This window comes from Homo sapiens, chromosome 4 (assembly GCF_000001405.40).
Source record: "Homo sapiens chromosome 4, GRCh38.p14 Primary Assembly".
NCBI lineage: Eukaryota > Metazoa > Chordata > Mammalia > Primates > Hominidae > Homo > Homo sapiens.
The window spans coordinates 29488519-29632697 of record NC_000004.12 but is presented as its reverse complement, the minus strand read 5'-3'; the positions used below and the strand labels follow the sequence as shown (position 1 = coordinate 29632697).

Genomic DNA, 144179 nt, shown 5'->3' with positions numbered 1-144179 from the left:
ATTGTAAGCACAATAGTACATCCTAGTTGAGAGAAGAAATGGATAAATTCTTTAAAGGTGCTATAGAGAGCATCATTATATTTTATACTAGTCTGCACTTATTGCTCTGTACCTAGTATACTGTATTTAGTTTGGGGCATGACATTTCATCAAGACCTTTATTCTTCAGGGTGTTCTCAGTAGCAAACAGAGAAGAGGCTGAGGAGACTCACATTGTGGAATTACAGAAAAATTTATAGTACTGGGAATATATAACTTAGACACTGAAGACTCAGAGGACGTGATAATTGACTGTCAATATTTGAAGGGCTGTAGTGTGGAAGATGGAAGGGACTTGTTCTATATTACCCCAGGGAGCAGAAGGAAACACTAGAAGGAACACTATAGGCAGAAAGCTATGATACAAGAATAATGAGGGCGTTTCTATTGATTAGAGCTAGCTACCAAAAAAATATGCTTTCCTGGAAAAGGATATATTTTTTTGCCCTTGAAAACTCTCAAACATTTCTTTACATTTTCATCCAGTAAACACTGCATCAGATGTCTACTCTGTAAGACTATTAGTAAATGACTGTTAGTAAATTAGGTGGTTGACTAGACACAATGACTTAAAATTTCTACGGGACTTATAATTTGTAATGTTACAAAATATCTTCAAATACATGAAGAATCTATTAGAAAAGATAGATGAGAATGTATGGCTTCAGACTGCAGGACAAAAGTAAGGTGTAGGTTTGTGTTTGTTTCTGCTTAACTCCTTTCTTGGATTTTGACTATTACCAAATGGAATCGACAATTTTAAAAGATAGGTAATTAAGTTTCTTAAAATATTCAAAAGGTAGTGACTTCCCCATCATTGGAAATGTTCCATGTGGATGACCACTGACCAGACGTGTATTACAAATGTTTATACATCAAATAATAGACAAAATAAATGTTCTCTGTATTTCTCAACATCAGAATCTATGACTTACTAGAATCTAAGCTCTCTGTGAGTGGGGAATTTGTGTTCATTGCAATAACCCCAGAAACTTGTGCCTTATAGCACAAGTTATGGAAAGGGTACCAGATCTCACATTTGCCCTTCCTTAGATTTGTTTAGCTATGTTTCTTTTTTTCCCTTTTTTCTTTATGTTTGATGTTGCTGATGACCTTTTCAGTGTATCTCTTACTAGTATTCACATCCCTAGATGCCACAAAGAAAAGTTCCAATCTTTGTTGGAAGATGTCTCCTTGATGTTCATCAACTTATTTGTGAGGGGGCCATATCACAATGCTCCTCCTCCTCTTGCCAGGCCTAGTTGCACTATTGTGGGGATGTTGCTTTATGGCAGTGCCAGATGGTGCCTTACCACATTACTCAGGACTTCTCTATTTCTCTACTGTGCACAACTCAGGAGCAGCCCTCTCAGTGCATATCAATGCACATGCATTGATCACTGATAATATTTTGTGGGCCGGGCACAGTGGCTCGTGCCTATAATCCCAGCACTTTGGGAGGCCAAGGTGGGTGGATCACCTAAGGTCAGGAGTTAAAGGCCAGCCTGGCCAACATGGTGAAACCCCATCTCTACTAAATAATAAAAAATTAGCTGGGCATGGTGGTGGGCGCCTGTAATCCCAGCTACCTGGGAGGCTGAGGCAGGAAGAATTGCTTGAACCTGGGAGACAGAGGTTCCAGTGAGCTGACATTGCATCACTGCACTCCAGCCTCGGCTACAGAGCGAGACTCTGTCTCAAAAATAATAATAATAATAATAATAATAATTGTGGCAGAGTGCTAGTTGTTTCCCAGTGTTCATTCCCTTTTTCTAGAATAATAAGTGCCAGATGTTTAACTAAGGAAATGGTGACCTAGAATAAAGACTACATTTTAAACCCCCCAGCAGGAGAGTTTAGCCAGTTAAATATGACCAAATATTTGTAAGTGGAAAAGTTGTGTACATATTTCTGGAAGACTCTGGAGGTGATGGGTGTGCTTCAAATTCTCCTTCTTGAACCACAAGGTCCTCTGCTATAACTACAAAGTGAAATACATGTGTTAAAGATGGTAAATTAAGATAATAAAAGGATCTTGAGTTCCTGCAGGGAATGGAGGAATTACGATAGACTTGAATTCACTATGTTTACATAGAAGCAAGTGAAGTTTGTCTTACTTAAGCTACTCTTATATTTACATTTCTTTCACTCAGAGCCAAACCTAACACTAAAACATACTTAATAATTTAAGAAGAATGTTTCACAAATCTGCCATGTGAACCTCAAAACAAGTCTACAAGTTAGATAAACTGTCTGATAGACACAGTGATTTTTAACTTCCAGATTCAACTTTTTTTTGATAAAGAATTCATAGTCATGATGTAGGATGCAGATCTGTAGGCTTGTGATGTAGGGCTTATATATATATACACATGCACATACACACACACACACACACATATGTATATATATATATTTTTTTTCTGAAATACAATGCTTCTCCCTAGTGTTATTATCTCATCAATTGAGGCATAGCCCACATACATCCATACTATTCGGAAAAGCTCCCTTGTTTTAGGGGTACATCTTCAGAAGGAGATAGACGTGCTGCTTACAACTTTATACCTTTAACTCACTGGTTTTTGTTTTGTTTTGTTTTGTTTTGTTTTGTTTTTGAGACGGAGTCTCGCTCTGTTGCCCAGGCTGGAGTGCAGTGGTGCAATCTTGGCTCACTGCAAGCTCCACCTCCCGGGTTCATGCCATTCTTCTGCCTCAGCCTCCGGAGTAGGTGGGACTACAGGCGCCCGCCACCATACCCGGTTAATTTTTTGTATTTTTAGTACAGACGGGGTTTCACCGTGTTAGCCAGGGTGGTCCTGATCTTCTGACCTTGTGATCCACCCGCCTCGGCCTCCCAAAGTGCTGGGATTACAGGTGTGAGCCACCGCGCTCTGCCTAACTCACTGTTCTCAAAACCCTTGCTCAGAAGCACACACTTATTTGATTGACTGCTTTTCTTGGGATGAATGATCTGCTGCCATAATTTGCATAACTCCATATAAATACAAAAATGTTGAGATAGGGTATGTTATGGTTCTAGTGGCTATATCTAGGAATAGCACATTTGGAACTGATTCTTTAAAGATGTCAGCCATACAAAGAAAAGATTGCAATCCAGTCACGTCCTGGGGCAGGCTATATGCTGACTACAGGTGGAAGTATACAGCTATCGACTGAACTTGAGAGTTTCAATTTATAGGAGTGTAAGAAATATTATATCTAGTCTCTGTGTATTTTTTCCATTAGGAATGTGAGATATAGTCCAAATGATATCAATTACTTTGTGTTTCAGATGATATTACTTTTTGCTATTATACTTAAATATTTCTTAGTTAAGTCTAACTATAGTATCACCATATATTTACCATTGAAGGTACAATCCCAATAGTATCATATTAATTTCATTGCTCACCCCAAAATTCAGAATTGTATCAAAGTACATTTTACTAACCATACTGTTGTCAACACTGACTGAAAGAGGCTGATTATTTTATATGACCTCTTGTGTTTAGTTTGTTTTGGAAAATTGTTTTGTTTTCCATCCTGCATTGATATCAATACCTATTCAATCAATGATGAAAACCAAATGCTGTTTTCATTGCCTGTTGATTACCATCACTATTTTCCCCAAGAAGGGATCGAATGGCTCTCATAATCCCTTTTCTAGTTATAGAAATTTAGGCTGAATTATGTGCTATTGTCTCCTAAATACAGCACTCTGCTCTGAGTCTGCATTATTAATATACTTAAAAATAAGAATAATATTGTTTAAGTAAATTGTATCAAGTTTTTTCTCCATTCAAAAGTTTTAAAACCCTGCATTCTGTTTATAGTTTATGAGTGGTTTCCTTTAAAAGGTTACAGTATTTTATTTGAGGCTATACTTTATTATTTCTATGCAGATCTAAACAGTAGCTCTGTTTCTCTCTCTATGTATATTGTAACTAATAGAAAGATATAGAGTTGTAATATCAACTTATTAAGCAACTTCTTGTGTTATTTTCTATTGTTATTTCTCTGTGTTCTGAGCATAAACCCCAAAATACAAATATAAATATTTGTATTTTGAATCTTTAAAAGCCAAGAACATATGAGTGCATGAGTCCTTTTGGTAGAATGATTTATTTTTTGGGGGTATATAATTAGTAATAGGATTGTTGGGTTGAATGGTAGTTCAACTCTTAGTTCTTTGAGGAATCTCCAAACTGCTCTCCACAGAGGCTAAGCCAACTTACACTCCCACCAACGGTGTATCGGTGTTGCATTTTCTCTGCAGCCTCACCAGTATCTGTTATTTTTGTGTGTGACTTCTTAACAAAAGGCATTCTGACTGATGTGAGATGGTATCTCATTGTGGTTTTGATTTGCACTTCTCTGATGATTAGTGATGATGAGCTTTTTAAAAATATGTTTGTTGGCCCCTTGTATGTCTTCTATTGAGAAGTGATCATGTCCATTGCTCACTTTTTAATGGGGGCTATTGCCTTTTTGCTTATTAGTTTATTTAAGTTCTTGTAGATACTGGATATTAGACCTTTGTTGAATGCGAAGTTTGTGAAATTTTCTCCAACCCATAGGTGCACTGCAACACTATTCACAATAGCTAAACCTTGAAATCAACCTAGGTGCCTATCACTGGTTGATTGGATTTTAAAAAGTGGGACATATACACTGTAGAATATTATGCAGCCATAAAAAGGAAGGAAGTCATATCTTTTGGAGCAATATGGATGCAGCTGGAGGCCATTATTTTAAGTGAGCTAATCCAGAAACAGAAAATCAAATACTGCATACCCTCAGTGATATGTGAGAATGAAACATTGGATATACATGGACATAAAGATGGGAAAAGTAGACATTGGGGACTACTGGAGGGAGGAGAGAATGAGGGGTAAAAGGATTGAAAAAATATTCACTGGGTACTATACTCACTATATGGGTGATGAGTTCAATTATACCCTAAATCTCGGCATCACACGATATACCTTTGTAATAATCTTTCATATATATACCCCGTAATTCTAAAACAAAATTTGAAAAAAGTAAAAAATTAAAAGCCAAGAACAGATGTTTTTCAAGATCCATCTGCCAATTACATAAGTGATCACATACCACATAAAAAATGTCAATACTTTGCAAAAATTGAAATTATATGGCGTGTATTCTCAGAATAAACAGAAATAACAATAGAAAATAATACAAGAATTGCTTGATAATTTGAGCACTCCGGAATTAGACTCCAACTACTAAACATTATGTCAAAGAGGAAATCAAAATTGAGGTTAGAGTTCTTTATAGAAAGGTAGGTCCATGTGCACACTATATAAACAATTCATGGCATATAACCAAAGAGTGCTGAGGAGAAAATTGATGGGCTATATGTTTACAATAGAAGGAAATAGATTCTAAAATTATATACTAAAAAAGAATATAACAGTTACATATATATCAGTATTCATGTTTTATATAAATATATACATGCTTCTATGCAAACTTTATGCCAATTCTTTTGAAACTATAAATTAATGAATTTCTACGTTCCCAAAAAATTGAAGAAGTATTAAAAATAAATTTGAAAAAAATTTATCAAATATTGAAACACAATAGAAACTAGAAAAGAAGTACAAACCAACTATGAATAGCAGATATTAAAAACATATGTATTTCATATATGTATATATCAAATAGATAGAACATATGTTTCTAAAATATGTGTATATGCTAAAATAAATATGCAAGAATATAATATTTACATACTATTTAATAATTATATTTAGTCATTTGTATTTTAACATTCACAAGTATCAACCTTTTCTACAGAGCATGTAGAATGTATAATTAAATGAATAACTTTTAAATATATTGAAAAGGGCTTCATCCAATGATAGCGTGAGGAACAGACGGTTTATATATCTGTTCCATCATAGCTAATAGTAAGAGATAATTCTCATATTATTTAAACTCCCCCAAAGTCATAAGGAACTTATGAAAGTATGCTCAATTTATTTTATTTGATACAAATTTTGTATTACAAATCTTCAAAAACACAATAGTGTATCAATCTCATATATGAATAAGTCATACAAATTCTAATTAGAATTAGTTTTCCTTGGTTCTGAATTTATTTCTTATTTGGAATAAAAAGAAGTGTGACATGAGAACATCATATACTATGAGCTTGTCAATCATCTTCATTATCATCCTCATGAAAGTAACTCCTATATAGCTCTCACTCCATGCCAGGCACTGTTGTATGGCTTTATGTGCATTAACTCACCTAATCTTTATACCAATCGTACGAGATAAGTAATCCCCATTTGTAAATTAGATAGTGAGGCTTAGTAAGATTCCACAATTTTCCAAGGTCACAAAACTTTTAAGAGGCCAACCCAGGTTGCAAAGCCTGTTAATAACTATGAAAGAGGAACTTCTAAATCCACTTTGATTATGGCAAGAAAAAAAATACCCAGAACTATAGCCACAACAAAATGAAACCCAAATTTCATGATAGGAGTAACTCTGAATTCTCTCTCTCTCTTTTTTTTTTTTTTTTTTTTTTTTTTTTTTTTTTTTTTTTGTGATGGAGTCTTACTCTGTTCCCCAGGCTGGAGTACAGTGAAGCAATCTCAGCTCACTGCAGCCACTGCCTCCCGGGTTCCAGCGATTCTCCTGCCTCAGCTTCCTGGGTAGCTGGGATTACAGCTGCGCACTACCACACCCGGCTAATTTTTGTATTTTTAGTAGAGACAGGGTTTCACCATGGTGGCCAGGCTGGTCTCAAACTCATGACCTCAGGTGATGCGCCTGCCTCGGCCTCCCAAAGTGCTGGGATGACAAGTATGAGCCGCCATGCCTGGCCCAAATTCTCTTAATATGATGATTACTTATCAGAAATAGCACAAAGCTCATGAATAAAGAAATGTAAAAAGCCCTAATATCATCAATAATATAAGCATATTTGTTATAAACACATTGATTTGTTTATTTTTTTGGGAATTTTACCCAATGCTATTAAGAAGGAATAAAAAGCTGTTGATTTTGGTTAGAAACAGGATATCTCTTCATTATTATCAAGTTATATATTTATTACGATGAATATTCAAGTTATTCAATGATGATAAAAATCAACAATAAGATTACTATATTGTTTAAAGGATACATTTACAACATTTGGCCTGATAATAAAAGTTAACATTCATGGAGGTAATACTGTATGTAAGACACTACTTTGATAAGTTTGCATGTATTAATTCATTTAATTTTCACAAATACTGTGTACAATGTCAACCGTTATGAATTCTGCTTACAACTAGTAAGTGAATAACAATTTTTTCAGAAAAGATATTGTTTCATGGAATATAAAATAAGTCAGGCTGAGGGTACCTTTGGGTTTGTCTGGTGGGTCCGTGAACTTATGGATGGACCAAGCTTCAATTTTTCTATATACTTAGCAAGGGTCTTCCATTACAGTATTGGCACAGGAGTCCTGATATCATTCCTACATCCTTGGTGGGGAAAGGAGGAAAAGTGCAAAGATGTTTCTGCCAGCAGAATAGGACTCCTTGCAAAAGTATTACTCAGATAATTTGATGCATATCTCTTTGATTAAGCCAATCAGAAATAAGGCTAGAAAATGTGGACTTTCATTCCACACTTTGTGCACAACCAAAAATGTTTCACCCTAAGAAACAAAACAAGGGAAGTAACTTGTCTAATAATGCCTAAACAGAAAGAAGGAAAGATTTGTTTTAAATTTAGAAAGTCTGATGCAAGAAGTTCTCTTGACCACAGTAATGTATTTTCAAAACCAAAAGTATATGCATAAATCAAAGATTTTTTTAATTAAAAATATGTTGTATAAAAATTATTCGTTACAGCAACCAAAGTATGAATTAATGAACACTTATTTAAAAATAGATATGACCAAATAATTCAAATTATAGAGTTTTATTAAATTATTTGAGAGTCTTGAGTAAATGGAAAGAAGTATCATGTTCCTGAATAAACAATTAAATGTTGTGAAGAGGTCAATTTTTGTCAGATTGATTTATACATTTTAATTAGAAAAATAGAATTTGGGGAAGATCCAGTCTAGGAAGCACAAGAACCAACAAAACCAAACCAAAACAAAGAAAGAATAGCAGCATATTTTTTTGTCCCTCAATTTTGGAATTAAAGTATTAAGGTCATGACACTTATGTAATAGACTAATCGATAGCCCAGAGTAAACGTTCCAGAGAGACATGGCAGGACACTGGGAAATTTAGCACATGATAAAGTTATTAGTGAATATCATTGATCTTTAAATATAATGTTGCATACTAGAGAGAGAAATGGTAATTTATCCATAGTAGGAATTCATCAAGAAAAATAATGTCATTACAAATATTGTATGTAATATATATGTAACCTAAGATTAATGTAACATAGGTAATCCTAGACTGGTACATGTGCTTATTCACTCATTTAGTCAATAAACATTTATTTAGTACCTACCATGTTTGCTATGCTAGGAGCATATTTTCTCCAGGGAATTGTTACTTGAGGGAAGAAAGGCCTTATAATCACATGTGACACACAGCTACAGAGCACAGTAAAAGTAAAAAGTTAAACTTAACACTGGAACTTTTTATTCTATTAGTACATAAAATGCATAGCTAGTTCCCTTGCTAAAATTATCTTCTTTGTCAAGTTTATCTAGTAGCATAGTCATGTAACTAGGAGATATCCAAGATTTATCTTTCTCTTCACACATGTGGAATTAAAGAACTGGAAAGAGATTTTACACACATGTGAGATTAAAGAACAGGAAAGAGATTTTATGCAAAAGCAAATTGATGGGATTTTCTTTTACAGCAATTGTTTACAAAGAGGAGTAAGTAGTGCAATCAAGCAGAATTTTGCCTTCTAACAAAGCAATTGATTTTTCATTAAAATCATTGTGAAAAAGAAAATTGCCTTAACCAAATATTTTAGTCTAATGTAAACCTACAACTATAATTACTGAAAGAGAGAAAAAGCAAGTCATAATGTCACTTTAATTTTTTTGCTCAGCTGTGTCTGGTTCAGATCTTCTGATATTTACATTAAATCCTTAAAAATTATTATTGAAGATAAAGCATCCTTTGAAGCTATCAGATCCTCCTGTACCAAGACACATACACAGTCAATCATTATTTGTTATTTTTTTCTCGTGATGATTCTGGTAATAATGATATAATTTTTGCACAAAGCGTGTCATAATTTTGCTGATAGATCATCATATTTTTACAGTATGCCAAATGGCGATACTCAGATATCTTACATTTTACTTTTTATATTTTTTTAGCTTTTGGATAAAACTGTTTTTAATGTAATAAATGCAAATCGAGCTCAAGTTATTTCATTATGAATTGATAATATGTGACAATGATATTTAAGTTACTGTGTATTGGCCATTATAGTAGTGTGTTTTACATGAATATTCTGATACTCAGAAAAATTTGTTTTTTTTATTATGCAGATAGAGAAAATACTAGAAACTAAATCCAAGAATATATGTTGCTTCTATGATTGTATTTCTAAGCCTATTGGAATTTATATAGTCTTTTTCTTCATTCTGTTTATTAGCATAGTAAGATTATTTTAATTAAATTAATATTTACATATAACAAGAGTTACACAAAACAAGAGTTACATGGAATTAAATGCAAATTTTTAACTCTGAGTTTAATGAGTTTTAACAAATATGTACACCTAGATGAGCAAGACCTCAATCTATGTTTAAATTTTTATCACTTTAGAAAGTTATTTCATGCTCCTGTCCAAACCCTTTCCTTCATACAAATACTTTTCTAATTTATGCCACCATAATTTACTTTTACCTACTTATAATTCATAAAAGTGAAATCATATAGTATGTGCTCTTTTGTGTTTGACTTTTTTTCTCAATATAGTGTTTTTGATATTCATCAGTTATTTCAAAGATTATTTGTGCATTAATTTTTGCTGAGCAGTATCCCTTTTTTGACTATAGTTGGGACCTATTATGAATAAATCTGCTATGATTAATTACACAAAAGTCTTTTTGTGGACATAAGTTTTGATTTCTGTTGGATAAATAACTAAATGTAGAATTGCTAGATAAAAGGTTAACTTCATAAGGAATAACATAAACTTTTCTAAAATGTTACATAATATGATACTTCACTAGCAATATGCCATTATTTCTATTGTCCAATATCCTCACTGACATTTGAAATGTTCACTCTTTTATTTTAGCCATCTTGGTTTGTTAAAGGGTTGTCACACTGTGATTTTAATATGCATTTTTCTTATGATTCCTGATAATGAGCATCTTTTAAGGCAATTCTTGGCCATTTTTTATCTTCTATTGTGAATATATTTTTAAAGAATTTCCCCTTTTTCTTTTAGGCTGGGTTGTTTGTCTTTTTATTATTGATTTGTAAGAGTTATTTACATGTTCTGGTTACAAGTTGTATTTTCTCCAAATCTGTAATTTAGATTATCATTTTCTTAATAATTTTCTTTGACAAAGTTTCTTATGTTGATAAAGTTTGAATTTATGATTTCTATATTTAATATTTTATTCAGTTTGAAACACCATAGATTAATTCAAAATCATGAAAACTTACTTCTATTTTTTTCTCTATCTGTATTATTAGGTTGGTGTAAAAGTAATTGTGGTTTCAGACCGTGAATTTTAAATCATTATAACTAGGCTCAAAAACATCTTTATTATTCAAATTATGAACCATGGCAATTAACACATTTTTGCCAACAAGAAATAAGTTTGTTTATTCCTGTAGCATAAAAGTCTGTGCCTTGGAATTCAACGAACTGTTGGAAAGCATTTTGTGCATCTTGCTGGTTGTGGAAGTGTTTTCCCTGAAAAAAACTGGTGAGATGCTAGAAGTGGTGGTTGGTGGGCGACAGGTCAGGTAATGTGGCAGCTGAGGCAAAATTTCTAGCCCAATTCGTTCAACTTTTGAAGTGTTGATTGTGTGATGTGTGATCGGGCATTGTTGTGGAGAAGAATTGGGCCCTTTTCTGTTGACCGATGCCGGCTGTAGGCGTTGCAGTTTTCATTGCATTTCATTCATTTGCTGAGCATACATCTCAGATGTAATGCTTTCGCTGGGATTCAGAAAGCTTCAGAGGAAGAGAATGGCAGCAGACCACCCAACAGTGACCATCCATTTTTTTGTGCAAGTTTGGCTTTGGGAAATGACTTGAAGCTTCTTCTCAGTCCAACCACTGAGCTGGTTGTCGTTGGTTGTCTTTTAAAATCCACTTTTTGTCACACATCACAATCGGATCGAGAAATGATTCATTGTTGTTGTGTAGAATAACAGAAGACAACACTTCAAAATGATGATTTTTTTTATTTTCACCTAGCTCAGGAGGCACCCACTTATTGAGCTTTCTCACTTTTCCAATTTGCTTTGAATGCCGAATGACTGAAGAATGGTCAATGTTGAGTTCTTGGCATCTTCCAGCATAGTTGTAAGAGGATCAGCTTTGATGATTGCTCTCAACCGGTCATTGTCTTCTGACAACTGGCCACTACACTCATCTTCAAATCTCTCATCTCCTTTGCAAAACTTCTTGAACCACCACTGCACTGTATATGTATATTTATTAGCAGTTCTTGAGCCAAATGCATTGTTGATTTTACGAGTTGTCTCTGCTGCTTTACGAACTATTTTGAACTCAAATTTAAAAAAAAAGGCTTGAATTTGCTTTTTGTCTAACATCATTTCCATAGTCTAAAATAAACATAATATAAACAGCAAGTAATAAGTCATTTGCAAAAAAACATAAAATGAGAAATGCCCCTTAAAATAATGTGTAACAGGCTGGTGTGGTGGCTCATGCCTGTAATCCTAGCACTTTGGGAAGCAGAGGCAGGCAGATCACTTAAGTTTAGGAGTTTGAGACCAACCTGGCCAACATGACGAAACCCCATCTCTACTGATAATACAAAAATTAGCGGGTATGGTGGTGCATGGGCCTGTAATCCCAGCTATTCAGGAGGCTGAGACAGGAGAATCGCTGGAGCCTCGAAGACGGAAGTTGCGGTGAGCCAAGATCATACCACTGCACTCCAGCCTGGGTGACACAGTGAGACTCTGACTCAAAAAATAAAAATTAAAAATAAAATAAATGATGTATAACATAATTGCATTTATTTAAGAATGTATTCCAATATCAAACACAAATTCCAACAATACAAAAACAGCAAATTATGTTTGCACACACTTCATATAATTTTAGCCCTAATAGTTAAGTCCATGACCTGTCTTGAATTAATTTTTGTGTATGTTGTGACATAGTGGTAAAAATTTTTCTTTTGTTGTTGTTCCCTAAATATTCCGTTGTTTCTATATCAATTATTTAAGAGATTTTCTTTTTTCCTTGTAATTTTCTCAGTTCTTTGGTCAAAAAGCAATTGACTACAAAAATATTACTTATATTTATTTTAGACTATAATATTTAAATAAATAAATGGAAAAAATAATTAAATAAGGGCTCTTATTAAATTATGTTTACTAGTATTTTAAGTACCTGCACTAAGCCCTGTAACCTGTAAACTTGAGATACTACTCAGTCTGAAATGAATTTATTGAGGGAAGTAGTTAGTAGTGCTAATTCATAAAAATGCCTATTATTCTTTATCTTGATTAGAAAAGCATAATGGACTTCCTTTGAATTCTTATAGCTCTAATAATTGCCCCCTCAATTATATATATATTACCAAGAGATCAAATATGGAGACTACAGTTCTTACAAATATACAGGTTGAATACTGTTAAGACATAAGGCAAATATTGAAATCCAAGTTGAAAAATACTTTTAGAAAGTTACAGATAAGTGAAGACATAATAATATCATATATAAATAAAAACAAGTAATACAAAATTACATTTTTTTCTGAGTTGATTGAAAATTTCAGTTTCAATTCAGTGCTCCTCATTTTTTGTAATAAAATCAACATTTAATGTATATGGTTTGTACCACCTTTAGAACCATGTAACATTTGGGAAATTTTTTTCATACTTAAGAAAAACTAGTCAAAAATTTTGTGTGTAGGATTTGGCCAGGTGTCATTTAAGAAAAGCTCAAAAACATTTAATTGCTGTGTTCAAATTTCAGATGCCACATTAGTGTCAATGTAATGGGAAGTAGAGCTGGTGAGCCTCTTAACTAAGCAAGGGCACGAAATTCATCCAGGGGATGTGACAGATGAGTGCTTAGCAAATGTTACACCAGCCAAGATATTTTTGCACATGACATCGTATTGTCTGACTAATTATGGGATAGCTCAAAGTAGAGGTTTGTACTGGTAATCAGGAACCAGAATCAGTGGAAAGCTAATTGTAGGGTCAGATTGAACATTTGGAGGTGGTAGCTATGTCCTGATTTATTCACTCAGATGAGAACACAGTAAAAAAGGATCAATCATGCTACTGAGCAGATAAACTACAACCCTGATTTTACAAAGGGAGAAAAGAACATGGTCTTTGTGTATAAGTGGACAAACTTTTTAATTGTTGTGTTGAATCAAACACAAAATAGTTGCTTCCATTTTGTATTTTAAAGAAAAAGATCATATAATAAACAGTTATGTTCTTTTCAAAGGGTGTACGTATGTATTGTATGATAAAAAATAAAACTTAAAGAGAAAGTGAATTTTGACAGAAGTATTGAGAAGAATATGACAATTTTATTACCATTAAACAATATTTCTTTTTTTTTTTTTTTTTTTTTTTTGAGACGGAGTCTCTCTCTGTCGCCCAGGCTGGAGTGCAGTGGCGCGATTTCGGCTCACTGCGAGCTTCGCCTCCCGGGTTCACGCCATTCTCCTGCCTCAGCCTTCCCAGTAGTTGGGACTACCCGGCTAATTTTTTTTTTTTTTTGTAGTTTTAGTAGAGACGGGGTTTCACCGTGTTAGCCAGGATGGTCTCGATCTCCTTACCTCGTGATCTGCCCGCCTCAGCCTCCTGAAGGATTAAACAATATTTCTTAATGACATTTTCATCTTGGCACTAGAGCTATGTTGGGATGCTTGGTTCATAGATGGGAAAGACAACTTCTTGTTACCATGTACAAGGAGACTATACATATCCCATGATTCTTTTGAATGACATTATATAAAATATTAACCAAAAGTGTAGCACAGTCCAAAGTTTGCCAACTGTTTACCAACGCAAAGAATGAGAGCACTAACGAAATAATTGAAGGAACAGAGAAGGCAATGTTAGAATGCCTACACTTCTAGCCTGTATTCTGAAACTGAAAGAACTAAAAGTATTTTAAGAAAAGGGAAGAAAGATGAAAATGAGTTTCTAAAGAGTGAGAATGGTATTTTCAGATGTTCAAGAAATTATCACAGAACATCATCATTAAATTAATTCTGCAGTTATTCAAGAAGATGAAATAAAAATGACTAGAAAAATTATGTGGATAACATTTGTAACTCTCTATCATGCAAATAGAGATTTGTAAAATCTATCATGTAAAATAAGAGATTATCCTTCTGTGGATGATAAAGTCCTCACTTATTGAAGAAAATCAAATTGATTTTTTATAAATATAATGTAGGAATATTGATATTTGAATCAGATACCTTCTTTGTTATTCAGGAAGCCCAGTAGTTGTCACCTACAGCTGACATGGAATGAAGTAGGAGGGAAGCTGGCTAGCAGAGCTCTGTATCCTCATACTCATTCAAATTTTGTTTTTGTCCTCTCCAAATAGTACTTTGCCAGCTGGTTTCCATTTTCTATACTAGATTACACACATTTACTTTAGTTGTAATGTATATCTACACCTAAAAGTTGTATTAAAAACTAAAAAACAGGACAATGTCCACAATGTAATCACGCTCTGAAAGCCTATCAAGTTATCATTGCAGCCAAGGTTGGAAACACCGTGGAGGCAACCGAAAAAAGGGTTCTATCTAAAACCCACCCACGTTGGCTCACAGAATCTTCTTATGGAGCTCGAGAGTGAATCATGAGACAAAAGAGGAGCTGGGAACTGAGCTTCCTCTGATAAATCTTTTGTACCCTGAGCACATTCACTCCTGAGTGTCTAGCCTTCCTATTTTCACACACTTTCTCTAGGTGTATTACAAGAAAAAAAAATTAAAATTAAATAAAAAACAGAATCATCCAGGTAGTTTGATTGCCAAGTTCTTCAGTTTACGGGTGTATTTCAGTTGGCAAACCGGTAAGTAGATCTGTATTGTCATATAATGTCTAAATTACTTGGCCTCATGTTCATCCTTCTTCTACCTCAGAAATTTGTATAAAGTTTTCATTAATATTCAAGTATGTTACACAAACTTTGGAAGCTTCTGTGTGATGTGTAGGAAATGTCTGCTTACTAAATGTAGTTAGAGAAGTATCTGGAAATCTGGAACTCTTTTATCATTTTCAATGAATCTGGTGATGAGTTAGTTAGAAGTAATGATCAGGAAAGTTCTTCAAAATATCCTTTCAAATATACTGACAGCGTCATACTTTACTGTTAATACTGTATTATGCACCTCCCTCTCCAAATCCTTAAGTTGGAGCCCTAACTCCCAATGCTACTGTATTTGTTGACAGGTTAAATAAGGTCCTCAGAATGGGGCCCTAATCCAATATTAAAACTGATCTTCTTATAGGAAGATGAAGAAATACCAGGGATGTGCATCACAGAGAAAAGGCCACGTGAAGATGCAACTAAATGGTGTCCATCTGCAAACTAAAGAGACAGGTCTTAGGAAAAACTAAACCTACCAGGTTGATCTTGGGCTTCCAGCCTTGAGAACTAGGAGAAAATATGTATCTGTTGTTTAAGGCGCCTAGTCAGTGGTATTTTGTTACAGCAGCCCTAGCAAACTAATAAATCTACACAGAACAAAGTAATATTTTATTCCAACATAACATAAAAAAACCTTGTACATAAGTTTTCCTCCTGGATTGAGAAACTAGAAAATGAAGAAGGCATAGGGGTAAGTCCTAGACTCTATTCTCAGTGATATAGAGAACTTGATTCTGAGCTATATGCATTGGTATCACTGCAGGTCAAGGATATGTGGAGGAGTTTGAACACATTAAACTATAACATCTGATGTGTTTGCTGAAGATATTAGTGAACTTATAAAAATTCATAATTTGGACAGTGGCAATGTACAGTTGACTCTACTAACAACACTTAATACAATTCATTCTGTACTAGGTGTCAAAAAGTTTACCGTAAATGTTCAGAAGTGATTTGTTTTTGTTCCTCTTTTTCTCTTTTTTTTTTTTTTGAGATGCAGTCTCACTCTGTCACCCAGGCTGAAGTGCAGTGACACAATCTTGGCTCACTGTAACCTCCGCCTCTCAGGTTCAAGTGACTCTTCTGCCTCAGCCTCCCAAGTAGCTGGGACTACAGGCACATGCCACTACGCCCAGCTAATTTTTGTATTTTTAGTAGAGATGTGGTTTCGCTTTTTTGGCCAGGTTGGTCTTGAACTCCTGACCTCAGGTGATCTGCCCGCCTCGGCCTCCCAAAGTGCTGGGATTACAGGCGTGAGCCACAGCGCCGGACCAATTTTCTTAACTCAAAACAGCAACTGATGAATGTATATTGTGCTTCCATATATGTGCTTATATATATTATTTATATATTATATATATGCATACATATTATGTTTCTATGTACATATCCAATAGCAATATTTTATATATATATGAAACTTGTTGAAATAGTATATACCTATTACAGTTAAGGTGCATTTATTTATTACAAATTAACATTATCGTATAGTTAGCACCAAAAGTATTGTCTAGATGAGATATAAAATCCAGTGTCTACTTAAACTCTCTAATTGTTCAGTTACTCTGTATCTAAGCAAAAATAATATTAGTCAGGTTAATATTTTATTTTTCCTCATACTTATGATTTTCTGTATTGATTGTACCTGAAATATGCTTAAGTTTTTCTTGGTATATTTTTACTATACATGTATCTATAAGTATATGTGAAATATACATTCTCTATATGTTCATGTGAATATAAAAGCATTAGTTGATCCTAAACTGATGCCAAATAATGAATGAGGATGTGCTCTGTTATCTGCTGAACGAATGGTCACCAAAAATATATTCCATAACACAGTCTAAATATTTTTTTACAGTTGTTAATAATAAAGGCTTGCAGAGTAAAACTCTAGACTTTTCCTTTGGTAACACACCTTCTCCAAGATAACAGATAGTATCACAGTAAGGAAGTTGTCTCTCTAGTAATGAAAGGGCATTAACCATGTGAGAGTATCAACTACCCTTCTCTCATTCTACTTTTCTCAGCATCCTTGTCTCTTACAGTTGTGACCAGGCACAGCTGAAGCATGCTGAGCTGCAGGAAGATAACTATAAAGATCCCCAGGAACACAGCCACTACTAGCGGGTCTCTAGGCATCTACACATCTCTAGAGCAATGACGTCCCAAGTGTTCTGTCTGTACGATAAGCCGGTGGCTCATACCAGATGGCAGGATGCATTATGGACATTTTGCCAATTATATTTCTAGCCAGTGGCACCCTGGAGTATCTCTGGAATATGTGTAGGAGATTTTAAAATCCTCTGGAGTATCTAAAACACATTTTGATGATAAATAGAAGCTATAGGGCATGTGAGTTGTCCTGATCACATATTTTTTTCCAAATGAAACTTTTGGTTATATATTTCTGAAGAACTTCAGAAGCCCTAGAGTCCTTAAAGTCCTTGGAGAGTCTCTTTCAGTGAATCATGCTTTTACAGACAAATGAAACAAACACGAAATCCCTCCACAAAACTTACTGCACTGTAACTCCCATGTGAATTTCCTATTTTGTGTAGTGCCCGAATTGGTTCTTTCCCACAGAAACACTGGATAGACTCTTTCAGAAAGCTCACTCCTAATCCACAGTTACAGAGTTTTCATGAGATCCTTGTCTTACCTGAAGAAAATATATAAATTAACGTTAAAAATGTTTAAAAATCTAAATAATTCTGCTAGTAATTTACCACCTGAGTGGTAATAATTACCACTCTGCAATAATTCAGAGTGCAGTGAATTTGTGAATGAAAACCAGTACGAATATTTTAATCATTAGACAGAATTAGACTTATATTTCTTAGTATTCCTCACTAGATTATATTCCATTGCATTGTATTTTGTTTGTTTCTTTGTTTGTTTAGACAGAGTCTCACTCTGTCACCCAAGCTGGACTACAGTGGCATAATCTCAGCTCACCGCAGTCTCTGCCTCCCCATTTCAAGCCATTCTCATGCCTCAGCCTCCTGAGTAGTTGGGCTACAGGTGTGCACCACCATGCTTGACTATTTTTAAATTTTGGGGGGAATTTTAGTAGATATGGGGTTTCGCCATGTTGGCCAGGCTGATCTCAAACTCCTGACCTCAAGTGATCCACCCACCTTGGCTTCCCAAAGTGCTGGGATTACAGGCCTGAGCCACCATGCCTAGCCCATTCAGAGACATTTTCTTATCCCTTGAAATGTTTTAATATTAAAATAAAGAGTTATTTTATATTAAAAATATGACTTTCAGTTGTCTGTTTGTATAGCCTGGATTTTTTTGAGATAAATGAAACTTTCTCATTTGTTAAAAAAAAAACTAAATAAAAATAAAAATAAATAAATAAAAATATGAATGTATTGAGTAGTATACACTCTACTGAATTTATAATTATAAAAAAACAAGGGAGAAAGAAACACATACACTTAAAAAGACTAGGGAAGACTGCAATAATTGATGGTAAAGGAAGGGAAGATGAATTCCTAAAATTAGAAAAAAAGGTAAAATATGTTTAAAAATGTGATTTAAAAATGTTTTAACATACAATAACGTAGATGTGAATATCATTCAGTCACAAACATCGATATACAAGTAAACTTTATGTGAGACCTATACTGAAAATCAATGTAAAATATGTTAAGGAAAAGAAACCAGGAGATGCCTATACCTTTTACATAAAAATCAACATCGACCTCAAAGTATGTTTTATTTTCTTTAATTGATATTGTCTTTACTCACCAAATGATTATGTTGAAAATATAAGCTCTCACATAGGTACTGTATTGACCAAAATATGTCCTCGAGAGAAATTTAGCAGCAGCTCCAAAGATGAGTTACAACAGAAATCTAGTTAACAGGATAAGGGTTACTTGTGTTGGTGTCTACAGTTAGTCCTGGAGCTGCGTTTCTACGAACTCCACACGTGAAAATGGAGACAAATATTAGAGTGATGTGTCAACAAGACAACGAACATGAGGCTTACTGACACCACCAGAAGCTTGGAGAGAGGCATAGGAGATTTTCTTCAGAGGTTCCAGAAGAAACCAATACTGCTACCACTTCGATTTCAGGCTTCTGGCTTCCAGGACTGTAAGAGAAGTTTCTGTTTTGAGCCACTCAGTTTGTGGTGCTTTGTTATATCAGCCCTAGTAACCTAATAAATATAATACCTAGACCCAGATTTGTTCTACTTAAAACCTAACCGATGGGGTGAAGGATGATGTGGTCTTGTCTAAATATACAATTTCACATATCATACTTGATCTGAAGCTGATAGTCTAAGTGGCAATCCATTTTTTAAAAATTCAACTTTCTTCTGTTCAGATAAAAAAATTCATAGAATGAAATTATAGAATTAGTGTTAAAGCTGTATAGATTTGTTCAGAAGAAGCCATCACCCCTTATTAAACATGAGCAGGGTGATATGGCTTGGCTGTGTGTCCCCACCCAAATCTCATACAAATTGTAATCCCCGCTTGTGGAGAGAGGGACCTGGTGGGAAGTGATTGGATCATGGGAACGGTTCCCCCATGCTGTTCTTGTGATAGAGAGGAAGTCCTCATGAGATCTGATGGTTTTAAAAATGGTAGTTTCGATGACGGAGAGGATGTGGAGAAATAGGAATGCTTTTACACTGTTGGTGGGAGTATAAATTAGTTCAACCATTGTGGAAGATAGTGTGGAGATTCCTCAAGGATCTAGAACTAGAAATACCATTTGACCCAGCAATCCCATTACTGGGTATATGCCCATAGGATTATAAATCATTCTACTATAAAGACACATGCACATATATATTTATTGTGGCACTGTTCACTATAGCAAAGACTTGGAACCAACCCAAATGCTCATCAGTGACAGACTGGATAAAGAAAATGCTGCACATATACACCATGGAATACTATGCAGCCATAAAAAGGATGCGTTCATGTCCTTTGCGGGGACGTGGATGAAGCTGGAAACCATCATTCTCAGCAAACTATCACAAGAACAGGAAACCAAACACTGCATGTTCTCACTCATAAGTGCAAGCTGAACAATGAGAACATATGGACACAGGAGGGGAACATCACACCCCGGGGCCTGTCGGGAGGTGGGGGGCTAGGGGAGGGATAGCATTAGGAGAAATACCTAATGTAGATGACTGGTGGATGGATGCAGCAAACCACCATGCACGTGTATACCTATGTAACAAAACTGCACGTACTGCACATGTACCCCACAATTTAAAGTATAATTTCAAAAAAAAGAAAAAAGAAAAAAATGGCAGTTTCTCCTGCACTCTCTCTCTTCTGCCAACTTGTGAAGAAAGTGCTTGCTTCCCTTTCACCTTTCACCATTATTGTAAGTTTCCTGAGGCCTCTCCAGCCATGCAGAACTGTGAGTCTATTTAACCTCTTTTGTTCATAAATTACCCAGTCTCCAGTAGTATCTTTATAGCAGCATGAGAAGGAGTAATACACAGGGGTTATATATTCATTGATGTGGAATCATAGTTGTATTACTCAGGGTTCCCTAGAAAGACAGAGCTAATAATGTGTGTGTGTGTGTGTGTGTGTGTGTATAAAATATTAGTTTATTAAGTATTAACTTACGTGATCAGAAGATCCCACAATAGGCTTTCTGCAGGCTTAAGGAGCAAAGAGAGCCAGTCTGAGTCTCAAAACTGAAGAACTTGGAGTCTGACGTTCGAGGGCAGGAAGTATCCAGCACAGGAGAATATGTAGGCTGGAGGCTAGGCCAGTCTCCCTTTTCATATTTTTCTGCCTGCTTTATATTCACTGGCAGATAATTAGATTGTTCTCACCAGATTAAGAGTGGGTCTGCCTTCCCCAGCCCAGTGACTCAAATGTTAATCTCCTTTGGCAATGCCTTCACAGACACACTGAGGATCAATACTTCGCATCCCTCAATCCAATCAAGTTGACACCCAGTATAAACCATCACAATAGCTTTCATGCTAAATCCTAGTTTCTACTTTATGCCACCAAACTGACTTCACTTGAGAATTTAATTGTCACCAGTAGATTTAAGAATAAAGACTTACGGTGACAAGGGTTGGAGAGTGGCATAAAAAAAAAGAATGAAAAAAATGTTAAAAACACCACTCAGGAACATGGTCAGGTAAGACAGGTCCTCTGGAGTTCTGTGAGACTCTTCAGTATAAAAGAACTTGGTCCCGAGGAGAAGGCTTTCATTTCTACCTTTCCACTTTATTATCGAATTTCAATGTCATTAGAGGTTTTACTATTAATATGTGTAACATCATAGGAATTATCTGAAGAACGAAATCAGGGGCCAGTTTTTGTTACTTCCAAATTAGTTACATTAAACCTAACAATGAGTTGATCTTTAGAAAGAAATGAATACAGAGAATGAAGCAACACCATGGAAAGAAGAAGAGCAACATTGCTTTTGGCTCATTCCTATTCACTGCCTATCCCAGATAATATCCATAAATTCAAAAAAGAAATTCTTCCCAGCATTTATTCCTGTTTCTGATAGAAAAGGACACCACATCTAAGGTTCAGGGCAAAGTATGCCTAGCAGTAAGATTTGTACAGGCTGGGGCACAGGTTCCAAAAAGAGCTCTACATCTGTTTACTGATACTAGAGTTGTCATTGTGAATAAAATTTCTGGAGTTGGTATATGAGTCTGTATTCTTAGAACTTTTTTTGTAATTGGGATTAACAGCCTGCTTAGCTAACCACGCTTCCGGTGATCCCCATTACTTCCTGTCCTCATTCTACATTCTGATGAGGCAGCTATTCAAACAAATGCATAATTATACTGATAAATGTTGAATAAATGATGTAAAGAAAAAATAATAAAAAGTAATACATTAATAATTATTGAATTAACTGTAAAATTAATGCATGGAACACATCACTTAATTTTGGATAATGGTTTCATTTATTAAAACTTAACAGAGTTTTCAGTACATGTGCCACACACTGCTACGTGCTTAATGTTTATTAATCTATTTAATATTCAGAGCAGTCTTATGAGGTAACTATTACTATTAGTTTTACTTAGTATGAGGCTATGTAGCTTATAAATAGGAGAATATGGATTTGGCCCCAAACTCAGTATTTTCTTTGAACTTTGCTATAACAGTTCTATTAAGTGTTATGCAATTAATAATCAACAAAGTTAAAATTAGACAGTTTCCTCTTAAAATTGGGTATTCTAATACATTTTTTATCATATTGACCACTTTTCCAGTACGATGCATGGATAGCAAAAGAGGCTTCCAATAGAGAGTAAAAATGAATCTCAGCTCTGAACTAAGAAGAGAAACTCATTTGCATGGAAATTTACATAATGATGACAAAATCCCTCTTCCCTAACTTGTTTTATTAATACTATGGTGTGTCGATAGAATTATTTTTAAAACCCATAATTACATGTAGCTAGTTTAATGGAAGATATCAGTCTGAAACCTCATGGAAGCTGTAACTGTACCCTAACTTTTTGCTTTTTTAACTAAAATAAGTGTTATGCTCATTCCAAAAATGGATCCAATTTGACATGGGTCCTCTCCTATCCTTCACAATTGATTTATATTTTATAACCAGAGAATTCTGCCCTGACTATAAAATAGGAAACATAGTATTTAATACTGCATATTAATAGGTATAATTGAAATTTCTATAAATGTTTTCCATAGTATTGTTTTAATTACTTCATTATACTCAATATTGTAAAAGGAAATCAAATGATAAGAAAATAAATTAATGTCACAGAATTATAAAAGAGAAATGCTATCAAGATATTTTCCAGTTCTATTACCCCATGGAGACCAATTTTGTATACTTTTAAATCTCCACATTCTTGTACGATGTTAAATCTCAGAATAAGTTTTGAATCACTGCAAGCCCTCCAATTTCTTTTGACTTTCAAACATTGCTAATACCTGAATAACACATAAAGATATTTTCTGATACAGATTAAAAGTTGGTTATATTTTTATTGTAACTTTAGGAAATGCAATATTACTTAGCAATATGTCGATTACTTAAACAGATTATTCTGTCAGTTATACATCTACTTTTTCCCAACCAGACCAATAAATAAAATTTTGTTTCTTATAAGATGGGCTTCATAAAAGTCAAATGAATTTTTTTTTTTTTAGAAAAAAGAAAAGTTTCAGGAAACGGAACACTCGACTTCAAAAATTAATTTGGAGACAATCATTAATAATGCAAACCTAGCAACACATATCACCTTAAATCTGGTTACCATATATTTGCTTCTATAATACCAGCTTTCTATTTGCTTCTATGATTTTTGACCTTGGCATGCAATTATGCCACTATTTCTGCAATCCAAGGTTTATCTCAAAGGTTGAGCAAATAAAGAAATAAAAATTGTGAATGGAAGAAAAAGCAAAACAGTAAAAATATTCAAAGACTAAATTAAAAGAGACAGAAAACCTTTTCAACACAATAAAAATGAAATCATAGTAAGAAGTAGTCACTTTGCTTGTATCACTTTGGCATCCATAGTGACAGGTGTCTTTATTCCTAAAAGAGTTTATTACTCTCATAATGTAATGGTTTCTGTTAGAAAAAAAAAAAATCCATGCCTCATTACTTTCAATCTCATTTGTTGCTCCATGTCATGCATTTAAGAAAATGAAAGCACATTAAAATGCTCATATATCAACATAACCAGTTATAGAATTTCTAGATGGATTGTACCTAAGGTATTGCAATTTATTAAATCAGTTGGGAAAAGCAAATTTATTTTGTAATGCAATGAAAAATATTAAGCATATTTTCTGCACTTATATCTTATGTTACCTTACAATGCACACAGGTGCTTAATGGAATTATTTTTGACAAACAATATAAATAATGTAAAGTAAAATAATAAAGAGCACATTATTAACAAAATTATCTAATTTGGTAATGACATTTCAAATAGTCATATGGTTTTGTAATGTTGGAAGTTACCAGAACACCAAATTTGCTTTGTAAATTCATAATGTTTGGTCTTTTTAATTTTCTTTTCTATACATGTTTGAATTACATCAGGCATTATATTTGGATAATATATTTTAGGGGCCAAGGACACTAATAAGTAATATGCATATCTTCACCCAAGTTCAAAACTATTTAAATGATTTATTAGATAGATGAGTATTAAATACTGGCATAAGTATATACAAGGTTAATTTGAGGATGGTGTCTTGATCTTCAGCTGCATCTGGGCTCCTGATACCTATCTTCTACTTTGAGCTTTCTCCTACAAACCTGGATACTTCCCTTTTCAGAGATACAACCCATTCTTATAAGCATTCTCGGTAGACAGACTGGTTCAAAAGAGAAGCCAAAAAGATAGAACAACAAATGCCCAATTCATCATTAAGAGACGCAGCCACTGTAGAGTAAAACCATCTGCCATTAACCTCTCCTGCTTTTCACTCTTGTAAATGTCAAGCCTAATAAATAAACCTTTGATGAGCAAGATGTGGCTGACTTTAGGGCCAGAGATACGAAGTTTATCAGAATTGTCAGAAATCACGGGCTAGCCTTCCAATGGCAAACACTAATGTGATCTACTTCATGTATTCTCTTAGGAACACTGTCCGTCTTTGCTCATCCCTAATGAATTGGCTGATGAGGAAACAAGGATACTTTTTCTTTGTTACTTTGCGTTTGCTTAGCCTCTGTCCCCTGTCTAAGCCAGGGACCTAAAGGAGAACCTGAAAGTTCTCCTTCTTGGATGAAATCTTTGAGACACTCTAATGTAAGCTGCAATAACCTGAGAACTACATAATGCAATCAGTGAGGGATAATTGCCTCAGCTGTGGACAAAATACAGTATAGTTTAGTACACTGACGATTCCACAAACATGACCTCCTTGACATGTTGAAGATTCAGGCTGTATGACTATGATATAATTATCATATATTAACCTCAGCCAGGGCATTTATGTTCTCTCCATAAGCTCTAGCCGCAGCAGAAGTGGTGTGGCAGCAGAAGAAAGCAGCAATTAGTAAACAAATATCAATGCAAAGGCCTTCAAGGAAACCTAAGAAATTGAAATCTGTGAGCTCATTCCAAACACCTACAGGTTTCAGTGCCTTTTTTAGAGAGAAAAGAAGCTGCAGGGGTAGATGGGGGCAATAGGGAAAAAGTGATGTGTATGTAACTACTACAGCAGTGGTCAGCAAACTACTGCCCAGGACTAAATCTGGCCTTTCCTCTGTTTTTGTGAAAAAAGTTAACTTAGAAACAATCATGCCTATTTGTTTAGGTGCAGTATTTCCTTTGGATGCTTTTACACTACAACAGCAGAGATGACTTATTTGTGACACAGACTGTATGGCTAGTCAAGAAGAAAATCTTTACTATCTGGCATTTTACAGAAAACATTTGATGATCCCTGGTCATCAAATGGACATAGCTGCAAAGAATGGGGTGATACTATGAATTGACTTATCTCTGAGCATGTTAGAGTTCTACACAACTCGAGCACACAAAAAAGATTTTATTTTTGAAAAGTTTATAAGCATGTTTGAAAAGTGGATAATTACGGAGGAATATATCAGAAAGATCCATACATCCAACAATGACTTTAATTCAAATACCTCTCCAGAATAAAACCAGTCTGCAAATATGTACTAAGTATCTCTTCAGCTCCAGACCTTGTCCTAGTTACAAGTGTTCTGCTAGTGAATAAGTCAAGTACTATCTCAATGTGAATGTAGCTTTTATCCAGGGGAAAACAGAGAAAAATAAACACATCAATACTTTATATTATAGGTCCAAAGCAGAAAATATAGCAGGACAAGGAATAACCTGAGAAAGAGTAATATATTGGGCATATCACACTCATCACACAACATAGGATCATGCCCACTGAGCCCAGGTGAACACTTGCCAGCCCTCAGATATATAGGTGAAATGAACACGCTATTTTTTTTCTTTTTTTTTGAGATGGAGTCTCACTCTGTCGCCCAGGCTGGAGGGCAGTGGCGCGATCTCAGCTCACTGCAACCTCCATCTCCCAGGTTCAAGCAATTCTCCTGCCTCAGCCTCCCGAGTAGCTGGGACTACAGGCACACGCTGCCACGCCAGCTAATTTTTTGTATTTTAGTAGAGACGGGGCTTCATCATGTTGCCCAGGCTGGTCTCAAACCCCTGAGCTCAGGCAATGCACCTGCCTTGGCCTCCCAAACTGCTGGGATTACAGGCGTGAACCACCGCGCCCGGCTGAACATGCTAATTTTTGTATACTACTGTGTTTTGCAGTGGTTTGTTAATCTCAATTATTGTGACAAATACACATCACGTTTAAATCACAATACAAAATCTTTTCACGTTTACATAGGTTTATGTCATCTATTTTGGGTCATCTTTTTCTCATCATATATCAGTCTACTTTTTCTTCACTATGCTTCAGCTACACTGATATGCTTCCTGCTCCTTCACTATGCCAAGCATTTTTTTGACTCAAAGCTCTAATCAACTTAGTGTGGAGTGCTTTTTCTTCATGTATCTTTTTGACCTTTTTCATTTAATTCATATATGACAATGCATGTCACTGCGTCAGAGAGAAGTTCCCTGACCACATCATCTAAAATAGGACACTGCTTACCACTGAGCTCTTTAGTATATTAATTTTTCTTAGTTGTTCATAATACCTGATACTATGTTATGCATTTTACTGTTCATTTACTCATTGTCTCCTCACCTAGAATTTTAATACCATGAGGATAAGGACTTTAACTGTTTTATTTGTTTGATTTTCTACTCCATCTCTGGGATACAGAATAACATCTGAAAATATTGTGGTTATATAATAACACAAGTCGAATGAATAAATAATTGAATTTAGTAGGATCACTAGTGGACTTCAGAATCTCTTACTCTGTCATCCTATTTTAATATACATATATAATTTTCATACATTTTCTTCAAAACTTATAAAAGTTTGATGAATTATGAGCTTGTTTTCGCTGTCTTATATTTAAAGGGAACAGTTTAGGGCTGTGCTTAAGGTTGAAGAGAAGCATTTAAAATGCCCATATAAATTATATTTGAAAGTGTTTAGGGAGAACCTAGAATATCTGCAATTATACGGAAGTTTATTTGCTATGAAGGAGTGACTCTGAAACACTAATAAACATAAACATATATGTAATTATAAGAATTGCCTGTTGTTCAAAATGTAAAAAATAATAACGTTAGAAAACAATATTATATAAGCTGAGAAAGGGTGGTCTTCGAAAATGCCTTCTATCTTCATGTTCATATTCCATAAAGAGGTACTACATTTGTGAGCCTGACAGGTGTTTTAAGAAGAGAGGTACAGATGAACATCCAAGGAAACAGTGGGAAAAAATAATGTTAGAAGAGATATAAAGATTTTTGGAAAAGGCTGAAAAATGAGGAGAGATTATATATATTTTTAAATCCTAAGCGTTGCTTAGATTTTTTTTTTTTTAGTAAATAGAAGTAAACCAAAACTATATTTTTTACAGCTCTCCAAGCATGCTTTGCTTAGAAATGGAGCCATACCACAGCATTTAAAAACATTTCATGGTCTGTAATTAAATGTGCCATCTTTCTCAGAAATGGACCTATCTTTTATTTATGGGTGACATAGAGTTTTAATCAACATAGATCAATATATTTTAAGATAGATTAGGTTTCCAGATAAATATTTACAAGTTTTTGTGGAAAAGGCATTGCCAGTTGAAAATAATTCCTAACAAATAGTTATTAATCGGGAAAAATAAAAACTATTTGAGGATATACTGAAAATCATAATATAAAAAGTGGCAAAATATCATGTTACTGGAGAAGTTTGATACAGGCAAATATAACTGATTCACAGGGCCTCAGTTCTGGATACTACAGGGATTCTAAACAGATCAAGCTTACAGGGTCAGTGAAATTTATTGACCCCTAATGCTGTTCCTTCATCCACTTACCTTAGGCATATAAACATAGTTTGTGCCTGTATGACGCAAACACTGGATTGTGGCAAGGTCGATTGATGTTTCCACCCATCGTAATGACTGATTTGGACTGTCACCCGGTGGATCTGATTGACTGTACATAAGTTAGCCCACAAAAGTCAAAGTTGCTTTTCCATAGCTGCTTTTGTCATGGCATACAAACAAACATAGATGTTTTATGTCTCTCCAGAACAGCGTTTGAAAGGGGTTCTAGAAAGCACTTTGTTCCCTCTACAAATGCAGATGTCTAAACTGAATACTTCTCACTTGATCTGCCACCACCAATCCTTCTCTGAGTCACCACCTGGCACTGCCATGGTTTAAAACACTGAAATGATTACAGCCGCCATGAGTCCTCTTACATTTGTTTTATGCCTGGGATTCAGAGAACTGATCATTTGCTCCAAGAAATGTCATGTGGGCCTTTGACATCTTTTGGCTGCTTACTCTTCATACTCCCACACTATGATGCTATCATGTTTGTAGACCAATATAAATTCAATAGTTTGTTATTATTGATTATTTTTACTTTCCACTAATCACAAACATCAAGTTTCAATTCAGGAACAAACAAAAAGTCTCTGTAATTATATGAGAGGAAATAACTTCCATTGCCACCATGGGTAATGATTAATATTAATTTATAAAACAATTGCAAAGGAAATACTCTCAAATTTTAAAATACAATTATCTCAGCTTATATTTAGCCAGATTACTTTTGTTGGAAATGTATATACCCAAATCATTGAGCCTAAAAATTGTATTTTCATCAGACTTGCTAGATCCCCTTCAGTTAAATGTGAGGAGTTTGTACACAAGGAAAGTATTATATACTCTTGTTTTTATGCTGTGGTCTCAAATGTGTTTACAATTTTAATAAGGCAAAGATGAATAATATGGGTTCTGGGTACAGTCTAGACATTATTTTTTAATTTTGCTGAAAGACTCAGGATGTGAAAAGATTAATATATTAGTATATATTTCTAATAGTTAATAACAAGTATACAGGGAATTTGGTTAGACTATTCCCACAAAGAGATAAAATGGGCACTTTCTTAATATTGAAGGAAGAGTAGCAAGTCTTATGTCAGTGGGAATTTAAAGTGTCTAATAGTATTGATAAATTATTTAAATAAACAACAGAAATAAATTAGTATTTTTAAAGAGACTGAACATATTACTGTTTTCCAACAAATTTGCGTCCTGTTACATTTATTGGCAGTCCACTTACATTTGCTATTGCTTTGAGAAGTGAGGTTGTAATTTGCTTCTTTGAGGGGAAAGATTGGTAACTAACATATAATGAATTTGTGAATTTTTCATGAAGTTATACACACATACAAAATTGACTAATTTTATAATTTTATGAGTTTGTCGTTAAAAATGGAAACTGTAAGTATATTCATTTCAATACTTAGCATCGAAGCACTTGAACAAATAAAGAAGGCCAGAGTATTAGCTTCAAACTAACATCCTATTGTGCTACATTTTTTAACTGTATTATTTTAAAATGAATTTATTTAATTTCTAATTTATAGAAAATCTGTGCTACAAGTAAATTGACACAAACTTAAAATAGATAGTTTTTCTTGCATATTTAACACGATTTGGAAATATAGATTTGGGAATCACCAGTGTAGTGTACAGCCCACTATTAGATCTAGGGATATAGAAAGGTCACATAGGTAGAGACAATAGAGTAAAAAGCAAAGATAGAAAAAAAACTTTAAGAAGAATTATTAATACGAAATTAATTCCATGATCCTTTGAAGTACAGTCACCTTAGGCTCAATACATGTCATTCTTGCCCTACCCAGTTAGAAATGTCTGCCATCTCTTTTTTTTTTTTTTTTTTTTTTTGGCGGAGTCTTGCTCTGTCGCCAGGCTGTGCTGTGCAGTGCATGATCTCTCTCACTGCAACCTCTGACTCCCAGGTTCAGGCAATTCTCCTGCCTCAACCTCCCAAGTAGCTCGGATTACAGTCGCACACCACCACACCCGGCTACTTTTTGTATTTTTAGTAGAGATGGGGTTTCGCCATGTTGCCCAGGCTGGTCTGGAACTTCTGACCTCAGGTGATCTGCCCGCCTTGGCCTCCCAACGTCTGCCATCTCTTCTATATATAGTAGTGCAACTATTCTTCAGTGAATAAGAATAAATGGATAATAAAATAATGAATGAGAAGATACATAACTGAAACTTACACATAAATTTAGAAAATTTTAAAGCATGAAAATACAAAACATTCATTTGAACCACATTCGTAATTAAAAAATGAGAAAGTCAGAACATGAGTAAATAAATAAAACATTACTAAGAAAAATGGTAATTATAAAATGTCAGTTCTGTGCTATGGATAATTAAGATGGAGGAGAAAATAAGTGATAAAGAGATGACCAAAGACCAAAAAATGTGTTCTGAGACAAAGATAGTGTGAAACAAGCTCTTAAGAGAAAGTACTTGAAAACAATGTATTAATTTATTAAATAATATATTTATTCAGATAAAATTAGTTCAAATAAAATTCATTTGTCATGGTTATTGATAGTACTGTTATTATTATTATTATTATTTATAATGTACATCATTCTGATAGTGTCTTTAGGAAAATTAAGGTAAAAATCAGTCAAGATGAAGTTAGGCCAGTCACAATCCTTCTTAAAATCACGTCTCATGCCCAAACCCTTTATGAAAAATGGGAATCCAAAGTAACATAAAAATCCACTATAAAATACATAAAATAGTTAGTTAACTACCATTGGCGGTAAGGAAAGTGTCAACCAATTTTGTTCTCTTTTACATAGTGACATAAGTCATGTGCTCTGGATTCAAACTTTAGTTTTTATTACTGAACAAAGACAACTACTAGATATTTTGTAATGATTAAATTAGATGAGGCATATTAGAATTTGCCAAATAATGGATATTCTTTTTTTACCTCACTATCCTCACTCTAGAAAAATTTTCTTTATTTCAGATCACCTTACTTCCCTTTATTTCAGATCACCTTACTTCCCTTTATTTCGGATCACCTTACTTCAGATCCCCTGAAATGACAGTTTCCACTGCCTGAGGAATGTAGTGATGATGATGATGATGATGGAAACCTGTGATTTGGTACCGCTATCCATCATGACCAACATTGATAATGAACTTTGAGTTAGTTGTATAACAACAGATTTTATTCTTCCGAGTTTTTTAATAACCATTCTATTTTTCAAGGAGGTATAAATGGCAAACAAAATAGAACTTTCATATATATAATTATCTTGAAAAATAACAAGATTGATACTAAAATTAATAAAGGCATTATGGTATGTTAATATTATTTTTTATGGAATAAATTTGTACTTAACTATTATTCAATGAGCCATTTTACATGTAATTACACATTAAAGTTATTTGCATTATTTGCATTTTGTTAAACTACACTTGTAGTTTTATGATCAAGAATAAAGTATTGATGTGCAATCTAGTTATACAAAGAAAACCATACTATTTATTTTTTTACATTGAAAACAGGAGTTTTTTTTCTGAAAGATACATTAATTTTGTAAGCAATAACTTAGTTAAAAAGTAAAAGGGAAGAGATTGTTGATGGAATGTTTCTTAAAGAAAAAGAAATTACACTCATCACACTTCTGTATTTGGATCAGTGATTTTGTTTTGATGTAACATTATCCTATCCACTCCTTTATTCCTCAAATGAGGCTGCAGATAATTTTAGCTTTACTGGTAGTTTGTCTATTTTTTCTCACAGCTATGACTTTTTAAATTACAAATTTCTAATAGAGAGGTGGGGAAAGGAGGTTCCAATCTAACCAAGAACTACGTTTGTAGATTTGATACATGATTCTCTAAATGTAGCTCATCGTATATGAGCTTAGTCAGGTTTTCTCCTAATAAAAGGAAAATTTTGTGCATTACTAAAAAAGTACAAAATGGCATATTTATACCTAATTCTAGAGACTCAGAAGGATATCCAGGAGAGCCAAAGTCATCAAAGTTCTTAGGGCAAGATAGAGCAGTAATAATGTTATCTTAATCTATTTTGTACTGTTATACTAGCATACCACAAACTGTGTCATTTTTAAGTGATAGGAGCTTATTTAATTTGGTTCTGGAGGCTAGAAAGTCTGAGATCAAGGATCCTCATCTGGTGGGGGCCTTTTTGCTGGGCCATAACATGGTAGAAGACATCACGTGATGAAAGAGAGCAAGTGGAAGGGGGCTGAACTCATCCTTTTCTCAGGAATCCATGCCTGCCTTTTAATTAAGATGTTCAGACTATTTACATTTAATCCTGTTTTCTTTTTGGGTTAGATTTAAATCTATCATATTGCTACCTGTTTTTTTTTTTTCTCAGCCATATCTGATTTTTGTTCTGTTTTCTCATTGTGGGTCTTATTTTCAATTCTTTGATTTTTAAAAATGATTGTAATGTATTTTCTTTGTTAAATTATTGGTAATAACTTTTTGTTATGTTATGTTAGTGGTTACTTTGTGTTTATAGTATTCATCATTAACTTAGTCTACCTTCATGTGATATTACACCATTTTATTTACAGTACAAAAAATTATTATGTGCTTCCCTTTATCTCTCATAGTCTTTCTTTTATTACTATCTTATAATTTTGCTTATGTTAAATAGTATATGCTACATTATTTTGCTTACGTATAATATACGGTTATCATTTTGTATAAAAGGTAACTTACCCATTAAAGAAATCTTAAAGTTAAAAATTCTGTCAATCCAAAGGCAGAGGCTGCCACATTGCAACCAAATACAAAATTTATCTATATAACACCTATATAAAACACCTTTTAATATAATAAAACTAAATTGTCTTAAGAAAAGGAAAGAAAAACAATAAATTCAGCTATGATAGTCAGAATAATGACCCATGAGAGATGCCCACATCTTAATTTCCAGAATCTGTAAATACGTGACATTACTCGGTGAAATATACTTAGCACATGTAGCCAAAGTTATATACCTTGAAATAAGGATAGTATTACAGAATGCACAGGTGGACTCAACCTAATCACATATGCCCTACTAATAGATATCTTTCCATAGCAGAAGTAGAGGAGATGTTGCAGGAAAATAAGTGTGGTACATGTGGCAGAAGAGGAAGTCAGAGAAATGCCAGCCTTGAAAACTATTTTGAACATCATTTCTGTCTCTGAAATGTAGAAGGTCATGGTGCAAGAATAATCCAGAGACTTGTAGGAGGAAAAGTTGATCACCAGGTAAAAGCTGGAATGGAAATGTGGATTTTAGTTCTATTACTACAATGATATAATTTAGTTCAGTCAACCCGAGGAGCAAAGAAAGAGATTATTCCCAGAGCTTGCTCATAAGAGAACACCCTGCTGACACTCATATTTAGACTTGTGATATCCAGAGCAGAGCGCCAATATGGGATCCCAAAGTTTTCTTTAAGTTGTGTTGTTTTTAAATGGCTAAATTTACATTAACTTGTTAGGGCAAAAACAGACAATTAATACATAAGCAAGGTAATTTGCCATTTTAAACTACTATAGAAAATCATACAATCATGTCAATAGATGCCTAAAAATAATTTGACAAGATCTAACATCTATTCTAGGAAAAAAAAATCATTAGCGATCTAGAGGAAAATTTTCTCAACCTAACAATGGGTATCTATGAAAAAACATATAGCTCATATTCTACTTGTTAACTATTGAACAGTTTCTCTCCTACAATTAAGAAAACTATGTAAATATCTGACATGTATTAAATTACATCTTACAGGATATAAGGTAAGAAACACAATAAGGTAAGAAAAAGGAAAGTCACTCAAATTGGAAAGAAGAGGCAAAACTCTATTTATTTGCAGACACCATGATTGTCTATATGAAATAAATGATAGAATCTACTAGCAATAATAGAACTAATTAATGAATTTTACAGTGCTGCAGAATTCAAAATCCATATTCTGCAAAGAAGACATACAAATGGGCAACTGGTGTATGAAAATGTGCTCAGCAACACTAATCAGGGAAATCCTGATTCAAGCCACAATGAGATACCATCTTATACTTGATAGAATAGCTATTTTTTTTTTTTAAAAAAATGTAAGTGTTGGCAAAGGTAAGTGTTGGCAAGGATGTGGAGAAACTAGAACCATTGTTGATTGTTGGCTGGAATGTAAAATGGTGTAGCCATTATTCAAAGCATTATGGAAAAATAGAACTACCATGTGATCTACCAATCCAAATTAATTATATAATTATATAATACAGATTATGCAACCAGAATAATTGAATCAGGGACTCAAACGGATATCTGCACCCCTATGTTTATTGCAGCATTATTCTATAGCCAAAATACGGGAACAACCCAAATATTCATCCATGAATGAATGGATACCGACAATGTGATTATATACATACAATGGAATATGGTTAGCCTAAAAAAGAAGAATATACAGATATTTCGGAGAACTATGAAGAACCTGGAGGACACTGTGCTAAGTAAAATAAGCCAGTTACAAAAGAACAAGTAATGCATGATTTCACCTATATAAGGTATCTAATATATTATGGGATCAGAGAGTAGAAAGGTGGTTACCAGGGACTAGAGGGAGGGAAATGGAGAGTTGATGTTTAGTAGGTATACATTTTATACTCATTCGTGGAAGACAAATACGTATTAGAGATCTGCCATACAAATTAGTGTCAACAGCTAACAATACTGTATTGTACATTGAAAATACTGTGAAGAGAGTAAATCTCAAATGTTCACACTTCTTATTACCTTGGTTATGATGATGCTTTAACAGGTGTATGGATATATTCAGACCCATTGAATTGCATGCACTAAATATATGCAGTTTTTTAATCTATAAATTGCACCTCGATAATGCTGTAATTTCACTCATATGTAAAGATCTTGTGAACATAGTAAGTAGAATGGTTACCAGAGACTGGGAAGGGTAGTGAAGAGGGTAGATGAGGAGGGCCTGGTTAATGCAAAGAAACACACAGATCAGAGGAATAAGATTTAGTGTTTGTAGCATAATATTTCAACCCCAATTTATTATGTATTTCAAAATAGCTAGAAGATTTGGAATGTTCCCTACCCAAAGAAATGATAAATGTTTGAGTTCATGTTTTTCCCAGATATCCTTATTTGACTATTACACATCATATGCTTATATTAAAATATCACATGTACCCCATAAATATGTACAGCCATGATGTATCTATAAATTTTTAAAAAAATAAAAAGTAGGTCAATACTTCAGAATTTAGAGTTGAGAAACATACCTATACATTTCTGACAATTTTTCTTTCTGATAAAATTGCCAGGGTCATTCAGTGAAGAAAGTGTAGTTTAAAAAAAAATGGTATTAAAGAGCTGTTATCTGTATGCCACTGATGAATTCAGTTTTAAACAATATGTCATATTTTTAAAAATGGGTACAACTGGGTGATAGACTTGAAAGTAAAATCTAAAACTTTAAAAGGTATAGAAGATAAGTTTGGGGAAAATCCTTGTGACTTTGATTTAGAAAGAGATATTTAGAGATGACAACAAAAGCATAATCCATAAAAGAACAAATTGATAAATGATATTTCATAAAAATTAGCAACTTCTGATTTCCAATAGACACTAAGAAGGGAGTAAATAGACAACCCTTAACCTGGAGAAATGGATTTGCAACTCACTTAACTGCAAAATGACTTGTATTCATAATATACAAAAACTTCTCAAAACCCAATAATAAAAATGCAAGCAAACTGTTAAAATTTTTTGAACATACACTTCGTGAGTAAAGTTTGCGTGGATAAGATAAACATGAAAATTCTTATCATTATTCGGTATTAGAAGAATGCAAGTTAAAACACAATGAGATACTTGTTACACCTTAAGTAGCATTGCTAACGTTAAAAAGACTAGTCATCCTAAATGTAGGTGAGGGAGCATAGAAACTGCAACTCCCAGGCACTGTCAGTAGGAATTTAAATAAAGCAATCCCTTGGAAAAAAGTGCACAACAGTTTCTCAAAAGGTTAACTCTACGCTTCCAATAGGATCTAACCTTTCTACTCACAGGTATTTAGTCAAGAGGAATAAAAGCATATGTTCATAGAAAAACTTGTAATCAAATATTTGTAGCATGTTTATTTATAAAAACTTAAAACTAGAAACATACAAATGTTCATTAACAAAAAATTGATACTGGGTGGTGGCTGGCAAGATGGCCAAATAGGAACAGCTCCAGTCTGCAACTCCCAGTGAGATCAATGCAGAAGGCAGGTGATTTCTGCATTTCCAACTGAGATATCCAGCTCAACTAATTGGGACTGGTTATACAGTGGGTGCAGCCCACAGAGGGCAAGCCGAAGCACGGTGGGGGGTCACCTCACCTGGGAAGTGCATGGAGTCGGGAAACTCCCTCCCCTAGCCAATGGAAGCCAAAGGAAGCCATGAGGGATGGTGCACTCCGGCCCAGATACTCTGCTTTTCCAGTGGTCTTCGCAACCTGCAGACCAAGAGAATCCCTAGGGTGCCTATGCCACCAGGATCCTGAGTTTCAAGCACACAGCTGGATGGCCATTTGGGCAGACACCAAACTAGCTGCAGGAGTTTTTTTCATACCCCAGTGGCACCTGGAATGCCAGAGAGACAGAACCATTGACTCCCCTGGAAAGGGGACTGAAGCCAGGGAGCCAAGTGCTGTAGCCCAGCAGATCTCACCCTCATGGAGTCCAGCAAGGTAAAACCCACTGGCTTAAAATTCTCGCTGCCAGCATGGCAGTCTGAAGTTAACCTGGGAAGCTCCACCATGGTGGGGGGCAGGGCATCCACCATTACTGAGACTTGAGTAGGCGGTTATCCTGGAAGTTCGAACTGGGCAGAGCCCACGACAGTGCTGCAAACTTGCTGTAGCCAGACTGCCTCTCTAGATTCCTCCTCTCTGGGCAAGTCAGCTCTAAAAGAAAGGCAGCAGCCCCAGTAAGGGGCTTATAGGCAAAACTCCCATCTCCCTGAGACAGAGCACCTGGGGGAAGGGATGACTGTGGGCACAGCTTCAGCCAACTTAAATGTCCCTGCCTGCCAGCTCTGAAGAGAGCAGCAGATTTCCCCACACAGTGCTCAAGCTCTGCTAGGGGACAGACTGCCTCCTCAAGTGGGTCCCTGACCACTGTGCCTCCTGACTGGGAGACATCTCCAAGCAGGGTTCTACAGACACTTCATACAGGAGAGCTCCAGCTGGCATCTGGCAGGTGCCCCTCTGTGACAAAGCTTCCAGAGGAAGGAACAGGCAGCAATCTTTGCTGTTCTGCCGCCTCTGCTGGTGATACCCAGGCAACCAGGGTCTGAAGTGGACCTCCAGGAAATTCCAGCAGACCTGCAGCAGAGGGGCCTCACTGTTAGAAAGAAAACTAACAAACAGAAAGAATGCTATCAACATCAACAAAAAGGACTTCCACACAAAAACCCCATGCAAAGATCATGAACATCAAAGACCAAAGGTAGTTAAATCCATGAAGATGAGAAAAAAAAAAAAAAAAAAAAAAACAGCACAAAAAGGCTGAAAATTCCAAAAACCAGGACACTTCTTCTCCTCCAAAGGATCACAACTCCTTGTCAGCAAGGAAACAAAACAGGGTGGAGAATGAGTTTGATGAATTGTCAGAAGTAGGTTTCAGAAGGTGGGTAATAACAAACTCCTCCAAACTAAAGAAGCATGCTCTAACCCAATGCAAGAAAGCTAAGAACCTTGAAAAAAAAGTTAGAAGAACTGCTAATTGGAACAACCAGTTTAGAGAAGAATATAAATGACCAGATGGAGCTGAAAAACACAACATGAGAAGTTCATGAAGCATACACAAGTATCAGTAGTCAAATTGATCAAGCAGAAGAAAGGATATCAAAGATTGAAGATCAACTTAATGAAATAAAGCATGAAGACAAGATTATAGTAAAAAATAATGAAAAGGAATGAACAAACCTCCAAGAAATATGGGACTATGTGAAAAGATCAAACCTACGTTTGATTGGTGTACCTGAAAGTGATGGGGAGAAAGGAGCCAAGTTGGAAAACACTCTTGAGGATATTATCCAAGAGAACTTCCCCAACCTAGAAAGAGAGGCCAACATTCAAATTCAGGAAATACAGAGAACACCACAAAGATACTCCTCAAGAAGAGCAATCCCAAGACACATAATCATCAGATTCAACAAGGTTGAAACGAAGGAAAAAGTGTTAAGGGAAGCCAGAGAGAAAGGTCCAGTTACCCACAAAGGGAAGCCCATCAGACTAACAGCAGATCTCTCTGCAGAAAACCTGCAAGCCAGAAGAGAGTGGGGGCCCATTGCTGAATATTTTCAACATTCTTAAAGAAAAGAATTTTCAACCCAGAACTTCATATCCAGCCAAACTAAGCTTCAAAATCAAAGGAGAAATAAAATCCTTTACAGACAAGGGAATGCTGAGAGATTTTGTCAGCACCAGGCCTGCCTTACAAGAGCTCCCGAAGGAAGCACTAAATATGGAAAGGAACAACTGGTACCAGCCACTGCAAAAACATACCAAATTGTAAAGACCATTGACACTATGAAGAAACTGCATCAACTAATGGGTAAAATAACCAGCTAGCATCATAATGACAGGATCAAATTCACACATAACAATATTAACCTTAAATGTAAAAGGGCTAAATGTCCCAATTAAAAGTCACAGACTGGCAAATTGGATAAAGAGTCAAGACCCGTTGGTGTGCTGTATTCAGGAGACCTATCTCACATGCAAAGACACAGATGGGCTCAAATTAATGGGATGGAGGAAGATTTACCAAACAAATGGAAGCAAAAGAAATAAAAAAAGAAAGAAAAAGAAAAGCAGGGATTGCAATCCTAGTCTCTGATAAAACATACTTTAAACCAGGAAAGATTACAAAAGACAAACAAGGGCATTACATAATGGTAAAGGGATCAATGCCACAAGAAGAGCTGACTATCCTAAATATACATGCACCCAGTTCAGGAGCACCCAGATTCATAAAGCAAGCTCTTAGAGACCTACAAAGAGACTTAGACTCCCACCCTACAATAGTGGGAGACTCTAAGACCCCACTGTCAATATTAGACAGATCAACAAGACAGAAAATTTGTAAGGATATTCAGGACTTGAACTCAACTCTGGACCAGGTGGATTAAATCCAGAATATATAGGGAACTCAAACAATTAATTCACAAACAAACAACACAGTTAAAAAGAGGGCAAACAATATCAACAGACGTTTCTCAAAAAAAGACATACAAGTGGCCAACAAGCATATGCAAAAATGCTCAACATCACTAATCATCAGAGAAATGCAAAACCACAATGATATCAAGTTACACCAAACAGAATGTCTATTATAAAAAAGTCAAAAAACACACAAACAAACAAACAGATGTTGGCATAGATGTGGAGGAAAGGAAGCACTTATATATTATTGGTGGGAATGTAAACCTCTATAGAAAACAGTATGGAGATTTCTCAGAGAACTTAAAGTAGATCTACCATTTGATTCAGCAATCGCTTCACTGGGTATCTACTCAATGGAAAATAATTATATACAAAAGACACTTGTGCTTGTACATTTATTGCAGCACTATTCACGAGAGTAAACTTATGGAATCAACCAATGTGTCCATCAATGGTTGAATGGATAAAGAAAATGTGGTGTGTATTCACCATGTAATAATATGCAGCCATAAAAATGAATGAAATCTTGTCCTTGGTGGCAATGTGGATGGAGCTGGAGGTCATTATTCTTATTTTAAGTTAAACAACTCAGAAATAGAAATTCAAATGCCACATGTTCTCCTTATATGTTGGAGCTAAACTTGAGCACCCACACACATAAACATGGGAACAACAGACACTGGAGATTCTGAAAGTGAGGAGGATAAGAGAGGAAAGAGGGTTAAAAATTACCTATTGGATACAATATTTACTATTTGGGTGATGGGTACACTAAAAGCCCAATCCCCACCATTATGCAATATATCCATATAACAAACATGCACAGGTACACACTGAATCTAAAATAAAATTAAATTTATAAAACAACTAAACACAAAAAAGCAGCAAAGAGTATGTTAAATGATGAATCAATTATATGAAAATATTTTGTTGTTTTTCTTGTGTTGCAATTGTCAATAAGGACATATTAGTAGAATTATATCCCCTCATTCTTATTTATATGTTTGTGTATGTTTGTGAGCATAGGTACTCATAGCAAGTACTCATCAAGACATCTACTTGTCAGTATTTCCTAGTTAAGAGATTTAGGTAGATTGATTTATTGATTTGTAATACATAATGCTGAATAGTGTTTTGCAGTCAAGTGTGAATTTTAAAGAATGGTTGTTAATCGCTCAATACCACATAAATAAAAAGGATCCAATTAAGTTTCTCAGGAAGTCATTACTTGATATACAAGTAGATAAACATCCAACAAATATTTACCCATGTGAAATCTTCTGCCAGGCGTTGTTCTAGATAATGGGGATAGTGAACAAACCAGAGGCCATCAAGCTTTCATTCCAGTGGGGAGAGATAGATAATAACTTACATATGTTTAAAGTGCGTGCGAATAAGACCTTGTGTGTGTATCCAGGTAATGGTAAGGGCACTATGAAGGAAACTCAGGAAAATGAGATATCTGAGAAACAGCATTCTGGAAGAAGGAAACAGACAATGTAAAGGTTCTGAATCAGAGAATGTTTTGTCATATTTTGGTAACAACTTCAAATACCTTTTCATCTTGGGGTCTTCTTATGTCATGAAACTACCTCCTTTATACAGGATGGCACTGTCAGTGAGATATTTGCCTTTAACCTGCCTACACTAGATTAGGAGTCATATAGATGTAGATAACTTGGGAAGACCTGCAGTGTTTTCCAGTGTTTTTCTCTCTGGACTTTAAGCTTCCTGAGAGCAGTAGCATCCGTGGTGCCTAATCACAATCTGGAAAGGGATGTGCTGATTTTTTTACCTGAATGGATAGATAGAAGGATAGTATTCTTCCTTGTCAAATATCTCTTCAGAATTATCAACCCTAAAATCCTTACCATTGAGGAAAACACCAAAAAAGTAAATGACCTTGCAGGAATGAGAAAAAGTATATCTTCTACAGCAGGAGTGCCTGAACCCCAGGTCATAGACCAGAAGTGGTCTGCAGTCTGTTAGAAAATGGGCTGAATAGCAGGAGGTGAGCAGCAGGCAAGAGAGCAAAGCTTCATTGGTATTTACAGCTGCCCCCCATCACTTGCACTACCACCTGAGCTCCTCCTCCTGTCAGATCAGTGGCCTGAGCTCTGCCGCCTGTCAGTTCAGTGACCTGAGCTCCACCTCCTGTCAGATCAGTGGCCACATTAGATTCACACAGCAGTGAGAACCCTACCTTGAACTGTGCATGTGAGGGATCTAGGTTGAGCACTCCTTATGAAAATCTAATTCCTGATGATCTGCTACTGTAGCCCATCACCCCAAGATGGGACTGTCTAGTTGCAGGAAAACAAACTCAGGGCTCCCACAGATTCTACATTATGGTGAGTTGAATAATTATTTCATTATATATTATAATATAAAAGTAATAGAAATAAAGTGCACAACAGATGTAATGTGCATGAATCATCCCAAAAGCATCCCTCACCAATCCTAGTCTGTGGAAAAATTGTCTTCCACAAAACCAGTCTGTGGTGCCAAAAAGTTTGGAAACTTTTGTTCTGTGGCATTATTACCAGCTTGATAAAATGCTGAAGTTCTCCCTTATTTATTCTAAAATCTGATACACATGATGGTTGAGTAGTAATCATTGAATTTACCCAAATGTTCATGGTAAGGTGCTTGGAAGGGTGATAAAGTAATTCATCATTTGCAGAATTCCACCCCTTTCTCTGTCATGTGTACCCTTGTCCTTCCCACTGCCACATGTTTCAGTGCCAGACTGATCATCATTATCATATCAGCATTGTTGCTTGTCACTGTTAAGCGTAACCACAACTTTCACACTACCCATGACACTGCAGTTTATAAGTACCTGGAAAATCTGTAGTCATGCCAAACATTGTACACACAAAAGAAGGTAAGACAGCTTCAAATTATCTTCCAGATAATTTGTTCTTTTAGTGATCTTTCTAATCCTCTGCTTAGATTTATGGGAAAGCATTCATCAATCAAATTGGCAATGCTTTTAGTCACATTCATGGGAAAAGGTGGTTGAATTTAATCAACAAATGAACATGTTTTACTCCTGTATATATAACTATAAGCCCCCTTGCAGTTTTAATGGCTTACTTCACACATTTTCAGAAGACTATCATTAGTTATCCAAATGCATTTGATCTCTGCCATCTACTTATTCCACACTCAAATACACAATTTGTTTTGATAGCCTCTCAACTTCTATTATCTTTTTTCCTTCAGAGTGAAATGCATTTTTCTTTTCCAGTCTTGTGGTGCTAGGCATAGTGTAGATCAGAAAACACGGCAATTTCTCGTTTTCTTAAAGGAAGTCTTACATTAAAAACAATAGCAACAAAAATAAAAAACCTCATAGTGTAAATGGTATCTAAATACAAGTGGTTTCTCTATTGCGAGATTTTATGCAAAATAAATTTAAGCCAGAGCTATTTTATGTGCTAGAGAAATGCCACATTCTTGCAACTGCCACCAAGGTGCAAAATAAGTGAATAATATTCTATATTATTATTCTAAACTCACATCCCAATATTGGTATCATTAAAATAAACAGGACACCACACCTGGCCTGCTTGATCCTCACACAAATGATAAATAGCTAAGCCTCTGCCAAATCCCTTAGATACAGAGTTTCTACATTCTGTGTCTTTGACTAAAGGGAAATAATAGTTAAGAAAATCCAATTGGCAGCAGCAATCAAGTAGTCTACTATTTGAAGACAGTTCTAAGTAGCAGCTGTACCAGTATTGGCATAGTAAGCTTCTGGAAGATCCTTGTGAATCCGTCTTTTTATTTCAAGTGTTAACAGACAACAACATTCAAATGCATTTGGATAACTAATGATAGTCTTCTGAAAATGTGTGAAGTAAGCCATTAAGACTGCAAGGGGGCTTATAGTTAGATATACAGGAGTAAAACATGTGCATTTGTTGATTAAATTCAACCACCTTTTCCCCTGAATATGACTAAAAGCATTGCCAATTTGATTGATGAATGCTTTCCCATAAATCTAAGCAGAGGATTAGAAAGATCACTAAAAGAACAAAATGCAATATGACTGGTGCTTGGATACCAAGATGTAGAAGACAAATAATCACAGGATACATATGTTAGTTCCATTTCAAAATTTCAAGTAGTACATTTCAATAATGGACCGCATTAGTTTTGGCATAAACAGAAAATGACCATGTGTTTGTAATTGGGGCAGCCCGATTTATATTGGTGACCAGAGTATTGCTCACATTTTTATTTTGTCATGCAAGGATAAAACAACAATGTTCTGATTCAAAATATTTCTATTGCTGAGAGTTGGTGGGGATGATGACACATAGAGTCAACATCCCAGCACCATCAGTAGCAAAGGCTTCTGTTCCAGCCCAAATTTCTCCTGCGGGAATATAATGAATACACCATTTTTTTGTTTGCCATTTTATGTAAACCATTTAAAAGAAGGAAACTAAAATGTAAACAACTATTTTGACTTTACTATGGCTGTTCTATTTCCTTTAAATCTGTTAGTCTACATACTTATAATTAAGATTTATGGATTTATAAAAAATGACGGCAACATAATTTTACATTTTCACTAAACAATTTGCTGCTTGTGAATTATTCTAATGACTTAACAGTAACCAAAGGAACACTTTATTCCAAACAAATCAACATCCTTTACATCTATTAGTTAACAATAACTGTTATTAGTATTATTACTTTATTAGTAATACAGTTAATATTATGAACTATGCTCCATTCTAAAAACCAGTAATTTATAAGTATAACTATAAATATATATTTTCAGTTTTTATAATACATTTAACTCATATAACAGGTATACTAACCATAAATTTTTGAAATGCTTATTTGACTTATTTCATGCAGGTGCCCATGACATGTTCTTTTTGACTGAGATCCAATTAGAACTTATCTGTATGGTGAAGACAAAAAAGCATGAAATGAATATATAAATCATTTAGATTGAAACTTTACTTCCTAGCACTTCCCACTTAAAAACTTTATCCATTTTGTAGAAAGTATAAACTGTATTAATAAGGGTTTTCAAGATTTAGTTATTTCTTTACGGTATATGTTAGGCATGGTTGAAAGGAAATCCTGATAACATTTAAAACTCTTCCTGTTAAATTCTTAAATAATACATTCCTTCCATGTTTTGTAATTTTGTTTTGTGAATGAACACCTATTGAATTCAGTTAAATAATATATAATATCTATTAAAATATAGTGGTGATATCTGCCCACGATAAAGACAAGTTTATCAGTGCATAGCTCCTCACGTATTTCAGAGAAATTGGTAATAATATTGAAAATCAAACAGCCCTAATTATTTAGCTATAATAATTAATAATTATATTAATAAATCATTTACACTGTCTGGAGGTAATGAAATCTAATTACTGTTGGACATCTCAAAAGCTGTTGGCTGTAAATTTTATCACCTGAATAGCTCATGTTTTATAAATATATTTAGAATTTTAGACATAATAATTTTTAAATGTCTCTATTCATGTATTGATGTAGCTTCTCCGTATTTTCTATGTCTAAAATCTGAACCTGCTTTAAAACTTGTATTTCAAGAATTATGTTTTAGGAAGTATACAGATACAGAACTATGGAAAAGTTGTCCTTTTAGTATTAATAGAAAACCACTTAATCATTATATTACAAAGATAAATATATATGTATATTTACAATTTTGCCAGTATTTTCACCTGCTGTTATATTTATTATTTCATTACAATTTGCCTTCCATCTTATGCAAATTTACCTCTATTTCTTTGTCTTCTTCTTTTCTTTCTTAAGCATTTTCATTCCTATAGAGTAAGTAAACTAACAAATAACTTCTATAGTTATTGAATATATCCTCTTTAACTTTCTCTCTGTTCTTCCTCCTTTCATTCTCTGTTCTTTCTACACAGGGACTGATTTCAAATTATTGCCTCTGAACTCCAAATTTACTCTTCATTGTCTGCTCTGTGAAAATGGAGCTTGACTCTATTAATATTCGTCCTTTGCCAGCTAGCAGGATGTTACTCTTTGTAGTAGAAAGCACTAGAGAGACATTTCGAGGGGTTTCTCTTACTTTTTTCAGTCTACTCAGATTTCCCACTTCTGCAATGCACATAGTTCCTCTGACATCTGGCTTCTGCAGTGTGAGCAGTTTTTCTGGGGCCAGGCTTTCAACACCTGCTTAAACAGATATTTGGCTTTATTTACTTATTCACTTAATGTTTAATTTTTTTTTAACATTTAAGAGAGAAATGTAATATTTATTTAGTTTTCTTAGTTATGAGTGGATTTTCATGGCTAAACATGACAAGTAAATGTGTAAGATGAATTAACTGTCATAAGTTTCCATGTTTATAATTAGGAATTAATTTTCCTGTACACTTCAGGGCTTTAAAAGATATCAGTTGATTTTTTTTGGTATGATTATTATACTTTAAGTTCTGGGTTACATGCGTACAATGCGTAGGCTTGTTATACAGGTATACGTGTGCCATGTTGGTTTGCGGCCCCCATCAACTCATCATTTACATTAGGTATTTCTCCTAATGCTATCCGTCCCCCAGCCCCCCCACCCCCTGACAAGCCCCAGTGTGTGATGTTCCTCTCCCTGTGTCCATGTGTTCTCATTGTTCAACTCCCACTTATGAGTAAGAGCATGCAGTATTTCGTTTTCTGTCCTTGTGATAGTTTGCTGAGAATGATGGTTTCCAGCTTCATCCATGTCCCTGCAAAGGACATGAATTCATCCTTTTTTATGGCTGCATGGTATTCCACGGTGTATATGTGCCACATTGTCTTTATCCAGTCTATTATTGATGGACATTTGGGTTGGTTCCAAGTGTTTGCTATTGTGAATAGTGCCAAAGTAGACAAATGGGATCTAATTAAACTAAAGAGCTTATGCACAGCAAAAGAAACTATCAATAGAGTGAACAGGCTACCTACAAAATAGGAGAAAATTTTTGCAATCTATCCATCTGACAAAGGGCTAATATCCAGAATCTACAAAGAACTTAAACAAGTTTACAAGAAAAAAACCAACAACCCCATCAAAACGTGGGCAAAGGATATGAACATGCACTTCTCAAAAGAAGACATTTATGTAGCCAACAGACATGAAAAAATGCTCATCATCACTGGTCATCAGAGAAATGCAAATCAAAATCACAATCAGATACCATCTCATGCCAGTTAGAATGGCAATCATTAAAAAGTCAGGAAACAACAGATGCTGGAAAGGATGTGGAGAAATAGGTACGCTTGTACACTGTTTGTCAGAGTATAAATTAGTTCAACCATTGTAGAAGACAGTGTGGTGATTCCTCAAGGATCTAGAACTAGAAACATCATTTGACCCAGCAGTCCTGTTACTGGGTATATATCCAAAGGATTATAAATCATGCTACTATAAAGACACTTGCATGTGTATGTTTATTAATTTTTATTTAATGTCCAGAATGCAATGGATAATGCTAAAGGATACATGCACCAACTATATTTAACATAAGATCGAAAAGTTCAGGGATGTATCACAGAGAATTCCAGAGTAACACAACTTAGTTCAGGAAAAAAAAAACGAATAGAAAATAATTAATACTATTTTATATTTTGCCTAAATGAAAACTCCTTCTAAAGGACACACACAAGTGGATGGAAGGAAAGGGCATTGTACACGAATTTTAAAATAAAGCAAAAAGAGAAATTTATACTATGTATCAAATCGTCATCACTTTATACTTTAGACTCCCCATAGAGAACAAATTGTGCTTCTTCATAAAATAGAATAAAGCTAGATCTTTATCACCAAAGACAGGTGTTAAAGTTAAAACACAAACATTATAGTCGGCATTGGAATATTATATATTGCATCTACAAATTAAACAAACAACAAAATAGACAATTTTGTGATCACTAAATTACTAAAACATATTCTACATATAGTAATTTTGCTTCATTTTAATTTATATAGTCAATATTTTATTTAAGCCTTAAATTCTCCAAAACTCACAAAAGAAGCACCTCTCAAAAGAAAAAAATAGTAGGTGCTTTGCTATCTTTCGACTTCTAAATAGATATACAGAACTGAGACACATTGGAAAAAAATCGAAGTTATTTCCAACTATACTTATGATAGCAGCAGCCTTTCATATCCTATCGCACATCCTTGACTTCTAGACTTCTGTATTTTAATAGAATTCCCTTCCCCTCCATTACTTCAGCCAATAAATATTTGTTAAATGTTTATTATGTATCTGGCAGTGTCATATTCCGGATAGTGAAAAATGGATAAAATAAACTCTACATATTATTTTCTTTTGAGAAATTCACAGTCTAACGAGGGAATCTCCCTGAATTAAGGCAATGTTCCCTAGAGAAATCTCCCACATTGAAAATAGAAATAAAAGGCCTTCCAGATAGAGCAGATAGAGGAAATTGTACGTGAATGCATTGGAGGTTACAGAAAGACAAATAAAAACAATACATTGTGACATGTGAAAATAATGAGTAGTTTGTGATCCTCAAGAGATGAAGGAAGACCTATGGAAAATTTCTTTGAAAAAGTTAGCCGAGGTAGATTTTGAAGGGCTTTTTGTCATGTGTAACTAAGAAGTTAGAACATAACCCTGTGACTACAAGCCCTAATTTTTATAGTTATTATGCTAACTTTTAGAATGTCATTATTATGTAACAATCTATTACAGGTAAATATTGAGATTAATAGAAAAAATACTAGTTTTATAATGTTTAAGTATTTTTGTAAGCATATAAGCAATCTGAGTATAATGCAAACTGACAATGGCTTATGTTTTTAATTTGTGGTAAAAGCCCATTAGTTTTAGTCAAGTAAGTATTTGTGATATAATGTCTACATACAGTAAAAACTCAAAGGAGAGAAACCATAAAATAGACATGTGAGCTACTTCTTGCTGAAAATAACTTTTAAAAAATAGGATAAAGGGATAAAATAACCCTTATGTTACCTTACAGATGATGAAGTAGTTCTTGTACACCCTTAATCCTCTCTCAATCAGTGTCTTGAATTTAGTAGAACAATTTGAGAAAGTTTATGCTGGGACTTAACCTACATCTAATCATCAGTTCACCTTATCAAATGCCTAATAAATTACTTCAGTGCATATTTGAGACTCCAAGTCTCAGTGCAGAATTGTCAAATGCTAATTATTATTTTGTCCCTATCACACAGAGACAAGTATTCTTCAAAGAGGAAAACTTTCAGGGAAATAGATATAATCCATTTCTATAATAGTTGAGAAAAGCTAATGCAACCATTCTCTTTTTAGTTATTTTTTGTTTCTAGGCTAGACAGTAAAATTTTGTACTGTTCAAATCATGCAACTAAAATATGGAATATGTTTTCATAAAAAAAGATACTGTTTTTTTCAATGTTATTCAACAAATTGATATTGAGCACTAACATTAAACTACTATATTTAGCAGTAGGAAATAGATAAATATATGGATAGAAGGGTGTCTGCCTTGCAGGGACTTACAGCTAGTAAGAGATCTTCAAGGGTTGATTATAAATTTTGTATAGTCCTTAATGGAATAGTTAACCTGTAAAGCAAACTGATATGGTTTGCCTCTGTGCCCCTATATAAATCTCATGTTGAATTGCAATTCCTGATTTTGGAGGTGGGGTCTGGTGGAAGGTGATTGAATCATGGGGGTGGTTTCTAATGGTTTAGCGCCATTCCCCAAGTGCTGTCTTGTGATAGAGTTCTCATGAGATCTGGTTGGTTGAAAGTGTGTGGTACCTCTCCTGCCACTCTCTCTCTCTCCTACTGGTCAGGGAAGATTTACCTGCTTCCCCTTGCCATCTGCTGTGATTGTAAGTTCCCTGAGCCCTCCCCAGAAGCAGAAGCCTGAACAGCCCACAGAACCGTGAGCTGACTAAACCTCTTTTCTTTATAAATTACCCAGTCTCTGGTAGTTCTTTATAAAAGTGTGAGAACGAACTAATATATGTACCTTGAAGCTTGGAAAAATAAATGAAGATAACTGTTTGAACCATGTCATGGATTTGAAAATACCGAATGGTATAAAATAAAAGACTGGAACTTTGACGTTGTAATAATCTAATAAATGAAAGCAACTTTGCTCAGTAGAATAAAATTTAAAAAGATCTACCAAAGGCCCTTGTGGTGAAAGTTATAATAATCCAATGCTTCATAAACATTGATATACAACAGTTTGAAGATAAATAAGAATATAGAAACCGTGACGGTAGATTGAGCTACATGGGTGACATGGATCTACGTAATATTTCAAGAATTACTTAGGATAGGCCCAAAGACTGTGGCCATGAGAACTGAGAGCATGAACGATATGACAAATATTTTAAGGAAAGATTCATGATAACTTAAAGACTACCTGACTGTTTCAGAAAAGGAGATGTCAAGAAATCTGACACATTTTGTCTGAGCATAAATAAAGTTAGCAAATTGAGAATAGAAAAATGTGGAATGGCCCCATTTGTAGTAATTTTTGAAAATACACCAGATAATTAAATTATTTAATTAAGAATGGTTTTCACCAAGAGGGTGAAATGTTACAAAATCCCGAGGAACAGAATATTTTAATAAAGTCAACAGTGACAATTTTGGAATGGATATTTTCTCTTATATATTACAAAGAATAAAAAATGTGAATTTTATATTTGTTAACTGAAATAGTTTATGTAACTTGGAAATTAACTTCTTCTGTACATTAATAGCTAAATAGTCCAAATTGTTTGCCTATGTGGAATTATAACTGAAATGTTTCTATTAAATCAATGTTCATATGTGTTTACTTGTCTCATACTGCCATATCCCTGGCATTTGCATTGACAGGTATTCCATAAACACATGTTAAGTTCATGAAAGAAAAAATGAAGTTTTAAAGTTGCAAGTTAGTTTCTCTAATATGTCCCATGGACTTGGGTTCCTTAACTGTGAAGCAAAATATTATTCTGTTTTTTTGACCCTCATTTAGAAGATCAATATAATTTCCTCTCATCAATATGTTTAGAAAGATAAAAAATCTTTGAATTATGAATATGTAAAACAATCCCAATTACACTGATGTTTAAATCAGTACACTTGTGCCATCAGTAGTCTGGAAAAGGAGGAGGAATAGCAAGAGAAGGAGGAACAGAAGGAGAGGCAGCAGAGATGGGTGCAAGAAACATTCAGGAGACAAAGACAGAGGTAAAGAAACAGCAGCAGCAGCAGCCATAGCCAGTTGACATCATATCTGTGTTCAATGAAAAGGACATTCACATAAGAATGGACTCAAGATTGAGGGCAGGAAGTGAACTTATAGGAGAATGTGCCCACTTGCGATGTGTGAATATCCTGCCTGTTTCCTTTGACTGTGGCCACAGTCCAGACTCTTTTTGGATATCTGGTACTGGCTAGACTCCCAGGATTGGATCCCAGCCCAGGTCTATCTTGTTGGTCGGTGGAATACTCCTCTGAGAGATTTTATTTGGAAGTAGGAAAACTTCAGTGAGTATCACAGCAGTTAGATTTTCAAGTATGGTCAGCAGAGTATGCAGTTAGAAAACTGTACTTCTCAAAATTTTTCCTAGAGTGAGAAAGTGACTGCCAGAAGTTCCACTGTCTAGAATTTGCAGTTGGAGTTGAAATGAGGAATACACAGAACCATCACAGAAAACAGTAAGTTGCAGTTCTGCTCATATTATCTAAAAAAAAAAAAAAAAAAAAGGGAAAAGAGTAGGAATGTAGAGTAAGCCGTTAAGTAAGATTGGGAACAGATTGAGTCAGAGACAAAGTGTCGTGATAGAGCAGTTTGTTGAGTTGGGTGTATTAATTTTCTATTGCTGCCATTAAAATACCACTAATTTAAGTCTTAACAGAAATGATTATCTCACAGTTCTGTAGATCAGAAATCTGGAAGGATCGGTTGGATTCTCTGCTCAGACACTAATACAACCAGAATCAAGATGTCAGCAGAAGTGGGCTCTTGTCCAGTAGCTCGGGAGAATAATTCTTTTCAGACTTACTCAGATTGTTGGCTGAATCCAGATCCATGTAGTTATAGACCCTTGTTTACATGCTGGATCATTATGAGCTGCTAGAAGCTACCTGCATTCCCAGGCTCATGGCCTCCTTCATGTTCAAAGCAAGTAAGGGCAGGTGAACTCCCTCACATTTGACATCCCCTCTGCCATTTCTTCCTCTCCAATTTGGAAGACTTTTCTTTTCCATGTGTAATCGCTCTAGCTTGGACTTCCATTACTCTGCTGAACAGAAATGGTGAAAGTCGGCATACTTGCCTTTTTGCCATCTTAGAGCCAAAACTCACTTTTTCTCCATTGGATTGTGATGTTAGCTGTGACTCTTTCATATACAGTCTTTACTGTGTTGAGGTAAATTCCTTCTGTACCTATATTGTTGAGAGTTTCAGTCATGAAAGATTGTTGAACTTTGCCAAATATTCTTTCTGCATCTACTGAGATGATTATGTAGTCTCTGTCTTTCATTTTGGTAATGTGTTTTATCACATTGATTGATTTTGGTATGTTGAACCGTTTCTGCATCTCACGAATAAATCCCACTTGGTCATGGTGTGTGATCCTATTAATGTGCGATCAAACCCAGCTTGTCAGTATTTTACTGAAGATTTTTGCATTTATTTCCATCAGGGACAGTAGCCTGTAGTTTTATTTTCTTGTAGTGTCTCCATCTGGTTTTGGTATCAGAGAGATAATGGCCTCATATAACAAATTTGAAAGTGTTTCCTCTGTTATTTTTTGGAAGAGGTTAATAATGATGAGTATTAATTTTTATAATATTTGGGATAATTCACCCATGAAGCCATTGGTTCTGGGCTTTTCTTTCTCAGGAGATTTTTGATTATTGATTCAATCTCCTTATTTGTTATTGATCTATTCAGATTTTCTTTTTGGGTTGGTTTTGGTAGATTGTGTGTTTCTAGAGATTTATCATTTCTTCTAGCTCATCCAGTGTGTTGGCATGCCATTGTCTATAATAGTCCCACGTAATCTTTTTTATTTACTTATGTTTTATTGTTTGTTTATTTTATTTTACTTTTTTTAGAGATAAGGTCCTGCTCTTTCACACAGGCTGGAGTGTGGTGGTGCAATTATAACTCATTGCAGCCTCAGATTCCTGGGATCAAGTGATCCTCCCACCTCAGCCTCCCAAATAACTGGGATTACAGGTGCATGACACTACGCTTAGATAATTTATTCTTTTTTGTAGATGGAGGGTCTTGCTATGTTGCCCAGGCTTATCTCTAATTCCTAGGCTTAAAGGATCCTCTCACCTCAGCTTCCCAAAGCGCTGGGATTAGAGGCAAGAGCCATGACACGATGTCCTTTTTATTTTTGAGGCAGGTGTTATATCACCTCTTTCATTTCTGATTTTATTTACTTGAAGCTTATGTCTTGTCTTTACTCTTAGTTAAGCTAAGGGTTTGTCAATTTTGTTTATCTTTTAGAAAAAAGTTTTATCTCTAAGGGCTTATGTAATTATTTTAGGCACAGTTTGATTTATCCAATATGATCTTCTCATCTCAAAATTCATAACCTTAATCATATTTGTACAATCCCCTTTGCCATGTAACCTTACCTGTTCATAGGTTCCAGGGAATTGGGTATAAATATCTTTGGTGGTTCAGTGTTTAATAATTATTAGCTTATATATAGCTAATAGAACTAAGCAACCATTCATTCATTCTTTAGGAATAACGAATTAAAAGTATATCTAAATGCAGTCAAAATGACCCACAATAGAATTGTACACAAACTGAAAGAATCTTTCTATTATGAATACAAATGGAACCAATATTAGCTTCCCAGATTTTAAAAGCTGTAATGTTTCAAACATTTTATTGAGAGATATCTAAATGATAAGGTGTTTCTGAGAGACAAATAGATGACCAGGGCAAAATCTGATTCTCTCTACATGCCTTGGCTAAGAAGAGTATATGGTATAAGATGGTGTAAAGCTGGCTGTCATTCAAGTTATGTTCTGAATAACTTCCCTATGATATTAAAGTTTAATAAGAGCTAAGTTAGAATGAATGTATGCTACCTATTTATAGTGGCATTGAAGAATCTGGTTACACTGGAATCTTTTTGCTTTTTGTTCCTCTAACTTTGCTTTTATTTCAGCAAAAATGGAAATGGTGACATCTTTACTTAATATATTTAGTGACCTGAGAATCTCATGCTGCTTTCTCTTCAAGCTTCAGCTTAAAAGACACCACAGATTTTTTAAAGGGAAACACTGTCTGAATGGATTTCTTCTTAATGACAGATAATGTTACAAAGTAATGCATTTTGGCAAGTGCAGGGACTGTCTCTACTTAAGATTTTTTAGGTACATCTGTTTTTTCATATTACAATAGGAGTTAGGAAATAAAGACTACTTGGGTAGTGTGCACAATGCCCAACTACCTGTAAATCCATTTTGGCACACTGAGATACTGCTGTATTCTCCACTTGTCTATTTTAGGGAATTCATAAACACAGCTTGGCTTGTTTATCAGAGTTCAAAAACCTGGCAAAGTACGTCACTGCAGCTCTTTTTCATCTGCTGTGTTGACACAAAGATCAATGACCGCTTTTGAATGATCAAGATGTTGACAGCTTAATTTCTGTGTCATGAGTTGCTAAGGTAACACTATTTTTGTGAATTCTACACTTAATAAATCCTTAAGAAATGTCTTCCATTTTTAGTATTGAAAGTAATTTAATGTTGAAATTAAAAAGATTTATTTCTTGGTTCACGTTCCATTCACTGAAGCAGCTCACTTTACCTGTTGGCTGTTGTCTTCTTTCTTGGAATAACCGACTCAATCTGGACAGAAAAAGAAACTTAAAACACAGTGACTTACAACTGAAAAGGAAATAAAATATCTTGAAGAGAAAAATAAAGCAACACTTTTTCTTTCTAGGTGGATTATGCTTTAGAGATGAGCAGACAAAAGCACAGCTTTTAAGGCAACTTTTAGATTTACAGTTTTATTTTCAAAATCTGGTATAACACTCAATTTGTATTAATATTACATATAGCATTTTCAGAGAAAAGCAGGGTATTAGTGTTCTAGCACTGTGTAATAAATTACCACCAATTCGTTACTTCAAACAACACCATTTATTATCCTACAATTTGATAGGTCAGAAATTGAGGTATGGCTGAATTGGGTTTTCTACCCAGAATCTCACAAGGCTAAAATCATGGTATCAGCTGAACTGTGTTCCTTTCTGACATGAGGGTCCTCTTTCAAACTCATGTGGATTTTGGAAGAATTAACTATCTCATGATTATTTTGACCAAGACCCTCATTCTCCTTCTGGCTGTTGGATAGGAACTACTTTCTGCTTTGGCGACTGCCCACAGTCCCTAGCTGTGTGGCCTCCTGCGTAGGTTCTCTCCACTTTCTATGTCTCTGACTTCAAAAAGAGCCCAGTCTTCATAAAGACTCAGTTGATTATATGAATCTCACCTGGTAAGCTCCCTCTTAATGAAATCAAAGTCAACTGATTAGTAATAAGATTACAAAAGTAATATTATATATTCACAGGTTCTGTCAGAACTCAAGGGGAGGGGATTATAATCAAGGTTTATATAACAGGGACCAGGAATCATGGAGGCCATCGTAAAATCCTGTCTACTGCCTGTAGGTTATGTGTATTCAAATACAAAGCACTGGTATTCATACAACAAATAATTCCAGGCATGTTTTGGTGAATGATTGATACTATTTTAAACAATCAAATCCTATAATTTTTGCATTTGCAAAATTCTCTATTATGATGCCATTTGCTTTATAACCATAAAATAGAGAAAAGCATCTGACACATCTGTCTGCCCATTGACTAATAATATAGATTGATGATTCAACTGCAATATTTACATATTAATATTTTAAAATCAGTAATGATAACATCTTTATAAATGTACACAATAAATATAAAGATATAAAGATACATTCAATAAATATATAATATATTAAATATTTAATATATTTATAAGAATTATCTCATATAATTATGGAATTTTAAATTATGACAATTCACAAAATTTCTATTTCAATGTCCAGAAAAATAGTTCTGTTCATAGGAAGTGTATATCATGTAAAATATAGATAGAAAGCAAACACACAGTTTAAAAACATATTCTGGAAATAGACCATTTAAGAATTTTGTAAAAACTACATGCCCTGATGGAGAAAAAATGTAATCGGTTAGACATGCAAATCCAGGAAGATTTATGTCATGGCAGTAAACATCATATGAGAAATTAATCACCTGTTACAGGCAGTAGCAGTTTTATACTGAGAATTCAGAATGGGGTCATATGAATGGATATGAAATCTGGAAGTCAGTTATCCAGCAGACAGAAAGTACCCAAATGAATTATGAACACAGTTGTTAGAAATATTAATAGAAAAACACATGTACCAAACTAAAAAAAAAACCCTCTGCAAATCTCTTCTGTAAAAGAAAATGTCCTTTTGATAAAATATCATTCCAAGTACAATATCACATAAATAAAGCAATATTTTCTAATTAATTTTACATAAAACATAGAAGCATGTTTCTTAAAACTGCATAAATGTGAATAGGCAGTGAAGAATCCACAGAGGAATTAATGTAATTTGTAGTTTAATATGTTGATACAATCCAACATCCATATAATGAAGACAGAATTTATTTTCTACTATTCCAAAGATTTATCTCTTCTTGTTGTCTAACATTTTCATTGATATTATCATTGTACTTAGACATAGTCAACACAGCATTATTCCTCAATTATCAGAACAAATCATGAAAGTATTTTTACTCCAGACTTAAAAGGTATCTTGAATTCATTTCGATTTTCTGCATTCATCACCATTTTCTACTAATTATTCTCATTTTACTTTGGAAAACTTTAACCCGTGGGAAATTTTAATGTACATGTGATTAGGTTTCTCCCCTTAAATTCTGATTCAGAAAGCCTGGATTGTAGCCCAAGCATCTACCTTCCCTGAAAGTTGCATAAGTTATTCTAATGAGGCCTTAGATGAAAACGACTATGGTTTTTCTGGCTTTCACTGTTGATACAGACTTCTTGTTAATAATCTATTTCTTCATTACCATACATCATGCACAAAGTTCTCAGACTGTATAACCTTAAAAATTTATATATCACCACATCTTTCAGTGACAAAGTTACAGTTCTTAAGCATGATAGCCAAGATTCTTCAAAATGTATTGTTAGTGTCATCTGCATTAGTTAATGCATTAATTAAAAGCTTTCTTCCAACAGTATTGAACTTATCCTGTTCACTGCCATTGCATACATTTTTATACTCCTGCGACTTTTTTAATACTCCTTTTCCATTTGTTTTCCATTCCCCAAATATTATATGCCACTTTTTCAATCTATGAAAATTTCAACTCATCCTTTAAGATTTGTCTGAAGTGTTATCTCTTCAATAACATCTTACCATATTTAACCTAACAAAGTTAGCTGGTCTCTCCTCTCTGGTTCCACAAAAGGTTTCTTTTACTTAAATAAAGTACTTACATTTTTACAAGTCTGTCTTCTACACCAATCTTCCACTTCTTCGAAAATATAAGCCATGTCTTATTCATTAGGCCAAGTCCACACTATTTTATACATACCAGGGCTCACAGACTGAATACATATTTGTTTTATAAATAATAAATGAATGCATGCACACATGTGTGTATCAGTGAGAGGAGTTAATTTCCTTCCAGCAAACTTTCCAAAGACTATCAGAAATGATAATGGTGAAAGTGTGACAATTCAATTAAGAATAGAAAATAATATTTGTCACCCAATTACTTGTGGAGGTACATTTGTGGAGTTTGATGAATTAGTTTAAGTAAGAAATATTAAAACCTTCAGTGTACAGTAAAAGAGTGATCTGGCTGAGTGCTTTGACCCGACGCTATCAATTTAATTCTTCACTACATTCTGTCAGGTGCCTAGCTGAACTGGGAGACAGCGCTGAGCTGCCAGGTATCAGGGTAGTTGATTAAATCAACTGGTCAAAAATGGAGTTAATGTCTCAATCACTTACTGCAACAGTATAAGCAAGGGGCTAAACTCAGAAAAAGAGTTAACTCTCCCTGTTGCATTTACACCCATGGAACAGAGCAGGAGACTCCGGTGAATCAGCACAGACATGGGGGTTGTCTCACCATTGAGGGAGCTCTAAAACAAAAGGCTGTGGTAGTTTTATGGACTGGAAATTGAAGGGAGAGCAAGAGGTAAGGGCTAAGAATGGAAAAAGAGTACCCAGTACTGAGTCAAAGTGAGGAAAGTGTCTTCAAATTCTACCCCTCTTCTCTCCAATAAGAAAGCCTCCCCTGAGGCACCTAAAGAAGACCTCTACACCAAGTCCTCAAATAAGAAAATTCGGAATGAAGGCACTGGAAATGCAGATACATCCATGAAAGAATGTAACACACACATGCATACTTCCTGTTGGTTCTGTTTCTCTGGAGAACACAGACTAATACAACATCTAATCTTTAAAAATTTTAACTAAAAATAACTGACTGATCTCTTCTTTCATTCAGTCAGATCATTGGCTCTTCTCAAGACATTTAAGCATATAACTTTTCTTCAACTATACATGGATTTAGCTTCCTAATCTTCTAATTTATTTTTATTTAGTAATTTCCAAGAAAGATAAATGTTTCCTCCAAGGAATTATTATCTCTCATAATGTTCCCTACAAGTCCAAAGAGTTTTATATGTCTGAGTTATATAATAAGTAGCTTATAATTCAATCTGATAGCGGTTTATAGGTTAGTTTACCTCAATTTATTTTCTTGATCAAACTTTATATTCCATAAGCTGCCACATTCAGTTGCGTAGGGCCTAAAACATGGTTGTAATGTATATGTTCTACATGGTGGCCCTGGTTAAAGAATGGAAAATGATAAACTAAAAAAGTATGATGATTGTATATGTACATTTATTTATATTTAAGACCATATATATATGGTCTTAAAGCATACCCAGTTCCTAAATGAGAAGGTATCTTCTAGAATTGTAGACAACTTGACAACTCTAGTTTTCTAAGAAGAACAGAGGCTCACAATTGGCTTCTTTTATAGTTGCTCAGATTTTCATGAAAATAAAGCAACCCATGAATTTAAATAATTTGCATCCCTTACCTTTACAAGAAGACTTTTCATGAAGTATTTTCCATACATGTGCAACAATTAATGAGACCACTGGTTCTTTAGGAGTTACATACTTCAGTCATAATTCAAACTCAATAATTATTTATCCAAATATTGGTTGTTGCTGAATCTTATCTTTGGGAAAGGGTTCAAGGTCCTTGAATATTTTTACTTCATCCAAGATGGCAAATAAAATAATGGTCCTTATATTTACTACTAAAACCTTTAAAACAATTCTTACTAGATTTTTCTTCCATCATAGTGTTTAGAATATTTTCCAGACTATAGACTGCCAGATACTTGTTAAACATGTAAAAATTCCAATAAAACAAAAAATTACAGATTGATATTTTATTTTTAATTATTTTAAATTAAACTCATTTTAAAGAATAATATATACTTATATTTATTTAATACATGTTAAATGTAATCTCAAAACTAACTCATCTTTTATTGTACTATATGTTAATACATTTTGCTAGATATTTTCTTGATTTGCTTTCAAATGCTTTGGTTTCAAAAAGAGATACTTAAAGTTTATTGTATATAAACTTAAATGCCTAACATTATTGTATTCATAAACTTTATTAGATAAAGTTGATTGTATAAAATTTATTAAGTAAACTTTATAAATGCATAAGACTAATCATGGCCTAAAAAAAACAGTAATTGTTTTACAGTAGAAAACAAAACAAAAGACACTTTTGACTATTATCATAATGGAATTCATGCAAAATACATTTTCCTACATATTTATCTTTTGACAGGAGAAATAGACATCTTTTAGAATTAGGTAGGTTCCATTTCCCTGGGGATCCAATTGCAACCAAAACGAGGTGGTCTGTATTTAAATAGAAAGCAATAGAGTTGGTACATAGACTAATAAAATATGCCTATTTTGTACAGTTTTGAACACACAAAATATGTTGCCTGGTAACATGTATATCATTTGTTATCAGACGGCTTTGTCTTAATTATACCAATCCTGGGCTTTTTTGGATTCACATATAGTTTTCTCTAAGATAAATGCCAGATAAATATGGGTATATTTGAAGTAGTTTTCATTTACATCAATGTATTTTCATCTACAGATTGTCAACAGGAAAGATAAATAAACTTGCCAAGGAGTAAAGTTGATGTAATTTATTAGAGACAAAGTTATATTTGAGCATTTGTCTGCGAAATCCATTTAACTTTCTTTTTTTCTTGATATGGTGGTTTGAAAAGCACTAAAAAAAATTTTTTTTTGACTGAAAACTGCCTAGATCATGGGTAACTAGACTGAATGAGGTCTCACAGATCAATGACTGCTAAGTCTGGCTGGCTGACTTACATTTCATGAAATCATAAGAGAATACTGAAGTCTCTTCAGACTTGTGTAAGTGGAAACCGTGCCTGCACATTGTTAGTTATGGCAAATGTTTCCAAAACCTCTTCTCTAACAAACAGAAAAATAACACAGATTGAAGAGCGGAAAAGGATATTTTATAACAGTCAGAAAACTTCAAAAGAGTTGAGGAGGAAAAAGAGAGAGGCACCAAGTAAGATTTCACAAAAATCAATCACACATAATAAATGGAAACGGTTTTTGAATTTTGCATATTGTTAATTCCTTCAGAATTTCTCTTTCTCATCAGAACCTCTTAGCCATAATTGTTTTTAGAACTGTTGGTCTGAATTTTCTAGTCCTATAATTATTTTCTAAAAAAAAAATACCTTTTTAAATTACAAAATAGAGTACAATCAACTAGCACACTTAATGAATTGAGCATTCCTTATTATTTAATCTCATAATCCCTCATTATTATTCTTCATTATACTCTGAACATACTTCTAACTCTTTATGTCTATGTTTGATTATTTTACAAGTTGCTCAAAAGAAAAAAATATGTCTTAATCATCATATTTATATCTCTTGTAAATAGCAGTTTAACTGCTTTTTAAATGATTTATCAATCTATTTTTATTGATTAAATATTTCTTAGGTAAAATCCAAAATGTTACCAAAGTTTTTACCCTGTTTTATTTGTTTGGCCTCACTTTTATCTAAATAAACATGAAGGAATCATTTAAACTGTATAAGCAAATAACTGTATTATTGTTTTTGTTTTTATTTCTCCCTCTATTTGGATATAGAATGGAAAACATCGAGAAAAATAAACATAGAAGAAAAGCAAAATACAAAGTTTGTATAATGTGGAGATGGAAGTTGTTTGTTTTACAGAATTCCCTGAAAAATAAGGGGAAATCCATTCTCTTTTTCTATCACGTAACTTGACCACTGTGGGTCTAGTAAAGATAGCTTCCAAATTCATGTTTCTGTAGAGTTACTCATAGCTTGCTTTCATGCAAATGTGGATGGTGCAGGCACACATTTTACTGAAGTGTTTAGCAGGCCTGTAGCTATGTGACTCAATTTTCACATTCGTTATGTAACTTTGAAGGAACTCGTGTGTTAGTATTTTACAAGTGTATTTTAAATGCCTTCAACATTTCAATTTTTGGAAGGTAATGAAAATAACTGCTTCAACTTTTTCCTTTTAAAAATAATAGAAGGGATAAATACAACAATGTAATTTTTCCGCGATCAAAAAACTAACCCCAAATATGCCATATGATTAATATCTCAGTGCAGGCATTCCAAAACAACTAATCAAAAATAATGTTAATAGCAATAATAACAAAGCCACTGATAAATATGTGATGGTATGTATAACATTTTAAATTTTAACATATAACTAGATTATAGAAATATAAAATTTTGAGGAACATGTTGTCAGTTAGGGTCCTGGCAGAAAAGAGTATATTCAAATTGGGAAATTTCAGGAGAGTTTGATAAACCAATTATTTACAGAGATTTGGAAAATATGGAAAAATCTCAAGACAGTGTAGGATTTCCTTGTATCTATTGCTAGTGGGCAGGCACGGTTACTGTACCTTTAATTTCCAGTCTCATCACATAGAAAAAACAAAAGTAAGAGATCCACAGACATTTCTGTACAAAGACAGCACTATGTATAATGGTTAATGCAGTGAATTAAACTAAACATTCAGCAATAAAACATACAAAAGTCACTTATATTTGCACAATAGAATGATACGAATTTTCAAATATTTTCCACAAAAAGACATGGTAAAAATAACTTAATTTTTTTAAAAAAGGAACATATTTTTAAAATTTTATTTAGGTATATTTATTGTATAAAAATTGTATTAATTTGCAGTATAAAATTTTCTGACTCTTAATATACATTTGTATACCATAAAGACACCATAATGAATAGAATATTTTCTCTTCCCTTGTTTTAATTTGTCTCTCAAATCACTTTGGCTTAGAAGAAACAGTGCCATTAACAGATTATTTTTCATTTTAGAGATTTTTAAAAGATTGAGTCATATCTACTTTTTTCTTTGAAACATCATCTATCTCACAATAGAAAAATAAGTAACAGAAGGAAGCTAAAACAGCAGTATTAGTAACTAAACTAAGTATTATTTAAGATGAAAATATTAATAAGAGCAGTATATTTAAGATTTAAAAAAATTATTAAAATTATTACAGGTTACTTCTATAAGCAATGGAATATCAAAAGGTAAAGAAATATTAGATTTGAAATAAATACATAACTGTAATCATAATATAGAATTTAATGCAACTCCTTCATATATTATATTTGTCCTGCTTTAGTCTGAAAATTGAGCATCTAAAAGAATTAAACAATGAAATAATAAATATTGAACACTATGATTCTATTTCTCTTTCTTTGAATACATAGAAAGTATTGTACCCAAAATATAGATGATTAACAACCTTACAAATTCCAAAGCAATATTTACAAAATAATGACAAGCCACAAGTAAAAAATTCTCAATACTGTACAAATAGACATTAATTTATATGAAAAATCCAATAAAATATTAAAATTATTTAATATTGAAAGCTATATTCAGAATCTAAAAAACACATTCTAATCACTAACATGATAAAAAATAAATGTTTACAGCTCAGGAAAAATGACAGTGTGTTTTTGCATCTCAATTTCATTAAGTTCTTCTGCAATTTTAGTTATTATAGTCTTCTGCTATCCTTGGATTTGGTTTGCTCTTTTTTTCCCCCATTTCTGTTAGGTGCAAAGTTAGGTTGTTAATTTATGATTGTTCTAACTTCTTAATGAAGGTGTTTAGGGCTATAAACTTTCCTCTCAACACTGCATCTCAAGGATTTTGATAAGTTGTGTCCCTATTTTAATTAATTTCAAGGTATTTTTTATTTCTGTCTCAGTTTCAGTGTTCATCTAATAGTTATTTAGTAGAAAGTTGTTTAATGTTCATGTATTTGTGTAGCATATATCTTAAATAAATGATCAAAGGAAAAAGGGAAGTTATGATTCCTATTTGTATACCACAGCAGGAAAACATCAAAGCACTTTAAATGCACCCAATAATGGGATTTTAAGTTAATGATTGTGTATTCATAGTATTAGATAGTATACAGCACTTAGAAAACAATTTTATAAAATGACCACCTTATATTGTTAAATGCAAAATAAGCCAAAAGTACTCATAGTTAATAGTTACTTGCTCATTTACAAAGTGTATGTTGAATGAGCTATATCCATTTTTCTATGAAGGGGGTTTTTCTCCAGATTTGTTCTAAAATTGTTAGAAAATAATATAAAATCTTGTTAATGTTACTATAAAAAACAGTCACTTAAACAAATAAAAGTATAATCCTCCATGAAATAAACATTTTTGTGTAACATAGAAAATAAATATTACAATAAATTTAATAAAATATAGTACTGACAATGTAAGTAGGATTTTCCATTCAGAGAAGATAAAAACGCTAAAAATATTTCTGAGGGAAAATATTTCTTCTATTTTAGCATAATTGGATTATGCAGAAACAGTTACTAAAATATTGATAAATACGTACATATTATTCATTGCATATGGGTGATTCATATGTATATTATTATAGGTATATTGTATATTATATATGACATATAACATATATTTATATATCATATATATCATAGGCTTATATTATTATAGATATATAATAACATACATATTGTATTCATATGTACATGTTATTCATTTCAGTAAAATGTGTGTGCAGAGAGGTCATTTGAGTTTCTAAGATTTTCCAAATAAGTTCTAGTTCTACAAGTAATTAATTTAAATAATAAAATAATGATAGGCTTTAAACAATTGAAAACATAAACAAAATTAACTTGCTTCACACTGCCTTATATCAATTTTCTTTTCTCGGACCTAACTCCATTTAATATTATTTTAAAGTCGGTAGCTTTTCCACTTAACACTTGCTAATTGTACCCTTATCAGAATCATAGGGCTTGTTTCTTTATTCTCAGAGTTTTTTACTTCCACTTCATGCAAAAAAAATGAGGATTTTTGTCTTGATTTGTTTTATTATTTATTCCTGTTTGACCACATCTTTTACTTGATGTATTAAGATTAGGCTCTGCCAATTAGATTCAGCTAAGTGATTGAGTTTCATTTTTCCTATCTTGTTATAAATTCTTAGATGAAGACATTTGAGCAGAGAATAAGACTTCATATGTTTTTATTTAAAAATAAGACATAAATACTGTGATCGATTTAATTTTCAAAACTAAGAACAAATATTTAATGTGCATTACCACATCTATTAATATTTATTTTAATGATCTTAGAATATATAATCTGTATTTTAATATAACTCCTATTGGAGATTTCTTCATAAATGATATTATAATCATAAAAATGTATGATTAACTTTGGAGTCATCGAACTACTACTATATTCACCATCCTCATAAAAAATGTAAAAATTGATTTTAATTATTAGTATTATTATGTTTTCCTAATTAAATATTATTTGTTCTTTAAAGCATTTAGATTCTGACAAACTATAACAATTTTGCAATATTTTAAATAATGTAAAATGAATATTTTAAAGCAAAGACACTTTTAGTAATCAAAATATTATGCCATAAATTCTAAATCCTAACCAAACAAGAGGTATGTTAAGAATATTTTGAATATCTTCAAGCAATAGCACTGTCTCTATTCTCTTTTGCAGTTCTTTTCTTTACAAGATACATGGAATTTCTGTTTATTACTGAGTATAAATTTACACAAATGATGCATTAACTTATTCTCAATTAGTCAAATTATAAAGCAGTGTGGTATTCCTATCCTTGCACCAAAAACTTCTACAGAAGGAGCCCATGCATTATTTAAGACAGTTCTTGTTTCCCTGTCTGTGGCATTTGCTAGATCACACAGAGTAACAGCAAGCTGTGGAAAACAGAACTACAGTTTAACAATGGGTTTGAACTGTGTAGGTCTGCTAGTATTTGGATTTTCTTCTGCCTCTGCCACTTCTGAGACAGCAAGAGGAACTATTGCCCTTCCTCCTCCTTATCATCAACCTATTCAACATGAAGATGATAAGCATAAAAACCTTTTTGATGATCCACTTCCACTTAAAAATACTAAATATATTTTCGCTTCCTTATGATTATCTTAATAACATATTTTTCTCTAGCTTACTCTAAGAATATAGTATATAATATATATATATATATAACCTACAAAATATGTGTTAATTGACTATGTTATGAGTAAGGCTTCTAGTCAACAGTAGAATATTACACGATTTGGGAGAGTCAAAAATTATATGAAGATTTTTGACTGTGCCAGGAATTTGGTTACTTCTAACCCTTGCATTGTTCAGAAGTCAACTGTAGTTACAAAATTAAAAGCAGTAATAAAACACTTGGCACACACAGCCTGGGTGGAGAAGGGAGGTAATAAATGCTTGAACATAATTTTTTTATCATTAGAAAAATCCAAGAAGTTAATATTAAAATGAAAATGTGATTGTATAACTACAGAATCTAGAAGTGATAGAAATAAAAAAAAGTTTATTGAAATAATTATTTATATCATGCATTTAATGTTAATTCCACAAGCTTTAGTAGCCTAAGGCATATTCCTGCATAATGTGTGACAGACAAATGAATACTTTCAAATAATGAAAACATCACAACTTAGCAAAACTATGCTAAGTTCAGTCTTTTGAAGGTATAAGAGAGGTGCTTAATCAAGGTTATACAATGGGGGCAGCTTAAAAGAGGCCTTGACAGACTAGTTCTTATGCAAAGCATCTTTAACTAAAGACATCGTAAGATGCATAATGCTACCCAACATAAAGCTGCTGATATTACATTGTGACAAGTGTCTTTTTTTTAAAAAAAATGGCAATTTTCTGAAAGAATAAAACCTAAATTAGAAACATTACATGACACCTTTTGGAAAGCCAATGAAAGGAAAAGTATCATAAAAGCAGTTTCTCTCTTACAAGGAAAGAAAGAGAAGAACTTCAGGACAATGTAAATTATCACCTTTACACTACAAGCTCAAAGGCAGATGCTATTTCTATACAGATGAATACTAGCCTGATTTCCTCACTCCCTTCTTTTTCTTTGAGTTGCTATTCTATAATATCAATGGGATTAGAAAATTGGGCAGCTTTACTTAGTCTTCCGCATTTCTAACTTTACAATGACTTCATGATAGTTAATTGTCCAATTCTTTTGTCCTTGGCCAGGACTACAAAGCTTCTTTTAGATGTAAGTAGTTAATAAATATTTGCTGAATGGGATATTAATATCTAACTAGGAATGCTTTAAAAAGAGCGTTCTTTGTGTCACCTGTGTTTGTCCTTGATTCTACTTACTCTCTTCTTCTCATTGCATTTTCATTCATAATATTTTATATTATTATGGTATATTATCATTTGAGGGGCATGCTTCAAGTACTCAAGTAACTTTTACCTTTTTTGCTGTTCTCTCTCTCTATATATATAATTACAAATATGTAAATATGTATGCAAATGTATGCATGTGTATTTAGCACGCATCTATTGAATACTAATCACATAATGTAATCAGTTTAAGGGACTGGGCAGTAGACTAAATGATAATGCCCAGTAATAACTACCAGTTTAATAGTCCTTTACACCTTATCTGTAAGTCTTTTGCATATACGATCTTATTTGCTGATAAATACATATCACTTTCTTAATGAGACATACTACAACTTGTGTAAATTTCTATTTCTCACAAAAATATCTTTAAGAAAGTGGAACATATCATGAAAAATGAAGATTCACAAATAGTAGGTGTGATATTAAAATTAATATATTTGAAAGTTTATCCACACCATAAACAAAAACAAAAAAACAAGTGAAAATTTTCACAGTGGAACTCAACTATATGAAGTTCTTTAATAAAATATATTTTTAAGAAACTTGTATAATGTTTTCACTTTTGGTTATTGTATTGGGTATTGTATAGTCAATATTCTCCAGAAAAACATGGCTAATGAGATTTAGAGAGAGAAAGAGAAGAAGAAACAGGAAAAGAAAGTGAAAGAGAAAGAGACGTGTTATAAGAAATAGGCTAGGCTCTGGTATCAGGATGATGCTGACCTCATAACATGAGTTAGAGAGGATTCCCTCTTTTTCTATTGATTGGAATAGTATCAGAAGGAATGGTACCAGCTCCTCCTTGTACCTCTGGTAGAATTCGGCTGTGAATCCATCTGGTCCTGGACTTTTTTTCGTTGTTAGGCTATTAATTATTGCCTCAATTTCAGAGCCTGTTATTGGTCTATTCAGAGATTCAACTTCTTCCTGGTTTAGTCTTGGGAGGGTGTATGTGTTCAGGAATATATCCATTTCTTCTCGATTTTTCTAGTTTATTTGAGCAGAGGTGTTTATAGTGTTCTCTGATGGTAGTTTGTATTTCTGTGGGATTGGTGGAGATATCCCCTTTATCATTTTTTATTGCATCTATTTGATTCTTCTCTCTTTTCTTCTTTATTAGTCTTGCTAGCAGTCTATCAATTTTGTTGATCTTTTCAATAAACCAGCTCCTGGATTCGTTGATTTTTTGAAGGGTTTTTTGTGTCTCTATCTCCTTCAGTTCTGCTCTGATCCTAGTTATTTCTTACCTTCTGCTAGCCTTCGAATGTGTTTGCTCTTGCTTCTCTAGTTATTTTAATTGTGATGTTAGGGTGTCAATTTTAGATCTTTCCTGCCTTCTCTTGTGGGCATTCAGTGTTATAAATTTCCCTCTACACCTGCCTTAAATGTGTCCCAGAGATTCTGGTACGTTGTGTCTTTGTTCTCATTGGTTTCAAAGAACATCTTTATTTCTGCCTTCATTTCGTTATGTACCCAGTAGTCATTCAGGAGCAGGTTGTTCAGTTTCCATGTATTTGAGCGGTTTTGAGTGAGTTTCTTAATCCTCAGTTCTAGTTTGATTGCAATGTGATCTGAGAGACAGTTTGTTATAATTTCTGTTCTTTTACACTTGCTGAGGAGTGCTTTACTTCCAACTATGTGGTCAATTTTGGAATAAGTGCGATGTAGTGCTGAGAAGAATGTATATTCTGTTGATTTGGGGTGGAGAGTTCTGTAGATGTCTATTAGGTCCACTTGGTGCAGAGCTGAGTTCAATTCCTGGATATCCTTTTAACTTTCTGTCTCCTTGATCTGTCTAATGTTGACAGTGGGGTGTTAAAGTCTCCCATTATTATTTTGTGGAAGTCTAGGTCTCTTTGTAGGTCTCTAAGGACTTGCTTTATGAATCTGGGTGCTCCTGTATTGGGTGCATATATATTTAGGATAGTTAGCTCTTCTTGTTGAATTGATCCCTTAATCATTATGTAATGGCCTTCTTTGTCTCTTTTGATCTTTGTTGGTTTAAAGTCTGTTTTATCACAGACTAGGATTGAAACCCCTGCCTTTTTTTGTTTTCCATTTGCTTGGTAGATCTTCCTCCATCCCTTTATTTTGAGCCTCTGTGTGTCTCTGCATGTGAGATGGGTCTCCTGAATACAGCACACTGATGGGTCTTGACTCTTTATCCAATTTGCCAGTCTGTGTCTTTTAACTGGAGCATTTAACTTATTTACATTTAAGGTTAATATTGTTATGTGTGAATTTGACCCTGTCATAATGATGTTAGCTGGCTATTTTGCTCGTTGGTTGATGCAGTTTCTTCCTAGCATTGATGGTCTTTACAATTTGGCATATTTTTTCAGTGGCTGGTACCGGTTGCTCCTTTCCATGTTTAGTGCTTCCTTCAGGAGCTCTTGTAAGGCAGGCCTGGTGGTGACAAAATCTCTCAGCATTTGTGAGGACAGCATCATCCTGACACCAAAGCGTGGCAGAGACACAACAAAAAAAGAGAATTTTAGACCAATACCCCTGATGAACTTTGATGCAAAAATCCTCAATAAAATACTGGCAAACTGAATCCAGCAGCACATCAAAAAGCTTATCCACCATGATCAACTGGGCTTCATCCCTGGGATGCAAGGCTGGTTCAACATACGCAAATCAAAAAACGTACTCCATCATATAAACAGAACCAAAGACAAAAACCACATGATTATCTCAATAGATGCAGAAAAGGCCTTTGACAAAATTCAACAGTCCTTCATGCTAAAAACTCTCAATAAATTAGGTATTGATGGGACGTATCTCAAAATAATAAGAGCTATTTGTGACAAACCCACAGCTAATATCATACTGAATGGGCAAAAACTGGAAGCATTCCCTTTGAAAACTGGCACAAGACAGGGATGCCCTCTCTCACCACTCCTATTCAACATAGTGTTGGAAGTTCTGGCCAGGGCAATCAGGCAGGAGAAAGAAATAAAGGGTATTCAATTAGCAAAAGAGGAAGTCAAATTGTCCCTGTTTGCAGATGACATGATTGTATATTTAGAAAACCCCATTGTCTCAGCCCAAAATCTCCTTAAGCTGATAAGCAACCTCACCAAAGTCTCAGGATACAAAATCAATGTGCAAAAATCACAAGCATTCTTATACACCAATAACAGACAAACAGAGCCAAATCATGAGTGAACTCCCACTCACAATTGCTTCAAAGAGAATAAAATACCTAGGAATCCAACTTACAAGGGATGTGAAGGACCTCTTCAAGGAGAACTACAAATCACTGCTCAATGAAATAAAAGAGGACACAAACAAATGGAAGAACATTCCATGCTCATGAATAGAAAGAATCAATATAGTGAAAATGGCCGTACTGCCCAAGGTAATTTATAGATTCAATGCCATCCCCATCAAGCTACCAATGACTTTCTTCACAGAATTGGAAAAAACTACTTTAAAGTTCATATGGAACCAAGAAAGAGCCCACAGTGCCAAGACAATCCTAAGCCAAAAGAACAAAGCTGGAGGCATCACGCTACCTGACTTCAAACTGTACTACAAGGCTACCGTAACCAAAACAGCATGGTACTGGCACCAAAGCAGAGATATAGACCAATGGAACAGAACAGAGCCCCCAGAGATAATACCACACATCTACAACTATCTGATCTTTGACAAACCTGACAAAAAACAAGAAATGGGAAAAGGATTCCCTATTTAATAAATGGTGCTGGCAAAACTGGCTAGCCATAGGTAGAAAGCTGAAACTGGATCCCTTCCTTACGCCTTATACAAAAATTAATTCAAGATGGATCAAAGACTTAAATATTAGACCTAATACCATAAAAACCCTAGAAGAAAACTGAGACAATACCATTCAGGACATAGACAAGGGCAAAGACTTCATGTCTAAAACACCAAAAGCAATGCCAACAAAAGCCAAAATTGACAAATGGGATCTAATTAAACTAAAGAGATTCTGCATAGCAAAAGAAACTACCATCAGAGTGAACAGGCAACCTACAGAATGGGAGAAAATTTTTGCAATCTACTCATCTGACAAAGGGCTAATATCCAGTATCTACAAAGAACTCAAAAAAATTTGCAAGAAAAAAACAAACAAACACATCAAAAAGTGGGTGAAGGATATGAACACACACTTCTCAAAAGAAGACATTTATGCAGCCAACAGACACATGAAAAAATGCTCATCATCACTGGCCATCAGAGAAATGCAAATCAAAACCACAATGAGATACCATCTCACACCAGTTAGAATGGTGGTCATTAAAAAGTCAGGAAACAACAGGTGCTGGAGAGGATGTGGAGAAATAGGAACACTTTTACACTGTTAGTGGGACTGTAAACTAGTTCAATCATTGTGGAAGACAGTGTGGCGATTCCTCAAGGATCTAGAGCTAGAAATATCATTTGACCCAGCCATCCCACTACTGGGTATATACCCAAAGGATTATAAATCATGCTGCTATAAAGACACATGCACACATATGTTTATTGCGGCACTATTCACAAGAGCAAAGACTTGGAACCAACCCAAATGTCCAACAATGATAGACTGGATTAAGAAAATGTGGCACATATACACCATGGAATACTATGCAGCCATAAAAAATGATGAGTTCATGTCCTTTGTAGGGACATGGATGAAGCTGGAAACCATCATTCTCAGCAAACTATCACAAGGACAAAAAAACAAACACCGCAAGTTCTCACTCACAGGTGGGAATTGAACAATGAGAACACTTGGACACAGAAAGGGGAACATCACACACTGGGGCCTGTCATGCGATGTGGGGAGCGAGGAGGGATAGCATTAGGAAATGTAATGTAAATGAGGAGTTAATGGGTGCAGCACACCAACATGGCACATGTATACATATGTAACAAACCTGTACGTTGTGCCCATGTACCCTAGAACTTAAAGTATAATAAAAAAAAAAAAACAGAAAAAAAAAAAAGAAATAGGCTAATGCAATTACAAAGGCTGACAAGTCTCAAGATGTACAGGGAAATTAGCAAGCAAGAGATCCCAGAAAGCTGGTGGTGCAGTTCGTGTCTGAAGGCTGGAAGGCCGAGACCCAGGAAAAGCTGATATTTTAGTTTGAATTTTAAGGCCAGAAAAAATACATAATATTTCAATTCCAAGGTAGTCAGGTAAAATAACTATCTTACAGTAAAAAGGTCATAATTTTGTTCTGTTTAGGTCTTCAACTAATTGAATGAGGACCACCCACATTAGGGAAGGCAATCTCCTTTACTAAGTGTTATGGTTTGGCTTTGTGTCCCCCCCAAATCTCATGTCAAATTGTAATTCCCACATGTCAGGGGAAAGACCTGATGGGAGGTGATTGGATCTTTGGAGTGGATTTCCCCCATGTTGTTTTTGTGATAGTGAGTGAGTTATCATGAGATCTGGTGATTTAAAAGTGTGACACTTCTCCCTTACTCTCTCTCTCCGGCCACAATGTAACACATGAGTTGCTTCCCCTTGGCCTTCTGCCATGTAACACATGAGGCCTCCCCAGCCATGTGGAACTATGAGTCAATTAATCCTCTTTTCTTTATAAATTACAGTCTCAGGTAGTGTCTTTATAACAGTGTGAAAACAGACTAATACACTAAGTCTACTGATCTAAATTTTAATATCTTCTAAAACATCCTCACAAAAACACCCAGCATGATGTTTGATTAAATATCTGGGTATTCTGTGGTCCTGTCCAGTCAACACATGAAATTAATCATCACAGTAATAAATTAGTAATTGATAATTATTTTACCTACTATGTTGAGGATAAACACACTAGAAGTCGATCTCATGAGAGAGCATCTCAAAATGATATGACTGTCTAAATTTAATGATATTGAACTTCTGAATTGCAGGCATGTTTGATAAAGAAGCAAGTTTACCTCTTTTTGTTGGTGTTGTTAAATTTGGTAAACTATAGTAAAACATTCTCACATTATTTTTAACTTGGGTTGTATTGTTTTAAACAATTATGTATGTACCCAACATGCTTTATGTGGTTTTCTTATGTAGAATAGATCATAATATGTATTACCATGGTAGACGGTATCTGCTAAATAAATAATGTTATTGAAAAGTGGTCCTGATCCAGACACCAAGAGATGGTTCTTGGACCTTACACAAGAAAGAATTTTGGGTGAATCCACAGAATACAGTGAAAGCAAGTTTATTAAGAAAGTAAAGGAATAAAATACTGACTACTCCATAGAGCAGGGCATTCTTGACATCAAGAGGAGAGACATGTCCACCTTAGGTAAGATGCTTGTTTATGTATAAGACAACAAAGTCAAAAAATCATGGGGAAGATTTTTACTACTACAAGTGCTCCTGACAAGGAATCAACTTTTGTGTAACTATTGTCTTCCACATCAATTTATATTATCATTTTTAAAGTGAAACTTTTTCTTAAACTAAGAATGCCTTTGTTCTTAAGATATGAGGACATCAGGACATTTCTGGGCCTGTTAAGGGTCTGTTAGGTAAACATTATTAACCTGTTCCCTTAACCATAAATATCCTGTCACTAAGAATGCCTGAACTCCTGGGAATGCAACCAGCAGGACTCAGCCTCATTTCACTCAGTCCTTATTCAAGATGGAGTCACTCTGATTTAAACAGCTTTGACAATATTACTTAAAATAAGCAGTTTTACTTTTCACTAGGAAAAGTTATAAACACCCAGGGTACATTCTGATTGACCTGATATGAGTTTATTTCTGAAAATCCTCCATCCCTCCACACACAAAAAAACCTTAAACAGCATATAAAATAAAATAAATATCTCATGCTAAAACAAACAGGCACACCCACACAGTAATTATAGATAAAACTGATCATCCATAAAAAAAAGCCATATAAATTTTGGAAGACTAGAGAAAATAAACAGAATCTTACTTAAACAGAGATTTGAATCTAATGGCTCACAGAGATGAGGAGTAGGGGGAAACCATACAGATTTTACCAAGGTATAAAGAAAAAACTGAAGAATTGTAGCTGAATATCTCTGCAGCCTGCCATGTGGACTGTGGTTAAAAATAAGATAATCTGTTGAAACATCATATGAATAAAAGTGCCCACATCTCCTCTAAATCTTAGTCAGCAATCAACCCCAGATGCCAAGTGATTTAAGATTTGGACAAACTGAACCAGAGAAGTGGAAATAAAGACAAAAAGCCCAGTGGATGCTGAATAAGGATAAGAGGCAAAAGTAGGGCAGTTAGTTTCCATTTAGAACAGCAAAAAAATTAGAGCACTTGCCCAATTTGGCTCTGAGGTTGTTACCAATGGTAAATCCATACGGATCTGCAGCAACTTCAATTCTTGCCTCCTCAGAAGAAATGATTCATCTGAGGGGCATTGGGCAAAAGGAGAGACCGAGGCAAGTTTTAGAAAAGGAAGTGAAAATTTATTTAGAAGCTTTAGAGTAGGAATGAAAAGAAATAAAGTACACTTAGAGAGGGCTAAGTGGGCAGCTTGAGAGATCAAGTGACTGGGTTGACCTTTGACTTAAGGCATACTAAGTATGTTGGCATACTACAAGGGTCTTGTGTCCCTTTCTCCCCTCATTCTTCTCTTGCGGTGGGCTGTCCACATGCACAGTGGCCTGCTAGCACTTGGGAAGGGAGCAAGCACAGTGTGTTTACTGGAGTTGTATGCGTGCTCCCTTGAGGCATTCTTGCCTTCCAGGTCAGGTCAGTTGTCTCTAGATCATGTAACAGTTAAACTCCGCCATTTTGCCTCTTAATGCGCATGCTTGAGCCCACTCGCCCATATCTTGAGATCTTATTGGGAAACTACTAATCAGTAACCAGTTTCAGGTTTTTTGTATTTATTGGGAGACTGCCTTTCCCTGGCAGTGGCTGCGACCAATTATTATTTTATAGAAATAGTGTAATACCTGCCTGACCATCACTTGATGATCATTTAACGTTCCTGATGGGAGCAGGAGGGAGCCCTCTCCTGCCGTGCTCATACCTGACTAGCTTGTTACCTACTGTAACAAGGTCAGTGGTGACCAGGCTTGAGGCTCCTAAATAGGCATTTGAAGCATTCCTCTCTAAAGAAAGTGATTGACTACTTTAAAAATTACAGAATGTCACAATATGAGATGTCTAAATGAAAAGGCAAGTTCTCATCCAATAACTATAAGCTCCATCTGTGCACAGAATGATTCCAATCAGCTTTTTAACAGCTAGATTTCTAAATATTAAATATGAATAAAACATAAAGACTAACCCAGTATTAGAAGAAAGCCTTTAAAAAATAAATGGAACAAAAAAAAATTCAAAGGGGACAGAAAGACGAGAAAAATAAAATTAATATATACAAATGTATATAGATATAAATTAAGTTAAAATTCTTAGAGGGAAATTCATATATTGCATCCTTCAGAAGAGAACAAAAGGTATAAAATGGGAACCCTTAGATAAGATGCACAAGTTCCAAATGTGTGTGTGTGTTGGTGTATAAAACGTAAATAGATACACACACACATACACAAGGAAAGGGTGTAAAAGAAAGAGAGGAAGAGATAAGAGTATACAGTTCTCAGTGAGTGTGGGTGGAGAGCCATAAGGAAACCAAATAGTTTGGGACATCTCATTAACAACAATGAAACCTAGAAGACAGCACAGGGAGAACTTAAAACATTCTGAGATATTTATTTCCAATAGAACGTTTGTAAAGAATTTTAATTTTGTCCAAATTAGTACTTACTTTAGAGAGAAAAATTAAAGTATAAAACACGTAGAACCTCAAAAAATTATACTCATTAGTTTATTCTATGGATGCTACTGGAGGATTCCATCCGCCAAAAAGAAAATTTTTAAAATGTAGAGGAGGAGTGTGCATGTGTAAACTGGTAACAGAGGAGACAATACGGAAGTGTATTTTTTTACTTTCTACATTAAATTACAGCCTCATGACTAAAATCAAAGCTACCTGCTTTTGACTTCTAACCCACTTAGCAATTAAAGGATGAAACTATTATATAGCATTTTAGAAATATTCGTGTCACTATACGGTGTAATCTTAAAAAGTAGTTGCAGCATATTTATATAATGACTTTTAAAGTTTTCATATTTTCAGCATTATGCAGCTACCAAAAAAATGGTGAAAGAACTTTCAGAAAGCATTCATACTAAATCCATTTATGCCATAAAATTAAAGAGAACAATTCGTTCCGGAAATTTACATTTACATATTTAACATTAAATATGTTACTTTAAACATTAGAATATCAAGAATATACATAAAGAAAGAAAATGTACATGATTATATATGTAAAATAAATATCAAAGTGTATATTTATGTTACATATATTCAAAATTGATTTCATTTTTATCAAAAACATGCATGCACATAGCTATACATCAAGTAGAAATATAAAGATTTATCAAAGTACTTAGATTTATCACCATTCTATCCCTAGTGCCATGTTCCAGCAACTTTCTTTTTCAACAGTTTTATATTCTCTTCATGGTCCTAAAATGCACATTTCTAAACAATACCGTGTATATACTATTTAATATTTATTAATTTTCGATATTGTTTTCAGTGATAGCAAATGAGGTTTTCAGTTATTTTTCACAACCAATGCTTGCACATTTTATCTTCATCTCTCAAAATTATTATACTTTATTCAAATAAATATATAGTGCTCATATTATTCTGAATATGGTAGCATTCTTATTTGTTTAACCAAGAGATATGTTGTATTTTCTGTTACATATAGGTTTTATTTTCTTTCTAGAGTTAATTTCCTGTTTTCTCACCTAATTGTCTCTGTACTCATGAGATCCTTTAAATACCTAGCAATCTTTTTTATTAATATTGATTTTAATTGATAAATAACTGTGTGCATTCATGAGGTACAATGTGGTTTTAATATATTTATACATGTGAAATGATTAAATCAATTGAATTAACATATCCATTACTTAGCTTACCTATTTTTCATGATGAGATATTTGAAATTTACCCTTAGTTATTTTGAAATATATAGTATATTATTATAGATTATAGTCCCTCTATTATACAATATGTCACAAATCTTATTCCTCTTATCTATCCAAACTTTGTACCTTTTGATCAAGAACTTCGCATCCTCTTCTTCCCCCTTCCCAACCCACTCTCTGATAAACATTGTTCTGCTCTCTACTTCTATGAGTTCAATATTTTTAGGTTCCACATATAAGTAAGACCATGTGCTATTTGTCTTTCTGTGCCTGGCTTATTTCAGTCTGTCTTAAAAAGTCCTACAGGTGATTCTGATAAAAAGCTAAAGTTGGAAATTCATTTTTGTAAAGTAATTAAGTGACAAGGGACCTTCCTTCTTTTTCCCTTTTAATTGTGGGTATCCCAATTAGAAAGCTGCAGTAGCATTTTTCTCTTCAGCTGCTCATCAAATTCTTTGAGTGTGTCATGAAGTATCCCTGGAAAATGAAATTCTCCAAGTGGAAGAAAAGAACTGATAATCTCAAATTTAAGTATACAAACTTCTAATTAACACACTGTTTGCAGCACTGTGGCTGCTAGTTCTCTTAACCCTAGAGCTCCTTAAATGCCACTTCTTTAGTACTTAAGCTTTCTCTTTACTTTGAGACTATCTGGGGGAGAGGTAGAAGCCTAGATTCATGGACTAATGAAGACTGGAAAATTGTAGCGACAACTCATCTGTGAACACACTTTCACATTTCATCCCTGTGTTTTATCTCCTATTTTCTGGAATACCTCGTGTTAGAAACGTGCATGGTGAAATTTACACATGACACAATTTCTTTTTATTACCATTTTTCCTCTTGAACAGTAGATTAAACCACACTGTGATGGATTTTTCTGTTGATTTGGGGTTTATGGTGATAGAATGTTGAAAATAATCCCTTAAAGAAGCTATATTTTTACTTGTCTCGTTCATTTGCTATAATAATTGACTCTATCTACCAATCATTTAATTTAACTTATGGTAAAATTATTTCTTTTCAGATATGTAAGTTTGGAAAGTCAAGATTCAATAATTCCTACACAATTATTGAATGTCTACTATGTTCCAGATATTGAGCTAGATACAGAATGATGTTTTGTTGCCATTTTCCTTAGGAGAATTACTATCAAGTTCGTGTAAAACTGTAGATACCTATAGAAAATGAAACAATAATGCAATTTGGCGCACACACACACACACACACGTACACACACATATCTATGTTATTTTTAGACAAGGTAGAGATTAATTGGAATGGGAATTACTAAAATTACTTAACTGAAATGTGGAATTTGGGTGGGAAGAAGGAAGAAAAAGCATGTTTCAGGCAGGTTAAATTATTAAATTCTTTCTACTTTCCTCCTATAAAAATCCAAAATAATATTTTCTAATTATAATCTGTGTTATATCTTTATCTTACACATCTTTACTATGTTTCCATTAACATATTTTAACACTTTCTACCTTGTTTTCTAAAATATGCATTTCTATAAATAAAGAATTTTAATAAATATATTTATAACTTATTTAATATGCATATTAAATCTATATTTCCAGACATACAAACATATTTACATATATTTATGGGTATTGCATGTTTGGGTATATATCTATATGTGTAGGGCACTGCACTGTGAACCACCGTCTTTTCACTTTTAACTGTTAACACAATCCTAGCATTAAAGTAATATCATTCTCATTTTTCAGATGCAGAAATTTTGACTTGCCCAAGGTTACACAGTTAATTAGTTAATGGCAGAGGGATCCACTCCTCTTAGGTTTAGCATGATTCAGATAAAAAATTACTATGCTAACCACAATTACCTCTCCTTTAAATTAACTGCATTAAAAAAATAATAATTTGAATAGCTTCCTCTGCAGAAAAAGTCACCATGGCTCGTGTTCTAAGGTAGTAGAGAAATTGAGTTTTCTATTAATTTGGAGCTAGATGAAGAAGTAAAGCATAATTTGTTTTTGAGAACTGTTGAGCAAGTTGAGAAGGTATGTGATCCAAAAGGCAGTTACTTGGGAAGCAGCCAAATTAAAAAGGATAAATCTGAATGAGTCATAAATTGAAAGTGGTAGGCAAAGAAGGTGAGTCTGGGTTGGAGCCAAAGAAATAGAGAACAGCAAATTGTAGAAAATGCCTGTGCTATTAGGAAAAGACAGGAATGGCCTAATTCCCTAGAGGGATTTACACTCAGGGAAAGCATCTGGAGATTATCTGGAAATTATTCCTTTTTAATAATTGAATGGGAAATGCTTATAGTTTTATTGCTATGATTTTATTTGTAATTTTAAATGTTTATTACTTGCTGATTATAAAATAAATCAATGTCATCAATTTTAACCAGAAAAAAATGAAATCTGAGATGCTGAATGCTTGTTAAGGATTCACATCAGGATTATCAAATCTCCTTCTATGACCCCAGTTATTGGTACAGTATTCTTTGTAATTAAAATGAAGGAATATGGCAGAACTTCCATCTTTAGCAATAAGACACACTGAATATTCTGAAATATTCTGAATATTCTGAAATATACCTCAATATGCTGGATATTTTTTAAAATCTTTAATTGCATAGTTTTAGCAAAAAAGTTTAAAAACATAAAGATAAAACAAAATATATTGAATAAAGCAGGAATTCCAAGAAGAAAGCTCCCAAAGAAGAGTCAGTTGCCCTGAGGAACTATGTCATGTCTACGAGCTTTTAGGCATATGGTTTTAATCCAACAAGTACAAAAAAAAAAATCTACAGGCTGATAAGAATAAAAGTTAGAAAACCAAGAGCCCCGATATAAAGCCATGATTCCAAAATATGAATAATCAATAAAATATCTAACTGGGAGGTAAATAGCACGCCCCTCCCCCCCACAACACACACACACACACACACGCACACACACACACACACACATACACTGCCAACTACAAGGAGAAAATAATCAGACTTAACAGATAAGGGAATGGAGTACCAAGATCCTCCTTGATAATACCTAATCTCCAGTCTGGCCTGAAGCAAGTTTTAGACTGGAAAACGCATTACCTACAGAACCTAAAATACCTAGAGCACACAGACTTTATGTTAAATTTCTGAGTATTATCAAGTTGGACACTTCGTAGAAGTAAACATAGACCTCCTTATAGCAGCAGATGTTATCACAGTCCTTCAAAGTTCTCTGAATAATAAAGTACCATAGTGAAGAAATAAACATTAAAAATGAAAATTGCCAAAGAAACAAGCTACTGTGTGTGCAAGTTAAGAGAATAAATACACAATAATCAGAAACAGATGTAAAGTATTAAAGACCAAATATAATGTGTTTAAGTAACAATAGGTGGTGTGCAAGTATGCAAAAGAAAGAAGGCTATCAAAATGCTGAATCTGATTTGGAAAATAACCAAATAAAAATTCTAGAAATGGAAAAAGAGCTCTTTAGATGAGATATATAGCAGAATAGGCATTATGAAGTTAGCATGAGTGAACTGAAATACAGATCTTAATAGAATTACTCAATTCAGTACAGAGAAACAGAGATGTAAAAATATAAGTGATGTTGAGAGATGTGAGAGTGAAATGAAAAATTTTAACATATATCTACTGAGATAACCAGAAGAAGCTAGTAAAAAAAAGTTAGATAAAAAGATATACTGAATAGAATTATATAAAAACTACTCATATTCTGTAACCATTGTGAATCATAGGTGGGATATATGACTATAACTTTATACCTACCATCATCATCATGTAGTTACATAGTATCAAAGATAAAGAGAAGACGTTAAATAAATAGGAAAATAAAGTATTTATTGATCTTCAATAGAACTAACTTTGAACTGAGCAGTCCCAATAATATATTTAAATAATATTCCAAATAACATTACCTAGATTTGCATGGAAATCAAACATGGTCAAGAACAAAAATGAAATAAGAGCACTGAAGACAAACAAAAGTTGTAAAGTTTATTGCCAACACATCTACAGCCAATAGGAGTTAGCCAAACAACCTAATGAGAAAATGGGAAAAAATGTAAAAAGATAAACAGAAATGGTCAAAAGGTAGTAAAAGAGAATGACAGTTTAATGAGTATGAGGTTTCCTTTGGGGTGATGACAGTCTTCTGAAACTAGATACTAGTGAAGGTTATATAACATTGTAAATCTACTAAATTCCACTCGAGTGTGCACTTAAAAGTGATTAAAATGGTATATTTTAAGTGATGTGTATTTTACCACAGTAAAAATGATATTCACAAAAATATATTACCAAAACAGTGGTAGTATACAACTGCTTCAAGTTTACCTTATAAACTGTAGTATTTCAAGAGTTTCTGAATGCACATCCTGGCCTCACAACTTATTATTGTGTATACTGGTGTCTTAGTCCATTCAGGCTGCTCTAACAAAATACTATAAACTGAATAGCTTATAGACAGCAGAAATTTATTTCTCCCATTTCTGGAGGCTCAGAAGTCTAAGATCAAGCTAAGATTTGATGTCTTGTGAGGGCCTATTTTCTGGTTCCTAGTCAACAACTTCTTGTGTTTTATATAATGGAAGGGGTGAGGGATCTGTTTGGGCCCCTTTTATAAATGTACTAATCCTCTTCATGAGGACTTTACCTCATAACTAATAAACTCTCAAAGGCCTCACCTCCTAATACTATAATCTTGGTGGTTAAAAATTCAACACATAAATTAGGGGAGTGGGAGACATAAATATTCAGATCATTGCAACTTGTGCAATTTAGAGGACTTCCTTTTGCCTCGACCTTCTTCTATGGTAAAATGAAGGTGATTATAATAGTAACTACAATGTGCAGATTAACCATATAAAAAAGCATGGAAAACCCTAAAATAATAAGATCTAAATTAGGTTTTCATATTATTAGTTTTAATTTCTTATCATCATCATTATTACTAACATTTTGCTTCTAACATTTTCCAGTCTAAAGTATTCATATCAAATTTTTGTGCCATCCATTATCATTCAAGTTTTCGATTAATTGTGCTAGAATGCTTTCCTCGAATCGTCATCTTACATTTATATCTGTCTCCACTTTCCAGGGTTGTTGTATATTACATTCCCTTAAGATTAATGCCATGTTGAAATTATCGGTTTATTTTTTTTTTCCTACTAGTTTCTCAAGAGCAATGTATCGTCCAAATTGTCTTTTGATCACATATTGCCACACCACACATACACACATCTCATGAATTCACAATTGTTCAGTTGAACAGTGTCATCTACATGATTGACATATACTTTGTTTCTTTCATTGAAAATATTTTTCCATTTAATTTTTGCCCAATTATAGCACTAAAAATGTCTGAAACTCTCAATTTCTCATATTAAGGTAAAAAATAACTTAATAATGCATTCATTTAGCAAATATTTAGTAGCACTAACTACCGGCGCAGCACTATGGCTGTGATAAGTATTTCAACATTAATTCTCAAAATATTTTTGTTTGCATCTAAATTTAAGTAGGAAAGAGAAAGTTATTGATAATGCAATGTGAAACTTCAGAAGCTATGACTATAGTTACATGCTGGCTAGGAGTTTCACTGATTCCCAGCCAGATCTTTTTTTTGGAAAAACATATATTTTTTCCTAAATGACAAGAAAAAAACATATAAAATTAGATTATGAACACATTTTTTGGCATAGGTCTCTGTCTCTTAATCATATGCATGTTTAATACTTTAAATATAACTTAAACAATTGACATGCTTAGAATAAAAGAGAGTATGATACAGTGAAACTGAATATACCATAATATTATCAGTTTGGTACAAAAGACCAAAGAAATGTTGGGTTACATCAGTATGTCATTGATCTATTAGGAGAGAAAAGCTGAGAAACCCAAGAGGCTGTGATCCTTAACCTTGTTCACATCTAAGAAAGAAACACACATATACTAGCTTCTTATCCAGATACTGCAAAATTATAATATTATAACATATAAAACTATGTCTAGCGGATTTGATTTTGATTTCTATTTTGAATAGTTCTTGACAATATCCATGGATAACAACTAAATTTCTGTCAACACATTTTAATGATTATATACATGCATAGCAGTCATTTCATGCAGCTTTAGGGGGTAAAGATGGATCAGTTAGTGATATTGGCTTGATTTCATTTAAACAAATTATTTTCCATTTTGAGATATATAATACAGAATTTGTACTCTTTTTCATGTGTTTGTTTTCAGGAGCTTCTTAAGTGGGATACAAATTATTTTGCCCTAACTATATATAATGAAATCAAACCAATAATGGACACGGTGATAAGCAGGACCCCACAAGTTCTTTCAAAACCAGCATACATTTGTCAAAATCTCCATCAAGCTAGTCAGTAAGGAAAACAATATATTTACTGTTCAAGCCCTGAAGCTTTTGAAAATTTTATGACACAATAGAGAAAAAAATTATATTTGACAAGTTTGAATTAGAGTTTCATAACCTAGGAGCATTTATATTTTGGGAGTGGTTTACATGTCCATTAAGATATTAGAGAGATTAGGAAATGCTTTCATCCTCCAGAGGATGCCTGGGATGGCCATATCATGACTCAGGAGGCTTGTCCAGTTATCCAGATTTTTGTAGAAATGATGTAATTTTCTCTGTGTGATATTGTGCTAAAATCTGTGGGAGTCACCAAGACTGCTCTTGTAAAATGGGCAGAAAATGTCTAAAATCCAGTCCAAGTTCTGTTGTATTCACCAAGTAAAACAGGCCTTTCAGTAATTTATAGTTGTATTTTCATTCTACTTCATGTTTAATATCTACACAGAGCTTCTCTCATGCTATGGAAATACAGAGAGTGAGATTTTAGGGATATAGTATCCAATGTTAACTATAATAATGATACCCCAAAATTGAGTGATATCTTTGATAGGCACTGACATATATTTATTTACAAGTTTCATTACTATTCCAAGAGGCAATTAACAATAGTCCTTTTCAATTAATAAACATCATCAGGTACTTAATATTAGCTATATGCTATGAAAGTTTCTGCAGAATGAAAACATGAATAATGCATAGTCTCTCCTGAAAGAGCTTTCAATCTAGCGGTGGAGCCAAATAATAATGCCAGCTCAATGGGGCAGATTTTATAAAAGAAGTAGTAGAGGAAAACAGTATATTATAAAAACACAAAAGTGTAGTAAGTAATTCTGATTCAGCAATAAAGGAACACAATTTAGACTTAAAAAATTTGCACTTCAAAGTATGTAAAATATACGACCCAACGTGGAACAGACTAAAAGTAAGATGACCATGTTTAGTACAAAATGGAAAAATGGTTTTCTAGGAGGAATAAAATTAAAAGAGAAATTGTCTGAAAATGTCACCTTGATATTGAAACCAATAGACAAGTTGGAAACAGATTTTATCAGTTCCTCATCTTATTCTTGAGGCGAACTCCACTCGACAAAATAGTTTCCAAAATAGATGTCCTAAAACACAAAGAGTACCAAATACATGTAGCAATACCCCAAAGGACACATACTTTCCTTGCTTCCCTTTATTTTCTTTTATATTCCTACACATATGAATCTTTACAAAGGGAATTTAATATTTAATGTGATACTTGTACTCTAGTGATAAATATTTGGGCCATAAATTCTTATTAATTTCTTAGTAAAAGTTAAGTGTGCTATGGTTTATTTAGGATTTTTGCATGTAGATTTATAAGTGATATTGAACTATATTTTTACAATTTCAACTAACTTTATCTGGTTTGGTATTGAATCAGTTCTCTACTGCTACATGACAAATGTGCAGAAATTTAGCAACTAAACACCCATTTATTATGCTACCATTTGGTAGATCACAAGTCTGGGAGGGTTAATTGGATTCTCTGCTAAGGGTCTTTCAATGTGAAAATCAAGGTTTAGGGGCTGAGCTCTCATCTGAAGGCTTTAGGGCAGAAGTGTTTTTGAGATCATTAAGGTTGTTGGCTGAATTCAGTTCCATGTGGTTGGAAAATTGAAGTCCACATTTCCTTGGTGGCTGTCGGCTTAGGGGGTTGTTCTTGACTTCTAGACATAGTCTGCATTCTTCATCATGTAGTGCTCTGCATTTTTGAGCCAACAGTGGTATTTGAAATTCTTCTAGTGCTTCAAATCTCTGGACTCTGTGTGATAAGTTTAGACCAGTGGATACTATCTTGGTATCTCAAAGACAGTTGATTTAGAACTTTACATTTGCAAAAATCTCTTCACAGCACTTAGATTGAATATCGGTGATATGATTTGGCTGTGTCCCCACCCAAATCTCATCTTGAATTGTAACTCCCACAATTCCCAAATGTCTGGGGAGGAACCTGGTGGAAAGTGATTGTTGAATTATGAGGGTGGGCCTTTCCTGAGCTGTTCTTGTGATAGTGAATGAATCTCAGGAGATCTGATGATTTCAAAAATGGGAGTTTCCCTGCACAGGCTCTCTCTTTACCTGCCACGATCCACGTAAGATGTGACTTGTTCCTTTCTGCCTTCTGCCATGATTGTGAGGCCTCCCCAACCATGTCGAACTGTAAGTCCATTAAACCTCTTTCTTTTGTAAATTACCCAGCCTTGGGTATTCCACAACATGAAAACAGACTAATACAATAAATTGGTACCAGTAGAGTGGGGTGCTGCTGAAAAGATACCTGAAAAGTGGAATCGACTTTGGAACTGGGTAACAGGCAGAGGTTGGAACAGTTTGAAGGGCTCAGAAGAAGACAGGAAAATGTGGGAAAGTTTGGAACTTCCTAGAGACTTGTTGAATGGCTTGGAAAAAAATGCTGATAGAGATATGAACAATAAGGTCCCGGCTTATGTCGTCTGAGATGGAGATGAGGAACTTGGGAACTGGAGCAAAGGTGACTCTTAGTGTTTCAGCAAAGAGACTGGAGGCATTTTGCCCCCTCCCTAGAGAGGCCTGGAAATTTGAACTTGAGAGAAATGATTTAGGGTATCTGGCAGAAGAAATTTCTAAGCAGCAAAGCATTTAACATGTGACTTGGGTGCTGCTAAAGGCATTCCATTTTATAAGGGAAGCAAAGCATTAAAGTTTGGGAAATTTGCAGCCTGATAATGTGATAGAAAAAAAAAAAAAAACACATTTTCTGAGGAGAAATTCAAGCTTCCATCACAGGCCCAGAGGCCAAGGAGGAAACTATAGTTTCCTGGACTGAGTCCAGGGCCCCCCTGTTCTGTGCAGCCTAGGGACTTGGTGCCCTCTGTTTTAGCCACTCCAGCCATGGCTCAAAGGGGCCAAGGTACAGCTCTATTGTTGCTTCAGAGGGTGGAAGACCCAAGCTTTGACAGCTTCCATGTGGTGTTGAGCCTGCGGATGCACAGAAGTCAAGAATTGAAGTTTGGAAACCTCTGCCTAGGTTTCAGATTTATACGGAAATGCCTGAATATCCAGGCAGAAGTTTGCTGCAGTGACAAGGCCCTCATGGAGAACCTCTGCTAGGGCAGGGCAGAAGGAAAATGTGGGGTGGAAGCCCCACACAGAGTCCCTACTCGGGCACTGCCTAGTGAAGCTGTGAGAAGAAGGCCACCGTCCTTCAGACCCCAGAATGGTAGATTCAGCGAGAGCTTACACTGTATACCTGGAAAAGCCACAGACACTCAACACCAGCCCATGAAAGCAGCCAGGAGGGAGGCAGTACTCGCAAAGCCATGAGGGTGCAGCTTCCCAAAACCGTGGGAACCCTCTTCTTGCATCAGCATGACTTGGATGCAAGACATGGAGTCAAAAAATATAATTTTTGAGCTCAAAGATTTGATTACCCAGTTGGATTTCAAACTTGCATGGGGCCTGTAGCTGCTTTGTTTTGGCCTATTTCTCCCATTTGGAACAGCTGTATTTGCCTAATGCCTGTACCCACATTGTATCTAGGAAGTAACTAAGTTCCTTTTAATTTTACAGGCTCATAGGCAGAAGGGGCTTGCCTTGTCTCAAATGAGACATTGGACTGTGGACTTTTGAGTTAATGCTGAAATTAGTTAAGACTTTGGGGGACTGCTGGGAAGGCATGAATGGTTTTGAAATGTGAAGACATGAGATTTAGGGGAGACCAGGGGCTGAATTATATGGTTTGCCTGTGTCCCCACCCAAATCTCATCTCCAATTGAAACTCCAAAATTCCCACATGTTGTGGGAGGAACCTGAAGGGAGGTAATTGCTGAATTATGGGGGCGGGCCTTTCCTGTGCTGCTCTCATAATAGTGAATGAGTCTCACCAGATATGACAGTTTTAAAAATGAGAGTTTCCATGCACAAGCTGCCTTTTTGCTTGCTATTACCCATGTAAGATGTGACTTGCTCCTATTTCCCTTACACCATGATTGTGAGGCCTTCCCAGCCATGTGGAACTGTATGATCATTAAACCTCTTTCTTTTGTAAATTGCCCAGTCTTGGGTATGTCTTTATCAGCAGTGTGAAAATAGACTAATACAATCAGGGATAAAAATCTTGGAATATCATTTTAGAATTCTGCTTATCACAGGTAACAAGGTTATGATGGCTTGCTAAAATGAGTTACTTACCAATACCTCTCTAGTAGCTGTAAAACTTTACATGTAATCCAATCTTAGATTGTTGGTAGAAACTACTGGTAAAAAAATTAATTTGTTGGTAGTTAGTAGCTATTACTGGTAAAAATAGCTGCAACTCATGTTTTATTTAGTTTTGTATCTTGTGGGTAAATTCCATTTCTTTAATGATTATGTTAATTTTTATTATACAGGTTTACTATGCTTGTTTTAGTTTTTGGAAGGTTTGAATTAATTGGCATAAAGTTACAATATTCATTTATTTTTATATTATTTCTGCATATGTAATTATGCCTCCTTTTTATGTTGAATATTGTTTGTGATCCCTTTCTCTGTCCTTCTCACCATCTCTCCTCTCTTCTTGATCACTCTTGTTGAAAGCCTATATTGCCAGATTATATATATATGCACTTTTCTGATAAAATGCTTAGTTCAGGTTCCTGTAACAAAATACCATAGTCCAGGTAGCTTACAAACACAAGCATTTATTTTTACAGGCTGGAAGTTCCAAAATCAATATTTCATTGTTATCTGGTGAGTGCCCACTTCTTCACAGATAGTGCCTTCCAGCTCTGTCCTCACATGGTAGAAGGGGCAAACAAGCTCCCTAGGGTCTTTTTTATTGGACATTAGTAGCATTCACCTCTCAACGACTCCCACTTCTTAATACCATCACCTTGGGGGTTAGGATCTCTATTTATAAATTTTAGACAACACAAACATTCAGAATATAGCAAGTAATTTTGATCCTATCACCCTCTAAAATTGGTTAAAGTTTCATTTTATTCTGAGGTTAGTATTGCTCTTTCCTTACAGTTACTTGAATTAAATTTATTTTATTTTAATAACTTTCAAGTTGGATAATTACATTACTCATTTTCAGACTTTCTTTTCAAATATCAGCATGTGAAGATTTATTTTCCCCTTGGTTTTAAATGCATTTTATATATTTTGAAATATCGTATTATGATGACTATAGAGTATATGTATTTTCTAATTTCAAATAAGACTATTTATTGATGCATGGACTATCTCCATGTTATATTCTTTTAATTTCCAAATATACGGTTATGGTTTCTATATATGTCTAATTTGATTGTAGCATGCAAGAGAAGGTAAATGTAGTCAAAATTAATTATTCTTTATGCCCCATATTTCTGCACAAGCATTGATATTTGTATTATGACCAGATATTATTATTATTATTATCATCATCATTTTTTTTTGAGACATGGTCTCTCTCTGCTGCCCAGGCTGTAGTGTTGTGGCATAATCACTGCTCACTGCAGCTTCAACCTCCTGAGCTTAAGTGATCCTCTTCCCTCAGCCTCCCAAGTAGCTGGGACTACAGGCACAGACTACCATGACCAGCTAAATTTTTTACTCTTTGTAGAGATGGGTTTTTCTATGGTGCCCAGGCTGGTCTTGAATTCCTGGGGGTAAAGCAATCCACCTGGCTCAGCCTCCCAATGTGCTGAGATTGCAGGCATGAGCCACCATGCCTGGCAATGACCAGATAAGCTGTCTAGTTTTGTAAATACTGTACTCCTCTGTATCTTAAAGAGAATGAATATTTACAATGGTTGGATGTAAGATTCAATATGCATGCATTACACCAAGCTTTTTATATGTGTTCTATTTGTCTTTTATTTGTACTATTTTTCCTCAACAACTAGATTTCTTAGCAGTTTTCTTTAGACGAGAAGAACTTGCTCAATGCAGTCTGAATGAGAATCTTGTAACAAAGATTCACAATTCAGTAAACACATACATTGAATTGTCTAGCCACTATCACCCCCCAGCAAAATTTCACAATATAAATCACCAAGAAAAGTTGATGGTGGGTGAAAATCCCAGAGTATCACTGAGGATTTTGCCAATTTCTGTTTGAAATGACATTAGTAATTAGTTCCCAATATTTAGCTAAGAACTAAAAATGTATTTTGGGGAAAATGTTGCTGTTGTGTTATTACATAAGGGCTGATCTTTTGTTCTAATCATATTTTTAATAAATATATGGTTCCTGATGTTAGTAGACCTGTATCTGTTTTTATATATTTTGATCCTACTTTAGGTGTTTCTTTCATTTAAAAAAATCATTAAATATTTCATTCAATTTGAAAATGTGTTTCTTTTAGCAGGATCATTTTATCCATTTGTATTTACATTCTTACTGGTATATTTAGGGTTATTTCTCCACCATAATGGTTACTTTCTATTTGCCCTTCTTTAACTGTACCAAACATCCCCAAGTAATTATTACAGCTATTTTAAAGCTTTTTGTTATCTAGGATTTAGGTGTTTCTGATGGTGGTGGAAGCTTATCTGGTGCAGACGCTGTGGGGAAACCAGCTGCAGCAGGGGAGACATGGCCAGGCTGTGTGCTCCATGGACCCGGCAGAAGACCTTCCCACTACCAAGTTAGCGTGGCAGGAGCCCGTGCTCCTAGATGCAGCTGCAGCTGCCCAGCCATGGCTCTGGCCCCTGGCATGTCTGCGTTCTTTGGGGCCTGGGAAGTGCCTTGCCTTCACAGGCTTGAAAATGCCTACTTCCACTCCTTGGCCTGTTCCTACTCCTGGTGCCCACTCCGAGGCATAACAAAGTTGTGGCCAAACCTGGGTGCTGTTGCAACCCAGCCGGGTGTAAGTGTCAGCAGGGTGATGCTGACACGTCATCCCCCTGCTGCTTTGGCCCCCTACAGACTTTGGGCACCAATGATCATGAGAGGGAGGTCAAGGGGGCACTGAGGGCAGTTTGGGATGAGCCTGCAGGCACCCTTTGGCAGGAACAGCCTGGGTGTCACGAATGACATGTTGATGGCAGCAGGTGGAAGAGAGACTCCTGGGTGTAAAGAGGTAGGTCCCCACTGAAACTCCACCTTCAAGCCAGGGACAGCCTGAAGCCTGGGGCTGCCAGTTTTGGGTGGAGTCTGCAAGCCTGGAGTGAAAACTTATGGTTCTTTTTCCAAGCCCAATCCTGGCTGCCCATGGACCAATCAGAACAAAGTTCCTCCTTTTGTAGCCAATAAAAGTCCAAGACTCAACCAGACTTGAACAGATGTTGGAGCTACCAGCTGTGTGAAGGGGCTACCTGCCTCCGGTCTCTTGGACTCTTCAGGATGACCTGCCTGCAGAAAGGAGCTACTCATTTTGGGTCTCCTGAAAGCTGTCCTGTCACTTAATGAAGCTTCTCTCCACCTTGCTCACACACAAGTTGTCCTGTACCTCATTCTTCCTGGACATGAGACAAGAACTTGGACCTACCAAATGGCAGGACTGAAAGAGGTATAACACAAACAGAGCTGAAACACTCCCCCCACACCACTGGCCATGTTGTGGGTGACGAGAAGGAGAGATTAGCTGCAGCCCTTCTGGGAGCTTAGATTTGCAGACTCCCTAAGCAGGGGCTGTGACAACCTCTTTGGGACTCTGTGGTTCCTGGCATCTCCAAGATTCTGGGTGCCACCACCTTCCCCTCACCCAGAAGGGGGTGCCCACAGCCACGTGCAGTAGGCATGCCTGTCTGTGCACAGTGGCCAGAACCCATGCTTACTGCCCATGCACCCCTCACCGTTCCATGCCTGGCTTGACCTTAGCAGGTGTGGGATCTGGGCCAATAGCGCAAACCGAAGGCAGCTTGCTCAGCTGAGTGGGTGGGATGAGCCCAGCAAGCATGAGCAATACTCAGGCAGAAGGTGCCGTGTGTCACGGAGGCTTCCAGCTGGCCAAGCAACACTCCAAAATCCTGTAACATTTTCTTAATTAAAAAAAACATATAGCTAGATATTTCATTCAATTTGAAAACTTTTGTCTTTTAACAGGATAATTTTATTAATTTGTATTTATGTTCTTGCTGGTATATTTTGGGTTATTTCTCTCACCATAAGGTTTACTTTCTATTTGTCCTTCATTAAGTACACCAAAAATACCCAAGTAGTTTTTGTGTTAGCATTTCAACTTATGATCATGATTTTTTTATAACTGCTAAAAGTTTTATTGTAGGTGATTTTTTAAAAAAAATTTAAGAAATAATGTTTCTTAAATTGTAAATCTTTGATGTGGAATTTTCATTCAAATTGTATGATGGCATCCTATCCCAACTAAAAGTGCCAATAAATGTAATAATAAAATATGGTGGTCTCATACCAGTTGGTAATGTGATTTTGATCACCATGATTTCAAAGATTTAATAAAATATATAAATAAAATGTTGAAATTAGGATATAGCTTCACAATCTTTGTCTAAATAAAATACAAATAACATACAATTATTAAATTGATCTATTTTGGGGTGTACAAAATAATAAAACAGATATTTTTCTATGTTTTATTGGAGAAGTAAATGATTAAATCATTAAATTGTCTAAAATAAAAATAACTTTTTATAAACAAATTTTAGCAATTTAAGTATGAGTTATAGTGTTTAATTTTTCATTGTAAAGTGATTTTTTCATATATTTTGTGGCTACTAAAATTTTTAAAAAATATTTAGTGTTAGGTGAATTACAACACAATATTAACTACAGAAAAGGATGATATAAAGCTTCATATTTTAAGTACGACCATCACTTTTATTATATTATTACTGTACTTTTCTTTGAGATATAGGTGGTTTTTTGTAGATGAGTCATACAGAAATTCCCTCAAAGATTCTTTCAACATGCCAGTGTTGAAGAGAAACTATATTTCTCACAGATAACTTTTACTTTCAGTTTTTTGAAAATTCTGTAGGCTTAAATTTAATAACTCCAGGCTGAGAAGAAAATATTTTTATTACATATACTAAAAGGTATCAGTGGAATATGTAACATTTTAGGAATCAGAAAGCTGATAATCTACCCTTAGGTTTAACATTTACTTTCACCAAACTTCCCCCAAAATATATCACCACTTTCAGTCATGCAATACATGGTTGTCAGAAGAAAATATGAGATAATGCAATAGAATTTACTTTGTAATAACATTATAAATATCATTGTTAATGTGAATTAAATGTAATCAGATTCCAATTTCACAAAGTTGCATATTTTATGGATGCTCTTAAATGTTGACTATCAGTTTGCAAAAATTTTATTTATTTTTTCAAACTCTGTGAATAAACGAATCACAAATAATTACACAAATATTATGGTAAATTAGATTAAATGCAGTTATAATGTCACAAGTAACTTTAAAAAATATTCAATATGGGCATTATATTTTCAAGAACTCTGAAAGCTATCAAAATGTATCTATCCTTCTGAAAAGCTAACAAGTAACCTGATACAGTTTCGTGGATGCTTACAGAAGAGATGAGACTTCTGTACACAGTAGGTTGGATGAATTTCATGTTGATGTCAGTACCCTCTGTTTCCCCAAGTCTGATTAGTCTGAAGCGGTCCAGATGGAGGGTGAACACCTGGTAGATTTGCTTCTCAGTTGAGGATCCCTGAGCTTAGGAAGCCCAGATCTTTTAAAGGGGCTACCAGCAACATAACAAACCTTTGACCTGAAGAGAGACATTACCTTTTCTATTGTGGAGCACAATCTAATGTGGCCCCTGTTTTCTTCCTTCATAGGAAACACAGTTGACCCTTGAAGAACACACATTTTGAACTATGGCCCAGTTACAAGTGGATTTTTTCAGGAAAATTACACCGTGTCTGTCTGCCTCTCCTGCCTCCTCTTCCACCTCCTCCACCTCTTCTGCCTCTGCCAACCCTGTGACAGCAAGAACAACCCCTCCACTTTTTCCTCCTCTTCAGCCCATTCAATGTGAAGAAAAGGATGAAGATCTTTACAATGATCAACTTCTATTTAATGAAAGGTAAATATGTTTTCTTTTTGTTATTATTTTCTTAAAAACATTTTCTCTTTTCTAGCTTGCTTTATGATAATAATATAGTGAATATAACATAAAATATGTATTAATTATTTATATTAAAGGAAAGACTCCTGGTCAATAGTGATATTTATATTTTGAGACAGTCAAAAGTTATACCTGGATAGTCAATTGCATGAGGAGTCAGTGCCCCTAGCCCCTGCATTCTTCAAGAGTCAATTGTACTAGCTCAATCTTCCATGACTGATGTTACATAAGCATCCTTAAAAAGATATTTAAGGACAAAAGCTGATGCAAGACATGCAGAATTGTGAAATCCATGAAAAAAAACAACTCATTACGTAAATCAGCAAATTAAACCTCCTGTTTAGAATAGAATGTCTCCTACTTATTTAAACAAATTGATCAGACTCGGTCTATGCATTATGCTTATTAATACTCGTATTGTCAAGATATTGTTTAATAAATTCAATCTTAATATGTAATCAGCATAATGTATTTGGGAGAGGAGGTATTAATCCAATAGTAATCACAGTAAAAACAAAAATGCCATTGAAAGAAAACAGTTATTATATGCCTTGCAAAGGCTTCTGCAGTGAATTCTCCTTAAACATTATTTCATCCAATAATAGCACCTATTTTTAACCTCACTGCAGTAAAACACAGCTGCAGCTGACTGTCTTAGGAAAGACAGGCCTCATACTAACGACAGGGTTCAATTATCTTTAGGTAATTTTTCACTCCAAGGTTCTTCACATACATATATAATATATTATTGTGTGTGTGAATTTAAACAATAATAAAACATTTTCAGTATTTTTTTTCTTATATATCAGACTATGTTAATAAGTATCCTCATTTTCAATAATCCAAAAAATTGTTTTGATAATAAGATATTTGGAAATCAGCAAAAGTACATAACCAAATGTATTTTTTATTCATTCATCAAACAGCATTTAATTTCTACTATGTGCTCAGTACTGTCCAAGATGTTAGTGCACATAATGATGAAAAAAACAAAACACCATGTATAAATATTCTGAATTTGATGAATAAGTAACGCTGAAATTTTATGGTTTTTTTTTTCTGCAAAATAACGTTTTTACAAAGAAAAAAACCCAAAATTTCAGAGAGAGTTTAAAGTAGTCCCTGAAAGGTAAGTGTAGTAAGCCTGATGGTTGGTGCCTAAATATTGCACTCACTTTCCCCTACGGCTTATTTGCTTTAAGGACATATTTCAAAATAGTATAGGTGTAAAACTCGTTTTACAAAATAGTATAGGTGTAAAACTCTGTTTTATCTACATCTGACAAAGTGATGTCCTATGGAGCACCTCATTTCATCCACACCAAACATCTTGAATGAATAGGAACTACCAAACATAGATATATCAGTGGGCATAAGTGGTTGCAGATAATAATTAAATATTGAATCACTTTCTCTCTTACTCTCTCTTTTTCTCTCTCTCCGTGTGTGTGAAGGTCTCTCTATATACTCATATATATTTATATATCAGTATATTCAATATTTCTCTCTCTGTCTTTATATATGCACACATGTATATATATGTAAGTGTGTATGTATACATCAAATCAAAACAGAAAAATAAATGATATCTATATTCTTTTACATTAAATTTTTGTTAAAAATGCTGCAAGTTTTCTGTGTTTTTATCTGAGATTGAAAAAGGATTTCTCTAGAAAATCAAATACCACATGTTCTCACTTATAAGTGGGAGCTAAACAGTACATACGGACATAAAGGAGGAAACAATAAACACTGGGAACTACAAATGTGAGGAAGGAGAGGAGGGGACAAGGGTACTATGTATTGGGTGCTACCTACCAGGTACTATCTATTGGGTTGTATCTTTTGGGTACTACCTATTGAGTTCTGTGTTCATTATTCATGTGATGGGTTCAATAGAAGCCCAAACCCCAGCATTATGCAATATACCCATGTAACAAAACTGCACATGTACCCTCAAATCTAAAATATTTTTTTCAAAAAAGAAGCATTTATTATAGGAATAGTTTTCCTTTCTATTTTATATCATTTTTATTCATCTTATGGAAATACTATAATGTGTAATCTGCATTGGTTTAATGCTGCTGATATAGTCATGATTAGTGTAAATTCAGGTAATGTAATATGTGCTGTATTGTATACATTGTTCATTAATTTCTACCTCTTGGTGACAACAATATTGTCTAATGATTGGGTTCTAATTGTCTCTGCCAATTCATAATTGGCCCTCCTAGAATAAATGGAACATTTACCATTATCTTTCTCTCTCTGATATAAGCCCTGGTCCTGAAAGGATAGAAACATGCATGTAAAAATTTTATATTGTATTGAATTTCCAAAATATTTCTGGATACGCCTGCAGGTAAGTGTACCTCATAAGTCTTAATATGATAATTGTCATGGTTGTTATGAGAGTATTCAATGAACCAATTTGATTTTTTCTCCCTTTTTTTTTTCATTATGTTGAAATGCAGTAGTCTCCCCAAATTTGTGAGGGTGATGTTTCGAGATCTCCATTGGATGCCTGAAACCACAAATAGTAATTAATGAGAAATTTTAATGTATAAATCAGGCAGAGCAAGAGATTAACAACAATATATAATAATAAAATAGAACAATTATTACAGTTTGGCAGTATAACTACTCTTATGCTTTGGGGCCATTATAAGCAAACCAAGGGTTACTTGAACACAAGCATTTGTCAGTCTGATAACCGAAAGTGCTACGAAGTGACTCACAGGTGGGTAGGGTCTATACTGTGAATATGGTGCACAAAGGAAGGATATACATCATGGGCCGAATAGAACAGGATGGTATAAGATTTTATCATGATACTCAGAACAGCAAGCAATTTAAAACTTGTAAATTGTTTGTTTCTGGAATTTTCCATTTATTATTGTCAGACCACAGTTGACAAGTAACTAAACCCATGAAAAGCAAAATCACAGATAAGCAGGGGGAACGACTGTAAATAGGATATATCACATTGTTCATATGAGAACAATTTTACTTCAGTATAAGAACTAGTCAAACACTTGTTACTTTTGAGAGTGAGGAGGCTATGACATCTGTTAAATAAAAAATATATTTCCACTGCCAACTCTGCTGAGACATATTCCTTAAGTCATCGCCAATCTAGGTATTTTGGTTCTAAACGCTATACTGTTTTTTAACATAGCTATACATAGTTACACAATTAAATGTTTTCTAGATGATTGATTTAAAGTGTATCATAAGATACGTAAGCAAATAAACTATATAGAAATTTAAAACTGTATTTTTTGATTCAATGTATTCAAACAAAAATGATAAACTGGATGGATATATTGTGCCAGATAGTGTCTGCCACTCAGGATTCAGTTAAAAGAAAAAAATCATCCCTTCTTCCCTGAAACTGGAGACTCTCCCTTCCCAAAAGAAAGAAAAATGTGAAGTGAAGACATGTTATAGATAATATGTAACATGTCTATATCTTGTTAAAATGAAAAATAATCTTTATGGAATATATACTTATAAAGCAAACAACAATATTACAACCTATTTTATGACTTCAAATGTTTGTATATGTTTCAACAATAAGTATTTTATATTATTTAAAATGATCATGTATTCAGTCTATTAAAAACACTTTTTTCTATTTTTCAAAAAATATATATTTATTTTGAAAATTGGAACACGTTAACCAAAATGAAAATGCAATTTTCATGTGACCCAAAGATCTCAGAAGTACAGAATAAGATTTTTTATTTTTTTTTTAATTGAGAACACGGGCTTGAGAGATTCAGGGAAAGAAACATAAATTAGAGAAGTCAATTTTGTTGGAAGCAGTGCCTTTGACAGATTCATGCCAAGATGAAAGAATAATTTTTGTTTTGAACAGTAGGTTGAAAGATTAACAATAAGAAATAGAAAAATCATTTTTATTGGGAGATGCAGGGCTAAGAGATTTGTGATTTAAGAATCTATTTTTTTCTTTTTTCATTCTTGGAATCTGATGGTCTAAGAGTATTTTTTTAAGATCCTTTTAATTGTCCATAGTTTTTTTCTAGAAACCTCAGCTAATGATTTTGTAAGAGCTAAAGTCAAGTTTGCTGATAGTTTTCCCTTGCATTAAGGTTATTTTAAATAAATCATAAGAAAGTTACTTTACAAATACGTCTTTACTTCTGTATTTTCATCTGTTTACGTCAGAGTAAAACATGCAAAGATTCTGAGAGACTTAAATCACCAAAAGGTCAGCATTTGTGCCTGTTTTATTAAATTCTATATTTATCAGTCTTTTGGTGCCCCATATGAGAAAAATAAATATATCTGCTGATAGCCATAAATATATATAAGTTCTTCCATGGATTTATGGGTGATAATTTCCTGCCAGTAAAAAAAAGTAAGACATATTTACCATTAACATGGTCTGTCATCAATTCTTTAAATTCTAGAGAGTTACTTTCTTCAACATGCAATTTAGAAACTATTTTAAAGCCCCTGTATAATTATAAAAATATTAAAATTTGAAGCAATTGCATCATATCAATTTAAAATTGAAAAGGGTTACATTGTAGTATTCAAATTTTCCTATTTACAGTGGTGGCCCACAAAGGACAACACCCAATTCAGGGAATATGTTCACAGTATACTCCAGTGACTCTTTAGACTCAGGTACAGCAGGACCCGCATCCTTGCTCTCCCAAGTTCTTCCTGTGGAAACTCCACCAGGTTCTTGAACCTCTTTAAATACCTTTCCTCATCTGTAAAATAAAAACACTACTAGTACATACTTCATTCACTTTTTATAAAGCTTAAATAAGGCATTGTTTCTAAAGTAATTAGCATGGTGTCTAACAGTGGGAAAAGTCAATAAGTGAGTAGAAATTACTTAGTAATTGTTGCCATTAGTGGTGTAGTAATGATAGGTAAATACAATGCTTTGGACGATAACCCAGATTTCTCCCTATATAGCTATTTCTTTTTATATGTCATTCAGCTGGATCTTTCAAAGAATATATTAAACATTGTTTCTTACATATATTCTGGAAATAAATTAAAAAAAACTAATGCAGAAAATTCCTCAATATCACAAGATTTTTACAGTCTGTTTTTATTTTTCCATCTACCATCTTTGGCAAATTTGCTTGTGTGGAACAGTATACTGGATTTGATTTTAAACAAATAATGATAATTAACAAAATAGTTGTAAATCATCTGTAATCTGACAGTTATTGTTACGCCTTGTATCTGCCTGCTGTGACCTTTTATTTCTAAATCTATAAAAATGTTCCTCATTATGAATGGCAAGATTGAGTTCTATTTGTCCAATGTTATTCCATGAAATTTATTTCTATAAGTTTTTGAGTCATTATAACAAGGATATGAGTTAGATAAGTACGATCCCTGTGCTAGTGTGCTAAGGATGCCATTACAAAGAACCACAGACTGAATGGCTTAAACAACAGAAATTAACATTGTCTCTGTTCTGTAGGCCAGGAGTCTAAGATCAAATTGACAGCAGAGCTTATTTCATTCTAAGGTCTCTTTCCTTGGTTTGTAGATAATGTTCTTCCTCTGGTATCTACAAATGGTCTATTTTTTGTGTGCCTGTGTCCTAATCTCCTCTTCTTATAATGATGTCAGTCATGCTGGATTAAGACCACATTTAACCTTAACTATTTTTTTAAATACCTGTCTCCAATTTCAGTCACATTCTGAGGTACTGCTGGAAATTAGAACTCCAACATATGATTTCTGTGGAAACACAACACACCCTGTAACAATCCCTATTGTTAACAGATGAGACCAGCAACGAACAAAGAAAATTTTCCCACAGGTACACGAGTAGCTATTATAATACTTGGGATTTTAGCTCAAGTAATCTAACAACAAAGGCTAAATTTGTAGTGGTAGTTAGACCAACTTTGCTAGAAATAAGTCAACAAATAATAGCCGTGTCTATGAAGCACCTGACTGTTTTTGCTATGGTAAAATCATAACTATTTCATTTTCCATCTGGCTGTCCAATGCTCTAGGCTTTCATATACTACATTAAAGAGTGGAGGTGACCTAAAATATTACAGAATATAAAGCAGAAAAAGAAAAACTTGATGACCAAAACATGTATGAAAATTTTTTGTCCATAAAAATGTTTCATGTAGAGTCAATCATATGGATAAAGTATGTGCAAATACAGATGTTAAAGATCTTTCCTTCATATATAAAAAGAGATCATAGAAAAATGACAGACAATAATAAACACTTAATAGATAAATGAAAAAAATTATACCAATAAGTAGATCATTTACTCATACAGTTCATTTAGACCTAATAAACTTTGATTAATGTGCCATCTCAAAAGTAAATATAATAATAATGAAGTAGAATTTTCCCATTAATTTAAAAAAAAACATTTGTTTAAGAGGAGCATCCAGTGTTAGTTGTCAAAGTCATACTCCGTTAATGTCTGAAGGATGTATAAAGCTCACAGGAAATTAAATTGATAATACACACAAAAAATCCTTAAAATGTTGTTGTTTTTTGAACTAGGAGTCTTCTGGGAATGTATCAAAATGAAATAGTATTAAATATATTATCAAAGATTTTACAAACATAATTATTTTAATGTTAGTTAAAATTAATTGGAAATAACCTCAGTGGAAGGAAAGAAAATTATTTGGTAAAATTTTTACATTCATATGATGTGAAATATCCTGTTATGTTTAAATGAGTTTGTTAAGAACAGGGTAATGTGAATATTGTAATGTAAAAAATGAAGGGAAAGACTGAAAGACTCAAAATGTAAACATTTTCTTTTCTGTGGAAAAATGTGAATGACTTTTAAATCCCTTTTTATACAAGTAGTATTTTGATACTTTAAAAAAATAAGTCAATATGAACAATCAAAATGAATTTAAAACTATACAATTAAAAGTCCTGTTTGAATTTTCTCATAGAGATTTTAAGAGTACAGTATATAATTTTATCTAATCCCAAATAGAGATATGGGTAAAAATAATTATAAATTTTGGGATATGATGAACTGGAAGAAGGAAAAATTTAAGTTTACATGAGAAATGTACTGATATTCCTGCATAAGGTCAGACCCATATATGAGCATAACCTAACCATTAACTAAAAGAGAGCATTTCAAGGATATTCTTATTCATTCATACATATTAATTGAAGACCTACTATGTAATAGACACTTTTGTTGGCACTGTGGATATCTAACAATCAGGATAGGAAAGAATCACTACTTTCAACATGAATTATTTGGCAGAGAGAGAGGCAAACACATAGGTATGTATATAATAAGTTAGATGGTAATGAGAACTAATAAAATGAAGTAGAAAAAAGAGAAATGCAAATCAAAACCACTATGAGATATCATCTCACACCAGTTAGAATGGCAATCATTAAAAAGTCAGGAAACAACAGGTGCTGGAGAGGATGTGGAGAAATAGGAACACTTTTACACTGTTGGTGGGACTGTAAACTAGTTCAACCATTGTGGAAGTCAGTGTGGCGATTCCTCAGGGATCTAGAACTAGAAATACCATTTGACCCAGCCATCCCTTTACTGGGTATATACCCAAAGGACTATAAATCATGCTGCTATAAAGACACATGCACACGTATGTTTATTGCGGCACTATTCACAATAGCAAAGACTTGGAACCAACCCAAATGTCCAACAATGATAGACTGGATTAAGAAAATGTGGCACATATACACCATGGAATACTATGCAGCCATAAAAAATGATGAGTTCATATCCTTTGTAGGGACACGGATGAAATTGGAAACCATCATTCTCAGTAAACTATCGCAAGAACAAAAAACCAAACACCGCATATTCTCACTCATAGGTGGGAATTGAACAATGAGATCACATGGACACAGGAAGGGGAATATCACACTCTGGGGACTGTGGTGGGGTCGGGGGAGGGGGGAGGGATAGCACTGGGAGATATACCTAATGCTAGATGACACATTTAGTGGGTGCAGCACACCAGCATGGCACATGTATACATATGTAACTAACCTGCACAATGTGCACATGTACCCTAAAACTTAGAGTATAATAAAAAAAATTTAAAAAAAAAAAAGAAAAGAAAAAAATTAGGTAGAAGTTTCTGGATCAGGGTGAAATTTTAAATTTAATTTTGAATAAGGGATTCAAAGAAGGCCTCCATGAAAAGACATTTGGGTCATGAGTGGAAGGTGATGAGAAGCAAATCTTATGGATTTCTGGGGGAGAGATATTCTAGAAAGAATGGCAAGTTTCAAAGGCCTTGGAAAGGAAAGTGTCTGACGTGTTCAAAAAATAAGGCTAGTATGGCTAAAATTTTCTGGACAAAAAAGAGATTAGAGGTAGAAAAACCCAGGGTCACTCAGAGATCTTAATAAATATTAACCAGTTCACCTGGCTAAAAATTCTTCTAAGCCAACTGGTAATATATACACCAGCTCCATAACAACTACTTACAAATGAACTAAGTCTTGAAGAGTAGTTTTTATTATTTATTTTGCATTACACCATTAGTTCCCATTATCTAAAAATACTTATGTTGAAATGCATTTTGTATGTTGCAGATGAATCTAAGTTTTTTCCAATTAGAACTACGAATGCCAATAATAAACAAATACACAGATAGCTTTCTAGAAATCTTTATTATTGAGTTTTCCCTCATATTTTAAAAGTTTATGTCACTTATATATTTTGGATTTGAGAAAGACGACATGAGATCACATGACATTATTCATCTGGGATATCTGCCATAAATTAATTTCTACAGCTATTTTTTTTCTTTCCAACTTTTTTTTTATACTTTAAGTTTTAGGGTACATGTGCACAATGTGCAAGTTAGTTACATATGTATACATGTGCCATGCTGGTGGGCTGCACCCACTAACTCATCATCTAGCATTAGGTATATCTCCCAATGCTATCCCTCACCCCTCCCCCCACCCCACAACAGTCCCCAGAGTGTGATGTTCCCCTTCCTGTGTCCATGTGTTCTCATTGTTCAATTCCCACCTATGAGTGAGAATATGCGGTGTTTGGTTTTTTTGTTCTTGCGATAGTTTACTGAGAATGATGATTTCCAATTTCATCCATGTCCCTACAAAGGACATGAACTCATCATTTTTTATGGCTATATAGTATTCCATGGTGTATATGTGCCACATTTTCTTAATCCAGTCTATCATTGTTGGACATTTGGGTTGGTTCCAAGTCTTTGCTATTGTGAATAATGCCGCAATAAAATTTATTTTAGGTTAGGTGTGTACATTTGTAGGTGTGTTACACGGGTAAATTGTGGACCAGGGGTTTGGTGTACAGATAATTTTGTCACCCAGGTAATTAGCATAGTACCCAATAGGTAGTTTTTCAATTATCACCCTTCTCCTACCCTCTGCCCTCAAGTAGACCCCAGAGTCTGTTGTTCCCGTTTTTGTGTCCACATGTATCCAATGTTTAACTCCCACTTATAAGTGAGAACATGCAGTATTTGGTTTTCTGTTCCCATGTTAATTCGCTTAGGATAGATAATGTGCGGTATTTGGTTTTCTGTTCCCATGTTAATTCGCTTAGGATAGATAATGCCCTCCAACTCCACTTGTGTTGCTGCAGAGGGCATGATTTCATTATTTTCATGGCTGTGTACTATTCCATTGTGTATATGCATCACATTTTCTTTATTCAGTCCACTGCTAATGGGCATCTAGGTTGATTTCATGTCTTTGCTATTGTAAATAGTGCCGCAATGAACATATGTGTGCATGTGTCTTTACTGTAGAATAATTTATATTCCTTTGCATATATACCCAGAAGTGGGATAGCTAGGTCGAATGGTAGTTCCATTTTAAGTTCTTTGAGAAATCTCCAAATTGCTTTCCACAATGTCTGAACTAATTTACATTCCAACTGACAATGTATAAGCGTTCCCCCTTCTCCACAACCTTACCAGCATGTGGTATTTCTGACTTTTTACTAATGGCCAATCTTGCCCGGTCAGTCCCACAGGCCCTAGCTGAGTGACGGATGAAAGGAGTACTCAGACACAGGTATGCAGTGTAAGAGCAGCTGGGGGCTTCTGGGCTCTAGTGGCCAAGGTGCAGCAGCAACCCCAAGAAGCTGAAGCTGCTTGCTTTTATTCAGAGCAGACAGAATGCCAAAAGCCTGGAGCAAACACAATCTGTGGGTAATTAACATTTATAGTTCCCCTTTCAGGGAACCTCATGTGCATGGATGATCAAAGATTGGGTTCCCAGTCAACATAAGTAAACAAGCCTGTTTAAGATAAATTCCCCTACACTTCCTTGTACCTACTCCTTGCCCTCTGCCTTAGGGTCAGAGAACAGCAGCCTTCAGCTATTCTCCCCTGGAGCTTTGCAAAGCCTTCCAGCCTTTTGGGAAGGCCTGCTCCTTTCCCTGTCATTTCTCCCACCACTCTGGCTGATTTCCTACACATTCTGACTGGTGTGAGATGGTTTATCACTGTGGTTTGATTTTCATCTTGCCATAGTTAGTGATGTTGAGCATTTTTCATATGCTTGTTGGTTGACTGTATGTCTTCTTTGGAGAAGTGTCTGTTCATGTCCTTTGCCCATTTTTTTAAATGGGTTTCTTTGTTTTTTGCTTCTTGATTTCATTAAATTCCTCATTGATTTTGGATACAGACTGTATTAGTCCATTTTCTTGCTGCTGATAAAGATATACCTGAGACTGAGCAATTTACAAAATAAAGAGGTTTATCGGACTTACAGTTCCATGTGACTGGAGAGGCCTCACAATCATGGTGGAAGGTAAAAGGCACATCTCAGTTGGTGGCAGGTAAGAGAAGAGGGCTTGTGCAGGAAAACTCCCCTTTTAAAACCATCAGATCTCAGCCAAGTGCGGTGGCTCATGCCTGTAATCCCAGCACTTTGGGACACTGAGGCAGGTGGATCATGAGGTCAGGAGATTGAGACCATCCTGGCTAAAATGGTGAAACACTGTCTCTACTAAAAATACAAAAAATTAGCTGGGCGTGGTGGTGGGTGCCTGTAGTCCCAGCTACTCAGGAGGCTGAGGCAGGAGAATGGCATGAACGCAGGAGATGGAGCTTGCAGTGAGCTGAGATCATGCCACTGCATTCCAGCCTGGGTTACAGAACAAGACTCCATCTCAAAAAAAATAATTAAATAGATACAATAAATATATAAATAAAACCATCAGATCTCATGAGACTTATTCACTATCACAAGAACAGCATGAGAAAGACCTGCTCCCATGATTCAATTACCTCCCACTGGGTCCCTCCTACATCGTATGGGAATTTAAGATGAGATTTTGGTGGGGACACAGCCAAACTGTATCATAGACCTTTGGTGGATGCATGCTTTGCAAATATTGTCTTCTATTTTGTAGGTTCTTGTTTTGCTCTGTTGATAGTTTCTTTCACTGTGCAGAAGCTCTTAAGTTTAATCAAGTTATACTTATCAATTTTTGTTTTTATTGCAATTGCTTATGGAATCTTCAACATGATATCTTTGCAAGGGCCTATGTCCAAAATGGTATTTCCTAGGTTTCTATCTAGGGATTTTATAGTTCTAGATCTTACATTTAAGTCTTTAATCCATCTTAAATTGACATTTGTACATGATGAAAGGGGTCCAGTTTCAGTCTTCTGCATATGACTAGCCAGTTTTCTCAGCACTGCTTATTGAATAGGGAGTCTTTTCCCCATTGCTTCTTGTTGTTGGTTTTGTCAAAGGTCAGATGGTTGTAGGTGTGTGGCTTTATTTCTTGGTTCTCTATCCTACTCCATTAATCTATGTGTCTGATTTTGTACCAGTACCGTGCTGTTTTAGTTACTGTAGCATTGTAGTATAGTTTGAAGTCAGGTAGTGTCATGCCTGTAACTTTGTTCTTTTCTTTTTGCTCAGGATTACCTTGGTTATTCAGGTTCTTTTACAGTTTTGCTGAATTTTTGAAAAGAATTTTCTAAATCTGTCTATGGACATACCACCCTGAACACACCTGATCTCATCTTAAAACTATTTCATCACTTATCCAAATATAATTACTGTGATCATTTTTTTACAAACTTATTTTCTTATATTATATCTCTTTTCATTGATTTCTTCTACTAACATGTTATTTAAATTCTACCTCATAACAACACTGTCATTTTTAAAAATATATGAGTGTGTGTATGTATATATGTTATATGTGTATATATATATTTAGAGTTTCTATGTGTGTGTGAGTGTGTGTATATATGGTGTAGATAAAATACACGCAATTTTTTTCCACATAGATGGTGTGAGAATGAGTACATGTAAAGAAAACTTTATCCAAAAACATCAATATTGAATCAAATTTTAATTTGCAAATTTTAATTCATATATAAAATATTTCCTAAATCTAAAAATGTTATGTTTTTCTATTTTTACATTAATATTTATTTCAAAATTAAATACATGGAAGAATTATGAATATTACTGATTAATGAATAATTTATACTAAAATAGCTTGTGTGTTTAAAGAAGGTGGGTTTTGAAAAGCAATTTCTTTGGATATTTAGAATCTTGATTCTCTTATTGGTAAAATGATGTTAATAACAATTGCTCTGCCTTACTCATAGGTTGCTGTGTGAGTCAATTCAGATATGATATGTAACAGTGGTTTGGATAAAGTAGATGACCCAAACCAAATATATGTGGTTGTTATTGGGTATGTTAATCTACCAAAATTTGATATCAGCTAGGAGTTTTGTCTAGTGCAAACAAACGATAGATGAAGAAGGAGGGTTGGAAATATTACAAGGCCTAATGGCTATTGAGCTCCAGTTTCAAGTAAAATGTCCTTTTTGGTTGTTATTTCATCATCTAATTAAAGACTCATTAAGGTACATGTGAAAAAGGTGAGTGTGGCAGCAAATGAGGATGAAAGGTTTTGTGGAAAAACTTAAATTTTCAAAGAGAGGAAAACAATCTATATAATCTATACAAAGAAAATGATATAGCTATTTATTGATAAGTAATTGAATAAAAAATAATTTTAATTAAAAATTTAAGATGTTAATTAAAAATAAAGTAAGTTAATAATAATAATAGGATAATGATTCAGCAATTTAAACTTAGGTATAAACAAAGGTATAGACTACAAAAGGAGAACTGTAAATGTCAATTACCAAATAACTCCAAAAGGCACCCATTTAGCAATGATAAACCAGGAAAGTTTTCTATGCCTACAAAGTAAAGTTTTAAGACTGATATTATTCTTGCCAACTATTTTGGCAACAGTTGATCTATCTTTATTTACATCGCTCTTCTCAATAAAATATCTTAAGTCAAATTGTTTATATTCTAATTAAATTCTTCCAATTTTACATTTTATAATTATTGTGTCAGTGAAGAAGTTTTATTGTTGCTCTTCTCTACTATAAATATTCAAGTGGTGGTTTTCCTCTTCTTTTTACCTTTTTAAAATTATTATTATACTTTAAGTTCTGGAGTATATGTGCAGAACATGCAGGTTTGTTACATAGTTATACACGTGACATGGTGGTCTATTGCACCCATCAACCCATCATCTACATGAGCTATTTCTCCTAATGCTATCCCTCCCCTAGTCCCCACTGCCTGACAGGCCCCAGTGTGTGATGTTCCCCTCCCTGTGTCCATGTGTTCTCACTGTTCAACTCCTATTTATGAGTGAGAACATGCGGTATTTGATTTTCTGTTCTTGTGTTGGTTTGATGAGAATGATGGTTTCCAGAGATATCCATGTCCTTGCAAAGGACATGAACTCATCCTTTTTTATGGCTGTATAGTATTCCATGGTGTATATGTGCCACATTTTCTTTATCCAGTCTATCATTGATGGGCATTTGGCTTGGTTCCAAGTCTTTGATATTGTGAATAGTGCCGCAATAAACGTATGTGTGCATGTGTCTTTATAGTAGAATGATTTGTAATCCTTTGGGTATATACTCAGTAATGGGATGGCTGGGTCAAATGGTATTTCTAGTTCTAGATGCTTGAGGAGTCGCCACACTGTCTTCTACAATGTTTGAACTAATTTACACTCCCACCAACAGTGTAAATCATTCCTATTTCTCCACATCCTTGCCAGCATCTGTTGTTTCCTGACTTTTCAATGATCACCATTCTACTGGAGTGAGATGGTATCTCATTGTGGTTTTGATTTCTCTAATGATCAGTGATGATAAGCTTTTTTTCATGTTTGTTGGCTGCATAAATGTCTTCTTTTGAGAAGTGTCTGTTCATATCCTTCACCCACTTTTTGATGGGGTTGTTTTCTTCTTGTAAATTTGTTTAAGTTCTTTGTCGATTCTGGATATTAGCCCTTTGTCTGTCAGATGAATAGATTGCAAGCATTTTGTTTCATTCTGTAGGCTGCCTGTTCACTCTGTTGATAGTTTCTTTTGCTGTGCAGAAGCTCTTTAGTTTAATCAGATCTCATTTGTCTATTTTGGCTTTTGTTGCCATTGCTTTTTGTGTTCTAGTCATGAAGTCTTTGCCCATGCCTATGTCCTGAATGGTATTGCCTAGGTATTTTCTGGGATTTTTATGGTTTTAGGTCTTACATTTAAGTCTTTAATCCATCTAGAGTTAATTTTTGTATAAAGTGTAAGGAAGGGATCCAGTTTCAGCTCTCTGCGTATGACTAGCCAGTTTTCCCAACACCATTTATTAAATAGGGAATCATTTCTCCATTGCTGGTTTTGTCAGGTTTGTCAAAGATCAGATGGTTGTAGATATGTGGTGTTATTTCTGAGGCCTCTGTTGTGTTCCATTGGTCTATATATCTGTTTTGGTACCCGTACCATGCTGTTTTTGTTACTGTAGCCTTGTAGTATAGTTTGAAGTCAGGTAGAGTGATGCCCCAGCTTTGTTCTTTTTGCTTAGGATTGTCTTGGCTATGTGGGCTATTTTTTGGTTCCATAAATAATTTAAAGTAGTTTTTTTTTCAATTTTGTGAAGAAAGTCAACGGTAGCTTGATGAGGATAGCATTGAATCTAAAAATTACTTTGGGCAGTATGGCCATTTTTATGATACTGACTCTTCCTTTTCATGATCATGGAATACTTTTCCATTTGTTTGTATCCTCTCTTATTTCCTCGAGCAGTGGTTTGTAGTTCTCCTTGAAGAGGTCCTTCACATCCCTTCTAAGTTGTATTGCGAGGTACTTTATTCTCTTTGTAGCAATTGTGAATGGGAATTCACTCATGATTTGGCTCTTTGTCTGTTATAGGTGCATAGGAATGGTTGTGATTTTTGCACATTGATTTTTTATGCTGAGACTTTGCTGAAGTTGCTTATCAGCTTAAGGAGATCGTAGGCTGAGATGATGGGGTTTTCTAAATATACAATCATGTCATCTGCAAACAAAGACAATTTGACTTCCTCTTTTCCTAATTGAATACCATTTACTTTTTTCTCATGCCTGATTGCTCTGACCAGAACTTGTAATACTATGTTGAATAGGAGTGGTGAGAGAGGGCATCCTTGTCTTGTGCCTGTTTTCCGAGGGAATGCTTCCAGTTTTTCCCCATTAAGTATGATATTGGCTGTGGGTTTGTCTTTTTACCTTTCTAAATAATGTTACTCATCTTTGTTGGTCTCTATTAAGTTCTAACTTTTCTATTTTTTTTGCACTGAACCCTGTATCTCATATCAATCTGCACACTAATCTGAAGTTTTGTAACATTTACTGTCCATTCAGTCATTTGGCATATCATCTACCTCTCACGTTGAATGATAACAAATGTTTGATTTTTTTTTCTTTTAGTTATAAATACTTCTCTTCCAGCTGATTTTTAAAGGACCTAAACCTTAATCTGAATTAGGTTAAGGTGGACCTTAACTTAATTAGTCTGATTTTTAATTTAGAGCATTAAGTTCATAGATTGAGCTAGAAAACTTGCTCATTTACATTCTTGTTAGAGAATATTCACTCATGAATTTAACTTATTTTAAAAAACAAATAATTATACATTTTAGTTATTGTTTACAGTTTTGGAGATGCAACAGAAAACAGGTCTGAAAAAGTATATATGCCCTCATCAAAACTATATTTTTATGAAAATAAAGCCAATACATCTATGATAAATAAATACATGTAAAGATGATGTATGGTAATTTATGTGATTAAAAAAAGAAAAATTTTTAAAAAGTTCTATCAGCTGATAGGGCAGGCATTTTTCTTTGGATAGAGTTGGCAAGGAAAAGAGTGGGACTACTTACCCCCAAAGCTCCATAAGGAGGGGCTCCCTAAGGTCATCATTCTTGAAATTAAGCTTGTCTGTAAGAAAAATTTGAGACCACATCTCAGGCAAGAGGATTTGATTAGCTTGAATCATCAGCTCCACTCTGAAATCACCATTCAAATCATGGGGAGAAGATGGAGTCCCAAGACTCTTGGAATTTTTTGCTGTATAAGAATAGAGTATCATTGTTTCTTCTCTGTTGTCTTCTGATGTCGGAAGTTTGCAGAGTCATCCTGTGCCACCAGGATAAATACCAATTGTGGTGTTGCCAGGCTGAAAATAAATAGAGGAGGGCAATTATTTATGTTTGTCAATGGTTCAGAACCATATGAATGAACATAAGAAATAGAGAAGAAAGAAACAGCTTAGGACTGCTTGATATGGTTGGCTCTGCCTCCACCCAAGCTATCATCTTGAATTATAATTCCCATAATCCCCATGTGTCAACGGGTGGACCAGGTGGAGGTAATCGGATCATGAGGGCAGTTTCCCCTATGCTTTTCTTGTGATAGTGAGTGAGTCTTAGGAGATCTGATGGCTTTAAAAGCATCTGGTGTTTCCCCTGCCTGCAGTCACTCCATCTTGCCACTCTGTGAAGAAGGTGCCTCCTTCTCTGTTACCTTCCACCATAAATGTAAGTTTCCTGAGGCCTCTCAAGCCATGAGGAACTGTGAGTCAATTAAAACTTTCTTTTATAAATTACCCAGCCTCAGATATTTCTTAATAACAGTGATTGATCCAGACTAATACACTGCTCAAGGGTCCACTCAGTTGACTAACAGATTGCTTTATCTTAAAAGGATATTTAAGAGCTTAATATTTTGGGAAGTTGAAAAATATAGGGCTACATAACTCTACATACTCACTCAGTGAAAAGAGTGAGCTGAAGTGACAATATCTACTGTTTCCAAAGGAACTAGATACCCCATCAACACATTGTCTTTGGGCAAACCTATCAATAAAAACCAGCAGAAGAGATGAAAACAGGGTGATCCAGAGACTAACCAAACATATTGCAAACACTGACAGGTAACACATTTGACTACTTAAGACACAAAACAAATACAGTAAGATATTCAGGTGTTTGGGGTTTTTAGAGAATGCCTGCCTACAGTTAAACCCATTGGCAGGACATGATTCTTAATGGGTTTAGAGCCATGTCAGACAACATTAAATTCTAATCCATCCCCCAAAGTACTTCTGATGTTGCATACATGTCTTCCCAAAATCATTTACTGAGGAAACATTGAAGAGTCTGAAAGAGTATTAGTGGATTACTGCAACTCATTACAGTTATTAGGAAAACAACTCACATGTTTGAGAGTGGCTCAGCAGATAACCCCAAAATGTTAAAAATCATTCCTAGAAAAGTACACGTCTTAAGTGAATTAGGAATTCTCTAAACAAGTAATCTCTAGGATTACTTGTTTAAACATATAATTCAATTTGTATTTTGAATTCATCTTCATATGTCCCAACTGCCTTTTACATTAGTAGAAAATATTTTCACTTGTTTGATGTACAAAGAGGCAATTCATTTCTATTTTATTTATTTATTTATTTTTATTTTTTGATCCACATTTCAGTTAGAAAAGAAAAAAAGTTCTATTGACTTTTATGTCCATCTTGTATTTAAGGAGACTTGTTGAGATGTAAATTAATGTATAATGTAAAAAATATAATGAAATCCCTTTTGCTTTTCAAACATGTTTATTATTATTCTAAAACGAAAATATCTGAATTTCCCTATTGGAAAAAAGAAGTCATCTTTGTTAAAATCTTACTTTACAGTAATTAGAAAGTTACACATTGTTAAAGAAAAGACCTGAGGCAAGTTAAATTTAGCAGAGTTTAAGCAGAAGAAAAGATTCATGAAGCAGGTTGCACTCAGGACCAAAAGCAGTTCAGAGAGTTCTGTCCTCCAATATGTGCAGGCAATATTTAGAGTCAGAGAAGTGAAAACGATGTACAGAAATAGCCTGATTGGATGCAGTATGACATTTGCTTAATTTGAACATATTTTGACAGCTTTCAGTCTATGATTGGCTGAAGTTTCAGCTGTTCTGATTGGCTGAGATTTGGCTACAGTAAGGTGCCAGTTAACAACCTCCATAGCTTATTGGGAACTGTGCCTTATAGCAGAAGCACACATAGGAGGTCCTCGAATAAGGTTGTCCCATTCAATTTTGTTTTTTATAAATGTAATAGGAAAATAAAAACTGGTTTTATGTCATTTCACCTAAAATCAGTTTCCAAGAACCTGTAAACTACATTAAATGAGGACTTAATATACTTGTAAAAAGAATATACTCGCAGATTAGGTCGCAGTTTGTTTACACATTAAGTTACATTACAGTTTCCTGGATACAGAGGCAGATTTAGGCTAAACTTATTTCAATTTAACAACATGTATGGATACACTCACAACTACATGGTTAATACATCTCGGTAAGCTACATACAAATTATTAGACTCTACTATACATATATGATTATTAATATGGTAAGATGAGTATCCAACCTAGAGCTTTTGTCAAGGCAAGACAGCTAATTCCTGAAAGTACAGACTGTGGAATCCTTTCACCTGTCGCTATTGCTTGATTAGTTTCTAACAAATCGGTGATTTTTACATTGCTGCACAGTATTTTGTGACTAAAAGAGTCATCATATTAAACAATTAATATGATGCTTTAATATGATGCTTCCACCTCAGTGGAAGAACTAAGCAGTAATAATGAGCAATTAGAAAATTCATATTGGTATTGCATCAACCTAAAGCATTTTGAAGGAAATGTAGTGATTTAATTTAGGCTCCAGAGAATAGAAAATTACAATCTGCCAAACTTAGGTATGTTTATCTTTCAACATCTAAATTATTATCATGTGCTCTTTTCTCAATGTGGTAATGTTAGGTCTCTAACATACGTGCCATAGAGAAAAGAAGTTAAGATTGTACTATTTGGGAAGGAGGCAGGTATTCCAAAGTAAACTAAAACTTTCTTCTATAAGGAAACAGTTATACCAGAGCTACTGAAGTGTAAGGAGGAGTGGGAACGTTTTTCTTTAATAAATGTGAGTGCACCTAGTGGGAGACAATCAGCAAACAAATTTTGGGAATCCTAACTGATGTGCCCTCCCTTTCAGGCTATTTCTCCCACAATATCATCACTTATCAAATAGAAGCAATGACCAAGGAGATCTCAGAGAGATGTTGTATGTACTCATAAATAAAAATAGAGTCACCCCAAATGTGATAAGACAAAACAAGTAAGTCTGAAGTATATCTCAGAATAATGAAAGAAGTACAGATGTTCCTGGATTTATTTCTGAGGTCACATACAATAAACCCATCATAAGTTCAAAATACTGAAAGTCAAAAGTGCATTTAATACACCCAACTTAGGGAACATCATAGCTTAATTTAGCCTAACTTTAATGTGCTGAAATAATTACATAGCCTACAGTTGGTCAAAGTCACTTAAAACAAAGCCCATTTTTTAATATAGTATTGAATATCTCACATAATTTATGAAAATGAAACACATAATGTTTGTATCGGTACTTGAAGTATGGTTTCTACTAAATATGTATTACTTATGTACCATGTTAAAGAAAATTTTGTAAGCTGAATCATTAAAATTTGGGGACCACGTGATCAAGAGTGAGTAGCTAAGTGAGTTTGCTCAAAAAACAAAAATAAAATTTTTGAGGAGACTGTAAAGTATAACAGATAAGGCAAATGAGGTAAGAATGACATTTGCCAAGTCTTAAATAAAAACTGAGCATTGTAACTAAAAATTCATTATTTTTTTATGATGAAATCTTAGACCATTGATTTAGAACTTCTTTGCTACTGTATTTAAAAATATAAGTTTACTTCCAGACATTACTTCAGCTGAATCACACAAATTTTAATACAGTGTCTTAAAAGTGAACATTGTAACTAAAAATCCAATGGGATTACAGGGCCAATCCCTTGCAGAGCAATGATGCAGTAAGAAAGGGCTAGAATAGTTTCTTCCTTGACTGTACCCTCAAAAACTTCAGCATATTTTGAAGAACAGCCGTGTCATAAATGTTGATAGAGAATATTTATCCATTTAGTTTATTTCCATGTAACTCGGTTTACATTTCTCAAATGTCTTGTAGGGAGCACTGTAATCAGCCATAAAGTTGGAAAAACAAAATAATATATTTCCACATTCCAAAAGTAATTATAATATAACAAAGAGGTGGAAAGGTCAATCAAATATTTCAGCATAATTTGCCAGGCTCACAGTTAAAGTATTTGTGGAAGCAATAAAAATATATCAGAGACCATCTAAATCAAATTTTCAGTTGGTGTTAAAGAATATACCAAGAGATGAGACTTGCATTGAATTATAAATGAAAAATGGGTACAAGCAAGATAAATAGATTGATTGAGAGTCTGTGAGAGAAAGAGAGATTAAGATGGACTGCATTTATGACAAAAGGTGTACTAGTCTAAAGTAACTTCTACAAAAGCAGCCTCACACATGTAGACACTCCTCAATGATTTTGGAAAATGAAATGAGCCATGGAGATAAGGCAAAATCTCAATAATAAACAGCTGTGGTATGCGAATTTATCAGAACCATCATTCCAATTTTGACTTAAAAATTGTGACTCATATATATATATGAGAATATGTCACAGAAAATAAAACACATGGGCACATGTAATTTTTAAAATTTCAATGTAATGTGCTATATTTAATAAAATAAAAACTAAATGTATAGCAATATCTATTAAGATATGATGTATATCAGGAAAAAATGCTTGGATCCAATATATAAGAAGACATATAAGGTAGTTACATGCTTGTGTCTACTTAAAGTGAGTAGTATTTACTCAAGAAATAAAAATATTAGAAGACATTTTGAAAATTAATATTTTGTGTAGGAAGGTTTTTGGAAGACAATTCAATTTCTTTAATTCGTATAGAGCTATTCTTATTCTATATTTCTTCTAGAATCAATTTTGGTAACCCTTCTTTCAAAGAATTTACACATGTATCTAATTTTTGAATTTGTTTGCATAAACTTCTTATAGTATTATTCATTATCATTTTAATTTCTGTAGTCCCTGTAGTGAAGTACCTTTATTATTGTTATTGATGACACATGTCTTTTATATCTCTATTGGTTTAGAAAAAGTATTAATTCTTTGTCTTTAAGGACTCATTAACCATTGGTTTTATTTTTTAAATTACATTAAATAAAATTAACTTTACCTTTTTATTATGTGTTTATTCTTACATTCGCCTCCAATTTTGTCTTTGTTCCACAACACTGTGGGTTGGTTATTCTTTTTCTTGTTTTTAAGATGGAAACTTAGACCATTGATTTAGAACTTCTTTGCTACTCTAAGCATTTAAAAATACAAGTTTACTTCCAGACATTACACAAGGTGAATCACTCAAATTTTGATATATTGTGTATTTATTAACATTTTTAATTTCATTCAATTAAGGATATTTCCTATTTTCAGTTATAAAATCTTTTTAACCTGAGAATTACTCATAGTTGTATTTGTTTTCTAAGAGTTAGAAAATTTTCCAAATATCTTAATGTTAGTAATTTCTGATAATGCTGCTGTGGTCAAAGAACATATTCTGTATGATTTCAGTTCTTTTAAACTTAAAAATATGTGTTTTAATGGCAAAAATATGATTAATATTCATAAGTGGGTTCAGGTTGACTTAAAAAAATGCATTGTGTTGTTTAATTAAAGTGTTCCTTAAAGGCCAATGAGGTTGAGTTGACTGATACAGGCAACCAAATTAGTTCACATTTTCTACAGCCACCTAGATCTCTGTAATTGTCCCACCAAAGGCTAATATGGTTTCTGAGGAGAAATCTGGAATAATTTTTATCTTTTGTTATTCTTTACAAAATGTATCATTGTTGTCTGCTTTTACTATTTTCTCTTTTTCTGTTTTCAGTGATTTAATTGTGACATTTTGTATCGTGGATTTTGTTGTTTTATTGACAGTTTGGAATTGTTGACTGTCTTGAACTTCAAATTTATTGTTTTCATAAAATTGAAAATTTTGGCCATTAGGTTTTCAAATGTGTTTTTATTATCCCGGACTCCTCTAAGCATCTGGTTGCATGTAGCAGAACTACTTGTGATGTTTGGCTCTCTGAAACTCATTTCTTATTTGCTTCTTTTCCCGTGATTCCATTTGGACAGTTTCTATTTCTGTCCTCAAATTCAATGATTTTGCTTTATTTCTACAGTATCTAGTCTTCTTTGATCTTATCTAGCAAATTTTGTACGTTAGACAATGTATTTTGCATTTCAATAAGTTGTATTTGTTTGTTGTATGTATCCTTCATTTCATACTCATTATGCCTATGCTTTTAAAAAATATTTGAGCATGCTTATAAAAGCTACTTTAATGTTCTTGTTTGTAAATTCTTCATCTTTGACATTTCTGGATCTTACAACAATTTTTTTCTAGTTATAGATCTCATTTTTTTATTTGTTGGCATGTCTGTTGGCTTGATTAAAGGACATTTTGCTTTCTTTTATTATTTATGCCATGTGTTGTATGTTGTTGCCATTTTAAAGAGTGCTGAACTTTGTCCTTACTGGTAATTTTTCTTAGGGTCACCTTGAACCATTTGAGGCAAGTGCTTAAGGTTTGCTAGAACATGTTTATACTGGCTTTTAATCTAGGGCTTTTAATATAGTAGCTTCTATTCTAGGGCTACTTTATTTTTACTATTAAAACATTACCTTCTTGAATCTCTTTTGAATCCCCCAGTTATTCGCTGAGAACTCCCTAGTCCAGCTGGTTAGAATTTGAAAATATTAGAGTCCTTTAAAAGCTTTGGAAACACTAAGAGCTTCTGAGTCATTCTCTGCCTGGACTCACAGATTTGCATGCTACTCATACATATCTTAATACCCAGGAACAGAATAATATGAAATTCTGTGCAGTTTTCTACAGTTCTTTCTTTGTTTAGTTCCCTCTATTTATGTACTCTGCTTCACAAATTCCAAATATCTCTGAGTTATCAAACTCTAACCTCTGCCTCCCTAACTAAGCAACATCTCTTTGCTCTCAATGGGTTTCTCACTCCTTACCAGGGTCTAAAGCGTCTCCAGGCTCAAAGTCAGGTGACCACAGGGCTCACCTCATCTGTTTTTCTTTTTTTAGGGTTCATCTTCTGGCACTCTCTGTTGTCTGACGTCTGGAAGCATTTGTTTCATGTATTTGTTGATTTTCAAGTTCTTTCCAGTAGAAGTAAAAAGGTAATTTTCACATTAATTAAATTACCCCATTATGTATGGAAAGCAGAAATTCTCTTATAAAAACATATTCAGTCAATAATGTTATTTTGCTTAAACCTACAAATGTATACTATTTTTAGGCAGCAATATTTTGAAAATAACTACTTTGTAGTTCCAACAGTATTAATCAATAAATCAAGCAAGAAAGAAGCATTTCAAAAATATTAGGTACTAATTGATTTAATACCATATTTCACGATCAAGAGTGTCCCCATTTAAGTGATATATTATATGGTTATCCTATTTTTAAGTCTGTTAAAAGTTGTTTCAAATCTCCACTGTTGCATACTTGCATGTGAAAATTACCAATGTGGATTGTGTTAAACTGACAACTCAAATGTCACAAAGTCTCTGTCATATGTGTTTTATGGATTGCTTCAATGGTTAATAACTTTAGATAATGTCATAGAAGTGAAATACAGTATCTTTTTGATTATATGGTCATAGGAAAATAAAGAGTACATAAAAACTTTAAAATACTGGATTTTTATATTTTAAAAACTCAGATTCTAGGCTCTGTTTTTATAAATGGTTTTGTTGTTTCTGTTTTGTTCTGTTCTGTTTGATTTACCTGATAATCTAGATGGATGTTCAAGAATGGTAGGATACTGGGCAATTTTTACTTGGTGGTATTCTTCTTTATAAAAGAGAAACCTTAAACAGTTGTGGTTCCACCTAGTAAGTGTATAAAATTTCCCAAATATTAGGGAAAAAACATAAAACAGCCTTTGAAAGTAATACGATTCCCTTTGAAAACTACCCATAATATTGTGTGGGTTTTGTCTTACCCTCAGTGAGATGGAGACTTACTAAGGGTAGTAATGTAAGGAAGTGAAAATGTGACATAAGCATGTTAGTATTTTACTGGCTGTGTGTTGGATTAGAAATGAAGGTTTGTCAGAATAATGGTGGCAGGGAGAGAAGCAGACCAATTAGGGCATTATTTCAGAAATTTAAATATGAAGTTATGAATATAGATGTAACATGTTTAAATATATCAGCAGGGAGCAGAAGGAAAAACAACAGAGAAATAAGCATGTTTTCTAGGCTAAGATTCCAAACTGCCCAAGGAGAAAAGTGATGGTAATAGATAGAAGAAATTGGAAAAATAAGAGAAGAAAGGCAAGAAGGAAAAAACAGACTGAATTTTTACTAGATATTAGAGGAAACTACCTACATTCATTTAAAAAACAGGACGACAAATGCCATATTTTTGAAATAGAAAAGAAATAATCTTCAGGAATTATAGTACATTCTAAGAAAGCAATGTTGTAGAAGGATTTAGATAAATGTAGAAAAGTAATTTGTAAATTTAAATAGTGGTAACAGTTGGAATGTGGTTAAAAAGGACTATTGCTGTTTTTGTGATTATTAATAGCTGATGTGCTTCCTACTTTCTTGTCAGTGATACTGAGAAAAGTAGATGGAATAATTCAAAATTAATTAACAGACTTCTCAGTTCCAAACCAAATGTTCATGTTTTTAGAAATAAAGGTATTGTAAAAACCTTGGGCTTCATGTCAAATGTTATTATGTAATACGTATTGAATCACACATAATTTGAGAGCTTAATCCATTTTTTAACTTATTATATATTCCAAGTTGCTGAATCAAGTGTAACATTGTACTGAGATTCAGAAATTTCATGGGATGAACAAGATGTGGCAACAAAAGATGAAGACATGAACCTCTATCTAATAAAGATAAATTATTTTGGAGAATATTGCGTGACGAGTAATGGAAACTAGATTTCAAATATTTACTGACAAAGTGATCAATTATTGTTAAGAATCTGAAATTGTTTTTTTTGATATGTACTGAAATGTTTTATTCAAATGCTATTTTCTATTACTTACAAATAGAATCAAAATTCTAAGAGGAGAAACTATTATCCACCACTGTTTACACCAGCAAGTTATCCGGAAACCTACTCGGAACTCTGTGGGGTTGTTGTCCCTAACCGTGAGCTTCCTACTCATGCATCATAGTTAGGTTTGATGATTGTGGGGCTTGCACTATGTTCTTGAGGATCCTTATAAAAAAGACTCAACCTTTCAGGGCACATCAAATAAAGGCATTCAAACACAATGCCTGAAACTTCAACTCCATTCCCAGAAATAGGTCCCCTTGAAGATCTAGAAAAAGAGGACTATAAGGAGGAAAAGTAGAAAGTCTAGGAGGAGGAGGAAGAAAACTTAAAGAGCAGAAGGATAAGAAGGAAGGGTTCAGGTCTTGAAATAAGTAACATGGACAAAGAAGCTGAAACTGCTGAAAATTTATCTGTTAGGATACCCTATCAATATATTTTCTGTTGTGTATCTCTTAAATAGATTCACATCAACATCTGAAAAATATATATTAAAATAATACCAACATTATAAAAGACAACAATAACAGCTAACATTTGTATAGCATGTTCTACGTGCTAGGCAGTGTTTAATAATTTTGACAAATATTAACACATTGAATCCTCACTTAAAACGATTAAGTATTTTCTTTATTTATACATGAATAAATTAGGGTATGGAGAGGGTGCCTTCATGGGTAACCACTGATTATCAATGAATATCTTTTGAACTATCAAGCAGTGCTTTTTCAGGTACTTTTAAAGGTTTTATTAAAAAAAAAATCACACAAGCTCATTTCAAGAGTTTAATTTCTATAGTATTATAGTACTTAAGTATCCACATTAAATTTGAAATCATTAGATTTGAATCAAATTCATTTTCAATTTCACACCAGGCGTTTAGCAATAATCTATTAATTTCATTGTGTTCTTTTGTAAAATGGAAATAATATCTATCTCATATGTTTTCTGAGGATCAATTTTGATATATTTAGTAAGGATAATTGTTCATCCCTTCCCAAATTAAGAAGTTAATACATACAAATTTTCAAAATAGCCAAACGTTGCATTCCATTCCATTGCTTCTCTTTGGTATCATAACATGTAGAGAAATATTTTTTAGAAGGTCAAGTAAATGTTTTAGTAAGATGAATAGTGATGTGTGTGTATTATACGGGGGGGCCATATTCATCAGAGCAACCAAAAAATGTGATGCTTTTAAATATAATAGAAATATTTCAAATTATTTATTAGCTTTGTGATTTTAATAAAGTATGAGTTTATATTCTAATTTTAATGATATCTCTCATCAATTATATATCTCTATTCTCTATTTTATGACATAAATATGGCTTTGTCTTTTCTTGTGTTTATTCTAAGAACTCCTCTCAACTAGATTATCAATATTTGTGGGGAAAGAATTATGTTTGATTTGCTTTGTAACCCCTTTTTTTTGTAAACTTTTGTAAACAAAAGTTTAAGGGAATATTTATCCGGAGAAAAGGTAACTATTTGGAAATGTTTGTATTATTGTTTCTTTAAAAAGCCTAGACAAACATGATCTGGGTCATGTTTATTCTGCAATCAAGAAGGAAATAAGCACATGAACCAGACAAGCATCAAGGCTATTTTTATTATCTAAATATATTTATAAACAAATTAGAAATAATAAATTTACATTACTTTTACTATTAAATGGACTTTAATAGTAAAAAGTGACCCACTTCATGCCTTGAACAATGAGAACTCAAGATAAAAATGTGTAATATTGTTATAACAATAAAAATAATTTTCATCTCCCTCTGAACCAACATTCAAACTATTGCTAGATTTACTAGTGCCTTCTAAATTACAAATGTAATCATGTTTTCTTTTAGTGTAGAATATGTAAAGTGTTTGAAACTGGATACATTTTACTTTTCCATAGCTGGCCCTGACTTATCCCTCTGGCCCACATACCTTTTGCCTGTCCTCTTCCGTCTGCTGCCATGGCCTTACCAATGCTATGTTATCATAGCAAATACATACCCTTCCTTCATAACCCAAATTAATTGCCACACCTCTAAAATTCTTCTTATATCCTGAAGCCAAGGTCATCTTTCCCTTCCATGTGTTCCCTCATAATATGTGTAGTTATATTATGAGGTAATTGTTCCTTTTTATTCTTCTTACTTGGGTTCTTGAGAGGAGGTTATGTCATTAGTCCATACTCTCATCATATGGAACTGTGCCTGGTATGTAGTAGATTTATTTAAATGCATGTTGAAAAAGAAAAATAATAAATGGAGTAGCCACAGTGCTTCACAATGACTAACAAGCTCACTAGAGGTAACCAATAAAATAACTCTCTTTAACTACTCAAATTTTTAATAACCCACAATCTACACAACCCTTTTGCAGCAAATCATTAATATAATTAGAGGCAGATTGCTTAGTGAAGATTAATATTAAAAGAAAAAAATATATAAATATATATAAATAGAGGACATATTTAATAGAAGAATTGGACGTATAAATAAAAAATGCAAGAATTCTTGTCCTTAGAAAAGACCCTGTAGTAGATTTACTGAAGGTGGAAAAATATGAAATAATTAGAAGAATTTAAAATATGATAAAAATCAATGTATTCATCATTGAAACAAATCTGTGTTTGAACCACATGACACTTTTATGTGACGAGATATTTAAAGTAGCAAATGCTGACTCTTCATACTAATCGATGATAAAAGAAAAATTATTTCCTCCAAATTCTATTTTTTTCCTTATGAAAATAATTTGGGTACATTAAGCATATGATTGAGATTATGGATTTAAATTTTTCAATATGTGTGACAGGGAAAATGTGTAGATAAAAAAGACCCTATAAAACTGACAGGGAAAATATGTAGATAAAAAAGACCCTATAACATTGACATAGAAATTGTATCATAAGGAAAATTTGAAGAAGTACATGCTGAGCATCATTTTAGAGGAAAGTAACTTAAATAGTTTATAGAAACAGTGGTATATTTTAATTTGATTTTTAAAAATGTATAGGTAATAAATCTTACCCTCTTTGATGAGAAGTTTTATGAGTTTAGACACATGGATGCAATCATGTAAAGAGCATCATAATGAAGATTAAGAACAGTAATATCAATCTCCCAGTTCTCTGGGGATGCCCTTTTGTAATCACCATCAACTTCTGAAAATCACTGATCGGATGTGTTGTTGTTGCTTTTTGTTTTTTTTTTTTTTTTTTTTTTGCTTAAAATATGGAACACCGGCCGGGCGCAGTGCTTGTAATCTCAGAATTACTTTGGGACGCCGAGGCGTGTGGATCACCTGAGGTCAGGAGTTTGAGACCAGCCTGATCAACATGGTAAAACCCTGTCTCTACTCAAAATACAAAAATTAGCTGGGCATGGTGGTGGGCGCCTCGGGAGACTGAGGCAGCAGAATCTCTTGAGCCTGGGAGGCGGAGGTTGCAGTGGGCCGAGATTGAGCAAGACTGTCTCAAAACAAAAAGCAAACAAAAAAATGGAATGCTTCATGAGTTTACATGTTGTTCTTCAGCAGAGGCCATGCTAATCTCCGTGTTATTCTAATTTCAGTATATGAGCTGCCAAAGCAACACTGACCAGCTTTTAAACCTGTATTTTTTCCTTTTCAAAAATGTCCTATAAGTAGATTTATAAAATATTTAGTCTTTTAGGATTACCATCCTTCACTTAGAGGGATACATTTAAGATTACATTTGTGGTGTTTTATCTATTAATTATTCCATCAAAAATGTGTACCACAGTTTATCTACTCATTCTACAATAGCCATTTTATTTTAATGGATTGGTCAAATCTTACCACCACAAATAATGTTGTGGTAAAAAATCATATTAAGATAATTTCCAGGTATTTCTTTTCAGCTCTTAATATAAAGTTATATCTAAGATTTAGATAATACTTACAATATTTAAGACATACAACTTTTAAAATTGATTTTATTTTATATTTCTAAATTATTTAAATATTTGATAAAGTCTAACAATTATTTAATTAGTTTAAAAATCATTTCAGTTCATTAAAATAATGTGAAAATAATATAAAGAAATGTAGATAGATGATAGATTAGATTAGATAGATCTATTTTTCTTCTAAAGACAGGAATATGTATATTTCCAACATTCTGACCTATTAAATTCATACATTTTCTAATCAAACTCTGTTTAATTTTTTTTCTTTAGAATACATCTCAACCAGTTTTGTTAAAGGCACAAGACACAATGATGTTGAAGATGTATTGGTATTATACATGTATTAGTGTAACATTTTAACCTGCATTATTAAACCAGCTAGAAGTCTTCAGGACGTAAATCCATTCAATCTAATGCACACTAGTTAACAGAATTTCTATCACACCATTATTGGGGAACATTTAAAAATGACTGGTAGCCAATGATACATGCAATGAAGTTGTTTTAAAATTAATATATTCATATGTCATATTAGATTAGGCAAGTTATACAATCATGTAGTACAGCCGCCTGCCTGGAAATTGAGTTTCCTTAGAGAAATGCATATGGATAAAAATTTAGACACTTAAACCTTGCTTGCCAAATTATATTCTCCACAATAAGTATTTTATACAGATGTTTCATTGTCATATTCACATTTTTATTTCTATTTTCATTACAAAATAAAACATAAACATTATAAAATGATTTTCACTTACAGTACTTCAAATAAAGTAAAACATAACCAGTTAAACAGCTTGTTAGATCAACATTATTTAACATTCACGCAAGATAAGTGTGACATATAATATCATATATAATATAATTATATTAAAAAATAAGTGTGTCAAATTTTATTGAAATTAAATCCTGGATCATTACAGATGCTTCCTAATATTAATAATAGTACATATGAGGAAGAAGAATCAAGTAATACCACACATTAATATTAGCAAATAACTATTTAGTGCAAAGTACCTGCAAACAGAAATGGAGCAAATTGATGCACTACATTTCTAACTACATTATTCCAAGTGTGATTTAACCAAAGGAAAAGAGATCAGAATTGGAAAGTGCCCACTAAAATACTAACAGGGGCAATGACTCATAATATAAAAACAGTTTCTAAATTCATGGCAGACAGAATATACATATACTATATGGAGAGACAAAGCTGTTATATATAATGTATTATATATAATGTATATTATATGGAGGGAAAAAGCTGTTTTATATATAATATCTATCATATATACTATATATTACTATATGTATATTATATATATATATTAAGCAAGACTCTGTCTCAATTAAAAATATATACTCTCTCTATATATATTTTTAAAATTGAGACGGAGTCTCGCTCTGTCACCCAGGCTGGAATGCAGTGGCTCAATCGTGGCTCACTGCAACCTCTGCCGCCCGGGTTCAAGAGATTCTCATGCATCAGCTTCTCAAGCAGCTGGGACTACAGGCACGTGCCACCAAGCCCGGGTAATCTTTTTTTTGTATTTTTAGTAGAGATGGGGTTTTGCCATGTTGGTCATTCTGGTCTCGAACTCCTGACCTCAGGTGATCTGGCCGCCTCAGCCTCCCAAAGTGCTGGGGTTACAAACACGAGCCACCACGCCCGGTCAACAAATTATATATAGATATATATGTGTGTATATATACACATGTGTGTGTGTGTGTGTGTGTGTGTGTGTATATATATATATATATATATATATATATATATATTATTGACTCCATTCCTTCCACATGAATACCAGATTTTGTCTTATGAAATTACTTTCATTGAAGAAAAAGACACATTAACAAAATATTATGAGGCTCTACTAAAAGAGTTTTTATGTGAGTATAATGGATGGTGTATGCTTGGGAGTTATGAGTACAACAGAAAAGCACAAAATATTTTCGAGTTGTGAGGAGGAAAGTAGAACATATTCCCAAGAAACAATAGATACGCAGCAATTAATGGAACTTAGCCAACAGGAAAGGAGGGACAAAGCTGTTTTATAAGAAGGTAAAAAAAATATATGAATGTTACGGAGATGTGAAAAAAACAGAATGAGTTCAGGAATTTCAAATAGTTCAATATGGTTGAAGGTCAGTGTGCTTAACAGAGAGTAGTGGAATGAAATTAGAACACTAGACAAAGTCTGGATCACACAAGATTTTAGATTTTATCCTAAATAAGCAATAAAGAGCCATTTGAGTGGCTTAAAACAAAGGAGTAAATAATCAGATTTATAAATTAGTCTAAAACCTTAGAAAGTTTTGGGGAAGCCAGTCTGAAAGGAGAGCAAATCTGAGGCTATTGCAACAAATTCTGGAATTCAGAGTTTCACAGTGTGCTCTGAGCAGAATAATTTGCCTGTGAGATTCTCAACAAGAAAGAGGTTCTGTAAAATACTTCATACTTTATGGGGCTCTTGGCAATTCACAAAGTATTCTAAAAGTAGTCTAAAAGTATCCTACAATTAACAAATGTATCTGTTTGTTTAATGCACTTCCCAATCTTTATTTTCTTTTTCTTCCTTTTTTTTAAAAAGAGAAATCATTTTTATATAACATTTTATTAAGAATCAAATAATTAGTGGCCCATAATACAAGCTATGGGAAATTTTACCCTGAACAGATAGATGTGTGCTAGGGTGAAGAAAGAGAAACACAAAGGATATGAGAATTATTTCCAAGGCAGAATGAAAAAAAGTAGGTATGGACTAAATGTAAGAAATGAAAAACAAGGAAATTTAGAAAATCCCCCAGTTTTCAGCTTGAAAAATTGAGCATTTGTTGTTTATGTAGTTTATATCAGTGAATAAAATATAATTTTATAAATGGGCAAAGAAAGAAGAACTATGAAGAAAATTGGTATTTATGTCTTTGTGGTAAACCACCTAAAAGGTAATGCTCTAGAACAAAAGGAGAAGATAACCTATATAGGAGTGAGTTGTAAAATGGCCAATGCTATTAAAAACCCTTATAATAAAAGTTTGAAATAAGGTGTGGAGTGAGAGCTAGCACATGGAGCCATTAGCAATAATTGAGGAGTGTGGCAGCTGCAATTTCATAGGTACCATGTAGCTGAGAAAACCTGTCCCAGAAGTTTAGAAAGTGAAGAGAAAGTGTGAAGTGTGTAAGAGAAGAAATGGTATAAAACAACAAAAAAACAGGATTCCATTTAATCATTACACCATGTAAACATATAAGAGAACATCATTCATTTCCCATAAATATATAAAATTATTACTGCAAATAATAATAAACAAAACACTTGAGTGAAGAGATGAAAAGAATTTAGAAAATCGTAGGAGAATAATTAGGAAAACCTATAAACTTCTTTTCTGACTCCTTCACGGCTTCCACGTCCTTTACCAACATGTGAGCACTGATGTTTCCTGTCCATTATCCTCTGTTCCCCTATCTTCAAATGCCCAAATTTTGTATTCTTATACCCTTATTGTACTTCAACAACTTTCTACGTACTGAATCTTTTCAACCCTGGTCCAACCCTGATTCCTCCCTGTGCTACAGAATTATATCTCCAAACATCCGCTGTTCGTATCCCCTTAGATGTTCCTCTCTAACCATATGTTAAAAATGTGCAAAATAAAACCGTTTCTTAGAATGACAATCAGATCACCTCACTCCAATCTCCAAAACGATTGAATGGCTTCTCATGTTACTCCTCTAGAAGCCAAACACCTTAGGCATTGGACTGGGTCTACATGGTCTCAAAAGCTAATGGCTTTCTGAATTCAACTTCTATTAGTTCTTCTACTCTCTCCTCTTTACTTTACTTCACTTCAACTACACTCAACTTGGAACTGTCCTCTTCCTCCTCAATGATTAGAAGCTTTCCCCTTCTCATTCAACCTCTCTGCAATGCTTTGTGCACTTGTATCACTGCGTGGCTGACTCTTTTATATTACCAGGTTTTCACTCATATGCCGTGTTATCAAGTAGGTTTCCCTCAACCATCCTGTCTTAAAATGGCATTGCTTCTCTTGTGCCCAGGGATTCTCTACCCTTCTTTATTATTTCTCTTAATAAGAATCAGGCATACACTATATTGTACATCTTATTATTTTATAATGACTCAATTGATTATAAGCTCTTTGCATATAGTTTTGCCTTTTGGTTCAGTGTTGCAGCCCTAGCACCTACATCAATACCTGACATATAGAAGATACTAAAAAATATTAGTTGAGTCAGTTACTATTTAAATTTAACTTATGAGTTAAAGAAATACAACACTTTTAGTGCAATCAATACGTGATAGTTCAATTCTTTGAATTATTGAGAGAATTAAAAAAATTTTATATTTAAAAATTTAAAATTTTAAATTCAACAAAGAAATCAAACTTGAAATAAAGCATGATGGAAGAAGTTTTGGTGAATGAAAATTTCTGTACACCTATTAGTAAATCTAAATATTTGCTCATCTTAAAAAATGAGAGATAGAGATTCATTATGATTGTTGTCAATAAGATCAAATTAAAGTAGTGAAGTTGTGAGAGGAAGGGAGTTAAACTTTGTTATTTGGCAGAATATTGAAAAAATGATTACCTTGACATTGGTTAATTCATGCATGCATATTAAAAAGTAGTCATGTAAAATTATAACTTAACATAGTACTTGGCACATAGTGAGTGCTCAGCAAATGTTAGTAATACTATTATGTTTTAATAAGAAGAATGGTGATTTTTCTCCACCCCCATTTGAAATGAAAATGATTGACCATGCAGAATCAATATTGTTTTATATCCAGATTTTATGTTTAATTTTCACAAATACCAACCACTATTAAAAATAAAAAATATTAACTAGAAAATAAACAAATATATAAATAAAATATAAACATTTACAACTGGGAAAAAATAAAATACAATTTTAAAATTTAATTAATTTGGCTGAATTAGCAGATGAAAATAACACAAATAAATAAATGATGTTAGAAAATAACTGGAGTTTGAAAAAAGCAGACCAAATATATCTATAATTGATTTCCTCCACAATGTTATCTTGAAAGTCCCATCCAGTAGAGTAAGAATAGAACATACTTGAGAACATAACTTAAGAAAACTGTCATAAAAAAGAAAGAACATAATTATTATTTGCAGAAAATACAATTAGGTATATAGAAAAGTCAAACAAATCTATCAGCAACTATTTAAAAACATACTGAGTTCCACAAGGTTGAGTGAATGAAAAAAAAAGTAGATAAAAACAAAAGCAGTAGCATTTCTATACATCAACAGTAAAAACATTGTATATAATATGATAAAAATATGATAAAAATTACTCCCAAATGTTACTTAAATATGAGTCTAACAAAATAGTTACCAAATGGTACTTGACAAAATATTCAATTCATGGATGAATCAATAATTATATGCAGGGATGTGAGTACTCAATGTTTAAAACAATTCAGTTACTCAATAAATTCAATGCTATTTCAATCAAAATTCAAAAGACTTTTTTTTTTAAAGAACCAGACAAACTAGAAAACCACAAGTCCGTAAATTTGTGAAACAGAAAAACAAAAAATGGAAAATTGATATACATTACATCAGAAATTACTACAAAATGTTATTAAATTAGCAGGTGAGTGGGGAAGATTCTCTACAAACACACACACACTTTGTACAAGCATATATTCATCCAATTAATTATTCATCTATTATTGTACTATATAAGATAATACTTTTTGTTTGTTTGTTTTTGAGACAGAGTCTCTCTCTGTCGCCCAGGCTGGAGTGCAGTGGCATCATCTCGGCTTACTGAAACCTCCGCCTCCTGGGTTCAAGCTATTCTCATGCGTCAGCCTCCTCAGTAGCTGGGATTAGAGGTGTGTGTCTGATTACTTTTTGGATTTTTAGTACACATTAGGCTTTTCCATGTTGGCCAGGCTGGTCTCAAACTCCTGACCTCAAGTAATCCACAAACCTAGGCCTCCCAAAGTGCTGGGATTACAGACACAGAATACTATGTTGAGCTGTTGGGTAGAAAAAATTCCACATATATGACAAAATAAGAACATTTATATTAAATGATTAATACACTTGTCTGCTTCAAAATTTAAGTTAAATGTCACAGTAAGAGTTACCAATTTAATATAAAATTTAAAAACAAAACAAAACAAAAAGCTTTGACATTACCTGGTATTTCCTTTGGTAATGCTCAGAGTCAAGAATGCTCTTATGTTGCTGATTAGACTAAACATGTGTCCAGCTTTCAGAATCAGTTTTCCAGCAGCTAATAAAGCTAAAAAAGAAAAAAGATTATAAAGTTTGAATCAGCAAATAGGCATCAAGCTCCAGAGAAACACTTGTACATAAGTACTCAGGAGGCAGAGACAAGACCTTGCCTTGTTATTTGTAAACTTAAAAACGTATATATCATCGATGAGTAGCAGGAAAAAATTGTATGAATTCATGGTTATCTATTTATGCTATCAAACACTATGAACCACATGAAATTGTAAAAATTAGATCTATTTATAGCAATATAAACAGACCTAGAACTTAACTTATTAAAAGTAAAATTAAACTGCAAAATTATAATATCAGAACTTTGACATAAAAATGAAACATTGGCCCCATTTCGTGGCTCACGTGTATAATCCCAGTACTTTGGGAGGCCAAGGTGGAAGGTTCACTTTAAGCCAAGAGTTCGAGACCCACCTGAGCAACAAACAAGACCCATAACTCAAAAGTAAAAATAAAAATAAAAATAAAAATAAATAGTTGAGGATGGTGGAGCCTGTCTGCAGTCCCAGCTACTCAGGAGGTTGAGGCGAGAGAACCTCTAGAGCCCAGGAGTTAAAGGTGGAAGTGTGCTATGATCGTGTCATTGCACTCCAGCCTGAGTGACAGAAACTCCATTTCTGAAAAAAAAAAATTCAAAAAAATCAAACATGTGCAATCAACAATATATATTGCTTATAGATACATTCCTATCTAGTAATAGCATCAACAATTGGAATTTCATTTTTATTATTGGTTGGTTCTGTATAATATAAGGGAAAGGAAGGGGAGCTTCAAATTTATATATTTTATCCTGTTTCTTTTACTTAAAAAATTCCAAAATAATACAAAAACACAGTGGTTTTATATTATTTTGTATATTTTTGTTTGAATATTTTCTAATAAAGAAAAAATCATACATAAAAATTTAAAATATATAAAGGAAAATACATAAGGAAACACAAAGACCTCCGGGATTTTTTCCAGACCTATTTTGTCAGTTTTATTTTAGTTATCATGTTATATTGCTTCCTCTATTCAGAGACCTCAAAAATGCTTTGTTCAATTAGTATTGTTCAACTACTTACCTTTTTTCTCCCACATTTCACACAATTCCAGTTGCCTGGAAAGCTGGAAACTATATAATTAATTTGCTATCATTTAAAAATATTTTCTTAAAGAATTAATATAATATAATTTTTAATCATCTGTTAAAGATAATTTTTTAAAAACATTATCAATGCAGTTTTATATTTTCAAAATAAAATTGGGAAAAGTTACTATTCATATCAATTTTAATTGTATTCAATGTTCTTTAATGTACATGTCTTACTGTTTAGTCCTTGACTTTTCATTTATTAGAAATTTGAAAATAGATGTTTTACACTTTGTAGTATGACTATACTTCTGGGTCTGCAGAACAAATTAGAAACTCCACATAGATGTATTGAGCACTTGTGTAGATGCACAGCCTTATAAATCACTTACCAATAGAATACTGCCTATACTGAGAGAAACTATCTTGCTGCCTGTTGTCTTGAAATGCCTTTCTAAATTGCTTGAAGGAGAGCTTTTGCTGCTATATGGTAGAAAGGTAACTCTGATTGCAAACTAGAATTCCTACAGAAGTCTAGACTTTATTGACATTCTACAAAATGGGAGAAAAATTGTTCCGACAATGAAATTCGGTATCCTAAGAAAATAAATTTTCAGCTAAAAATGTTAAAAAGCATTTGGAAGAAAATGCACAACTGACTACAAATACTTCGCCATCAAACTACAATAGAATCATAGCATAACTTTCAGGCATTAAAAATAAACTGTCAAACGAATATATCTATCTATATATAGAGAAAGAGATAAAATATATATAGTTTAATATGTCTACATGGTGTCAAAAAACCTATAATAGTAGTAGTAATCAAGTAAAGATGCTAATGATTAACTAATTTCAAATTGAAAGAGTCTATTAGACTATTAGTATTTAATCCAGCCATCAATAGTAAATAAAATATTATGAAAATTTCATTGTTTAGAAAATTGTACATGAAAAAAATACATTTTTCCACTTCCTCTCTTTAACATTAGCCAAGCACAAAACATACCCAGAAGTCTATTGCCTTGACATTGGCATTGATAAAGAATTAGTTCTTAACATTTGTTTTCAAATAAATCTCCAGGAAATGCTGATACAAACCATCAACCTTTGCTGCTGCAATATTTCCAGGCATACAATTTTGAAATAGATTTCAGGTTGTTTGGGCCTCCCAAATAAACAGGCTGATTCAAACACCACATTTATGGTAATTCAATCTGCCTATTAGATAACAGGAAAATAAATACAGCCAAATTTCAACAGTGGTTATATGCTTGCATTGTGTCCAGTCACCACTTTATTTATTACTGCTTGTCTGTATTTTCTGCTTTCTCCATAATGACTGTGATTATTATGACAATATTGTTTTGTTTATTTCTTATGCAACAAAAATATTCAATTAAAGCAAATTAGAAAACCTAACAAGATTACCTATATTATTAATAGAAGGATACTTTTAGAAGTTTTTGTTACATTTTTTTAATCTAGTAGTGTCAACAAAGCAAGGCTAATAATTAACCCCACCAACAATGTTATAAGTACTATCTCACCTATTTCACACAACTACCTTTCTAAGAATCATGTATTCAATTACTACTCTTTGGGATTGAGCTACATTGACAGCTTCCTCAGGTAAACACACATCTTTTTTTATTTGTTCTAATTCAAACCAAATACAAATGTGAAATTCTCACCAGAAAGTTTTTCAATATTTCATGACACTCTTTATGATATGCATAAAAAAGCTATCTCACCATCATGTTATCTGCCTAATTCTATCATTTAATGAATGTTTATTAATTATCTGCTCTACCAAGCCTCAAGATATACACAAAGATAAGGAAGACAGACACTAGCCACTGCTCTCTCAGAGGTAAAGGATTAGTAAGAAAGACACATAGGCATGAAGTAATTACTTGCCGCTTACTAGATTTGTCACTTTGGACCAGTTAGTACAAGCAAGGCCTAATAGTTAGTTTGAAAATTGAGATTATAATATGGTGGCATCAACCTCAAGTGGTTGTTGTAATGACTAAAAGAGTTAATGAATGCCTGACATATAGTCAGAGCTCCATAAACATTAGTTGCCAAGTTCTCATCCCTTTACTCCCTCATCCTCATAAAAAGGCTTTAGGATCCAAAAACAAATGCAAACAAACCTAGATTACAGGAAGGCTTTCTGAAGAAATGTCACTAACGTGAGGACTAATTCAAAATCATTTTAGAATATTTCCGGCTGAGGAAGCTGTTTACTTGAAGGTCCTGGGGAATATGAGCATATGGCAAAGACCAGAAAGGAGCTAAAATGGCCAGTAATGAAGTTGGTTAAGAGATACAAAAAAAATATGTTTAGATGAGGAATCAGTTCTAATATTTAATAACACAATAGAGAAATTAGACATAACAATAATTTGTTGCATATTTCAAAATAGCCAGAATAGATTTGTAATGTTCTCAACACAAAGGGAAGATAAATATTTGAGATGATGGATATCCCCATTACACATTGTAAACAGGTATCAAAAGATCACATGTACCCCGAAATATGTACAACTATTATACATTAATCTAAAAATGTTAAAGTCCACTAAAATGACCAAGAGGAAAGACAGTGAAACTTGAGATTGCAATGTTGGGCAAGGACATGCCCGTTCAAGTCTCCAACTTCTTGAATGCTAAATAAAGCCTTTGTATTTTGTCCAAGAAATAGTAAGATTCTGGCACAGGATTTTTTTTTTAAGGCAAATGACATGATTACATCTTTACTTCTAAAACCTGCCCTCTAATCACTTCCAAACAAGGTCCACTTCACGTCCAGTGTGCTTTTAGCAGTAGTGTGCTAACATTGGAACTTTGGAATAGTTACAGGGCACTGATCCTTTTAGCTTCTTTTCTGAAGAACATTAAAATTAAAATTACATTACTCTAAGAAGTCTGTGGGAATTCTGTGAACATGGCCTCATTTCAAGTACAATTCTTTTGGCAGCCACTTACACTGGGTAAGTGGTCCAGGCAAGCAACTCACCTCATTTTGGCAATGACCCTGATCCCAAGAATTATACTTTAACCATGTCTACAATCTGCTTAAGACAGGTTAATGTGATCTGAAGGCCAAATTTAGGTGGAGGGAAAAAATACCAAAATTTTAAAAATCTGTAATAAATATCATGAGTAATTACAGTCAAGACATACATTCCCATGTCTAAGCTGAAATAATTTCTAGAAACAAAGTACATTGAAAAATTCTAAGCAAATTAAATCATTAATGTTGTCACTCATTTTCATAACTATTTTCCCTTGTGCCTGGTTGGTGGAAGTTAATCACATTTCCTTTCTGCTCTCAAATTTCCTTTATTAGAAGGAAGAAAGTCTAGAAAGGAGTTTCATCATTTCATAAAAAATATGGGTGGGCGTAAGGGTCTATAAAAATATCTACTACCAGATTGGAAGGATCTCCTAACATCATTTTAAAAAAAATAAATAAAAAGCTCCAACAAACTTTTTAGAAATGGCATTTTTACATACTAACATATTGTTTGTGCTATCAGACGTTCATGTGCTAGCTGTTATAAACACTGGATTATACCCGTTCCTTATGCCTCTATCATGGTTGCAAGAACCAGAGTTCTTTGATTTTTGATGCATGAATCTTCCGAAGAAATAATTATGTATAATTATGTGCCCCATTCACTTGTTTAGTTCATATGAAATTTCCATTGTATAGAATGTCTGCTGATGATTTAATTAGGACCTCCTTGACTTATTGAGAGTAAACACTTGGAAACGATCTGACTTGCAAGAGCCTCTTTGCCTAGACCATATATCCAAACATTCCTCTGTTTGATGATATGGAGACACATTTATGACTACAAAAATGCTTTACGGTGTGGTGAGAGATGTATATATGTATATGTGTTTGTATGTGTGTGTGTGTTTTCAAAGTTAAGGAAGAAAGATGAGCAAGGGGAAGTTGCATCTCCATCACAGCACTGCACCACTGCACTCTTAGATTGACTTTTGAAAATAGCCTATGTGAAAGTTGAGAATCTGAAAATTGATTACCTTAAGACTAATTGTGTGAAAAAATCCTTTACTCAGTTATTATGCACCTAAGGGGGTATTAATTTTTATAGATCCTTTATCAATCTCCGAAGACATAGTAACGTCTCTACACTGTTCCATGAAGTAAAAAGGCCACTATTCTTACTTTTTTAGAAAGAGAAAAGCAACACATATATAGCTAAAACCAAATCCAGAATTCCCTCCTGATTTTGATACTGGATTAGGTTACTCTTACCTTTTGTATCAACAGAGTACTGTATCTCAATGCATAGTGAGAAATGAAAAGTGTTAATTTAATGTTGTAATTGTGAGGGAGGCAAAATGAAGTCAGAAGCTGAGGAAGGGCAGTCAGAGAACTTACCCTCCAAATCCATCTTAGATACTTAACTTAGTTCTCTCTTTTTACATTTATACACACTCTCTGAGTTCCAGTTTATAATTTTTTTAAAAAATTAGATATTAATATTTTCAATAAGGAGCTCAAAAGTTTTTGTCTAAGTAAAAATAAATAGTATGACAAAGAGCTTTAATATATAAAAATGAGTCTTTCCAAGGAGCACATATTTGATTAAAAAGCCCATGTTGGCTGTTTCGATTATCTCTGTGCTCACTTACAAACGCTGATTATTTTTGTTCATCTTTTACTCATCTTCCACCCCAAACTTCCTATCAATGTCTCTCAAAACTTAAAAACAAACAGAAAACAAAAGCAAAAGCAGGACCCTGGCAAAGTCTTCCTTGTCCCTGTTCCCACTGTCCTGTGATTAAAGAGGATGAGACAGAAAAGAACAAAGAAGCATAGTGCGTCTCCTGTGCTCTTGGATGGGAGAGAGTCGACCCAGGAAAATTATTTAGTATATATACTTATACACACACACAATACACACATATAAACGTATTCTTATATGTTCATCGTACTTATATACATGTTCATACTTTTGTTAGGTATTTATAAGTATTTAATCAGATCAAACCTGTTTCCTGAACTTACCCCAACTATAAAATAGTCATTGCCTAGGAAAATACTCAAAAGAATGGACCGAAAATGAAATACATTGATTATTTGACGTGAATCTTGGTAATTGTTTTTATCTCACATCTTTCACCTGCTTTGCTCTGAGATCTGCTTTGGGTTCTGAATTATGAATTTAATTTACATCCTACCCAGGGATTCTGTTAATTCTGAATTCTGGCTTAGGCTCTAGATCAACTGCTTACTACAGAGTCATCCATTTCCTGTGTGTTTGTGAGTGTGTGTGCTCGCATGCATGTGTGTTTTTCCTGGTATTCTAATCCTACCACTGATTAATTTAAGTAGTTGCATTCCAGGATTATGTAGGAGATAGTGCAGCCTAAATTGCAGGGAACCTCATTTATCTAGGCCCATTTGAAGGCCCTGCGTGTAGCACCAATAATTTTTATATTCAAAATGTTGTATTATTTTCCATAATGAGGATTCCCAGATTATAGATTTGGACTTCACAAAACTTGAATGTTTCTGTTTGTGACTGGCCTGTCCATGTAATACCTTTCTTATCAGTGCCACTTACCTAAGTTCAGAAAAGATTTTGTTATATAATGCAGTTTTCCCCAATAAGAGTTGCCAATCTTCACCCTGACTTCCTGATGAAAGACAATGCCATGAAGTTATGGAAGAAGTTGAGAAACAAGGTGAAAAAATAGACACCACTGTCAAGAGCAACCAAGATCCTATCTTAACATTCTCTTGAAACTGCTCATATTCAATTAGTAAGAAGGATTTTGTTTTTTATAAGAAAAAAACACGAAGAAGAAAAGATGAGCTTTAGTTTCTTCTGTCTCAGAAGCACTGAAAAAAAATAAAATCACTGGGATACTTTTGTGGCATGTTTTCTTCCAGCAATTTCAACAGTACAAAGTAATGGAGCCACCCCCACACTCCCCAAATTGCACTGGACAGAGTTAAAAAGACAAGAAGACTTTAAGGCTATTGCAATAAAGGTCAAGACTATTGCAGTAAGAGAGACAAATCAAACTCAACTCTACTGAAGCAAAAGGTGGGAGAGATTTAAGCACTGGGGTGGGCTAATGAAAAAGCATTAGACGACATTAGGGAGAGGGAGCTGACAGGATTGGTCCACTTGTATAGCCTCATTGGCACTTATTTAAGTCTGACTCTTATCTTACTACAGACTGGAAGATAGGGGCTCTGTCTTCCTTGATGGTTACATTTCAAAATGTTGGTTCCCAGATCCATGGGAAGACATTCTTGGGTTGTAAAACTGGCAAAAGGCTGGGAGAAAACTTACATCTCAAAAGAACAGAGCAAGAACTTAGAATTCCAAATTTAATAAACTAAATAAGAAAAGAAAAGTCAGGGACGTATACTTAGGAAAAAAAAACTATCTAAAATTTAGACAAGTTGACCGGAATATTACGGCTATGGTGGTCACTAAGAAGCTTAAAAATATACAAAATATTTGGAGTTTGTCCTTCCATGCTAAATCACATGGTAATAAAATTATTGGCCAAATTTCTTATAAGACATGGCATTAGAGATTAGATAATAAAATTATACATAGTTATGAAGAGCTTAAATCACTTGTGATTTAAATTAAAGCACTAAAATGTTAAAGCACTAAAATTGATTATTGTGATATTTTGGTTCTAGAAGAGGTAGGAAAGATGATAAAGATTGCCAGGGAAAACTAGTTTTTAATATAACAGGCAGCAAGAAAAATAAAAATTTTCAGTGAATTATCATTATACGATGAAAAATTCAGTGGACTTTCAGTACTGCTGTATTTAAACATAAAAATCCCTTTCATTACACTGATGGCATATTAATTAGAAACACCTGTGTACTTTCTTTGTTAGAGTTATAGTCAAAACTCTTGAAGTAATAGATAAAAATTCAGCCTCACTTTGGTACATTTGAAAGCACCAATACAGGCTTCAATTTTTTAGAAATGAAATCAAGATCATTGTATTAGTAGAAAGGTACCTCCATAGACCTTCAGGAGCTGTCTTCGGTGAGATTCATACACAACGAATCAAATAAATCCAAGAGAAGTGCTAGAGAAAACACTTTAAAATATCCACTCAGAGACACCCATTTGAAATTATTATGGGGCTTTATTTTACATATATATTTTTTTTTTCTAAAGGAAATCTATCATGATTTAGAGCTCAAAAATTAAAACATTTATTGAACAGCTGTTGAAATGAAATATAGTTTTACTTTTGAAATATAAAAATTACACCCAGCAGATTTTGACTTCATAAAAATAAATATTAAGAACTATAGTTAAAGAATAGTTGATGAAGTACTGCCATCTTTTGGTTGTATAAATTACATATATACAAAATATAGAAATTTTAAATAGCCAAAAAAGCATATGTACAGCTTAAAAGTTTAGAAATTAAAATTTTAATAAACAACAAAGAAAATAGATGATAAATGTTAGGTTTTGGCAGAGATAGGCACACACCTTAGCAACAGAACTTTCAGAGGAAAACTGTCAAACTCTCAACTTCAAGCCTGTTGGCATTGATATAAAATAAGATATAACTAATATTATTTTAACACTCATTACTGGATTCATGTGCTCCATTTATGAGAAAAATTACCAATGAATGAAAAATTGTCAGATTTTTTGATGATATATTCATGAAAACCTGTGATTTAGAAGTAGATATTGTAGAAGAATTGTTTATTAACTTCCAAGGTTTTAATCTAGGAAGCTTAATAAATGCTATTAAATTTAACTAATGATACTTTTCAATGACAATTACTATATTCAGAGGTACATTTTCTATATATATCATCAGTGTAATAAAAAAACCCTGAAATTTCCCATTTGTATTTTTTCCCCAATTAATGATATAGAATAATTAAGAATTTTGACACTACAGAATTTGCTCTTGCATTTAGCATTTTAATTAAACTCTTACAAGAATAAAACAATTGGAACACTTGAATCTTTGATAAGTCATAAAGGTAGGCATATGACAACATCACATTTATATTTAAAAAATAAAGTTGTCTTTCTAATAGAGCCTATGTTTAAAAGAGAGGCAATCTAAGCATATTGCCTAACTTTATTTTAAATGAGCCTTCCCTACACATATTAATTAGTCTTATAGGGTTGTAATAATCAAATAGTTCACATTATACAGTTAAATGGTCAGAAAAAATAAATTTTATAAAGTAATGGCTTGCTGAGAAACAATCTAGAATATATAGTGCCTTGCATATACATATATATACAGTACTCATACTTGTAAAACATGTTTTATTTTGGGATTTCCATGATTTTAAGGAGAATATCACCTAAAAATTTCTGCAACATATATTTGTTTTTAAAGTAGAATACAATCTAAATAATAATTTTTAATGACATTAGCAAGATGGCAGATAAGTCATCGGGCTCTACCCTTCCCTCGCAGAAATCTAATTAGCAACTATCCATAGGCAATAATACCTTTGTGAATATCCCAGAATTTGAAAGTGAGTCTAAGCTATGTCCTTGAGAAAAAAAAAGAACTGAGAAAAGCACATCTGTGGGGTAGGAGGAACAGTTTTCTTTGACAACACAGCCCTTCCCCAAACTGGCACAGTGCCACACACAGAAAAATTCCCTGGATTCAGTTTCTATAGTGGAAAAAGTGAATAGGAGGTGTATATTTATTATAGCTTCCTCACCATTCTAGAATCCTTTGCCAGAGCTCATTCCTGTATTGTCTCATAGGAAATACTGGGAGTACCAGTAGGGCTAGACCACCTGGGGTTGGTTAGACACAAAGAATGGGGATGGAGCTCACAGCAATCAGTGTGCAGATCTTGGTTATTGTTCTGCAGCCTGGCCTATGGAGGTGCCAGACCAAAGAGAATAGCCAACAGCATCATACTATGGGGGGATGGTCCACAGATCTCCCAAGCTTGAGGCCTTAGCCATCTTTTCTACACAACCCCAGTGCTCTTGCTTAGTCCTCCCAAGTCTGGGAAGGAACTGAAGGTGAGTGATTATCTGTGAAGGAAGTATCTGGCTTTGCCCAACCCCAGCTGCTGAATGGCAACTCCCCCAGGCCTTTGTTTTCTACATAAGTCTACCCTAGGCCAGAACGCATCCCCAAACCAATGCATATCTGTGGAACATGCCCTCTGGCCTTGTTCACCCTGTTTTCCTGAGCAGGAACCCCAGAGATCTTACTCAGCCATAGAGCCAAGCATTCGGCCCTGCCCAGCTACAGATGTCAATCAACAGTATCACTCAGACAGGGAAGACAACCTGCAACCCTTCCCAGTTAGAGATGATCACAGAACTCAGCCAAAAGCTGCTCCTGACAACGGAATCCATCCAGCAGTCACACTGAACCACAGAGCACAGTCAGAAGTACCGTTCAACCTCAGAACACTGGAAGCAACCCATCCCACCTAGATAACCCAGATAGCTTTTCCTTTAAGATCAGGGACAAGGCAAGAATGCCCACTCTCACTACTTCTCTTCAACAAAGTATTGGAAGTCCTAGCTGGAGCAATTAGATGAGAAAGAAATAAAAATGATCCTAATAGAAAAGGAAAAATAAACGTGTCTCTATTTGCTGATTACATAATCTTATATATAGATAACCTAGATAACCCAGTACAAAAGTTTGCCTGTCCATAGATGCAACCACCTGGCCTCTCTAGAATTTCAGGCAAATAGTACAGGCTTATCATCACCAAAGAACATGTTCAAATGCCAGAAGAGGTGGATGTCTTCTTATATGCAGAGGCATCAACATAAGGACACAGGATTATGAAAAATCAGAAAAATATAACATCACCGAAAGAAACCAATAAGATTCTAATAATGCACCTAAAAAATGGAGATCTATGACATAACTGGCAAGCATTCATAATAATTCACTTAAAGTAATTCCGAAGACTATAAGAAAATATGGATAGAATATTAAAATTTAAAAAATTCATGAACAATATGAAACATTTGACGTAGAAAAAGAAACAATAAAAATAGAAATTCTAGAGATAATGGGTACAAAAACCAAGTGAAAAAGATCAGTAGATAGCTTCAACAGCAGACTTAATCAATCAGAAAAAGAAGCAGTACACTCAAAGATAGGACAGTTGAAATTATTCAGAGAAGCAAAAAGAAAAGAAAGAAAATAAAATGAAGGCCTATGAGAATTATGGAACACTATCAATGGAACTAACATTCACATAATAGAATGCAAAAAGGAGAAGATAGAGAAAAAAAATCTAGAAAGCATATTTTTAAAAATAATGATGGAAAGTGTCCCATATCTGAGGGAAGAAGCTTAAAGGTTATCAATTAAATTTAACCCAAAGAGAAACTTAAGACATATCATCATCAATTTATCAAAAATCAAATACAAAGAAAAAATACTGAAAGTAGCAAGAGATAGGAAATAAATCACATCAAAACAGCTTTCATTGTATTTTTCAGCAGACACCCTACAGGCCAGGGGAGAATGACATGTTATGTTCAAAGTGCTGAGAAAACAAAACAAAACAAAACAAACAAAAACCAACCAAACAAACAAAAACCATAAACCTGGTAACGAAGAACATTTAACTCAGCAAAACTGTTCTTTAGAAGTGAGGGAGAAATAAAAACATTGCCAAACAAAAGGGAAGAGATTTAATCACCATTAGGCCTGCTGTACAAGAATTGCAAAAGGGAGTTCTTTAAGCCAAAATAAAAGGCAGATAATTAACAAGAACAACAACAACAAATGTGAAATTTAAAAAAACTCAATGGTATAAGTAATATATAGTCAAATTCATAATTATTAAACTGTAAGGGTGGTATGTAAGGCATATTCCAATTATGAAAGTTAAAAATTAAAATATTGAAAACAACTATAAATACTATAAATTGTTAACAGATACAAATTACAAAAAAAATTGTAAATGTTGACTTCGAAATCATAAAAGGTAGGAAGAGAATGAAAGTATAACATTTTTATATTCCTTTAAAATTAACTTGTTATCAGATTAAAGTATCATTTTAACTTGTTATAAAGATGAGATATTTTGTGTAAACTTCATGATTATCACAAAGCAAAAACCTATAGCAGTTGCACGCACACACACACACACACACACACACAAATTCAAAGCATTCCACCACAAAAATCAAACAAACCATGAAGGAAAAAATAAAAATGAAAAAAAAAAATACAAAAAAACATAGGACTTAAAAAATATATCAGAAAACAAGTTCTGAAATGGCAGTAGCAAGTCCTTACCTATCAATAATTACCTTGAATGTAAATAGATTAAATACCCCAATAAAATATACAGAATGACTTCACAGAACTGTTCAATGTTGTAAATTAAGGACCATTTTTCTCCAATGTGTGCCATGTAGAATATCTTCCACAGGTTCCAAAGGTTTGTGACGGACTTCTCTATGATGTGCAAATATGAGTGATGCCTGAACTTCAATAAAAAGTCTTGGTAAAAGGAAAGTTTCCAGATTATGGCTCATAAGAAATATAGTAAAGCCTTCCATTCTGGTGTTTTCCATGACGCTATCAAATGTCTCCTAGGCTGAAATCTCTTAAGAAATTGTCATTTTAATTTAACAGGATATGTAAGAGTCCATATTACAGGACTTATAATTATTCAAAAAAAGGTTTACAAACTCTTCTTTAAAAAATGTTTTCAGATCTCCCAGGGCATTCACTGCAATATGCTCAAGGATGCTTATTTCTGGGATATATTTGTTTTTGGGAAGTGAACAAAAGTTAATTTGAGCAAAGCATATTGTACTTTAGATTCCAAATGTGAAGAATGAAAACAAAGAAAGTGGAAAAATAAAAGCTTTGGTTGATCCTGTCACTGTTTTTAGTGAACGTGGTGATACAGTATATCTTAATGCATCTATTTTAATAACACAGAAAAAAGTAGATATAATTTTGATCTGCAAAGAAATAGTAATAACAAATTATTCCTAGCACTTTTGATTAGTAAAAAAGTATGACAATGGTCGAAATAGGAAAAGAAGTTATACCAAATGTAGGGAAAATCTAAGAAAATTTTGCTACAGTTAAAAGTGCACTATGAGTAAAATGAGGAAGAAAAATTATATTCAAAGAATTTAAAAATAATACTTTCAACTACTAACTGAAACATTTTAAGGTGGACACTTTCAATAGTACACCTTGGAAAGAAGGCCTTATTATCTACTATATTTTCTCTGAACTTCAAATAATTTTATCAATTTGCTTCATCTATTTTTAATTCAATGCTTAAAATATTTTTTAAAAGTCTCTGGACTTGATATTTTTAATAAAAATCTGTAATTTCTCCAGGGTTGGCAAATCTCATCATACACTGAATGTTTTACGGAAAGGTAATTTCAAATTGGCCAAGAATCTTTAAGAGATACTTTTAAAGTTAAAATGGACTGAGGTCAATCTAGATGTGCATAAATGATACAATTTAAGTGTTGCAAGGGTGGTCTAGGGTCTGACTTCCAATACAACGGCTCTCTTACAGCATGGTTCCTTGGGGTCCTAAAGCATTTTTAAAATATTATGTTAACTATCTTTCAGTATCATCATGAGGGAGGCTGAACCTATTATATCCAATTTGCAGGAGATAAAAATAAGTCAATGAGAGGTTAAGTAGCTTATTCAAGGTCGCCAAGCAAGTTCTAGTGGAGCTAAAAATGAGTCTCATCTTGAAATGATGTCACCTGGCCAGGGGGACTCATTCAGAGCCATTATACTAAACATAAGTCTTAGGTAAAAGCATTAATTTCATTGAAGGCAGAACCTAAAAAGGTAAAAAAAAAAAAAAAAAAGAAACCCTCATAACACCACAATTATGTTTTTCATACTTAACATTTTGTTTTCCCACATTGCTGCTTCAAATTTCTAATTCCAAAAGCACCTCATTTTCAAGAAAAATAATGAAATTAAGGTAAGGTAGAGTTAAATGACAATGAAGATGATGTTTATCAAATGGCAGCACAAGCTTGCAGACATCTGGGAAATTTGGGGGCTATGATTACTAGTTCTATAGATGTAGTGCTAAGGTGCCACTAGTTGTCTAATTTATGAAGCCAAATTATTAGCCTTTGTGAAATTAAAGCATGATTATTTGAATCATGCCCAGAAAAAGAGATTGCATTGCAATGCTGTCATAGGAAAACAAGAATCACTAAAAGACACTACAGCTGTTCAAGCAGCAACTAGACAGACAAACAAATGAAGGCACCTTGTGGTCTCTCCTGCCAATGTCTAAAACAGCCAGTTCTTGACAGTTTTCAAAGTACAAAGGCTATTGCAAAATAGCTAATCAATTCTCTGTGCTTCCTATATACAGCCGAATAAATTATTTCCCACTGAAATCATATTGATTATTTAGGAAAAACAAAAGTAACACATCAAATAGTTCAGTAATTGGTGGCTCTTCAGTAGATAGAGTTTACTTTCTTATTTTTCTTCCATAAAAATAGATAATTTTTCCCAAGAATTGAGCTACAGTGAATAATGAAAGATATAAAGCATGTTAAATGTTATTAGAGAGCTGTAAGCAAAATATTTTAACACATAAACAACAACCAATGAGGGATTCAATGAGAAAAATTAAATTTGGTAACACCTGCACACCTTGGGTGCATTCACAGGGTAAGTGATTTATTCCTCCAAAATCCTGCATAATGGTTAAACTACATATATATTTGGAGCAAAAAAAAAAAAAAAATTCCATAAATGTTTTTGTCACTTCCTGGCCATCATCATAGCTTTAATGGAATCTTTTTGGGATACAAACACCCCTAGAGAACCAATAAGTTCTCTATTTTTATGCTTATCTGAATTGGTAATGAAATTCATTCCATGTTAAACACCCTAAGGGGTAGCAGAATTGATTTTTTATCCAGTGTTCTGGATAACATTTAGTTTCACAATTTAAAAAGGTTACCACTGTTGTGCTCAATTGGCATCTACATTTGCCATGTAACTGGGAGTGATATATGTATGTCCCTTGACAAGGTAAGATGCCATGACGAATTTAATTTCTACTCATCATAGATAGCTAAAATATATTTTTTTCTATTTGATAATATGAAGAGTCAATGTATGACAATGCAAAACAAATAGTTTGCCCGTTCTAATTATACTATTTCTAATGATTTGAACTACAATCAACATGTTTTACCAGTCAATCAGAACATAGTTTATTTCCAAAATATAACCTGTTTGCCATATTGCCAATTCTGTTCTGATTCTAAAAAGCAATGCCAGAAGCTTTGTACTCAACATACAAAACTTCTAATCTGGAACTGATTACCTTTCCCTCAAACTACTGTTGT

At 33.8% G+C, this 144179-nt stretch overlaps 1 long non-coding RNA gene and 1 other non-coding gene across 2 annotated transcripts; one reads left to right on the top strand and one right to left on the bottom strand.

Moving 5' to 3' along the window:
• Nucleotides 1-50967: 50967 nt before the first annotated feature.
• Nucleotides 50968-118108, top strand: LOC107986221 (uncharacterized). The gene is made up of 3 exons (XR_001741501.2): nucleotides 50968-51285; nucleotides 92715-92962; nucleotides 116468-118108. It is a non-coding gene; the product is annotated as an uncharacterized LOC107986221 (long non-coding RNA).
• Nucleotides 118109-121960: 3852 nt separating this feature from the next.
• On the bottom strand, nucleotides 121961-122063 carry LOC124900885 (U6 spliceosomal RNA). The gene has a single exon (XR_007058519.1). It is a non-coding gene; the product is annotated as a U6 spliceosomal RNA (small nuclear RNA).
• Nucleotides 122064-144179: the final 22116 nt, after the last annotated feature.